The 144,179-nt window shown below is 40.1% G+C and overlaps 1 protein-coding gene across 2 annotated transcripts; it reads left to right on the plus strand.

Moving 5' to 3' along the window:
* Positions 1-339: 339 nt before the first annotated feature.
* On the plus strand, positions 340-95,178 carry PHEX (phosphate regulating endopeptidase homolog X-linked). Of its 2 annotated transcripts, XM_041472390.1 has the most exons (22): positions 340-451; positions 4,591-4,659; positions 5,811-5,972; positions 21,706-21,792; positions 22,831-23,057; positions 26,259-26,327; positions 26,867-26,983; positions 29,976-30,059; positions 30,370-30,515; positions 36,715-36,808; positions 41,771-41,899; positions 45,411-45,512; positions 61,790-61,867; positions 63,455-63,558; positions 70,873-70,931; positions 82,106-82,160; positions 85,224-85,291; positions 86,700-86,830; positions 89,770-89,835; positions 89,949-90,053; positions 91,818-91,894; positions 95,076-95,178. In XM_041472390.1, the coding sequence occupies exons 1-22, from the start codon at positions 340-342 to the stop codon at positions 95,176-95,178; spliced, it is 2,244 nt and encodes a 747-aa protein (XP_041328324.1). The 2 variants fall into 2 exon arrangements, with proteins under 2 accessions (XP_041328324.1, XP_041328326.1); XM_041472392.1 differs by lacking the exon at positions 4,591-4,659.
* The last annotated feature ends 49,001 nt before the right edge of the window (positions 95,179-144,179 follow it).

The following is a 144,179-nucleotide window of genomic DNA, read 5'->3' on the forward strand; positions in this document are numbered from 1 at the left end:
CTCGTGTTCGGAACCCCTGATAAGGGGGACTGCTGAGCGCTGGGCTCTTACAGGCTCCACGGGCAGCAAGGGCTGCACTAAGTGTGGCCACTGCTTGCCTTTCCTCCTCCTGGGCAGAGCAAAACGTGGGAGACAGCTACTATTTTACATGTGATTTTGCTTTGAGAGGGAGAGAGCAGGAAGTGCCTAGGAAATGGTTCATGACAGAAACCTGGAGTTTTAAATAGGAGAGAAGAGGAGAGCTCATGGGCACAGTTTGTGAACAGTTGAAACACTGACACAACAGCAGCAGGGGAAAACCAGGCTTCTGAGAGAGCGAGCACCTCCCAAGCTATCCTGATGGAAGGAGAGACAGTCCCCGAGGCGAGGGGAGCAGCCAGCAAAGCCACTCGGATCGCCCTCGGTGTCTTTGTGAGTGGCACTGTTGTGCTTGGCACCGCTCTTTTCCTGGGTAAGTGAAAGCGTTGGCACTAACCTGAGCACAACCTCCCCAGCCTGTCTGCTGGGTGCCCGTGTTTGTGTCTCACGGTGTCTTTTGGTGAAAATCTAAATCTCTCTTTCTTTCCCCCCTTTTTATATTTATCCTGAAAGGGATATGTGTCAGTAAAGGAGTTCTTTTGGGAATGCTAGAGCCGGGAGATGCAATGGGAGCTCATGTAACGTTTTGAATGCTGAATTTAAATTTAGGTACTCAGTTGAATGTGTTCTGACCAGACCTGGGTTCTTTCACAGGACAGAGAGAAGCAGGTGAGATGATGCTGATTATGGATTCAGTGGTTGTGACTGATGTGGAGTAATATTCTCTGTTTCCTGAAAATGAATCTGTGTAGTGCGTGCATTTTATGGAATCTTTTTGGGTTTTTCTTCATTTGGTTTTCATTTAGGGCTTGACTAAAACCCCCGTAGAAAGCTTCAATAGTGCATATGTGTGCACATTTTTTAGATCTTTGTGTTCTTCTACGATGAATTGCAAAGTTGCCTTTACAAAAGTCATAAAGGGTGCATCTAGGATGAAATTGAAATATTTTTTTTAGATATATAAGTTGTAACTAGATGCAACAGAGAAGGAAATAGTTTTTCCTCTCCCAGATTTGGAATTACCTGTTGATTGGTTTTGTTAGCATAACACTTGAAAGCATATACCTACACTTCTGAAATTATGTGTAGAAGTATAAATACACCCAGAAACTCCAAGCAGAGTGGAAGCTGTGTTGTATCCTGTAGGAATTTTGCAGAGTTGGATCCTCTTTTGGAACAATTCTGCCCAACTTTTTGTTTCTTTAGACCAATATAGATTTCCCTAGATGGGTGGAAACCTTGCCTCTAAGCATATCTTTTGCTTTCATCCAATCCTTTATGATCTTGTGATCTTGTTTGAAAGGTCTGCTTTGTTCATAGTCACAAAACAAGGTCAGGTTTTCTATAGAATATTTAAAGCACCAGGCTCACTCTTGGTTAGAGCTTTTCTGCTCTGGAGCAATTTCTGCAACATTTGCGGGAAAATGACTTCTGTGTCAGTGATCCCATTCAAGTTAACTTTTTATAACCATGAATGAGTTTGAATCTTCAAATTTCTAGATAAAAGAAAAAGTTTTTCACTTAAAGAATGCGGTATAAACACCAGGGAGTAATAATGGAGAGACCTTATTTCTTTTTGTCTGCACTAGATTTGTTTGTTTATTGCTTAGAGCAGTGAAAGCGATTGACATTTACCATCACAGCTTCTCAGAGATAGAACTGCTTGATCCACAGGCCAGGTGTGAAAATTCAAGCAAATATATTAATACTTGCAGACAGTTTTCCAAGTGTGCCTGTGGCATGTTCTGTAGGCAGGGACTCAATATCAAAATTTTCATTGGCATAACTGCTAAGAAAATAAAAATGCTGGCTTTGAGTCAACCAAAATGCTTTTAGGATTTCTTTGGAAATGGTCTAGAAATTTTCAACCTAAAGAACCAAGGAAAAAAAGTTAAATTGTTTTGGTTTAACATTTTTTCAGCTAGATGTTTTCACACTTCATTGTGACATGGTTTTCTTTGTAAGTTTGAGCTAATTATTCTTTAGTTTTATTTAACTGTAGAAATGGACATAATTTTTTCTGTCCATATGAAACATTTCAGGCACCTCAAGATGTTTTTTTTTCTTCAATTTTCATTTAGTCTGCAAAACTTGTTGTTTCTGGTACACCTGAAATTAATTTTCCAGCCTGAGGGGTGAAATGTAGCTTTCTCCTGCTTTCTTCTCATAGTTCCTACAAGTCCAAGAAGGATGTGGGAGAGTCAGGTATTGTTATTTACTGTTCCTTGCTTGTGGTGGCTGTAACCTCGCTGTGACTTCAGTGGGGAGCATTGCTGGGGTGCTGCCTGTGGCACTCTGGCAGGAGTGGGGCTGTGACAGGACAGCAGCCACCTCCTCCTGGGAGGGAGCAGATTGCTCTCCAGTGCCCTTGGGTGAGAACTCAGGCAGCTTTAAATCTCAGTTTGAGAGCCTCTTCTCCAGACTTTGTAGGAGAGTTCTCCTTTATGCTTCTCACATCACAGGAACAGTCACATTATTTGTATCTGTACATTTGTATTGTTTTCCTTTTCCCTTATAGATTAAGTTTTTAAACTCAGTCGTGGAGTGTATTTGCTTAAGAATCTGCAAACAGGCTTATCAAGGAGGAAGCTAGGATGCTGTGGGTTATAACCGTGACTCTAAGTAATAATGTTGTGATTAGTTATCTTAACAGTAAAAAGGCCAGAGAACAAAACTGTGCAAAGTTTTTTTTTTCTGTCAAAATTAGCTGTTATTTAAAATGGAAATATTACTGCCAAAAATTTATTCTAATGATAAAATAGTAGGTTTCCCAGTTGAAATGGCATTTTGTGTTTGTTTAGAAGTATCAAAAACACAAGGGCTGCTTCAGGTTAAGCATGAAATGATGTCTGGGCTTTTTCCTCCTTTCTCTGCTTTGTTAAGAAAAAAGTCTAGCAAGCATTCAAGATCTGGACAGATTCTAAAGAGATAAATTCTAATCAGGGAAAAAGGTGAATTGGGAGGAGTGCAACACTTAACTAAAAGGGACGTTAACGATTATTTGTAGTTCATCTTTGTAGTGGCTCAAAACCATATTGTGAAGATCTCCACTTCTCTATTTCCTCCTGTTCTTCAATATTCCAATTACAGCCTTTGTATGCCTCAAAATCTTGTGTATTTCTTCACTAATTTACAAAGGTGTTTGAGGTGTTGTATTTCACTAAACCAATGCAAGCTTTGGAAAAGCTCTCCAGAAATAGTTTTATATTGCCATTTTCTGAGAAACTTGGATTGAAATCCAGATATTTCTGTCATTAATTGCCATTAAAACAGTGAGACTGGAAGAGAGGAAACAGCTTTAGATTCAATTCTAGCTTTAGGACCTTTTGTAAAAAAAAATTCCTGGGCTGAAATGAAATTTCACATTTTTCTATGACTTTAAAACAACATGTAACTACCGCAGAAATTGTTTTAGAACTATCTGTACTGTTAAAGCTATGGTACCATAATATATTCCATTGTTGGGTTTTTTTTGTTCAGTGTTATTTGCTTTTTTATTTTTGCCATGGACTGTTATTAAGATAATGGATATAATGAGACATTTCCTTATGCCTACTGAACACGTCTAGTGAGAACTATTTCACCTATCCCTTGGGATTCTCCCTTCCTAGTCCCAAGTATCAATTATCTGCATATTTGCTGCCTGAGAGCAGTGTCTGAAATTAGCAATTCCTGTGCTTAAATTTCAGTGGCAGTTGTAATACATGTTTTTAAAAGATGAGCAAAATTAACTGACAATTTCGTAGTTCTTCTAAGCAAGGCTTTTGGAAGCAAATGCAATTACAATACTTTTGGGAGACAATTCAGACAGAACCTGGGTTGTGCCTTATAAGCACAGCTATCCTTGTGCCCATTGCAATCTGCTTTGTTCCAGGCTGGCATAAGGAGACGCTGGGAGGGTCCTGTTGGTGCTGGGTTGTGCTGGGCAGTGCAGTGCTGCTGCAGGGCAGTGTGGGCACCACAGCTCCGGGGAGCTCTGGAAACCCTGCAGAGGGTGGGGAGACTGCTCCGTGTTGCATTTCCCACCATGGAAGGTGCAGCCTGGTCCTGTGGAAGGTCCCTGCCCATGGCAGAGCATTGGAATTAGAGGATCTTTAAGGTCTGTTCTAAGCCTAGCCATCCTATTCTCCTGTGTTTCCAGGCTCTGGAGGATGACAACAACGCTGAATTGTTTGTATCGTGGTGCTGCTCACCGTCAGTGAGTAGGGCTGAGGTGATGCTGCTCCAGGCACTGTGCACAGACAGCCCTTGCTCTGTGCTGCCTGTGAGCAAAGAGGGGGAAGGAAAAAGCAAGACTAGGAGGGGGAAGTTATTTGTACAAGCTGCAGTATTTACATAATATATAGTCTAAATATTTACTTACTATACATTCTAAGTGCTCTAAATCAATGCAGTCAGAGAGGCACTGGGACCAGAGGCTGCACTGATATTGGAATGATTGAATACACAACATTTGGCTGCAGCTCTCAAAATTCATTGCAAATGATCTCATTATGGTTTTCCATTTTGCAGTTAGCCAAGGTCTTATAAAGTTTCATGCGAAGCAACAGTACTGTTTGACTGCAGAATGCATTGAAGCTGGTAAGCAGCAATTTTATCTTCTCAATTATATAATGATTATAGTATGTCAATGAGGTATTTATACCATTTAATTTTTCCCATTATACATTTTACTCAGGAAGCTCAATTAATGACGGAGAAAGAACAATAATCCCAAACTTTTTAAAATGTCACTGTTCAAGTTGCTTCTGTTTTGTTTATTTTGTACAATTAAAATTTGTGTTTTAATTTGGTCTAATACTAGTTTAACTAGGTTGACTCAAAGTTTCCCATAGGGGTTATTTTTCTTTTTTTTAAATAGGAAACAAAATGTTGAGTGACTAGACCTTTAGGTATATTTTGTTGCTTCCTTTCCAGTTATCAGAAAACTAGCAAGTGTATTGTTAAGCACAGAGATTATTTTCTACCAGATCTGGCACACACTTTATATGATTTTATATTAAAATAGGGTAGATTCAGACTAGTTATATGGAAGAAAATTTTTGTGGTGAGAGTGGTGAAACACTGCACAAGTCACTCAGAGAAGTTGTGGATGCCCCATTCTGGAGGTGTTCAAGGTTGGATGGGACTCTGAGCAACCTGGTCTAGTTGACTATGTCCCTGCTTATTGCAGAATGTTGGACTAGGTGACCTTTAAGGGTTCCTTCCAAGCCAGACTATTCTATGATTTTATGATTAGGTACTAAAAAGATACTGAGTCTTGGGCTGATCTCTCTCTTTCCATCTCTCTTTCACTGACAATAGTAACTGGTAAGGAAGCAGTCACAAAATGGAGCTGAAAATACAATTATCTTTTCCAGTGTATGGTAGATCACAATTTGATTTGTTTTCTTGTGCAGTATTCAACTAGAGGTAAACACCACATAGTTACTGAAATGCTAATCACAATCTACTTAATATGTATCACTACTAAATTCCTCAGGCAATTAATTCTATCATGGCAACAAGGGAGAGCTTGTCTTCAGGTGTCTGGCTCCAGCAACTCATGTTCATGCAGTGCTAAGTTCAGTCATAATTGCTGTATGGCACTCAAGAAGATTCATTGCAGATATTTTGTTTTTTTGTTTGTTTATTTGTTTCTCATTAATTATAATTTCTGGACTGTAGCCTTGTGTAATTCTCTATTTAAGAAAAAGTGTTCCACAAAATCTGTGTGTGTGTCTTTTTTACAGCTGCTGGCATCCTGAGCAAGATAAATCAATCTGTAGATCCATGTGAAAACTTCTATCGATTTGCATGCGATGGCTGGATATATAATAACCCTATTCCTGAAGATATGTCCAACTATGGTGTTTATCCCTGGCTGCGACACAAGGTGGACCTCAAACTAAAGGGTAAATAGATCGTTTCTAAAAGTATTTGGTTGGCTTGTCACTGTAGCTTGTTAATTGTCTGGGTTTGAGATGACCAAAAATCCCCACGGTTCTCGTCACTGGGTAACATCCGACAGCCTGACTTGATGTTCTCTTTTTAGTATATTTTCTTTTTTTTTTAATTGAACATTACATTGAGAGATACTGAATTTAACATAAACAGAATTGGGAGGAAGAATAGATCTGCTGGGAATTCTGGTAATTCTACCAGTTAAGAATGGATGGATGAAATTATACTGATTATAGCAAAAGGAAAAGACAAGGGGATTTAACTCTTTCCCTCTTGCAGTAGATGGTTAGACCAGAGTGCAGGAGCTCAGCACACACAATTAAGAATGTCCCAAAATCAATCATCAGTCCAGGGCAGCAGGCTGTCTCTAACAGTGGCCAACAGCAGGAAAGAATATAATAAAGCCAAACCAGGATGACATTTTCCAGTACACTCACCTAGCCCTTGCCAGAGGCAATTCTCAGGCTTCCGGAGACAGAAGTTGTTTGGGTATTGTGTTTCCTTCCCATTGCCATTCAGAATGCCACTGAAGTACCTGAGCTATCACCAGTGAAACAGAAAGTTGCTTAAGAATGTGTTTCCGGAGGAAAAAATAGCCCCAGGGTGGAAACGTGTAGGAAGAAAGGTATTTTAATCTGCATGTACTTGACTTTGGGCTATACTCTGCAGCGTGGCTACCTCTCCAGGAAGCCCTGCAGACCAGCTGGGGAGAAAGGGGATGATTATTGTTAGGTAGGAAAATCTTGTCAGAATCTCATAGTCTTGGCTAGAAGTGAGTCATTCAAAAAAAGGGAGACATGCAAGATTTAATGTTGTTGGTGGTGTGCTTGAGCTTTGCCTACCTTGAGTACATAATTGACGTAAGAGCCTGGCTTGAGCTCACCACAGAACAGAGGTTCAGTTTTAGAATTTAATGCTTAAATACAGCACTTGTTTTTCTTTGGATTTTGTGTAGGCACCAAAGCCTTCTCCAATTGCTTTTTTCAGTCTTATTGTATACAAATTTCACATCATTAAGTATTTTAAATACTGCATTTGGGTTCAGAATATGAGTTCTGGTTTTCAGCATAGTACATGATCTCACGACTTCTGTTTAAAGTCTGCTGAAGATGTCACAAGGAAAGGAAAAAAAAATGTTGCCAGAGCATGTTTTAAGTTATGCTTTGCATTCTAATTGTTCTGCTGCCAGAATTGGGCTGTATTAGATAACTGCACGTCCTGCATGAACCATAGCCACAAGGAGGCCACTCTTAATTGAATATAGAGTAGCAAAGCTGTCACTGTCATTCTTAATTTCCTCTTTTTACAGGTCCTAATCAAGGGCATCATGCTAAGGCAGATTTTTATTTGGTTTTCTTTCTGCAGTTCCTTTAGAAGTTGCTAGTACATAGCTAGAAAAAATGCAAGACAAAGAAAGAAACATCCAAGTGGGAAGTATTTGCTTAACGAAAACTCCATATCAGATAAAGGGAGTTTATACAAATTTATTTAATAAGAGACCCTTGGCACAGACAGGGACAAAAAGATGTGAAATGCTGGTTGGTGTATAGGAGTGTTTTTAAAACAACATTTCCCATCTCTTCCTTAACTTTTTACTTCATGAACTTTCCAAAATATATTCTTTGTACTTAAAAAAGGAAAACGGAAAGCACTGGTAACTGGAATAATAAGCATAGCTTAGCCTCTCGAGTGTTTTCTCTTGAGTTATCTCAATGTATTAGCTCAACACTGTTATTAATTTGTGTATGACCACAACCTTGCTAGCAGAAGTTTTAGCAAGAAGAAGAACTCCTGCACAGAGAAACAGTTATAGGGCTGAATAGACCTTGGCAGCAAATTTAATCTCTCCTTTCTCAAGAACTCTTAGTAGAACTTTGTACCACATGGTAAATAGCCCTGTTTGACATTCGGTAGATTAAAGAAATCTCAGTCTTTAAAAACCTGGTCATTATGCAAGTTCTATGCTCTGAAATACTTATTATATTAAAGAAAACTATTAATCTTAAACTGATAACTTGGCTTGGCCAGAAAGACACATTTTTCATATTTGATTTTCTTTGATGGTATGATATAGAAGGAAAAATTTTTTTAAGGCTATATATTAAAAAAATTATGTTACTTAAAAAAACTGTTTGGATATCAAATCTATTTTCTGGTCCCTGAATGTTCCTGAGCCTACTCCTGTTCCAGAGAAAGGGATTTTTGGCAAAGATCTGTTACGCAGGCTGCACAAGTATATCTTCAATATTCTGGAAACAATTTTTTTTTTTTTTCTTCAGGAGCAATTGCCACAAAAGAAGATCTTCCAATAGATAATGAGTAGCAAGTGTAAGAATTAATTTTGTCTTACCAAAAAAAGGTAGTTGTGGCTGTGTAATGTAATGTACGTAGCCCTGCATTACGTGTTAGTAGGCTTGAGAATGAAGCTTTTTTTTTTTTCTATTTCTTTTGGGTTTGGTGTTTTGGTTTGTTTTGTAGTTTGTTTGTTTGGTGGGGATTTTTTTGTTTTGTTTGTTTTTTGTTTCTTTTAGTGTGTGTGTGCAATTTTAGGTTTTGTTTAGTTTTCTTCTTTTGTGTTTTTTTTTTGTGTGTGTGTTTTTGGGGGTTTTTGGAGTTTTTTTGGGACTCACAAGAACAAACAGTTTGCAGGTGTCAGCTTCAAAAAAGGGTAGAACATTTTCTGTATCAGTGAAGGTTTTTGGTGCCTCAATAGTGAATTCCAAAGAGAGGAAGTGGTAGTAGGTCAATCCAAAATAGCTAAGAACTGCTGGGTGGTAGATTTTTTTTGACTGCATATCTCTGGTTGATTAAAGGATCAGGATTAGAAACATTAATTTTGGGGTTCTTCTAGATATCCAAATCATAATATGATAGTTAAAAATACTTTTGTTTTAAGATTTGGGTTTATAATGGGGTAGGAATATATATATATGATGCTCCCATGGGTTTCTCTAGCTCTCTTAAGATGCATTCAAGCTAAAATCATATCATCATTTCCCCTTTAATTTCTTTTCCATACATTGTTTGAGGGTCACTTGGGTTTATTTTTCTGTGCTCAGAGGAATCCACAAACCACATGTGTAACTCACTTTGATCTCCTGACTATACAAAATAAATAAAGTTCTAGCCTGGAGAAAGTAGCGGTAGGTCTTTCCTTGGATGTGACCTTCAGCAGGATTTCAGGCGTCGTGGAGGAATGTAAAGGAGATAATTGTAGAGAGCCAAAAATACCTCAAAAGCAGAGGCCTGTGGCTTGGTTTATGACCCAAACCTAGGTAAGGGACATGTAATATTTAGGTTAAAATTTCTTATAGAACTGTGCCTTATAGAACTTTCCTGGAGAGGACTGATATATGACTACTTTCCCTTAACCATTCCTGGCTGGACCAGGTTGTCCCTGACCCGAAGCCAGCCTTTCCTTTTCAGCTACAGCACAGGCAAAAGTACCTCATATCAGAGCAAGCACTCCTGGTGCCCAATAGGCTTCTGATGAGGAAGTCTTGGAGTCCTTCAAAATTGAAAGAATCATTTGCCTGTGTTGTATGAACAGAAGCGATCTCAAACTGCAACAGCTTCAGCCTCATGTCAGGTCAACATAGCAGTAACTCTAGGAGTTACTGAATGTTTTGCCAATTACCATAATATTTCCTACAAAGCTGTTTGTGTTCCTGATGAATTTTTCCGTTTTGATTTGATGACCTCCATTAAGGTTTTAGGAGTGCTTTTGTTTGTCACTGAAAAGCAAGTGGCTTTTTGTGAGCAGTTTAGAGCTGGAGGTCTGAGGCACATAATTCAGTGCTTATTACCTGTGGTGAATGTTGGTGGTGAACCCAGAAGCTTCTTTTCCTTTCTCTGAAGTACAATGGTATACAGCTGGCTTATTTTTATCTTTCTATGAGTGACCATACAGGAAGCAATAAATTAAAATATAAACAACAAAACAAGACTCCACAAACATTCCTAAATTTCACTACTGCAAAGGAGCTGATTTAAACTACGTGAATAATTTGTGAACATGTCTTCCAGATATTTTAAATTTAATTTGACTGTGAAATTAGTTTACAGATTAAGTCTCCATACTGTTCCTGGTCCAGTGAGACACCTACTTCAGGCTGATTTGCTGTGCTAAGCTTTGTAGTGTGGCTGTTTTCTGAATGTCAGTCAGTTTAAAATGAGGATTTTCCAGTGTGCTAAACAGAAAGAAATGGAGGCCTTTGAGGAGGATATGGTGTGTGGGTTTCTGAAGAACATGAGACAGACAGCAAACAAAATATCTTGGCAGCGTAGGCAACTTTTCCCAAGATAATCTGCAATGATTTCCTTTGGAAAAGAAATTGTTTATAAGTAAAACCGGTAAGTAAAAATGTCTCTTTGGAAATTTATGCTGTTTGACTATAGGATATCCTTTCAGACTGATCCCAGGAGTTGGTGTTGAGCAGTTGTTGTTGCTGTTGAGTGTTTGCTGTCCTGCACAGAGGACCCTGTGCCACAGGGCTCTTTTAGGGCTGGGTTTTATCTCCCACCATTCAGCTGGTGCTCAGCTGGGACCACTGGGATAGTTTGGATGTGCTCCATGAAATCTGTAATGCAGCTGCTGACACTCATCCCCAGGTTTCCATATTAGCTGACCTGTCTCTTGTGATTTGTTTCCTTCAAAGTTATTTGAGCTTTTTGAGAGCTGTCCTAAGTATGATGAAGAATACCAGCAGCAATTAAAATAAAAGAGGATATGTATTGTTTTTCCTCCAGTATATTGCTGGCTAACTGCTCTTGAATAACAAGAAGGCTGAAAAAATCAATAACACTTCATGCTGTTTTGCTTGGTCTTTTCTGCAATAAATGGATCTCTTTTCAATGGTATAGACACTTTTTCAGTGGTCCAAGTCTTTCCTATAGTGGCTTATTTATCTGAATGTAAGAAAAACATGAGTGGCACAAGTCAGGTAAATCTCTCCAGGCAAGAAGTTAATAGCTTTTTGGTAAAATGAAGTACCTAAGTCAAAAGTGGAGAAGCCAGGACTTTTTCCAGGCTTTGTGGCTGCTCAGAATGAGAATTGTAATGGGTGATTTTGGGAAACCATGAGTACAGAGAGGAGACAATTTTGGTTCTTAAATGAGGTTTAAAGGCCGCACAGTAACTGAGCCGCAGGATTCCCACAGCATCTGCCTGGTTTGGAGACTGGAATGGCATCCTCCTCTGAGCCCTCAGCTAGAACCAGAGCGGGGCATCCTGCTTAATCCTGTTCCACATGTGGCACATATTTCCCTTAAATTTACAGTGAGCCTGGGGTTTGTATGATATGTGTCATTCATACTTGCAGACGCTGAATTTCAAAATTTTTGATGGCTTGTGTTTGAGTGGGTAATTTTACAAAATCAGGATGATGCCTTGGAACGCACAGCAATCCATGACATATGGTTCCCCTTTCTGACAAAAAATTTCCACAAGTACATGTTGGAAGTATTATTGTAATGAAGTAAATGTAATGCTGCCATTTAGTATGGAGCTCCAGCTATATTGTAACAATTGGGAAATTTGCAATCTTCTGGTGTAAATGTGGTATAAAATCTTTTGCCTACATTATAATGACATGTGTTATCCCCTAAAGCATAATACTAGGAGGCCAGAAGGGCAGGGCAGGGAAGAGGGCAGTTCTACTCAAAAGAATAAGATTTATATTGAAATTTAATTTATGAACAGAGGCTCTCACCTCCTTACAAAGTGATTTTTTGTTTGGTCACAGTTTGTGTACAGTTATGTTGACTTTAGGAGGAAGTCACATGATGGGCTTATCTTTTGATATACAAACTCAGAGAATTTACAAAATGCTGAAACTGTAAACAAACAATGTTTCTGTTTCGGAAATGTGTGTTAGGGCACTGAACAGCATTAGGAAGCATTTATGTAAGCACAGCTGTGTGGATGCTATTTCCATGAGAACTTCCACATTGCTAAAAAGTATATTCAAGGAAAGAATTGCAGAATTTCTTTTCAAGGGGTGAGGGGGAACCCTAGAATGTCACTATATTAGTTGTATTTATTTGTCTAAATAGAGAATTATTTAATGAAATTGGGAATATTTTTTTTTTGTTCTACTTGGTTTATGTTCCTTGGGAACTAGAATCTATATGAATTGATTAATTACAAGATTGTCGTGAATTCCTGTGGAAATACCTATGCATATTAATTACATCCTCATGAGTGCAAAATTAATTCATAATGATTTAAATGTTCCATTGGAATATCAGAAACATTAATAATGAGGGACTGTTATTTTCAAGAGTCACTGCTCCATCCATGATGAGATGAATGCTGCCATCAAGAAATTGGCTGATGGACATTAATTGCATCAAATAAAAAAGATAGTTTCCTGAATTGATAGCTGGTGTCTTGATCATGATTAAATACTCTTAAGAAAAACCAACAAAACAAAACCCCAAAACAAAAAACCCCAACCAACCCCCTAAAAACTAAAACAATTAAAAAAAGAGCAAACTAAATTCCCCCAACCAGCCAACTGCCATCCTCAACACCAACAACCCATCCTCTCCCCTCAGCTCACAAAATGAAACAAGGGGAGGAGGGAGACACAGTTTATCTCAAAGCAAGGCAGACCTAGATTAAGACATCAGCTCCACAAGGGCCATTCTGAGGAATGAACTTATGGAGCTGCAGAATACACTGATAATTTTATTAAAGAAAAAAAAAAAAAAACCAAAAAAACAAAACCAAACTAGTTACTGGTTTGAAAATAGGGAAACTTTTATATTTAATATCTAAGGCATATCTGAGGCTATGTAAGCCAACACAAGGCCTTCCAAAAGCGACTAATGGCCCCATCCATTGACATCCTGGGTGGTTCTGCCTTCCAAAGAAGTGGGAATATACAACACAGCAGGTGTAGGGCAATCTGAGAGGAGGCTAGTGCTCTGCATTATTTCCTATTTCTGTGTGAACAAGGAGTTTGCCATTATGAAATTTGCTTTGAGTGATTATTTCAATTGCTTATGTACTCCAGTAAGATGATTCTCGTGATCTGATTATTAACAATGGGGAACTGAGAGAAGAAAGGTATGAAAGTAGTAGAAGGCTGGTTAAGAAGGGAATGCAAAAGACATGAAAGTGGAAATAAGGTGTGCTTTGGAAAAATTTAAAAACTTCACCATTATAAGCACCAGAAAGGTGTATTGATTTGCTATCTTATTTTACTTTAGACACTCAAAGCAAAAAGCTTTAATTAGGCAAGGATAGTTTTAACCATATGGAGAAAGATTTTTTTTTTTTGCAAACCTTTGATGCTAGTTTGTTCTCCCATATATATATTTAGCAAACAGTAGAGAAATATGGATTGTAATTAATCAGAAACTCAAAATAGGTATTTATAAAATGCAATGAAATATATTTTGTACTGCATTAGGCTTGGATGCTTCCCTTTCTGTGCTTTGAAACTGAGAATTCTTTACAGCCACCAACACACAAAGAAAAGGAAAATCCTTAATGTCAGTAACAATTTAGCAATTATTTAATTTATTTATGGTGGTGAGAAAATTTTTTATCACTTTTCATTCTGTTTATTTGTGATGGAGTAAAAATTTTATCTTTAGATTGTGTATTTTCATATTTTGGACTTTTGGAAACAAATTTTTATTTAAAAATCAAATATTTGCAGTTCACTTCTAATAAAGTGTCTGGTGAGGAAAAGGACTCCAGACTTCATATGTCAGATTGTGCATAAAATATGTGAACTAGCAAGAAGCACTGCAGAGCAATTAGCAGAACTAGTAGTTTACAAAAAAGAAATAAATTTAGGTTAGATCATATTTTAGGGAAACATCAGAAACCAAATAGTGCTATCAATTGCTACTAGAGGAAAGAAGTGATTTTGCATACTTAAGTTGCCTATCAGGAGACATTCTCAGCAGAACTTGTGTTTTTAAAGGCATAGAGGAATTTACCGAGGCCTTGAAATTATGTATTTGGGGTTGGGTTGCACTGGTGTCAGACAAGAACTGTAAGCAGTCATCTGGACTTCCACTGAGATTTGTCTCTGTGGTATTTTCCAGGCAGGCGAGATCTTGCTTTGCTCTTCTTCCAAGGCTTCCAGATGCAAAAGAATTCTGAAATGGGAGCTGGGCAGGTGCATTTGTGTGGGAGTTCGACCTGTGCTATTAACCTGCTAAGAGGGATAAAGTTGTACTGAAACATTAAATGTGTCCTACAGCAGATGTCCATGTCTTTTTCAGAAGAGTGTTCTGAAGGAACAGATTTAACTCTAAGAATAATCTTGGCTTGATGATACTTGTCTTGTTCCCAAGAAATATGAGATATTTCAGCTTGAAATATCAATTAAGTCTATCACTTCCATTTAGAACATACATACATATATATATATATATATATATATATATAAAATATTCTTCACTCTCCCCTCTAGACCCCATTCCCTTTTCCAAACTGATGAGAATAAAAATATATGTATTAGATTTTCTTCTTTTACTATTTTGTAACCTGGAATGTTGCAGTCTGATTAAATTCTTATTTTCATGTATGAAGACAGGAATGTTACCATTGGTCAAATGATCTCAGCAGTCTTGTGTATAATTTTATATGCTGTGACCAGTGCTTTTATTTTGGGGTAGAACATTGTGCCCCTTGTAGGCACAATGATGCTTACTGCTGCCAGCTTTCCTTCACTTTGGACTCTGAAAGGAGGAATTGGAAACCAGATACTCTAAATGAATGTCAGCTGGCCCCAAACCATTCTGAAATGATCACTCTTGGAATGTGTAAGCTCATGTTGCTTCAGACTGTGCATTTGTCTAGCTGTGATGTCTGTAATAGCAGTGTGGTTTGTGTGCCCTTTGGCATCCTGGCCAAATCTCTGCTCTGTGAACCACACTGCCCTTGACTTCTGAAATCCAGAGTGCTGAGAGTTCGAAGAGGGGGCGATGCCTTCATGCTGCAGTTAGAGGGTTAAACAACCCCAGTGGCACAGGTGCAGCTGGATACTTGGGTTTTAGAGGTTACTTTTCAGGAACTTTTTTGCCATACCTCTTAAGTGGGAAGAAAATATGGGAATTAAGGGTTAGACATTTTTACAGAGGGCTAGATTAATCATAGTTATCTTATAGTTCAGGGACCTCAAGGAAGGACATTCTGCACACATGTTGTGTGTTTGGTTTGATTGCTAAACTCCAACCAAGGTTTGAGATGGTTTTTCTCTACATTTAAGAGGTAATTCCTCACAGAACATCCTTAAAAGCACCTGCTGTTGGCATCAGAGGACCATCTGCAATTTTCCACAAGATAACCTGGGTTTTGTTTTTTCACAGAGGTAGCACATAACAGTGCTAACTTAGGGAGGAAACAAAGGTTGTCACTGATAGTTGGAGATGGGAACAGCTCTTTTAATTAATTTTCTCATCAATTAAGAAACTCAGTTCTTATAGCTGTAGGGCACAGTGAGGGCAGGGTTACTAGCAGAGTTTTTATTGCTCAAGTGTTGAAAGAGAAATTATCTGTCATTGGGTATTTACAAATAAACCTGCTGAAAGTGTAGGCCCTTGGGCTGCTTTCTGAGTCTGATCCCAAGAAGAATGCTTTACAAGCTGCTTTCAGTTTAGTACTGAGCATCATCTGGGCAATGCCAAGCAACTCCCATTGTCTCTGAAATTAAAGGGGCTGAAGGGCATTCACTGTCTCCAAAGGATCAAGCTCATTAAGTGTGTGGATCAAGTTCAGCAAGCTTTATTCTCATAAAGGAGCACTATTCCAATCACTAGGAGTCTGACATTAGTTAGATAAGGAGCAATCTGTGCCTCACTTTCTTTATCTGCAACAATGGATAATGGCTGTGTCTCCTTGCTCTGTCATGCCTAAGAGTGCTTTGAGATCTGTATCCTAAATGTATAGAGTGCAATTGCAGGAGTAACCATTAGATTATTTCCTGTGACCTTTTTAGTGTCACAGACAATTACATTACCCACGTAATGCAGTTCAGTAGCTTGCACTGGGATAAAACATAATTGACTTTGGGGCAAAGTTTATCTCCCAAAAAAGCATGAAGTCTTGAAAATATTAAGGGGCAGAGAAGCCACTATCTCCTCTGGTTGCTGGTTCCAGTGGTTAATCACTGTCACTGATGAATTTGTCTTCATTGTTCAACTGTTGGCTTTCTTTGTGCCTTTTTTCCATAGACTAAAGACCTTTCTGGCACCAAGCATTTTCTAAAGGTGTTTTGAAATTGTGATTCCATCGTCCTTTCACGTCTCTTGTGAGAAAAATCATATTCCCTCATTGCATGCTTTTTTTGTCCCTCCCTTCTATTTCTCAAGCCACACCCTCCAAAGGAAAAAACCAATTGTTTTGATATTTTTCTGCCCTCTGTCCAACTGTCCAACATTGTTTTTACAATTCAGACAGCCAAAGGGCAGGCTGTGTTGCAGTCTGTCTCACCAGTCTGTGTACACACTAAGATCATCTCCCCACTTTGATACTTCTCTGGTTTTGCAATCCAAGATTCCTGTCTGTTCTAGCATTGCCCTGGGAGTTCACACTGCATTATTTGTCTGCTTCTAGCTTTTCACTCCTCCAGGGTTACAACTTTCCAGGAAATAAGATGTTCCTTGGGGTTCTTGTATAATTTTTGGTTTTTTTTACAGTCCAAGCGTATTCCCTGGGGGATGTTTGCACATGGAGTTCTTTTTCTTCAAGATACAAAGCATTATAATATATTTTAGATAATTTTCAGATATCACTGTGCAAACACTTGAGCTTGCATTTTCCACACAGAGTAAATGTTTGTAAAAGGATAAGGACAAAAACTAATGGAAAAATGCTACTGTCTTTTGCAACTAGATCTTTCTCTATATTTAGAGTTGTAAAGTGCAGAGAAAACTTTTATTTTTCTCACTAGAATAGGAAATAAACCTCATTAATAACTCAGTATTTCTCAGGATTTCAATGCAACCATATATATGGAAAACTGTCTGAGAGGGTACAGTATATATACAACCTGATCAGGACACTGATAAATTGAATCAATATTCCTAATCTGAATGAATGGTGTGCGTGTTTCTTTTCTCTGCAAATCTGGCTTTAAAATCCTTTTTCATGCAGTCCAAGTCAGAAGAAGGAAAGGCACGGGATTTCTCACCACCATAAATAAAATATGATGGTAGAAAACCAAAGACAGTGGGCTGGAAAATCAACAAGGACTGGAAATGGAAAGTAAGATTAAAGGTGACACTTAACCACAAGACTATCCTTAGCAGCTTTAGAATAGTATGCAGTTAAATAAACACACATGCAAAGCTTACTTTGTAATGTGCCTTGCTCTCACTTTTAACAGCAGATGATTGCTATTTATTCAAGGGTAGTGAACCACAGGAAGCTGGCCTTTTTTAGCCCTCTTGCCTTGAAAAAGAACTATGTGAAGGCAGCTCAGTATAACTCCCTTCCTTCCTTCCCAGCTCCCCACCCACAGTTGTGCCTTTTTTTCCTTGACTGTATATCTGAGAATCTCCAGTTCAGATAAATGAAGATCACTCTCAGCTATGGAGTGGTTTTTGCTGGTGATGCTGAGTCTTTGTGTTTTATATGAGAGTCAGGGAGTGCAGTGATGCAGACCTGCCTGACCTGGGGTGACAGAAGTTCAAGAACCTTGACTGAAATGGGAACTTCTACACCCTCATCCTTTATACAAGAAAGTGAATGATGAAGCCATTTGCAGCCTCAGGAAGTTTAGGATATTGTGAACATCTTTAGCCAATTTCTGACTGTGCAAGTGGTAGCTGCTTAATGACATATGTTATTACAGCACTGTGGAGTGCAATTGCTAATAGGTGTTGACACTTGCCATAACTAAGTTTTATGTGAAGGGAAACATAAATCTTGAATTTGGGCATCCTGTGCATAAGGAAATATGACCAATGAGGTGTTGAGGTAAGTGATAGAGGCAAAGATCTTTTTTTATCCCAAAGAAAATGACTTTGGAAATAGTTTAAAAGTGAAGAAAGTATGTAACTGGAAAAGAACTGTTTTACTGAAAAAGCTATTCAAACATATACTTGGTATTTAGCTAAGGAAATAGGATCCAAACTGTATATTCAACTGGCTTAAGCTATGCTGGTTCACTTTGTTTGTCCTGGTGATTTTTGGTTATGATATTCTGCTTTGCAGGCAGGCTAGGCGTATAACTCAGTAGCAGCAATAAATTGTTACATTTTGGTTGATGTTAATAACAATTCTGTGCTTTTTCAGATGCCTGAAAATCAGCTTAGATTGTGGTTTCTTCTTAACCTCTGCAGATTTTGTTGGAGTGATGTGTATTTCCTAATCTGATCAAAACTATTTATTCCTAACAATTCTTCTTTAGAGGTAAAAAAATGGTGTCCTAAAATGGAAAATTGCTTTAAGGAATTAGAACTTCTGGTTTGAAACAAGAAAACAGAAAGCAAGAAAGCAAGACAGCTCCAAGAAGAAGCTCCATGTCCTTCTCAGGCTAAGTGTGCTGTTTTAGTCAAAATGTTGGTAGCTCTATCTCCCTAACTAGGTCAAAGTTTAAGGGAGCTGTGCTTAAGGAAAGCCTATCAGACTGAACTTCTCAGTGGATTTGTATGAATACACACAATTCCTTAGTGAGGCATTAGAGTTGGTGTCATGGTTTGACCCGGAAGTGAGGGTTTGGGAAGTTATGGTCAAACCGTGCCAGTGTCAATCCATGACAGTTGGAGCTTGGAAACACAAAGTAAAGAACAAAACAGAAAATCTGTGGTTTTTTATGAGGCGTAACATTAGCTGATCTTTGGTGGTCTTTCTCTTCCTATGCCTTGAAAGACAACATAGGTTTCGCTTACCTTTTGGCATCAAAACAGAAAATATCTGAAGCTATTACAGTTTTTTAAAGTGGAAAGACAATTCTCCCAGACAGCTGTAGTTCAGGTGAACTTTTTCAGACAGGCTGAATTTGCTCTCTGTGTGTCACAGCTTGGCATTTCCCTTCCTGTAGATGAGAGCCTGAAATCCATGTCATGTGTCAGGAGGTGAAGCACTGCTCAGGGAGTGTGGGATGGTCCTGGGGCAGGTTTGTTCAGCTTGCAGAGCCTGGGATAGCAGACTGAGCTGCCGCCCTCCCAAAGGCTGCCCTGTAGAGAGCAGCGAGCATCAACCCACACAAACAGGTTTGCTCTCTGTGGGGTGGGTTTGTCAGAGCCTGCAGCTGTGGCCAGGCTGCTCACAGGGCCCAATATTGCTAATTTAAAGGGAGCTCGATGGGCCTACATTGATTTCAGTCACAGTAGTGACTTCTTTCCCATGAATAAGCAACCTCTAGACAGACTAATTGATTACATATACCTTTGATCAGTACGCTGTGCTTCTTGCCTTTTCTTACTGTTCGTCTTTAAGAATTTAAATACTCAAGGACACATAAAATCCATATGTATTTGTGAGCTAAATAAGAAACAAATTTCTAAATATTCTGTTTGAATTTTATACTAGCTAATGTAGAAATCATGTGGATGTGAGCAGTGCTCCAGGTTTGCGCTTCTAAATCGTTCTGAAAAATTGAGGTTAAGGCTGGGAAACCTCCATAGCCTAAAGACCACACCCCCTGTTTCAGTGTTCACAGGATTCAAGAATCTTATTGAGTCTTTCATATTTGATCACTGGATTTTATGTTATCAGAACTGACAATTGTTTTCATAAAAGAATTCTGAGCAAGTTGGCAGCATCTACCCCACCTCACTCTTTGCAGTGGTGAGGTGGGGTAGATGTCACTTTAATGAAATGGTTTGATGGGAAAAGACAAGGGCTGATTTTAACACAATTTGATGCAGTTTTATCTCTACAGTTGATTTTATTGGCTCTTATAATCTGTTTCTCTCTTGAGCTCTAGCCATTGGATTTTATTAGCTTCAAAATTTCATGGTTGTACAGCTCACTGGCAAAGACAGAAATTATTGTAATGGCTTTAATGGGAGGGTAGTTTTTCATCCTTAGCTTCATGGAGGATTCATTTATCATTTCTTTCAAAATGCCATTTTAAAAATGTGAACATGTCTGATTATGCTGCTACGAATTGTACACACTGAACATATATATAGGTGATTTGCATTACATTGTATTTAACAAATTGGGAAATATTTGAGGCTTTGAAACCAAAGCTATCCTCTCCAGGAGTATTTTTATGGAAAAAATCTTATTCATAACTAAGAGAGAATAATCTCATTAAATCTCTTAATGGACTAAGCAAAAGAATTGGGAAATGGGATTTTTTGTTTGTTTGTTTGTTTAAGGAGAAAAGGGGTTGGAGGGAGAGAAAAGTGGTATTGCTCATCACTATGGTATTCCTTGAGTGATAAGGTAATAAACAGTGTGAGGTCTGCGTTATGGTCCCCTGAGTGCTTATATGAGCTCAGGTGGGGAATAGCTAAGAGGTGCAGCATGGCTGGTTCCTCAGGGGGTAGGGAAATTGTGGGAAATAAGTGCCTTAAGATCCTGCTCCAAGCAGTGAACTCCTATTACTGAGAGAAGCTGTGCAAGCCCAGGTTGTTCTCAGCTGAGGAACCCCGCAGTCACACCCACCGTTTGCCTCCATGGAGAGGAGCACTGCGGGGTGGAAAGAGCAGGGCTGGAGAGTGAGCAGCCTCCACTGTTTGCAGGAGGGTGCTGCTTTTGGGTGGCAGTGCCACCACCTCTTCTGTATTCTGCGTGTCCCCAGCCAGTCCTGGCAGAAGAATAACATTGCATTTACCCCGATCCAGCTCTGGATCTGGGAGCTGTTTGGCCTCACCATGGCTGGTGTTGTGGAGTCTCAGTGGTTCTCTGCATCCACAGGCCTCTGGACTCTTGTTTTCTTTGTTCTCCCTTTTGTGTGGGCCATGCTTCTCAGCACACTTGCACTGTGCTGCCTCTGCTCATTTGAAACCCAGAGCCCTGGGTGGTACTTTGGTGCTGGGAAGGGAGTCCTGAATTTTTCAAGGCTTTTTAGCTCTGGCTCAGCCCATTACAGGATACCAGAAAAGCCACTCCTTCCAGTGGTCCCAGTAACAATCAGGTAAGGCTGTGCAGGACTTGCTTGGGTCTTGCAAAACCAGATAGGTCCCACAGAGTTTGCCAGCCCTGTTCCTGTGCTGTGCTCAAGAGTTACCTGTTTCTCCTGGCTGTGGAAGTGCTTGTGCTGTGCAGCACCTGAGCTGACAGATCTCTCTGAAGCTCAGCTGTCTCTACATTTAGCCACAGTACTTTGTATCTGCAGCTGCATCGTGGCTGATTTACAGCTTGCTCCTGGGATCCTGTAGCCTTCTCTCTTAGGTGCTGATTTCATAATGTACCAGCACCAGAAGCTGAAAAAATTCTTGACTCCCTGCTCTGTGTGTTGGTTCCCTCCCTCACCCCATGACTGCCTGTCACCTCAGTTTGCGGAGGGTAGCTGGTTGTGAGGATGAGTAACAAGCTGCATCTGTCATTTAGCTTTATATCAGTTCTCTTTAAAATAAATAAATAAATAAAAATCCTTCTCTGTTGGGGATTGAAAAAGTTGCAATTATGTCTGTGCTACCGCTTAAGAAAGTACGCATGGAGCCTCATACTTAATTAAACAAATCCTGTGATTAAAGTGAATGCTGAAACAGGTAAACTGTCTACATTTTCCAAAGTATTGAAAAAAATTGTTTTTTCAGCATTGCTAGAGAAACCCATCAGCAAAAGACGAGACAGTGAAGCTGTACAGAAGGCCAAGACCCTTTATGCATCCTGCATGAATGAGGGTAAGTAGATTGATTTGAGGAGGGCATAGATGCATTCCCTGCATTTATAAAGGCAGGCTTTTTGTCTCTCTGCAGAGCTCTGTGAAGCTTTGTGCAGATGCATAAACTTTACTGATACAGATTCAGCTGGGGTTGAGGGTCTTTCACACATCTGAAGCTGTGAATTGAGACTGAGGTACACTCAGGCACAAGTCAGTTTTAGAGAAACCTGTGCTTGTCAGAACTGTGAAGAGATACTTTTCTGTGCAAAAGGATGTTAAACTGTGCCCCAGGGTTGTGGGGTTAGTGCCTGGAATTATTAAATCAGAGGAACCCTCTGATGAAATTCTCATACTGATATTTTCAAGACCCTGTTGCTCGTCACCTTCTACACTTCTCTAAATCTGTTTTATCGAAATACTACCCCAGGGCTGGGTACAGACAGCCCTGGACTCTTTAGCTGTGGTATCTGCATGTCAAGCAAGTTGGCTGTGTTTGCAGAGTGCTTTTCCTCAGCTTGTCAATGCTGCTGTTAGGTAACGGTCACTAATTCGGGACACATCACTACTCTTACTTAGCTGCACAAAGAAGTCTTGGAAGTCCCCTTTGTCCTTCTGACTCTTTCAGGATTTATTTCCTGTACAGTTTTCTTCCAGCATGACCTGTCTGACTGCCAGCAAGTGAGGCAGCTGCTCTACAGCCTTGGTGCCCAGATATTGCCCCTCTAGCTTTGATTATGAACAATAACCCCTCAGATTTCCCTAAAACCAGTGAAATTTCTATGCTAGTTCCTAAGCAAGGAGTAGTTTGGGTTTTTTTTTTTAAATTCACCTAATTCCAGCCTTTGTCTTTTTGGAAAGGCACGGACCTGCCTTTCTTATTCTTGATACAGAAGGCTCTATGCTGCCGTGCTCACAGGCAGAGCAGAGGCTTTGAGTTTCAGCTATTGTGAATGCCTTGCCTGGAAATCAATCGATGCCAATAAATCTTTGTCTTGTGTGGCTGCTGTTGGACTTGAATTGTCTGGAATGTAATTGTTGTCACACTTTGACATTTCAGATAAAATTGAAAAAGCTGATGTGAAACCCCTGCTAAGTATCCTGAAGCATTCGCCTTTCCGCTGGCCTGTGTTGGAATCCAATATTGGACCTGAAGGACTGTGGTCAGAAAGGAGGTTCAGCTTAGTCCAAGCCTTGGCAACTCTTCGTGGCCAATACAGCAGTTCAGTCTTCATCCGTTTGTATGTGGCTGCTGATGACAAAATCTCCCATCGCTACATCCTGAAGGTACAGTACAGCATTTCTAACAGGTTATTCTGTATGCTGTTTTATGGTCTCTTTTTAAAAACATGTTTACATACCAAATGTTTACATTTGATTGTTGTTGTTATTATCTACTGGCTTACAGATGTGTGTAAGGTGCCAGTTTATGGGAATGTAGAAGCCACTAGCCACTACATGCTATTGGAAGGTATTTCTGGACAGGTTTTCTTCTTTCAAATGGAAAAAACCCATAAAAATTTCCCAGTAGACCAATAGCCAGGTTCTATGTGCTTGAGAATAAGAGCTCAATATCTAATTCTGTGTGCTGCTTATGACTCATCGCTTGTATGAAGAAGGCTTTTTGCCTGTGAGGATGAAAAATGGTCCATCAGTAGCAGATATTTTGAACTTGAGCTGTTTTTTCTTGAGATGGAAACAATCTGGTGCTTATATAGCACCTTAGAACACAGATTTATCCCAAGTGCTTTTAAATGTGAAATAGAAGAATTCACATTTTTCCTGAAATGCTTTTAGACCTGAAATTGCTTTTAGACCAATTGAAATTTCCTTGAAATTGCTTTTAGACCAAAACATTACCAAATTGTTAACAGTGCATGGCATTAAATAACAGTTTAGTAAGAAAAAGACTCAAGAAATGTTGCCTCCCTGTAGTCTGACAAAATTCCAGATAAAATTGTATAACTGTGGCAAGACTGAGTGCCTGGGCCAAATGCATTGTTGTTTAAGAACTTCAGCTGAGAAGCCAGAGCAGACCTTCCCTCCATGGCTACAAGAAAACAGTTCATGAAGGCAAGAGAGAAGGAACAAATAAGAAAGTTATGATGGCATTCATCACAGCAAAAAAAACACCTAAGATCCTTATTTTGCTAGCATCTTGGCTAGCTGTAGGAATGTAGCCAAGAATACATTGTATTTAGGAACTGTGGTGGTACTGGAGTGGATGTCAGTTCTGAGTCAGTTCTTCCATATGTCTTTTGACTGAGGCATTACCCTTTAACTGGCATAAAGTTAAAGGGTAACTTTCCCTCATCTCTAGAACATTTTCCAGGATAATCAACAGCAGATCAACAGTTTGCTGTATTGAAGGTGTCATTCTGCTTTGATGCTGTTGAGATCCTGTCAGGTTTTTTTCAGCTGGAGACTCACTCAAAAGAGCTGAAGCTGTAGAATCAGGGAGATGTTTATCCGTGTCTCCTGTCATCATATTTCCGTTCAAGTCACCTGTCAGCAAATGGCTGGGCAGGGACACCCTCGCTGCTGGTCTCTTGCGAATGATTTACAACCAGCAGTACCTTCACTCTCTACGCTTAGGAGCACCTAGGAATTCAATGTCTAACTGAAGCACGACATGCTATGAATGACAGATTATTCTGTAGGGTGTTCTGATGCTGGTTTGATTAGGACCTTGATCTGCAGAATGCATCAGCCAGTGCTCTACTTTGTCCATGTTTTAACAAATTCCCTGGGGTGTAGACGTACCACACAGTATTTCAATCTGCTTGTGAAAATATCTTTATTGCAAAATTCTTTTTCTTCAGCATTGCAAAATCATCAATGGGTCATAAAAGAAGTGGAAACTCCAAATAAAACTTTGTTCAGCATTCAACATTATATTTTTGTTTTTCCATGAGTGCTGAAGATGTTTGTTAACTTTTATTGTTTATTTCACATATTTGTGCTCTCTTGGTTTAATGTGCTGTCAAATCTAATTCTTAAGACCAGGGAATTTGAATGAGCATTTAATGTAAGTCACATAATTGAAATTCCCCAAATAATCAGAAGTTAACTATTGCAAAAACATATGTACAAAAAATGTAAGAGTGTATTCTTTTTGCATTATTGTGCTGAGAAAAGAAAGTGATGCTGTTTTTCAAAGAATGAGAATTGTACTGAACGTCACAATTATTCCTTTCTGAGGAAGGTTTGTTTTGTACAGGAAAAGATTACATTTATTTATTCACTTTAAATTCTAAGTTTTATTTATTTTTTAAATGTAGAAAATGTGAAATATAAACCACATAACCTAAAGTGTTTGGATTAAAAAAACTTATATGAATTGTATGAATAAATAGAATCTTTTGTCACTAGACTTATCTTTTAAAAACTATTGCAGCATCAAACCAAAAATGTTTAGGACATCAAAGCAGTTGTTTCTGCTCCAATCAGTATCTTATTCAGAGTTTGGAAGCTGGTTGATGGAAGTTTTCAGCTTTGGCTTCCATACCCTAACCTGACTTGATCACATTGCAAAGTTCTGGGAAATCTCAGTTCCCAGTAATTATTATAAAATATATAATATATAAAATATATCCTGCATAGTGAGCTTTTCCCAGTTAGGAAAATCCCTATGTTTCAAATGAAACAGTATGGAAATATTCCCAATACATCCCATTCACGTAGATGTTTCACTCAAGACACTAAATGCAAATCTCAAACTTTCATGCCTGATTCCAATATTAGGGTGAATGTAGACCAGAAAATCTGATCCATGTTTAGATGGAAAAGGTAAGTGAAGGCCAAAGATCCATCTTGACTACAAGACACCTTTAGCTAAAGTATTTGGGACATAATATCCTGTGCATGCACTCCTGGCTGGTAGGCACTTCAGTTTCAGTTCATCTGTTCAAAAGACTGAGTACAGCCGCCAGTGCTGGTCTAGGGTGAAGCTCAAAAGTGTAACCTCAGTTTCAGTCACAAAAACCTGATGATGCCTCCCAGATAGACAGCAGCTCTCATGCTCCAGCACCTCAGGGGCATTTGGTGCATACACTAGACTAGTGTGGTCCCAAGCTGACTCTTGTACCCCTGAAATAGGCATAGGATGGATGCATGGTCATCAGAACCAGTGGTTTGATCCTATAGACCCAGTCCTTTTGCATTTTCTACTCACTGATGTAGCTGTTTTAAACACCTAAATCACACCTGTGATTCTTTTCTTTAGGTGGCTTAGCTATTGCAGAGGTCATCTGAGGCTCCCCAGATCACAGTAATGTGATTTAGTTAATACCTGTCAGCACAGCATAGCATTTTCCTGTTTTGAAATCCTGTCCAACTCAGACTGGTGCAGTGTTTTATATGTTAGGTATTTGCACACAGCTACTGTAATTATCAGAAAAACATGAACCCTTCCAAAGCTGCTTGTCAGTTTATCTTTGAATCTGATGAATTTAGCTGTTAAATTTTACTTTGTGTTGTTTTTAACAGCTTGATCAAGCAAGCCTCTCTCTGGCATCTCGAGAGGATTACCTAGAAAATACAACAGAAGCCAAATCTGTAAGTATTGTCAGATGGATAATAGAGCCACCATTTTCCCCCTCATCTTTTTTCACTGTTGGTTTTGTTTTGTTGAGCTCCAAACTGAGAAAGGGCTGTGCTTTGCTTGGATTTGAGTTTTGCAGGGTATCTAGCAGAAGACTCCACTTCTATCAAACACTCTTGCAAAGTTTCCTAAATGAAATTTACAGTTGTATACAAGTACTTCTGTCCCATGGTGGTTACTGTATTAGTAGGCCTAAAATACTGGTGTACATTTTTACACATTGTCTAATCCGTTTGTAAGAGCTGAAAGTTGTCAGTCTAATCCAGAACTGTCATTTGCATTTCCTGAGACTTGTACTCCCTGAACCGCAGCAGCTGTCTCTGTCATGCATGGTATTTTTACAGTGTTATTTCTCCTTTTTAACTTGCTTGGCATTCAAGGTAAGAAAAGCACAGCCTTGGTTCCTAAGGCATGAAAGCATTTCTGGTCTGCTGCTGCAGCTCTGCTCAAGAGCAAATCCTGTTGTCATTTCAGTCTTTCTCTTTCTTTACAGTACCGAGATGCCTTTTTGCAGTTCATGGTTGATACAGCAGTGCTTCTGGGTGCAAATGCCTCACGAGCCGAATCTGATATGAAATCAGTTCTAAAACTGGAAGTTAAAATAGCAGAGGTTGGTAATCTAATATAATCCTTTCTCAAAATGAAAAGCCATTGTATCAACAGCATTAGCAAAGGGATTTTAGAAGCAGAAGGAAAGGAGCAGATCCTGATGAAGAAAGGATGAATAATGTTTCTCCCTTAGTTAATTGCTAAACTGTAAATTTTATTCTCAGCAGAAAAACCTTAGCCAAATACCCTTGGTGTTTTAAATTGTAAAGTAAGCCAGGCTGAACAGAGGCAAGTCTGAGGGTGGCATGGCAATGCTTAAAGGATGGTGTATTAGCAAGGTCCTTTGGTCTGCCATCTCAGTGGAGGTGAGGGATGGAGATCCATATGACAACAGAGATACAGGGGCTGTTGATGTGTTAGAAACTGTGGAAGTGCCTGAGGATGGTCCCATAAGAATCAGGGCTTCTGCTTCCAAAAAGGTGATGAGATCAATATCCCAGCTGAAGTGCATCTACACCAATTCACTGGTGCCCACTAGGCAGCTGGAAAAATATGACATAACTCAAGACCTTACATGTCTTTTCCAACCTAAGTGATTATATAATTTTGAAACTGGGTGGAATCTGAGCTCTGGCCATGCACCTGTGTTAAGAATATATTACTCTGTTGTTTAAGAAGCAGACTGGGCTGATTCTCTGTAGAACAGTCTAAAAGCAGTGCAAATCTTAGGTGGGATATTGGATCTTGGTGGTGAGAGGCAGTGTTTACAGAAGTACCACCTTTAGCTCCTGAAGTGTTTTCATGGAGTAGTCTGGGTGAGTAGATGTTTTAATTTAAGGGATCAACTGAATTTAGTAAAGCTAAGCATATTTAAATCTGGTACTTGGTTCTGACATTTACTTGGTGACATTTTTGAGAGGAGTTTAATTTATGCCACAGGATTATTGCAGGTTGAAGCAGTGTTTTTGCATCTCTATATCTCTGTTTCAGTGTGGCTACTACAGGAATCCCACTCATGGGAGCGGCAATTCATTATCATTTCAACCTCTGCTAAAACTAGAGAGAAGGGTTGACCTCAGTGTTGGGAAACCACCAAAAGTAAGGGTACAGACTGATGCTGGTTTGCAGAGCTGCCAGCTGAGCTGAGTATTCCTTCATATTGGCAAGGAAAGTAGCTATCCCTGTGAAATGCTGGTCTCCTGTTAACAGAGAAGCCTGTTGCACAGGACAGGTGATGCAGCAGATGTCTTTTATCTGGATCCTGGTGTTGCAGTCTACAGGATGCCTCTTAATGGTGTGTTTGTACAGAAGTGAGGGCCACCCACAAGAGTAGCCAATCAGTGTTTCCCTCTCTCTGCTGAAAGGGATGAAATTTTGTTAAACGTCTAAGCCCAACATTAATTTTCAGTTACGTAACATGGATGGACTAATGCACAAATATTTCCTTGTGACCCAGCACACATGAAAAACAGTACATATTTGTTCTGTTTATCTGTGATGGCATAAGAAGATGTATCCTTAGCTCTGGTAGCTCTAATGCTTTCCTTACAGTGTCTTACAGAGCATCAATCCACAAAGTATGTAAGTGAAGCTGCCACGTAAGATGGCATGGATCATGTAACAACCCTCAGTATCAGTAATGCACACTGTTATGCAACAAGCCATGCTTGCTTACAGGTTCTTTTAGTAAGATAATCCTCCTAACATCTGTCCAGATATTAGGCATGAGTCAGTGGACATGGGTTCTTGCATAAACCCTAATAAACATAATGATTATATAAACATCTTAATGTGATGGAGGTAGTCCTGTTTGTCACTGGAGGTTTTACTGTATCCAGTGTTCCTTTGCATTTTTTCAAGTAAACCTACATAATGGAGAGTTTCTGTGCTCAGGCAGAGGCAGCAAGAATACTTTGGATATAGGGAGGAGTGGCATGCTTTGAGAGATCTTGTTGTGTACAAGAAAGATTTTTATTAAGTTTGAATCACTGGAGCAAGAGGGAAAGTTTTGAGAGGAAGGGAGTAAATGGCTTCAAGAAGTGTTTAAAGATTTTTCAGATAAATGAAATTTGCAGAAATGGAAAATAAAGTAATTTTTTTTTTCCCTATGGATTGAGCAATACTAAAACCATAAACACTTACTGGAGAATTTTGATTGGAGAAGTGCCAGCTGTCTGGTTAGTTTGGTGTCAATCTCTGTCCTTTAGACTGCCCAGCATACAGACTGTTGTATAGGATTTACCTTACAGCAGGGCTGGAATTGCCACTGGGATTTTTGTTTCTCTTGAACACTGAGAAAATTTTGAGCTATATCTTGTACTTTGTTTGTTTTACTATTATGAACCACAGGGCTGTCTTGGAGTCTGCATGTCCTTCCTGTCAGTTATAAAAGGACTTGCTTCATATTTAGGGTTTCTTTTGCTGTATCCTTGGATGCTGCAGAGGAACTTGAGATCTGGCTCCTCTGGTCAGTCAGATGAGGGGCCTGTTTGGGGAATGCTTTATTCATGTCTGGCCTATATACTCAGGTGTCCTGCTATGGAAATCAGGATGGTGGGGTGAAATGAGGAGAAACTTTTGTGTATTTGGCTCTTCCCCCAGGTGGAGTAAAGGTCTATCAAGAAAGCATTGAAAGGCATGAGATGCATTTCCAGTTATGAAGATGCACCTATCTCAGATTTGACCTGTTAAATCTGAGGTTGGCTTCTACTCAATAGGAAGGAATGAATAAGTATTAATGCTCAAGGTGTACTTTTATCTCTTATGTATTAACATGTCTTTCCTTAGCATAATCAGAGCTAAATCAGTCTCAAGTCCAAAGAAGACATGCAGCTCATTAAATTCCCCAGTAATAAGTTAAACATAAAAGGAACTATGTTCCATTTCTTCTAGCTAAATGCAATCCTCAGAAACAGTGGTTAGTGCCATAAATGCCTGGAAAAAAGGTGGTGAGATATTTCTGCACCGGGATTATGAAGGATGGTAATGACGTAAGAGTCCCTGTGAGATAAACCTTGTTTTGATGGTTTTATGCATTTTTTTCTCTACACCAGATCATGATTCCATATGAAAATCGAACAAGTGAGGTGATGTACAATAAAATGAACATATCGGAGCTTAGTGCCATGATTCCACAGGTAGGTTGGGGATAACTGATTTTTTTTTTTTTTTAATATCTGACCTGTATAATTAAAACTGTCTTTAGTGTTCAGAGCAGCATGTTAAAGAAGCATCATTAGGAATGCGTGTGCTCATTTACTGTGTATGTTCTTTCAAATATAGTTCCAACTTTAATGAGGATTGAAAACATATGTAATGACAAAGTGCAATAGTTTCTAAGTTTTTAATAAGTAGAGCACTGAAACCATTAGTTTTAAAGGTGTAACTTAGTTAATAAATCATCTCTCCCATAACCTGCTTTAACCAGCCTTCTCTTTGTCATTGCAGTTTGACTGGCTGGGATACATCAAGAAGGTGATTGACACCAAACTCTATCCTGAGCTTAAAGATATAGGTCCTTCAGAAAATGTGATTGTCCGTGTTCCCCAGTACTTCAAAGATTTATTCAGGATACTAGAAAATGAAAGGAAAAAGTAAGGATCCTATGTTGGTTTCACTCACACTTGTAGGGGACATCAAATGCTGGGCTTTTTCTATTTTTTTTTTTCCATGAGTTTCAGCTATTCTTGGAATCAAGTCTCTAGGCAAACAGTCTGTTTGGTTTTGTCTGAATGAGGATTTAGATATTACCTTGTGCACAGCAGGAGAATTTTCAGTTTCAACACATTTCTTCTATGGTTAACACAGGTTGCAGTAAAGCTGCTTTTTCCAGATGCATTCAGCATCTCTTACTTTTATAGGGTCTTGCATCTTGTGAAATTCTTTACACCTGTAGAACATAGTTGTAAAATGCAGGTAGCTCAAATTAAACAGGGTAGATGTGCTTTGCACAGAGAAAGCAAGACAGCTTTGGGCAGTAATGAAAAAGTGACATCCCATTTGAAACATCCTTACTGACGATATCTAAGGGATTTCTGAGATAATTTGGTCTCTGAAGCATGTTACTGAACTTGAAAATAAATTTTGTTAAGATATTGTCTCCAAATATCAATCTTTGCTGATTGTACAGTATGACCACAACCAAATGTATTTCAGGAAAAAAAGGACAAAGATTATTCTTATATTGTCCCTCTCTGTCACTAGTGATGGAATGCTTACATTAGTTCATAGTACCTGTAAAAATAGCACACAAATCAATTAGAAAAATAAAAATTACTGATTTGCCTACAGATCATCCAATATCCTTTCTTTAAAAAGATTCAGATAAGTAGCATTACTGCTGCCAATATTAATCTATTGAAGAAAGTATTATTTGGGCTGTCTCTGCTTTCTAACTCAAAGTTTGTTACATCAGTGGGTATAAATGTGTGATTTAGAGGATGCATATCTAGCAAGATAACAGGGAATTAGTTATTCCCTGCATACCAATACACTTAGATGCAAATATATTCTGTAACTGCAGAGTAAATACCTGGAGACTTTTTCCATTAGTTTCTTATTCAAGGAAAATTTTAGCATTCAAGAGAATTTAAGCCAGCCAGTGTGTCGTGGCAGAAGGAGGCTGGAGTAATGACCAGAAATAATTGCAATGCCTGCCTTTAGCAAAGCTCAAGACCAGGTTTCTGACCTCACAGGTTGGGGGGAGATGGTGAGCAAAATCAGTTCCAGTATATTCACACTGCATATTTTATAGGTATTAATGGCTTAGGCATTTTCTGCCCAGTCTTATTCTAAAAATTTGCAGATAAAATGTTAGAAATGGCAAATAGTGCTAAAGTGAACCCAAGCAGGCTTCAAATTCTTATGTGTAAAATGTATCCAAACAGCCCAGGCCTGATAACCAAGATCATGTTTATCTATTAGGTGATAATGTTCATTACTTAAAATGTCAGAGTCTGCTCCAGAGGTAACCTTGTTATCTGGCCTGAGAAAATTAGGAAATCATCTCAATGTGGACTCCTAACAATGAGGTCTCAGCATTTCCCTGTAGGGTGAACTCTGAAAGCTTAACAAGGATATTTTCTTTTAGGTAGTCGCATTTGTCATTCTCCATATGCCATTTTAAAGATTTATTTAATGTAAACAACATGAATTTGATTTGTTACTGTAAATACATAGACCTGAAATTCCTAGAAAAACATTTCAAAATTTTAAATTTGCTTCAGTGTTCATAATGGGAATTATCTTCTCATCATTTCAGGAGATGGACTGTCATTAGGAAAAGCAGGTACTTTCACCAAGTTCATATTCTTTTCAGTTACAAGGCTATCCCTAAATTATACTTTTATTCCTGTGCCTTGTGTGTCCTCTTCCTGAATGAACACCCTCTAGCCTGGGTACTATTGAAAATGTCACAAAAAGATGGCTCATGCCCCAGTATTTTACCCAGTGATCTGGTAAAGTATTTAATGAAGTTTGTTTCAGGTGGAGGAAAGAATGGAGTGAAAATTAAGTCTGGCTACAGAGGCACTTTGTGTTGGAGGTGTTAAGTTGTACAGACTCCCAATCCTTGCATTAAAAATTTCTCCCTCAGAGAACTTGCTGAGCAATCTTGGATTGTGAAATCATTCACGGGGCAATATTACCAGAAGAGAGCACATTGACATGGTGTAGCATGAGTTTAGCAGAATTTTACTTAACTGCATATAATCAAGTTGCTGTGTGGAGCTTGAAATAGGTGCAGCAGTGTCCGGAGGTCACTCTGAAGTCTCCAGGCCAGGGCACTGCTGTGACTCCAGCCCAGGAGCTGGGCATTCCATAATGAGCTGCCCAAGAAACTCAGCAACCAGCCTGCACGAGTGTCCACCAGCTTGGGGATAGCTAGCCTTAGTCATGTCAGGTGCTGAAGTAAGTCTCAACTTTGTAAGAGGTATTTAGGGATTCCTTCAGCTTTTTGGTGCACTAATTCATTTCTATGGGGTTTATCTCTGTTACAGGAAGAAGAGGTGAGTGTATGTAGCTGTGATGTAAATGAGCCATGGCAGAGCTCCAGTACAGCTGTGCCATGTGAAGAGGGAGATAGAACTGTGCTGGCACTAATTAGGAGCTTATATCCCTTCCCTGTTACCAGTGTGCTGGTGCTTTATGGGAGCCATAAATAGGATACTCTAAATTGCATCCTTTCTGGAGATCCTTGCAGCTGTTGGAAGAAGCAGCTTTATCATTCTCATAGCTCTCAGAATGCATAATTAGTTTCATAGATTGGTTTGGATGGGAAGGGACCCTATAGATCACCTTGTTGCAGCAGCCCTGCCACAGGCACGGACACCTTGCACTAGGCTGGGTTGCTCAGAGCCCGTTGTGATGGGCAAGGGCAGCCTGGCCTTGAACACTTCCCGGGATGGGGCATCCAAAGCTTCACTGGACAACTTGTTCAGTGCCTCGTCTCCCTCACAGTAAAGAATTTCCTCCTCATAGATGATAAATCTATCCTTTTTCAGTGTAAAGCCAGTCCCCCTTGTCTATCACTATATGTCCTTGTAAAATGTCCCTCTCCAGCTTTCTTGCAGGCCCCTTTTCCCTTGTCTTACCTTCCCATATCTTTCAATATGGGACTATTAATTGAGAAGAACTCTAATTCATATAGCATATGAAGAATTTTTTTCAGAGATGGAGGGAGGCACTGGATCTCTTTTCTGGTCTTAGTCTGCATCTGAAAAATCAGAGAAGTTACAATAATTTGCCTTGAATTAGTGCCTCTAGCAATAGAGGCAAAAGTTTTTCAGTACTTATAATTTGATTCGTGACTCAGTTCTGAATAGAATTTTCAAACAGATCTAAAATTTGTGAGAGATCTTTTCCTTAACATGTCAATTAATTTTTCCACCTATCTCATATTAAATCTGTCCTTTTTAATTGCTACCATGTCTGTTGATTAAAATATTACAAACTCACAGAATTTTACATGAGCAACCTACTTTATTCTCAGACAGGACAGAAAGTGCTTTAGTAAATATTCATAAGTACTGGTATAATTTTAACTGTCCCAGCAAACAATCTCTCTACCACTTCCTTTGGGAATGTGTGTCACAATAAGGGTCATACTGGTTAAAAGTGAGCCTTCACTTTCTGCAACAGGCATTTAACAGGAAGTTAAAATAGAGTGTACTCTTCTGAAGGGTTACAACAACAAATAGTCTGGTATCATCGAAAGAGCAGAGAGGATTTTTGTGTTTTATTTGTGTGCTGAATTTTGCTTGATGTGTAGAGATTAACTTCTCTAAGCCTCAGTAAACTTATTTGTGAAACTCAGTGATGAAAATCACCCCAAGGTCTGCACTGTAGTAGCTTTATCAGCAAAAAGTGTCAGTTTTTAAGCCAACTGAAGATAATTAAATGATTTGAAGTTTGCATAGTTAGCCCAAAATGTAAAATAATCATTCCCCAAATAGGTAAACAAATTCAGATAAATTAACATTTTATTTTGTTTTAAAAAACAAACTAAAGCACACTGGGCTTAAAACACATGAGAACAAACCCCCGCAACCTTTCCACCTGTTTTCCACCCCTGATTCATAAGTGTTCAAGTGGAACCTCCCTGTTGTTTAATGCATGGTGGATTCTGTTGTGGTTACAATCTGGAATTATTACTGTCTCATCAGGCAGCTTGGTTTTAGCATGTGTCAGCCTTTTCCTTCCCAAATTAAAACAATCCCCAATTAATTATATTTCATGCAATTGTCATCTGCTTTCGTTACTTATACCTGACACAAACATTTCTGAATTCTTGTTGATATTACTGTCTTTTAATAAGTCACCTTTTGAGACCCAGCCTTTATGAATTTCAGTCTTCCATTCACTACCATTTTGAGAGAGGTTTCCCAACTCAAATGTAAGGACAAACATTGCTGTGTGAAAACAAGTACACAGAAGACAGAATTGATTTTGGTTTTGTGAATAAGTACCAAATTGTAATACGCAATCGGTGCATGATAGTGATTTATTTAGCTAAGGATTTTACCTAAGGCTTTTGATTGGAGGCAAATCTTTATTAACCTTTTGATCTGTGAGATTTGTATAAATGCTGCAGAAGTTGCTACAGCTGGATATTTTTCAGCTCTGCTGAAATATCTGAGACAGATTGTTGTGAGGTTTCTGGAGTTCGAGTCATTTACCAAAACAGTGAGAGCTGAGTGCTTTTAGGGTGCTTCACTTGTCATTGAATGAGAAAATTCCACATTGTTAGAAACTTACTAAGGGAAAAATCTGAACTTTGTGGCATTTCTTAGGTTGAAATGAATTTTTAATGATCATTATCTTAAAATGGTGTGATTATCTAAACAGAGCTAACTATTTGCATTTTGTGACTTGTACTATTGTATAAATGTACATGTTGCATGCTAAAAAGATTTTTCAGATATGTTTTACAATTATTGTGGGCATTTAGGTGCACTATAGAATATATCTGTGTACTAAAAGAGGGAATATACCCAGTGTGAGAGATGCAACAACACACCTTGAGCTGAAGCCTTTGTGTGGGTGGACTGGAGCTTGGTTAGAGGCAAAAAAGTTGTGTCTCCAGCAAATGCTGCTGTCAAGACAGCATGCCTACAAAGTGTGTTCCCAAGCTGTTATGATTCAGAGGAGGGAGCTGCTTGGGATGTGTCTCTGAGTGAAGCTAATGAAAGTGACACTGCAATAACAACTGCATTGCCCCACACTTGTGGCAATGGGAGATTGCAGAAATGAGGTTTTCAGAGATGGGGGAGTTGTTCAGACAGCCCATAACAGCACCCTCAGTTGCATAGAAGCCATTTTCCTATTTCCAGAGAAGTCTATGGCCTGTCAAAAATGTTATATATATTGCAGTGGGGAACAAATAACATTTGACTATCCTAGCTTTGAAACAATGACTATCCTTGAACAATATGTCATGTATAAAAGAAGGTGAGAATAGTAAGTGTAGGCCATTGTTGGATTTGTTTGAGACTGTTTGATGTTGAATTGTGTATTTCAGAATGCACCTTTAGCTCATACAGCCCCTGCTGAACATGGAGAGATATCAGTCTAGGCTGGATAAATCCTCTAGTTAGGTGCTCAAAGTTTTATAAAAGGAGCGTGGATGCCAGATCTCCTGGGAATTTTAAAAAAGCTCTTCCTTGATCTCTCAGCCTCAATTCTTAGAAGTTTTTTGTTACTGATACTTCTCTTTTTTGGTATTTCAATTATCCATCTGACAAAATAGGAACGGTAATACTTTAATAACTTTGTGAATAGTAGAAGTTTTCAAAGCATATTGATAACTTCTAATGAAAGATACAAATATGAGATAATGAGAGTGTATATGGGATGGACTCTTATCTATTCTGTTACCATTTATGTGCCCTACTAATGAGGGGAGATAACATTCACTTTGATCTACAAAAGAAAAACCAGTTAATCCCTGGATAGAACTTTGATGCAACTATTATTATAACACAGTTCTTGCTACTTCTAAGGAAAATGAAAGCTGCCTTTTGAAAAAAACATTATCTAAAAATTATGTACTAGGTGATGGAGCTGTTATAACTAATCCTTAGAAGATGGTTATCGTGGGGCAATTGTATATTAAATGGCTGCAATCATACAGATTCTTCTGTGTAATTGGGATTTATCAATTTGACCATCACTCATTTATTTTTAAGGTGAAGTTTTCACCATTGGGGTAAAATGTTTGTGGAGCTATTTCTGTGAGTGCTTTGTGGTACATCATATGTGTTTACATGTCTGATAAAAATATGCCTGATTTAACAGGACTCTTGCCAATTACCTGGTATGGAGGATGGTTTATTCAAGGTTATTTAACCTCAGTAGACGTTTTCAGTATCGGTGGCTGGAATTTTCTCGGGTAAGTTATGCTTTCATAGCATTTACAAGGGTCCTAATGTTGACACTGTTGGTTTCCCTTATAGTTGCTTATACCTTTGCAAAACACAAAATGTTTTCCATGCTGGATAAATTTCGTGAATAAACTTTTTTTATTTTTGAAGACACCCTCTAAAACAATTGATGTACATATTTTTGTGTTTGATACTAAGAAATTTATATGACACTAAAACAAAAAAAAATCTTAGATGATGTTAAAGAGGTTTTAAACCCTCCCCTTTAAAAAACTTAGTCTTCTTTTGCAGAAACTTGAATTAGGTTATGTGGGCTGTGACATTCAGGCCAAACCCTTTTGACCAAAATCTATACTTCTTGAAAACTACTGATTGCCCATTTGTGAATACAGCTTTGTAAAACAGAAGTCTAGGATTTCAATTTTTTAAAGCTTGCTCAATGCTCTTCCATGTTCTAATACCATTACATGAGCTCTAGCACAAGGATACCCAGCCATTTCCACAGAGAAGATGATCAGGTGCCTTCCAGCTTGGGGTTACAGAAGAACCAGAAAAGTGCCACAAGCTGTGAGAGCAGAACTAATAATCTGTTCAGTGATATCTGTGTAAAACACATACATTTGATTCAGTGAACCCTGAATAGAAAGCCACCTTGGTAATCGTGTGGGTAGGGTGAGGGCTCCTTAAGTAAAGCAAGGATGAAACTGAAAGTGAATGGTACTTTGTCTTGTGTCTAAGCTACTTGGGATGCTGAACTTTGTTTGCCATTATGAAAATTGGCTGACAACAGGAGGCTGGCATGGTGCAGGATGTGTGGGTGTTCTGTCCTCCCTGGTGAGGCATGCAGGTGACTAATTAAAGAACCTATACTGTTTTGCTTTGAGTAATACTGGAATAGTTCTGAGTTGATCACATACCTAAAAATAAACTCCAATAGCTTCATGGAAACTACACAGGAAAGGCAGCCAGCCTCTTGTACTTCTGAGATCATATTCAAAATAGTCTTGTTAAAGATGCTATTTCCTTCATGTAAAATATGAGAAACTGGCTGTCAGAACCACAGTGACAAGTTTGTAGGTGTCTCCTCCTGGGACATTTCTTGCTAGTCAGGTAAAATAGATTGATGCTGGCTATCAGCCAGTCTGTAGCATAATACTGAGTTACATTGAGTTATATAATGGTAGAAAAAATCCTGAAAGGAAACATTAAGCTTTGGGTACTGTGCATTTTAATATGGTAACTGGCTGCTCTCACATCTCTGGGATGTAGAAGCTTAGGGAGAAATCTAATTCAAAGTGACTCTGTGCTTATTAATAATCTCATAAAGGCTGTCATAGAATTACAGAATGGGTCAGATTAGAAGGGACCACAGTGGGGTCATCTGGTCCAACCTCCCTCCCTGCTCAAGCAGGGCCATCCCAGAGCACATGGCAAAGGATTGTTCTTGAACATCTCCTGTGAAGGACATTCCACACCCTCTCTGGGCAATCTGTGCCAGTGCTCGTTCCCTTCACAGTGAAGAAGTTCTTCCTCAGGTTCACATGGAACTTCCTGTGCATCAATTTCTGCCTCTGGTCCTATTACTCAGCATCACAGAAAAGAACTTCCTAAAGGCTCCATCCTCTTGGCATCTCCCCTGCAGATACTTTTAAACAGTGATGGGCGTCCCTATCAGTTGTCTCTTCTCAAGGCTGAACAGGCCCAGCTCCCTCAGGCTTTCCTCATAAGAGAGATGTTCCAGTCTCTTCATCCTTGTTTCCCTTCACTGGCTCTGCTCCAGGAAATCTGTCTGTCTTGTCCTGAGGAGCCCAGAACTGGACACAGCCCTCCAGACACGCCCCACTGGGGCTGGGTGGAGAGGCAGGATCACCTTCCTGACCTGCTGGCAGTGCTGTTCCTAATGCACCCCAGGATCCCCTTGGCCCTCCTGGCCCCAGGGCACTGCTGGCCCATGGACAGCTCATTGTCCACCAGGACCCCCAGGCCCTTCTCTGCAGAGCTGCTTTCCAGCAGGTCACCCCCAGCCTGGGCTGGTGCCTGGGCTTGTCCTTCCCCAGTGCAGGACCCTGCATTTGCCTTTTCTGAGTTTCAGACCATTCCTGTGCCCATCTCTCCAGCCTGTCCAGGCCCTTCTGAAGGGCTGCCCAGCTCTGGGGCTGTCGGCCACTCCTCCCAGCTCTGTGTTCAGTGAACTTGCTGAGGCCTCTGCTCCTTCCCCCAAGTCATTAATGGATAAGTTAAACAATACAGGCCATGTAAATGGGTGTAGACTTCACAGGTCAATAGAAAGGACATGAGGAATGGAGTCCAAGGCATTGGACTAGTCTATTGTTGAATGGATCTGTCTAGTCAGAGGATGGAGAACCAGAGGCACCTTAGGATCATAAAAAGGACCCACCAATCCCTTGCCAGATAAGTGAATAAAACATTGAATTACCACTAAAAAGATATAAGCATGAGATAAATCAGTGACCCTTAAAGCAAAGGATGTATTTTATACATCCATAGTTTCCTTAATTCAGTCAGCCTCAACCATCATAAGCAGACTATTTTTTTTCACCAGGTTCTCATTTTCTATTGGTGGCTTTTATACCATGTGTGTAGAAATCTTGGCACCAGTGCCTTAAAATCTTTGCAAGGAGAAGGAAAAATACATGATGACACTTTAAAAAAACTTCAGGTTTAGAAATAGGACAAACCTGCTGACTCTAGAGAAAGTGCTTTGAGTACCACACCAGCAACTATCAGCAGCTCCTCTGCAGTGGCACTTTGAGACCTTGTAAATGTGCAGTGGCACCTGGGGAAGAGGTTGGTTAATTGTGTCGTGAAGCTCTGAATTGACTGGGAGGGCTTGAAACCTGCTATTTATAGCCACTGTTACTACCTGAAGTACTGTGTTTTAGAGTGGTACATTAATATTAGGAGGACCATTTGAGGGAGTTCCTGTTGGCTGTTGTGACATAAATATCAATAAACCAGCTGTGAGATATAATCTATTCCTCTCAACTCTATTTTTATTGGTCTCACAGCCTGTGCTGCCTTTATAGCCTCCTTACAGTCAAGCCTCCCTCAAAATAATGATAATTATTATGTTGTAATAATGGTATGTCACAGTCTAAAAGCCAGCTCTGTCTCCTGACTATTTCTATGGCTGATGCATACTCATAGCTTTTGGAAGGAATTTCAAGCTCTGATGACTAATACCATAACTCCCCTTCTTTCCCCTGCATCAGGAAAAAGCTCCATTGCAGGTTTACTCTGACCCCAGAGAGAAATTTTCTTCTCTTTTGTTCTTATATTTTTTTGAGTGTTTTGTTGTGTTATGTACAAAGGTTGAAGAGTTTGGAAAAGGAGTTGATTGTGAAATTTGGCTCTGTTTAGGAAAAATATCACCTTATTGTGTACTTGTTTGACTAATAGGGGTTCTTTTTAGAAGCAATGTACTCTTCGCCATCGAAAATCTATTACTGCATATACAGTATTAATAAAAAGCACTTGGAAATGCAATTCACTGGTGTATTTAAGTGTGAGTCATTGATTATGCTTAATTACAGACAATATGATAGGGAGAATCAATCTTTGAACTACCAAAATATCTCACCTTCAATAGCTGAGGGTTAAGCTGCTCTGGAATTTTCCAATGAAATATTTTCCTATTGGAAAAAGACAAATCCAGACCCTTAATTTTGCTGAACATTTAATCTTGTGCTCAAAGGAGGAGAATAATGGGAGAAAGAAAGGGCTCAGAAACTGCAAAATTGATGCTTAAGAGGCTTTTATAATCTGTGAGAGGCCAAAATCCCAATCCTACCTGCTCTGGTCTGATGCTGACTATACTCTGCCTTTTCACAGCTGTCAGGTGTTAACTCCTGGACTGGAATTGTGCTTGTTTTCTGTGGAAAAGCTTAAGAAGTTTCTTAAGTGGAAAGGGAACACTTTGAACATTGAAAATAACAAAATTTTCTTAAATCAGCACTGCTTATTGCTCATATGGACCCATCTTCTATATTATTGCTCACATGGACCCATCTTCTACCCTTCTACACAGGATTTATTTACACAAACTACATCTTGACGAGCAATGTAATAATGTTAGCTAGCTAAGCATCCACAGTAATAACATTCCTCCTGAGAAAAACAGAAACCAAGGCAGCAAATGCTCTTGAGTTCTGTTTTGCCTTGTTCCTTGTTGTGTTGACCATTCTTGACTGTTTCTTTTGAAGTTCATTTATGGTGACATCATCAGAGTGTGAAAGTATGCATTTAATACCATTCCTTTAGTAAAACAATGCAAGTTGTTCTACCAACATCTTTCTACTGCAACATAGAGTGATTTTTTTTTATTTTTGGGGGGAGACAAACAGTTTCAGTGTTCTTGATGATTTAAACCTCTTTTCTCCTGAAAATGCTCCATTTGGGAAAGAAACTGAAAGCAATTTTACTATTTTACACAAGCTGCCATAAAAGTAGTTGGACAGATAAATGACAAGAAGGTGTGAACATGTACCCATCTGTGTTAAATGTCATTAGTTCATGGCAATGGAGGGTTCTGCAGGAGGTGTTTCAAAAGGACTAGCCCAATTTTCACGAGGACAATCTTCCTAGGCTTCTCACCCTGTCAGAGGAGAGGCAAACGTTTTCAGGAGATATCTCACAGCATGGTTTTTCTAGAGGAAATTGTCTCTCACAAAGAAAGAATACCAAGATTAGTCCAAAGTAATTCTAATTCTTAAAGCCTAGTCTCTCTAAGTCACTGCTACCATTGTACTGTTCTGAAGTTAAAAATCTTAGAGGTATTTTGCGGTATTCAAAATATTTGTCATAGCTTTGGATGAAAATAGAAATAACTGTATAATATCATTATTGTTTCCTTTTGGTGGCTTTTTGACAAATATGCTTTGGCCTATACCGTGTGTGGGTTCCTCTTAAACAGTATGATGTTATGGTCTAATACTTGCCCCTGTCAACAGGTGATTCATGGGACTACAACTTTGCTGCCTCAGTGGGATAAATGTGTGGACCTTGTAGAAAATGCCCTCCCCTATGTTGTGGGTAAGATGTTTGTGAAAGCCCATTTTCAAGAAGACAAGAAAGAGATGGTGAGTTCTTTGTAGTCTTTGGAAATTTTCAGTTAGTGGTTTCATGCTCACAAATTGCCTCTGATGTTAGAACAAAGTTTAAAAAGACAGAAGACTCTTGAAAATGTTTTCATTGAATTTAAAATGCCCAAAACACTAGGAGAAAATGGAATTAATTTGAAGAAGTATTACCTTTCTGCCCATCTGGGCACTGCCCCTTCTTTCCATCTGCAGTCCTTCAGGCATAGCAGCCAGTCCAAAACAGGTTGAACACTGTTAATTTATGTAAATAGTGACAGCCAGGCTGTGCAGGAACAGAGTGAGGGGTATTGATGAGAAGTGGTTTGGTGTAGTTAATATAATTTATTATGGTAAAGTTTTTACTGACTAATCAAAACACTGGTTGAGATTTCTCTGCTTTAGGATTACTCTTTGAAAGCTGTGACTGCTACACCTGTAATCGGAGCAAGAAACATGTGACTGATATCTGGCCCAAATTAAGGGAAGCTGAGAGTCACATAGTGAGAGTTTATATCTGTGATTCAAATCATTCCTGCTGAACAGTGGAAGGGAATATTCTTCCATACCTTTTAGTCTAGAGAGATGTTCATCCTCATTCTAAAATTTTCAATATTCAAATAATTAATTACCCTTCACAATAATTTATGACTTATTTTCAGTTCATGTTTTTCTTATAAAGTTTTCCAATATCTGCTTTTACAGCCATTGATTTTTCAGCAGTAATCAGTTTTAAATTGACTCATTTAGTCACTGAACTTAGCTCTCCATGCAGGAGAGGCACAACCATTTAGGAAACGTGAGATGGCAGCCTGTGCTGGGAGCAGCAGCTCTGTGAAAGCCCTGCATTGCCCTGGCTCAGTAGCGTGAGTTTGTCTGTTTGGCTTTATCTGCTTGGACTGCTTTCTCAGGGAAGGATTCCATTTTAGAAGGCACATGCTTATTTGACTTGTCCAAATCTTTGTCATCTGTTTCCCTCTCCGGTTCTGCAGTTATTTTCATATTTGCCTTCAACTGGAGTTTCCTCTCTGAGATCCAGCTTTTCAATCTCCTTTTTCTTAATCCAGTTTGTAATGTGCTATTTGGCCATTTTGTGGCAAAAATATGCCAGGCATATGCAGTATGTTATCCAGCACAGATAAGTGGGAAGAGTAGGAGTATAAGAAATGTACACTTTGTAGAGGGGATGGACACTTTTTTATATTTGCATATGCGAGGAAAAATTATGAGAAGCAGATAGAGCAGAGTTTCTCTTGAAATGCAAGTTAATTAGAATGTTTCTTAGTATACACATTCCTTTTAGACCAAAGCTTTGGAAAATTATCAAGATTGAATTCGCAGTAGCACCCGTAGTGAGAAATGCATATAAAATTCATAGTGTAGGTCACAACATTCAGTCTTAAAATGAAAAACCCATGGAGATAAAATTACATACAGATGAAATTTGTTGCATTTCATTTAGAAGTGTGCTTTTCAAGTTAATAATTTGTGGTATTATCATTTTCATTTCACTGGTTTTCAGTTCTATTTCTCTTTCTTAAGCAGTAAGAAAGCGTGTGAGTAAAGCACTCTTATTTGCACATGGGGTTTTTTCTTTTTTTTTCTTTTTTTTTCTTTTTTTTTCTTTTTTTTTCTTTTTTTTTTTTTTTTTTTTTTTGGCTTATGGCATATATCTGTCTATGATAAGCAAATCCTGAGTTATGGATAATATGGATTCTTCCCCCCCATGTTTTGTGACTGATGTTTCATACCTTAGATACTTCTTTTATCAAGAAATACATTATTTGTGTCTAAATATAGCACTGCTTCTAACTCAGAGTGCCTGCAGTGTTTTTTACAGATACGCCTGAGCAGTTTCAGTAATAACTTTGATAGCAGGAATAGGTTTCTGCCCCTGCCCCCTGCAGCTACCGCTGCTGCATAAAGCCTAAGTATACACCAGGGCCCAGCTGCAGAGCTTGAGTTTGAACTTGTAACCTCCAAATACAGGGAGTTCACCTCATTAGTGAATGAAGTTAATTGAGTCAGTGCTCTGTCATCAATATCTTTAAGTTACCCTATTTCCTGGGACGCAGTTTACTGTGAATGTTTACTTTTTAGTCATATTTAATGCTAGACCTGCTCCAGTTGACCCATATTGCCTCTAAAAATAAGAAAATGTTTTTTGAAATGGTAGGAAAAATTAATAATCCAAGGAACTTTGCTGCATTTTTTCTGACTGCACCACAATAAAGGACAGTTCCAGATTAAAATGTTCGTCTGATACATTAATGACAATTTAGCTAAAAATAATGTTACTTTTGAGGGTTTAGTCTCTGCTTTTAATGACATTTCAGATCTGCTAGATTTATAGAATAAGACTATACAAATCTCTGCTGCTTGACATTTTCATTATTTTTGAATGTAACATAACTGATAAAACAAAGTTCCAATAAGTCTTCATCTAATGGGTGACATCTGTCATGTCTTGTGCTGTCTCAACTCTGGTTTCTGCTAAAGGACTCAGGCAATGGCTGGATCCCTCTCATTGCTTCCCTCTCACAGCATTCCCATGGCTATCTGTCGTGGGGTTCATCTGCTGACATAAATAGACACAGCTGGTTGCATGCACTTTTCTGGGCTGCCAGACAGATCCATAGGAATGAGGGCTCTTTAGACTCATATAATGCATATTTTAGCCATTATATTTCTTGGTTCTTGTCATTTCAGGGTTTTCTTAGTGTGCATACTCACGGAGCAGTCCTATTATTATTATTTTTTACTTGCTTGAGATGTGGTCTTGGCGTTGCAGAGGTGTCTGAAGAAGCAGCCAAGGTGAAGTGGTTGTGGGCTTTCCCAGTTTTGCACAGATCCAAGCTGTCATTTATGGTCCAGGACCACAGAAGCGGCTAAGGCTGCTCAGTGGTGTGAGCCAGGGCCTCCCTCCCTGCAGTAAGTAAAGGGTAGCAATGCTTCACAAGTGCAGCTAAATACAGGCTAAATATTTGGATACTGCTTTGTATTTGGATCATGATGCTGTCAGCCCAAATTCGGTTCTTTGCCAGTATTAATAAGGCGTGCCTCAGTCTCACATAAACCAAACCAGGCCACAGACATTCTCTCTGCAGGAAAGGCTTTATTTGTGCAAAAGCCTTTCAGCTGGCTCCTTCTGCATGGACCAGTGATCTAGAACCTAAAGGACAGAAATCTTCCCAAAGGACTGCAAATCTCTCAGTGTTTTTTATGATTTCAAGATGGGTATTTTCACAAATATGACATGAAATGATCAGCAATGAACAGCTTGTATGATGCCAGAAGGGAAAGAAGGTGGAAAAAAACTTACCTTAAGAAGAAGCAGTGCGTTACTACTGGAGAAAGCAGAAATTAGCCTTCAAGAAAGGACAGCAGATACCATCTGATCTGCAATCATTTGTGGTCTAAACAAATCTATCGCTCCTATATACACTAAAACTTTCCTTACAATGATTCTGCCATGATATATTTTACTGGGAGGGATTTACTAAATATTTTGCAGATGGAGGAATTGACTGAAGGAATTCGCTGGGCTTTTATTGACCTGTTAGAAAAGGAGAACGACTGGATGGACTCTGAAACAAAAAGAAGAGCTCATGAGAAGGTAATAAATATAAATGTTGAATAAATAAAATCCTGTTATGATAAAGATTTGACTTGAGTAATAACAGTATGCCATGAACTGTATTTGCAGTTCCAGTTACTTACTGATCATTTTCTTTGTGAAGTGACACACTTGTTTTTCGGGACCCCGAGCCATCTGAGCTCCTGCTTCTCTGCTGAAGTTATTTTTGTTACCTTATTCTTCTTTCCTCGTGTCCACCATTCCCTATCTGGCTCTGGCTGATGTAGACGATGAGCTTATTTCAGATTTGGCTTTTCTTGACAAAGTCTTCACCTTGACTGGGATCCCAGGGACACAGCACTCTACAGACAGAGAACAGTGTCTAAAACACCTGTGACAGCTGAGGGTATTTGCTGTGAAGATGGAGGATCTAGCCTAGAAGGGGATATGAGAATAATTCAGCTTTCACAGTTTTTCCAGTGCTGTGGTGGGACGCCTAACTTGAGAGCTGTCTTTTGGGAGCATAATGGTGATCCCAGTTGAACATCCATTTCCTGACAGAATAATGCCAGTTATGAAGTGTTATAATCAAGGATGGCATTACTGGTCCTGATTACTTTCAGATAAAGTCACAATAAAATGCAGGAGGCAAAGGTGAAGGCTGGAGGATGTACTCAAAACATCCTTTTCACCCTATTCCCACATTTACAGCATGTAATGAGTGGAAAGGAGGATTGTCCAGATGCAGAGCCCTGCCCCCAGAGCAGCAATTGGAGGGGTTGTATAAAAAGATAAGTGGAGGGTGTTGTGTAGGACTGTGTCCTTATTTACTGAGGCAATGGGATATCAATGAATTAGTAAGCACCCTCTTTGAATAAACTGACAGGCAAGTGCAGCTGAACTGTTCCTGTGCTCTGTGCTTGAATAAAAATAGAGTGTTTTAATTTAAAAGCAAGCATGGACTTAAAAATTTTTAGTAATTCTACTGAAAAGGCTGTTGAGGAATTTTATCATTGGAAAGATTTAAATTCCATATGCAATCTATTTACATTTTATACAGCAGTGCTCTTCATATATGTGCAAATGAAATAGAGCTGCATAAATGCACCAATAAATTCTGTAACAAGAGAACAATAGTAAAATGGCATTTATTTCCTGTTAACCTGGTGGTAAATGGGCTGCAGTGATTACTTCTTCTGGCTGTTACACTTTTTTTTTTTTTTTTTTTGCTAGAAATACCATTAGAAATATAATAATCTGTAATTTAGATATTTGTTAAAACTTATGCAAAATAAGAGCAGGAAGATTTTCTAATGATTTCCTTAATAAAGATATTTCTATATAACAACATGCTTACTGACTTTGTTCAAAAATTGCTATCTGCCTTTCAGCAGGGAAACAATACAAACATTGGCAAAACCCAATGAACTCCTAAAGAAAGCTCTCCCTTTCCCATTTGAAGGAGGATTTTCATCAGAGGGTAGGCTAGATCTCCAGTAGGTACAGATGGCCGTTTCCCTCTGTTGACAGATTTTGGAAGCACATGGCACTTTGCTCCCAATTTAGACATGTCATTGAAGGTTCTGAATTTGAGGTGGTGAGTCTGGGCTGAACAATGCTTGACAAACTAAATTCCATAAGTACAAAAAAAATAATACTACAAGCCATAGTGCTATCAAATGTATAGCCAATGGTTCAAAATCATTCTCACTGAACTGAAAAACCATTTCATAGTTTGCTGACATAGGAACAAAGTCAAACTTGTAAGACACGAGTGTTATGTAATGCCTTAGATACTGCAGCAACAATTATGTGATAACAACTTAGGTCTACAAGTTTAAGTTCAGATCCACAGAAATAGCTACTTGGCTGGAAGGCAGGAGCCTAGAGAGACATTTGGTAGATTTCCAGGCAGGGAGTGTGTGCTTGTTTATTAAATATTACTTATTGTTAATGATAGATCTTCTATTTGTCCTGGAACTCTTGGATGAGCATGTTTTTAATTGAAGAAATAGATTCATTACATGTAGGGTCAGATAATTCACAGGGGAAATCTAAGTTTTATAATACAGCAGAACCTTCAAAATCTGTTACACTGTTCTAATTAAATCTCATGAGCCTAGCATTTTCTGCTGTTACTTTTTCAATACTTAGGCTTTAATAAAGCAGCACAGACAAGCATGAATTTTATGAGGGAGATTGGTTGGTTAAAAAAACCCTACTATTACTTTATTGTAGACATCTGTAAAAGATGCATTTCTTTGTCAATAAATGTCATCCACATGCTGGTCTCTTGCACCCAGGATGGAGAAACACCAGGCACCAACTATAAATTGGGAGAGAGGGTGCAGGGCAATAGCTAGGGACTTGGGGGCTGTCTGGTTTGGAGAAAAGGAGGCTGAGGGGCCACCTCTACATCTTCCTGAAGTGGGGAAGTGGAGAGGGAGGTGCTGATCTCATCTCCCTGGGGTCCAGTGACAGCACATGTGGGAGCAGTTCAAAGCTAGTTCATGAGGAGAGGTTGTACTGGACATTAGGAAGCTTTTCTTTACCACGTGGGTAGTCAAACAGTCGAACCAGCATCTTGGAGAGGTGGTTGATGGCCCAAGCCTGTGTTTAAGAAGCATTTGGACAATGCCCTTAACATCCTGCTTTAACTTTTGGTCACCCTGAGGTGGCTGTTGGACAAGATGTTCTTCCTTCCAACCGAAATGTTCTAATTCTATTCCATCAGTTAAGTAAAGAAAGGAAGTTATTAGTTAGGTAAAGTTTTCATCAGTAGCTGTCACATTGTTCTTTGTAGCAGTGCAGATTGGAAGTTCTGCCCTAAGTTCCATGGCAGATCTGTATCCTACATGGAAACGACTGATTCAGATATTTTGCTCATCCTCTGTATTTTTAATCACATTTCATTTTTGAAATGTTCAAGTGCTCTGAAAAGAAATTAACTGCAGAAACCTGATGGAGGTTTTGTTTACTGTGCCTGCTCCATGTGATCTATTTAATTTCCTTTAGTTTTTCTTTAATTCCAGGCATATTTGGGTCATTAACAATTTTTTTACTCATTTCCTGAAAGAAGAAGAGGGTCACTATGGGATCTGGGTGTCTGGACAATGAACATAGAGAGTCTTGTGGTGATTGTATCTTTAGATGACAACATTGTAATGTAAAGGACAGGGCAGGTTTGAAAGAGAATTAATTGCAAATCTTCTCTGTTGTTCAGATATTCACTGTTTTGTGTGTTTTCTGCTTCCTGTTTTCTGACTGATGCCCACCTTTCTTTTGTGCTTGGCTGAGGCCAAATTTGTGTACCTTGCTGTCAGCCTGATGCTTTGCAATCAAAGGAACGGTCGACCTCCAAAGGACTTACAAAAGACCTTCTGGTAGAAACTATTTGTGAATATTGCTTTAGGCATCTTGTGAGCTCTATCTAATCACTCCGTCTGTGGCTCTTTGTGTCTGTCCTGTTGTTTTATGTTACTCAGAGGGGACACAACTAATTTGATGTTAAAAGGATCGAATCTACTACTCCATGTGACACCGGGAACAATTGTCTTTCAGCCGTGATATCTGAGAATAATCTCTTTAGCCACTGTATAGTTTGGAGTTAAGGTTTGACATTCCTTTTGTAACAAAACAATATAATGAGATAGCATCTAATAATTTACCTCTCTCCCCTTCTATTCCCTTCTTTCTGTGATCGAAAGATGAATTTAAACCAGACCATCTAAAAGCCAATCTCACAGAAAAGGTTTCTAACAGGGTGAGGCGGCTCTGCCTTCCCGTGCAGTTCTCACCTGGCTCTCTGGATGGAGCTCACGCTGCTTCCAAAGGAGCTCAGAGTCCGAGAAGCGCTCGGCTCTGTGCTGTGCTGCTGTTTTCTCTCCTGTCCTCACTCCCCTGCACTATTCAAGCCCATCTTTATTGTACCGTATTTCGCTATCATCTCAAATTTGCTTCAAGTATGTCTGTTAACCCCCCGAATTTTCAGTGGAAGCTCTGATAAACAAACAAGCAAACACCCCAAAAAGGTTTCTGGTCTTGCCCTTTTAGTCTCCCTTTTGTAAGGGTCATTACATTTTGCCCTCGTTTGCAGAACAGAGAAATTATTCAACTGGGTGCAGCTCCAAGGGTGTGTCTGGCAAAACTGTTCAAATGCATGTTCTGTGACTTACTCATGACCACATCACTGCCTCTGAGCAGGACTGCAGGGGTGGGGGGAGAGAAGGGACACCCTTTTGTTTCCCTTACATTGAAGGTGCAGAATGCAGCCAGCTATGGTGGCTAAATGGTATTGACAGCTGTGTTTTGGCATGGTGGGCCACAGGGGAACTGTGGGGATCCCACAACTGAAACTCCATTGATGTAACTTGTGTGATGAGGGCTCGCTTCTTCAAAATGGTAATTTATTGCTTCTGCTTTTCAAAGGATAATTCAATGGAAGACCATCACTGACATGTTAAATTATTCCCACTCCTGGGCAGGAATCATTATTTTATTAATGACTACTTTTCCTTCCTAAAATGTCCTTTGTTCTTGGGTTTAACTGGAGGCTTGAAAAAAGATGTTTTTCTTAAATTCTGCAAGTCTCTTGTAAAAGATCTTCTTAGGCTATGACACAGGAATAACTTCCTATTTGGAAGTTAGTTCTTTTGCTTTGCAGTACTACTTTTAAAGCATGGATGATAAGCCAAAAAAGTGCTTGTTTTTCCTCCAGTAAGATTTTTCTGTAACATTATTAACCTCCCTAAGTCGTGGAGCACAAATCCCAAGGTCACTGTACAATCATTTGGCTCCTGAACTTGCCTGCTGCTTTGCTTTATTTCTAAGGAAGTTGTATATGCAACATTTGTTTTCTCCACATCTCTGAGTCCGAAGACCGAGTGAAGAGGAGCACAAGAAAATATCAGGACCGTGCCTAGCTATAGGTGGCTCTCTCGGGCAGTGTTAGGTACCTTTGTTTAGCCTACAGGGCTTGTTCTGCTTCTTCAGAGAACTACAGAAAAGCTCCCTAGACAACACAGTGTAGTTTGGGCCAATAGCCCTTATGAAATCAAGAGCCATCTGTACAAACCTTGATTTTACAGAGTATAGGTACTTTAAAGGAGGTGGGTGTCCATGGGTTATCCTACTGAATCCACTCATTTCCCAGCCAGAACTTGCTGGCCCTGTCCAGCACTGCAGTCACTTATCTGAGCCACAACCCCCTTTCTCAGTTCTCCTTGGCCTCTCTCTTCACAGTTGGGTGATTTCACTATGGCCATGACAGTTATACTACTCAGAGCAGACCCAGTGTCTGCTTCGGACAGTGGCCAAACAGTAGCAGATGTTTAGAGATGAACGCAAGGACAGGGTGAGCATAAAGGGACACATTCCCACTGTCCTTTCCTGGCCTCTGACAAACTGCAGTTCACTTGCTTCCTGAGCCAGAAGTGGTGTCTTTGTATTTACTCATATTTTCCTCCTGTGAGTTGGTCTAATGACTTTTTGAACTCACAAAAAATTTCATCATCCACAACTTCCCAAAGCAATGAGTCCCACTGCCTTGCTGTGCTCTGTGGCTAAAAAGAATGTATTTTTGCTTGACTGAAAAATGTCACCTTCTCTTATGTTATGGTAGTGCAGAAACCAGAGAATCATCATCACCTGTTCTCTTTTTGTGCTCACTCTTGCTTCTGTAAAGTCTTGGCACAGCAATACATTCTGGGAGAAAGAAGCCTCCTGCTTTTCTTCACATAGCCTGTCCAAGGCATGCTCTAGATACAGTTCTGAAAAATAACATTTCATTGAGATCTGAGGCAAGCCCAGACAAAAAGGCCAGGCACCACAGCTTCAGGAGCTGAAATTAATCTCACTTAATGCCAAGCTACTTTGCACAACGATGACAAATCATCCAGTCTTGAAAGTAGTTACGGGGTGCTCTGCAAAAATTAGAAATGCCTTTTGAGTCTTGTGGGTTCTGTGGACCCATCCTATGAAAACAAATGCAAAAATATGACAGTGGATCCAGCCCTGAGACTCAGTGCCTCTGATTTCAATGGCTATTTCTAGAATGAAAGCCATCACAAAACTGATATAGCAATACTTGGTAAAAGAGAGGGATGGAGTATCAAAACTAAAGCTTGCAAGACACCTTTTACACGTTCCTTGAAGATGACTTTATGTCTTTGCTTCAAGGATGTCAGAGAACTTCACAAAGTGTAAGACTGCTTCAGAGCACTCATAGAAACTACTAGACATACTTCAGAAGAGCTAAGAAAAGCAGGAGAAATTTCCAAAGACTCTAATTGCAGTTAGACACTTAATTCCTGTTCAAAAGCCTATAGGGGTGACTGCTGACTTTCTAATTTACTGGTTTTACTGGAAAGTTTGATTCAGAAATTCTTGAAACAACCTTGCTATTTCTCAATTGGAAAGCGTACTTTTGTTGAGTTCCAATTAAACCTTAGCTGTGCTTCTCCTTTGTGGAAGTGAGCATTCTGAAATTAGGGCAGTCACTGTCTGGATGCAAAAAATTTGAGGGCCTGGTTGTATTGTAGTAGTTGCATTGCAGGGAACAGTGAGACAATCTCTTTAAAAGGTTGGAATGTGTTGAAGTTTGGAAAAGGCAGAGTTGCATTTTAACTCTTTTCCAACATGTCTGCAATTCCTTTGTGCATTAAATATATCACTAGGAGTTTATCTTTCTGGTTTAACTCATCTTTCATAGAAGCACAGCATGACTCAGGTTGGAAGGGACCACAATGGGGTCATCTGGTCCAACCTCCCTGCTCAAGGAAGGTCATCCCAGAGCACAGGGGACAGGACTGTGCCCAGGTGGTTCTTGAGTATCTCCAGTGGGGGAGACTCCACACCCTCTCCGGGCAATCTGTTCCAGTGTTCGGTCACTTCCACAGTGAAGAAGTTCTTCCTCATGTTCAGGTGGAACTTCCTGTGTGTTGCCCTGATTTTTTAAGATTTTCTAAGCCTTCTGATGTTTGCATTCTTGTAGCAAACTTTCTCACACACTTTTTGTAAACAACTTATTGTTTTGCATTCTCTTATGGAAGAGGAGAAATTTGATGGACTGTTGGTTTGTCCAGTGTCATTGGAGAGGTGGCACTTTCAGCCTACAATCCACTGTCACCTTTAGAAATCTATAGAGTCAGAAATAAACTTCCCTTTTCTACCTTGAAAACAGCAGCATGTTCACGTTGTGTTGTTTCATGTCCCATAGCGACACCTGTGCATCAGTTTCTGCCTCTTGTCCTATTGCTTGGCACCACTGAGAAGAGCCTCTAAAAGGCTCCGTCTTCTGACACTCTCCCTTCAGATACTTAGAGGCATTGGTGAGGTTCCTTCTCAGTTATCCCGTTTTGAGGCTGAACAGCCCATTCCTTCTTCTGCCATGTCCATGGACATGAAAAGAAGGAGACAACTCAACAGGAAGCTGTAAGGAAAGTAGATGCTTCTCAGACATATGATGTAAGGGATTTGAAAATTTTTGCTACTCTCCTAGTTTGGAATTTGGTCAAGATTTTGAGGCTGCCTCTCCTTCACCATTCCTTAGATAGCTGTTTGGAAAATGCCAATTTTTAGAGTAACATTTTTTCGCCTGGAAGAAACAGAGAATGGTACTTTTCTTCTAGAGTACAAGTGTTCCATGCTTTCTCTGAATAAAAATAGGTCTTCACTTTCTATCAGATTAATATCCCCTTTTCTTTCTTATTCATTTTACATCAAATATTTATTTCTCATCACAAACTTTAATTTTTGAACTCTAAGAATAATCTATCACATCCTGAATTTAATTTAACCTTCAAAGGGAGACTGGGCTTTCCTGATCAGTAACCACAGGAGATGTTCTTCTCCATTGGCCAGAGTTGAAACTAATAGCCATGGCATGTTTGCTTATCTCTTATCTCTGGGGTTAGATTGCTGCTGTCAGCTTCTCCCTTGTTATCTGGCTGCTGCTACTGCTCACTCAGTTGTGCAGGGATGTCAGTTCCATTAATAACCTGAGCACCGTGCAAACAGATAGTGGAAAACAGGTGAAGGGAGAGGAAATTGTATTTAACCCTGATCTCACAGCTGTCATTTTTCAGACTCAGCCACAACTACATAAGGCCAGAATGGGTGTGTGACATCAAAACACTTGTGACAAATCTCATGCTTGAAATAGGAGGGAGACAGATGGACAGACACCTGCAGATGCTACGGGACCAGGGTGAATCTGATGGTTTTATGGCAGAAACACAACATGAAAACATTGTTATGCTAAATGACAGAGTAATTCTTCCAAAGAGCAAGAGGTCTTCCATCACCCCTGGAAGTCTTGGATTGTTGCAGCTTTAACTTTCTCTGTCTTTGTTGTTTTAACAAGTAAGCCTGTCTCCTGTAGAGGTACAGTTACAAAGACAGTGTAGTCCCCAGCTCAGCAGTAGCAGACATGGAGGTGCAGGAGAGCTGTTCTCTGTATGGAGGAGTCTACAAGGGCATGCTCAGGTATCTGCTTGGCATTGCCTCACTCTCTGCAATGAAAGTGCATTTCCTGGCTGTGGTGATCTCCACGTGCTGTAAATATCCACTGAGGAGAGCTGCCTGCTGGCTGGGAGTGGGTGAGGAGCTCAGCAGGGCAGGGCCATGGGCTGGGGCCCCACCATGGACCCTCAGACTGGGCACTGAGCTGTCCACAACCAGGAGCATAAACCAGCAGCACTTCAGCTTGCTCAGGTATTGTACCAGTCACTGGGGTCTGATGCAAAGTTGTGAGATTTTAAATGGCTTCAGGTACTGTTATTGCTGGAGTTTACTTGTAAAGGAGCTATGCCACAAGGAGCTTATCTGACTCAGGAATTTGTTCCTTTGGTGGCCTTTTAGAAGCCAGGATGCTGTGACTAAGAATAAAGGCTTCCTCAGCTGCCCTCATTTGTGAGGGAGCTGTGAAGTGTCTTGTGCTCAGTTTTCTGCGTATGGGGTGAGCTTCATCAATGTGAAAATGCCCAGATATAATTTATTTGAAATGAAAAACATGTAAAGGTTTGGAATAGAGAGGAATTTGATCTTGAGTAGAGAGTAGAGCATTTTCTGCATATTTTTAATATGTTCTGCAGCCTGTGTATTTGATTATGTACACATCTGCTTTACCCCCATATATTACAAGGCATGGACAACTGAGAGTGACACGCTTACTGGTATGGTGCTGGTCAGGTCCCTGCTCAAGCAAAAGGAACTCCTCCTCAGAGATAAAACATGCAAGTCATGAGTACTACTGGTGTTTAAGTTCTCAATTACTATTTCAGTTTGAGTAGTGTTAAAAGGGATCTCTACCATGTCTGGTTTCAGTTGCATCAAGACTGTGGCTGAAGCTCACTTGTGAAACGAGAAATGAAAAGGGAAGTTTTCACATGCTATTCTTTATTAAAAAAAAAAAAAAAAGTGCTCAGCAACCTTTGCTAAACCTTGAAAATGTTAAATGAATGTAAACTGATGCAAGCAGAGACTAAGGTCAGAAGTTGTCCCTTTCTGGAACAGGTTATTCAGAGTTTTGCACAGAACTGGAGAAGAAATGCTGTGGTAAATAATATCCCATACAGTTATGATGGGGAGAGAGCTTCCTCACCCTTTCCTGGTCTCTGAGCCTGCCCCTCTTTCAGTGTCCAGTGCCAGAGATCTCACACATAGCAGTTTTTTTGGTCCCTGGGGACTTTCATTTTGCTAGCACAATGGATTTTCTTAAGCCTGCTGCTTGCCCTGAGCTAACAAAAACAACAGAAAAGATTTTTTGATCAAGGTGGGTGTGTTTCTAGCAAGAGGTGGCATGAACATGGGAGTATGGCTCAACTCATGAGGTGTTCTGGGGGTGAGCAGTGAAGGAGTTCCTTCACTTCCAGGAAGGAGTTTCTATAGAACATTGAATATAATAATTTCTGCAGCTCACCAACGTGACAAAGACCAACCAAAGATGGCTTTTTTTTTTTTAATTTGGAGTTGGGGAGTGTGTTTGGTTCTTTGATTTTCAGAGATAACTATATTGGAAAACATGGAAAGTTGCCTGAAAATAAAGGCAGGAGGAGTATGTTTTTTTGCAGTGATAAATAAGAGTCCAAGCCTAGCTTGACATGAGTCCTATCAAAGACAGCTTAGCAGCACATGGGGCATGTATCTAGATCTGTATCTGTATCTATACCAGCATGATACTATTGATAGTCTGTGTCTTCAGAGCACAACACATTGGTTTCTGGCTTGTTTGAAGTGCAGCTGAAAGAGCTCCCAGCTCTCCACACACCCTGGTGCAGTCGTGCCCCAGGTGATCCACAGGGGTGCAGAGGAATCCAGTGCAGAGCCCCCACTCTGGAGCTGACCTGTCACTGCTGGTGTGGTGCCACAGCTGAGTCATTTTGCATATCTGGGCATCATTCTGGTCCACCTTCTGGTCCATGGACACAATTTCAGCTCCACTGAGCATCCAAAGACCCTAAAAACTCACCCAGGTACTTTGGACAGGAATAGTTATCAGTTAAGCATATCCTGTGCCAGGAACTCATTTGTGCTGGTCTGAAGTATAAGTGCACTTATATCTTCAAAGATGAAAGTATTTTCTGTGTGCCACAAAGAAAGGTATTGCAGATGTGATGTTCTGTTTGTGAAAGACAGAATATATGTCTCTCACATATAATATTCTCTGTATAACGTAATGGAATCATGCTAATTGTAATACAGAGGTTGCAAGTGGAAAATGGAATTAAAATAAAATGGACAAAGAATTTTTTCCTCAGCGAAATTAAAGCAAAGCTGGCAGCAGAATGAGTTTCTGGTGGAAGGAGAAAAAAAGACTGACTCTATTAATTGTAGTGCTGCATTGAACTGAGTTGTGCTTATGAAAATATCACAGTCAGTATGTTTTTATAAGTAAGACTGAAATAAAGATGCTAATTTCACACTTTCTCTGACTTAGTCCAGTTCTATTGCTAAAAAAATAATAATTACATGTGGGATTAGTTTAAACTGAAAAGTTAATTCCAGTGAAACTTTCATCACAGTGCTTGAACCAATGACTGAATCTTTGTATTCCAGAGAGCCAGAATGGATTTAGAACAGAAAAGAGTAGCACTGATGTACATTGTTGCTTTTTCTGACTCTTTTGTCCATGGTAGTCCTACTAAACTTTTAGATGCTTTAAACTTTATGGTGTGTAATAATAATATTGCCTTGCTGAATAGTAGATATTAAGACTGAACATATAATCTCAATGAACACTTGTCTTAGGAATTGCTGCGTTCCTTTTCCTCTCTGTTTCCTAGGATTATAAGGTATGGCATGGTATTTTTAAGTGTACTAAATAGTATTGTCTTGTCAGTAAGTTTTCTCTGAGTGAGGCTTTGGTTTCAAAAGATCATTCAGAGAGGAGGTAACTACCGTACCACATAACCCTTCTCCACTTGTCACATCATGTGTCCCCAGCACTTGTCTTGTAGAAGTTCCAGAATTTGTGTCCATGTAGTGGGTGAGTGATTCAGCTCAGTGATCTGGCAGAAAATTAGCTGGGAAAAGCTTGGTTAAATTTCTACTGTGTTATTGGTGTGTTAAGTGGTCCCACAGAAAGATGTGTTGAGGAGCTGAGGCAGCCTTTGGAGGCTGTGGGTGCAGGCAGCATGAGAGGAACTATGGACAGAGCTGAGAGGAGTGGGGAGGAAGGACAAGGACCAGGAGGTTTTTTTTCCATTTGGCAGCACAAAGTTGTTAAATTAACTCAGCTACTTTTGAAACCTTTTGTATTTAACTGTATTTTTGTATTTAACTGAAAGCAATTTTATGCATACATTCGCATAAGTCACTTGATTATTTATTTTACTTTTTCTTTGACCTTGGCCTCAAGCTATTACAAAGATGGAATGATAGCTGTGTTTTCTGTCTTCATTATTTTAGCAATTATTTTAGAACATTCAAAACAATTATTGTGATACAAAGGGAATGGTTATGGTGCAGTGTGAAGTGGTGGTATGTGAATTGTTATTAAATGAAACACCAGTTCTTGAAAAGTCTACACAGCTTCTATTATTGTGACAAAACAAAATGGGGACAGTTATGCAACAAATAGAGGACAGTTAAGCCAAGTTTTAAAAAATAAATAATGATAATCTGTATTCTTGAGTATGAATTAGACAGTTCACTGCAGATCAAGTACTGTTAAAAACTGTCATTTCAGGCCAAGTGCTAATGTTTGAGTTGCTACTTCACATTCCATTGTAGTTGACAATGTGAAAATCCTTGATATTTCATTTTCCCACAAAGGAAATACTGTGCATCATTAGGGTGAGCTCAATCCATCTCTCACTCAAGTCAGTAGTGATTTCCTACTGACATCTGTAGGCTTGGGCCTTAGTCCTGTGATGCAACTTTCCTGTGTTTTGCCAAGATCCATCACTCTATTTTCCTATTTTTTCCATATGTAAACCCTAGATAGATGCAGTGATATTTATGCAGCAGTTTTACCAGATGGCTCTTGAATCATCTGCTCTCAATGAAAAATGAAAAGACTGGGCACATATATAAAGGCTGAATTAATCTTTGTAATTAAATGGAACATTACTTTGCCATGAATGATTTTAGCTTTCACAATGTATTTCATGCTAATTTTTCAGTGAACTGTAATTGTATTAATTTTTTATATATTTAGAAGCTTAAAAATGATCTTCACAATGCTACTGAGTCAAGTTAATATACAGATCTCTGTCAGACTCATGAAACTTTGTTGTGAGATATATGTTTTGTTTTGGTTTCTCTTTACAGTAAGTAAAATATGTCAGTACTTAGTGTTGTATAAAATATCCAAGTTATACTCTGAGAGGCAGAAAGGCTCTCAGGATGCTCACATGCTTGGTTGTCAAGTGAGAATTTGAATAGGTTGGAAACTGGGCTGCTTTGGAGCACTGAAACACGTCTGCATTCCCACATTGGCAGGTTGTTAAGCAGAGAGTGAAAGCTTGTTTTTTATTTTGTCTGTGTAGTAAACTGACTCACAATGCTCTCCCTGTGACAGAAAAACACTGATGGTAAAATCCTGGCTGTGTTGAAGTCAGTGGGAAAACTTCCATGCACAAGGAGTGGTGGAAATAGTCCCACTCTGGCTCCTCTGCCTCAGAGCCTGCTCTCTCTGGCTGCTGGGATAGAAAAGAGTTGTCATGACTTACCCTAAAGCACCCTGCAGCAATGAGTTTCCTTAATTTACCCAACAGCCCAACACAGGCTGAGTGCTTAATGATGCCTGGGGGAAGTACCCCAGCGCCTCTTTTCTTCCTGCACACATGGCTGTTTAATATGCAAATTAGAGAGAGGAGTTAAATGAGCCTTTAAACCATAAAAAAGTTGTGCATGGTGGATTTATGGTGGATTCATGTGCAATTGCCACATGGCTAGTTCCTGTACGTTTGTCACATTTCATTTGACTCCCTGTGCTTGCTTCCTGGAAGGCTGGTATCTTATACATACTTTTAATTCTATCAAGGGGAAAATAATGACATCATTATCAAAGAGTTAGCAAGCTGTAGAAGAGTTTTCCACTGCCTTATGCTGTATAAATAAGGAATCTCCCAACTGCTGTTAAATATTACACAAGTGAACAGAAAAATAGGCACAGAAACAAGACTTCCAACATGCAAATTTAGAAACCTGTTCTCAATATGATACTCTCTAACTTGTCAATTGTGTAAATAAATTGTGCTGTGTGCTGGGCTCAGCTGAGAAGGTTTGCACCTGATGCAAAGCTTCTAGGAGGAATCCCAGTCTGAGGGATTCCCAAGGACTTCAGAAAGCTTCCTATGTTCTCTCATGAGTTTTGCTTTGGTTATAGGAAACAGTTTACCTAACCAGGAGCCAAACATCCTTCACTGTCAGCATCAGCTTTGTCTGACTTATTTGCTCAGATCTCTAAAACACACATGTTGTAGTAATGTCTTTTAAGTAACAAATGCAATAATATAACATTTCTCCATTATCTAGCTATCATCTATCTATCTATCTATCTATCTATCTATCTATCTATCTATCTATCTATCTGTCTATCTATCTATCTATCTCACAAAATACAGACAGCTTTAGATATTGACAAAGCATCGAAGTACTAAAAGCATCATTACCTTTTGAGGTTGCTTTCCAAAATCTCAAGACACACTCTGTTATTTACTAGGGTTTTATACAGAAGTTATAAAAAAATCTCCATAGTGTCTGACTATTTTATTCTCATGCTTAGAAATCTCAATCTCACAACATCAAATGTAAAAGTCAGAAAGCAAATGATGAATTCATGCAGAACATTTGAGGTCCAACGAATTTGTTTAAGTAGCTGACTTAGCAGAAATTAAAACTGTTGGGTTTTGCTTTTTCCTTTTACAAAGCTAGTTTTAACTAGTATTAAAACATGGGAAGCAGTAAAGGAAATTTTCTGTTTCCTTGCGAAGTTCAGTCAGTTGGACCTGACAACACTACCAGGAAAAATTTAGATATTTTTGATTACATACATACTTGCAGATGAATCATGCTCCCTTCCTGGCTTCTTATTCTCCCTCCCCACCACAGCCTTTAAAATATTGTGAAAGACTGCTGAACCTTCTGGCAAACTGAGGAAACATTCTGTTGAGAGTTAATTTGGCTCATTTCATATTTTCCATTCAGCATTTTTCTTCCATTGCTTTTTTTATTACTAGGGCAATTTGCATGACAATGGGATCTTTCTTGCTTAAGAGATTGTCTGCTCCTGCTGCTAATTTCCTACCTGAAGTTGTTATCTTCTGTTTGTGACATCTTAATTATCTCAACCACAATTAATTGTGATGTCACAAATGGAGGATTATGACTTTGGGTTTGAAGTGAGACTGAGAAATTGAAGGAGTTTGAAGAAGAAAAGAAGCCTTTCTTCTTGAAAAATAAAAGAGGAGACAGAATGACTTTGGTTAAATGGAAGCAATCCTCCATCACCTTCCTTCTGAAAGTTGTGGAACAGCTGGTTTTACGTCTTGCTCTATAGGAGGCCCTGCTGTATGGAGATGCTGTGAAGTGGGAGAAGGAGAAAAGGATATGTGGAGGAAGGAGAATCTTCCCTTAAGCAGTCAGTCGCTGCAGCAAAAAGGAAATAAAAGTTGTTGGACCCTAGAGAGGTCCTGGCTCTGCTCACAGAGAGCAGAATACAGGGTTAGTACTGTTGTACTTGGTTTAAATGCCAATTATTTATTGCTTTTCATATCTTGCAATATTCATTTGAGTTTTGACACTGGAGCCTGATGACCACTGAGGCACATTTTTTGAGGGGTGGAGGAAGTTCCAAAGACTTATGGAGAAATTATATTCAGCATCCTGAAAACATAAAAAATTAAACTTTTGTGCTAACCTGGTCCATCATAGCTGTAATTTATCCTATGGACTTGTCACATTTCACTTCTTGGTATGTCATCTTACCTTTTTGTGTACTTCTGCTTTTCTTCTGGAAGCATGTTTCCACAGAGATTCTGGGTGCCTGAGTGGCCTGCTGGTGTTTTTGTGAGGACATTACCAAGGCTGTTTATAAACTCACACCATGATTTACAAAGTGGGAATACTCATCTACAGCTACTTCATACTGGACTGTTTGTGCAGGTTGTGCATTAATGCTGGGACCAAGTCATGACTGAAAGAGTATTAATGAAAAATGAAGTGTCTTCTTTTAACACCCCTACTGGTATTAGGGAAAGAGCAAAGACTGCAAAGTAAAGGAGGGAAACTGGAGAATTACACACAGATCAGTCCTGTGGTTTTCAGAAAGTACAGTGTCCTTCAGAAAAGGACCCATCCTCAGGTGCAGATGGAAGTGGCCCTCAGTGGAAACACCAGGCTGCACTTGCTGGGATCAAGGTTGATTCACATCTGTGCAGCAGATCTATTTTAGCAGTTGGATGTGTACCAGCTACTGGGCCATAGAGGAACAGACCATTTCCTGTTGTCCTTTGGAAAACATTGTACAAACAGGCATTTGACCATCTGATTAACACAGAGCCCTGTAGAGAAAATCAGCTGTTAAATTTTGCACTCAGACACATTGCTGTAAGTACGCAAGAGCTCTGCAGGCAGTGATAGACCCACTGTGATAATCTGACAGCAGAATCTGGACCCTCTGCCTTGTGATGCCGAGCTCATTTGTGGCACCAAGTTTACCTTGTAGGCAGGTTGTTTTGAAGTTACATTAGGATGGCTCCAGGGAAGCATAATGATGCCAAGTGGAAATGGAGCAAGAAGGAGAAAAAGCTGTATGCTGAGAAGTGGTTTTATCTGTCAAAACCTTTTTTCTCTCTTTTTCTTTTTCAAAGGCAAAAGCAGTTATGGCGAAAGTTGGTTACCCTCAATTTATAATGAATGACACGTATATTAATGAAGACATCAAAACAGTAAGTGTCAGGCTTGCAGCTTTATTCATTCATTGCAGCCATTCTTTGATCTGTTTTGCTGCTGTCTAAAGTCAAAGCTAGTCTTTTGTTTGGCAGGCACCTGGACTTGTGCTTGCCTGGTTATTTTTATTTTATTTTTGAAGTGTGCTAGCTCTAAATTGTATGTAAATAGTCAGTGCTGTTGTATCTAAGTGAGATCATGAGGTCTGCTGGGAGTAAAGTCTGCCTGGGTGCAAAGAACCTTCCTGCTATTAAGCATTTTAAAGGTTATGCACACAATGTAATAATTTTGAATTTAGTTATAAAAATGGAATAAACCAAAAGCATTTTTTCTCAAAATAATGATTTTCAAAAAGCCTAACACAATTTACCTCAGAATGTCACAACTTAGGATGCCGTATTTAAGTTCTTCTCATATCTCCAGGCTATGAGTTTAATTTACAATTTATGTTTATAATCATGTCAAGAGGTCCTAACCAATGTATAGGCCTACTGTGCTGCCTGCTGGACAAAGATACTGTGGGGGGACTCCTTCCTGCCCCAGTACCTGTTCAGCCTAACTAAGGCAGGAAGGCAAATTATTATTATTATTATTATTATTATTATTATTATTATTATTATTTTGCAACTGTGGCATGCATTTGATGAATTGTATCACTGAAAGTCACAGGCAAACTAGAAACACAAGTTCAATCCTGAAGCAGTAAACAAGAGCGATCATCATCTTTGCCAGAGCACATGAACAAACACTAAACAGAGGCATCATTTATTGAGAGAGCCAACTCCACCAGCCTAGTCCTTGTCCAGGGAAGCTGCGGGGTGAGAAGATGCAGTGAAAACAGTGCAATGAGACAGAGCATGTGACCAACTCTGTCACTCAGTGTATGGCCTTGTTTGCTCAGATGAGTGGCAATGGCTGGTGAAAAATACTTGTTAATCATGCTTGCAAAAACAAAGTTTACATCTGAAGAGCAACTTCCTCACAAATCCTAGAAGTGTTTTAAACTGATGACAGGGATTTATAACCTATTACCATCCCTTTTCCTTGCCTGTTTAGTTTTGTGTGCATGAATGCTATTAGATTTGGAAACTTACGGAAGCATGGAGCCCTATGGCTGTAAATATTTAATGTGGTAGAACTCTCAGAAGGCACAGAATATGAAGTATTTTTTATAAAATGTAAAACAAACTGAAAAAGGGACTTCATTACATTGTTGGAAGTGGTTTTTAAATGCACTTTTAAAAATAAAAGTAAGCCTACTTCCTCCTGGGAAAGAGGCTCTCTTAATAATAGCCATGGAAATGTGCAGTCTGCAATCCACTGTTGGGTGCTTATTATTCCTTCAGCACAGTGAAGAGTTTTCCCAGTGTTCCAGACCCTTGTGCAGATCTGTTCAGCCACTGTTTTTTTTTAACTAAGCTCATAAAATATTTATTCTTCCTACCAAGTATGAAAATTTTACTTGCTTTGATAATCGCAAAAAAATTAGGTAATTATCTCATATAGAAAAAAAGTTCTGCTTGTTTTATGTCAGCTTTTGTTTTTTTTGGACATGCTTTAAAAATGTCTGTGCTTTCTTGGAACAGCTGAAGTTTACAGAAAGTGATTATTTTGGCAATGTATTGCAAACTCGCAAATACGCAGCTCAATCTGATTTCTACTGGCTTAGAAAAGAAGTTCCAAAAACAGAGTGAGTAGACAAAAGGCAAATTTACATAATCTTCTAACAATATTTTAACTTATATTATTTAATTTGTACATTAAATACTATTATATATTAAATTTTAACATAATTATGTTAACAGCAATATGTTATGCCACAAAAAGCCTATGGGCAAACTCCCATTATTCAGAAACTCCTGTGAATTTTCTTTTTGGTAAGGTATCCCTGTTCATATGCAGAGTAGTCACATGCTTGAAGCTTAAACTTAATTTAATGAAAAAAGGGGTAATTGAATTGCAATTAAAAATGGATTATGTCTCTTGGTCACAGTTAGAGTTTGAAATGGTACAGTGGGGATTTATGAAATAAATTCAGTAGGAATGAAATCATAGTAAGAGATAATGCTATTATTAGTAATACAAATCAGCATTGTTAGTTACCTGCTGTTGATAGCAATGGTACAGAATGAAACGTAATTTAATCTACGTATTATTTTTATTTATTTGTAAACATGAAAGTGCAGATTGTGTCACAAACTGTCATAAAACACATGAGAGAATCATTCTCTTTTCTTACTGGTGTGTAATCAAATCCTTAAAATGCAAATTAACACCTAAGCAGAACTTAATTAGTCTAATCATGCTACTTAAAAATGACTTCTACACACAGACTTTAAAATCAGTGCCAGTGCTTAGCTCCAGTGGTTTTATTTCCTTAGGACTCCAGAAACCCTACTCACACTGGACCATACCTTGTTCTGGGGGTGGCTCTGTGCTGTCTATGAGGCAGGGGCACAAACAAAGGTTGTTCGTGGTTGAAATGTTTTAATTTGGCCCTGTGTGTTCAAGGCGTTATTTATACCTTAGATTTAATTGTGAATTTTACCTTCTCATCGCAGCTTTCTCTGACATTGCACTGGCCAGCCCCGGGGTATGATTTCAGGGATTTTCCTGGATGTCAGGACTAGACCATGACGGTGTGTTCTCTTCAGGGTAACAGTTCAAAGACAGCAGTGAAACAGCCCTGGCCTCTCCGTAGCAATGGTCAGCCCTGGGGCAGCCAGCACTGGTGCAGAACCTGTAGACTCTTGGCACGATGGGAAAGCTCCCCTGAAAGGAGATCAAGTGGTAGGCAGCCCCTGACTCCAGGACTGTAGTCTGAGAGCTGTCACATGGGTGTGCTTAAAAATTGAAAGTGTTATCCAATTGCCCTCTACAAGATTGAACACCTTCTCTTGCCTGTCTTTGCCTTCTTATTCCCAGGACTACATAATAGCCAGCCCCTCATCACCTTTGTAGCTCTTTTCTTGTCAGCCCTCAGAGCACATTCAGGCCTGGGGGATGCCAGTTTGATTTCTGGTCCCTTCCCTTTGTTAGCACAGCTATTTGCTCTGCCTTCTGCAGGGCTGGAGGTAATCTCCACCCCAGCCCTGGCAGGGAGGGATAATTAGGGCTCCTGCTGGGATATTATTCTGTCTCTGAACCTGTTCAGTGATAGAAAAGGGCTCGGAAAGTGGTGTCACTCTGCCTGCTGAGGGACACCAAGGCACAGAGTCATTGCTGCCTCTAGTAATTTTTTAAAAATTTATTTAAATAAACCAATAACTCCCAGTTACCAGTCTGAGGCATGTCAAACCTGGCCTCAAAAATATCAGCCACTTTTTAGCTACTTCCCACTTTTAAATCATCATACTCTACTGCTTTCTAATGCTTTTGTCTTCTTTTTTTTCCCTCTCATTTTTCTGGTTTTGTTTTTTAGACTTTTACATTTCATGTAACTCCACAGAATTTTTGATGAGGCATGGTGCTATGTTAATAGCTAATTACCCTTGGGTTTTTGTTTCTATTTGCTTCATTTCTTCTTTTCCCTAGTTTAGTAGCTTTTAGCATAACATTTATATTTAGAGATAGATATTATAAGATCATCAAAATTGTGGACCAAAAAAGATAAATAAGAAAATTAGTGTTTAAGGAAATAAAATAAAAGTTGCTAAAATAATATTACACCCAAAAGGTAAAACACTATATTCTTTTAGCAGACAGTCCATGTTTCTCAGTAATTATTTCAAACTGGAATCACTTTCCTCAGCTAAATGTGAAATTAAAATGATAGTTCAATCAAAGCACCAGGGAAAGACCATCAGGGGATGGACAAAGATAGGAGATACAAGACAAAGCTGTTGGATAAAACAAGGGGGAATATGAATAACAAAGTGGAAAAGAATTCTTTTGGAAATTCAACAGTTTTTAATTAAAAAAAAAAAAGGAAAAAAACCCTAAATCGGGAGTAATTATCAAAAATCTTTATTCTCTCTTTTGTTCTCTCCATCCCTGGCATTTATCTGCCTGACAGGAGAAGGGAGTATGAACTCAGATGAGCTCAGGGCATGGGTGGTGGGCCACACCCAGCCCTACTGTACCAGAAAGCTGTGGCAGGGCACGGGGGTGCTGGAGCTGCCTCTTCTGCCAGTCCAGAGCCACAGCTCTGGCAGGTGTCACTTGTGCTCAACACCAGCCTTGGTGCCAGCTGCCAGCCTCACAGCTGGCTGGGGAGGTGACTGTCACCTTCACAGCTGGCTCTATCCAACAAGAAAAGAAGTGCTCAGGTATCAGCAGAGAGAAAAATGAAAGGGATTGGTGCAGGAGCTGAGGAATATGGTGCACAAACCAGCCCAGGTTAGGGCTCAGTGGAGAGTCTGGAAGGGGCAGTGTGAGAGGATGGGCACCAGGTGTGAAGACAATCCTTATAAGCCAGTTAAGATACAGCTAGAGCAGAGGAAAGTGAAAGGCAGTACAGGGGGAAGTGATAGTGATGGGAAAAATTAAGGAGAGTCAGGGTATTAGTTGCATTTGCCTATCCATCCATGGAGTCACACCCCTTCATTCAAATACACATGTGTGTGTGTGTGTTTGTGTGTACAAACACATGCCTGCACCTTTTAATCAGAGATAGAATCTGTCCTCCTTAACATTAATACCATACTTGCAAATAACAAAGCATCAGAGGACTTCTTGGTCACATCACTTCATTATTATTCATCTTCCTCCTTTGAAGTCAGCACATAATCTAAGATTTTTAGACCTGGCCAAATCTTTATCTATTTTTCACTAGACTTTCAGAACTGGGGATGTAGATGTCTGGTATCCTGATAAGAGGATACAAAGGGAGGATGCTATGGGAGGATTCTGGGGTCTCCTTCAGGACCTATCCCTGTTTTTCCTGACCACACTCTATTGTATGTAAGCCCTGGCTCTTGGTTTGCCACAAGGGAGGGCAGCTCTGAGAGGTTCTGGGTTGGATACCTCTAAGGATGGTGTAAAAGCTCCTTCTGCAAAAAGGGAAAAGCAGCCATCAAAAACACTGGGCAGGCTGTTGTCTGTTGGAGAGATGCTGGTGGAAATTGTGTGGCTGGGACCTGCCCTGGAGAGGAGAGGCTGGAAAGGAACCTCCTGGAGCCTTTTCCTGGTCTTTGAACCTCATTTTAAGCAGTGATGTGGCACTGAAGGCTGGATCCAGCCTTACCATCCTAGCTTGCCCATTCCTAAGGGAGACAGATGGCAGCCTGGGATAATAATCTGTTTCAACATGAGGAAATATATATAAGTGACTAACTATGAGAAGAGGAAATACAATTTTGAAAGTCACCTTGAAGGTTGCCTCCCTTATAGAAGTTTTTCTTCATAGTGTTTTCATTGGAAGACATTTTCCAGCTTCCAGAAACTTTGTACAGCTTTTCACTTCTAACCAGCTCAAGTCTTTGTACATTCACAAGTTAATTTGCTATGTTTACATGATTATTTATTTTTTATTTCTTACTTTGAATGTTGAACAGCAAACCAAATGATTTCTTCCAACTCAAAAAACTGAGGATCAATTTGCAAATTCAGTTTGTGCTTTACAGAGAAATAAATAAACTAATAAGCTTTTTTTTTTTGTGTTGTAAATGTTCCCAGCCATCCCTGTTCATGAATGGCAATGTAGCACACTATACTCTTAACACAGAAAGAAAATATCACAGAAGAAATTTCAGCCTCAAGAACACAGACTGAGAGAGTTTCTGCCCCACTTGCTATCTCAGTGGGGCATTTCACATTTTATTTTTACAAGAGAAATCTCAACCTTACAAGTGTCAATTCTGCAGAAATTAGTTTTGGCTGCTGCAGTAGTAGATAGGTAATGCTACAGGTCATCATTCAAAGCTGTCCCTTTTTCACAAACTTATAGCAAATGAAAACAGTGTAAACAGTTCTAGAATTTTATTTATTTACTTTGTAATTAATAAGAGCTTGGAATGTGTAATGCACATTTTTTTTTTCCTATCCTTCTGTTAGTAGATAAAGCTCACAGAAATTGTAACCAGACCTAGAACAAATGCTCAGGGAATCTCACTTCAAACAGGAATGGGAGAGTTATTTCTAAATTTGCTTCACCTTAAAATTTAACAGCAGCAGCTATTTATTACACACCTTCATGTTGTAACTTGGTGTGTTATTAGTTAAGGACTATCCCTGAAGGTTCAGTCTTTTCAAGGAGCTCACTGAAAGAGCATGGCAGAGGAGAAGTGAAGTTGTTCTGCTAGTCTGGATGAAAACAGTCATAGTTATTGCTACTCTTTTGTGGAAAATACTTCCTAAATCTTTCTGAGAGGCCTCAGAATGGTACAACAAAATGCTGGACTAGAAATATGCTTCTTGCCAAATGTCAAATATTAAATACTCTGCTTGTTACTAGAGAACTCTCATTCTTCCTGACTCCTCAGTACGGCTGCTAAGTGTCCTCTTCCTAACTGCTTAAAAGCAAAATTAATTCCATACAGGGTCATTCTTGAGGCCTTGTTATGAAGGAGCAATTTGGAAAGAACTGAGTTCAGTTTTGCAGTGGGAAAATCAAGGCTGCTCTCAGCCTTGGGCTCATGCTAAGCTCTGCTCTTGTGGCGGTAGATCATGAGCAAAGCAGCAACCTCAGGACAGGGATGCTGTGATGTGTCTTCACCTGCAAGCTACAAGTCTATGAGTTCATAGGTATGAAAGTATGGCCAGAGGATGGTGTGAAGTCCTCCCTCAGTAAATGTGGACCAAATGTCAGCAGCATTCACTGCTGCTCTTGGGCAGACTGAGGTGTTCCTGAGGGGACAAGCACCTGCATCACCACTCCTCACCCAGGAAGAACAAGTGCAAACTTGTGCTCTTAGAGAGCTGTCCCTACTCAGTGAAGAGCTCTTTGCTGCTGCTTGTGGTGGTTCCTCTCTGCAGCTAGGTGTGGTAATCGCCCCCAGAAGATGGAGTAAAGAGCCACAGCACATTAATCTGTTTTGAAGTATCTGTTACACATCTCAGGCCCTTGATCCTCTGACTGGAAATAAAAGGCTAAAAGGAATTTGCAAAACGGGAGCATTTTCTGTCCCAGAAGCCTTTCTCATGCTTAAAAATTGCTGTTTGAGAGCAGAAAGGCCATTGTAAGCAGAACAAGCCAAGAGGGTGAAGTGCCAGTCACAGGACTGTGTCTTTGCTCAAACTTGCAGTAAAATATAAATTGAAGTTTTGACTCTTTCAGATGGGTTTTCCCCTTGTCAAAAAAGGGACAGTCCTCCAGATTTATAGCTAAGCCTAGAGTGCAGGTCCCAAGGCATAAATGGCAGGTTTGCATCCTTCAAAACAGTTCAGCTGATTGCTGCTATGAACAAACATGAAATTGAAATGTAGTTAATTAAGCCCCTAATTTTTTTTCTTTATCCCCTCACCATATACATTCTTTCTTTAATTTTCCATTATCTCACTACATTACCTCTAACATTTAATCTCCTTATTATGAAGAAAGCAGAAAATAGACCAGAAAACAACTTCTCCCTGCTCCTTCTCTTCACAGTCTCATAATAAACAAAACAGGGAGAGATATCTCTGACAATTAGAGCCTGTAATGTAATGGATGGTTATAATATATACATGACATCACTCTTAGCCTTCATTTATTAGCTTTTCTAGTTGATGCATTGCAAAATAAGCTGCTCAGTGTGGAGAATAAAACAAGCAGTTAAATTTATTGATAAAAGACAAAATGCTGCCACTTTTGAACTCTCCCCTTTGTTATATGGTTTAAGTGAGGACATTAGTTGTCAGAAAAACAGTCAGGATCTGCAGATGATTCTTTTATTAATGGGGCTATTTAAAAGCATGAATTGTGTGTACATTGTCACTGATATCACACATTTTCCATATTCTGATAGATCTTCCTTTGGAAAGATCTTACTCATTGTCTTGCAGCTCCTTTCTCTTCTCTTTAAAATAAATTTTCCAAAACAATTACATTGCATGCACATGGCTGTATAAAACTTTTGAGTAATATTTTACTAATGACATCAGGATGTTCCTGTTTGAACATTTACTAGAGTTGCTTCTAAGTTATTATGAACTAACCACTAATTATCATAATCTTTATTTTTTTAACATAATTTCTCCCTTATAAAATCACAAAGTGAAATTTTGGGCTCACCGAACTCAGGGTTTCATCTGAGGGGATTTGGATCTTGCTGAAGTCAGTCAAGATTTTCCATTCATATGGTTGAAGCCACTGTCAATATGGATGAGCTTAGGCTAAGGAGATTCATTTGCTATTCATAGAATCACAGAATATCCTGAGTGGGAAGGGAATCTCAAGGATCATCAAAGTCCACCTTTCAAATCTATTCAAATCTAGGGTTTCTTCCAGTATATATGAGAAATCAAACTATGAGAAGAAATGCCTGGCAAGAGGTCTGTTTGTTTAGGATGGTCATGTTCACTGCATAGGGTACAGAACATGAAGCTGTTTATTTTGAATTTACATTCCCAGAAATTATCTGTTTATGTTGCTGGCATAATCCTAATTTTTCATGTAGTTGTTCAGCAAAGCCTCTAAAGCCACTTTACTTGTTTCAAAATGCTCGCCTCTAATTTCAACATGGAGTTCCTCCACACATGTTTGAAAGACACCCAGAAGAGTTTTCACAGCTGCTGTCCATGTTGCAGCCTCTTCAGGGTGAATTTTGTTTCATCAGCATGGCTGGCCTCACAAGCACAGTGGCCACTTAAAAATTAAACAGATCACATGATAAGAGCACTAAGAATTGCTCCTGTTGGGCATTTATTGACTGTACACAGTTAAAGTCATTAAACAATAGATTTCAATGTTCTAGAAAGTGTAGGTAACATGTACTGAAATGGAGAAATACTTAAACTTTAATGTATCTTAAGTCTTTAATGTTTTTACTTTCTTCTACTGAGTTCAATTTTTGTCTTTGCTCTTTTGATTCATAAAGGTGAATGCCAATGTACTGACAGACAATTTTTTTTGTTCTTACTACAGGTGGTTTACAAGCCCAACTACTGTAAATGCTTTTTATAGTGCATCTACCAACCAGATCAGTGAGTATCTTCCTTCTCATAGCATAATCCTTATAAATCCTCATAGCCTCCTTATAAAGTGCCTCTTTGGGAATGTGTGTATCAAGCTTCAGAAAACAGCTGTACTTCTTGTGTTGTGTGTGACTGAAAATTAAAAGTTCAAACCTGGTAGTTCAGCTGTGAGACTTAAGAATGTGTTGTGTGTGTGTGTGTATGTTTGTGGTTTGTACTCTCTCCATTGTGAATGATAGCTTAAATCACTTTTATTAAAGCCTAATGTTTCTATCTTCTGTTTTCGGTAGCAAAAACATGTACACACATCTCCATAAATACACAGAGATAGCAGTTCTGTCTTCTAGTATTGACAGATATGTAACAATAAATGTGACTAGAGAAGACTGTGAAATAGATCAGGAAACATAAAAAGGTATATCCAGTGGATTTGTTCAATACCTTCAAGGACAAGGAGTGATATCTGTAGTTAACTGAAAATTCTTACCTGTATGTGCAGTGCTACCTGTCTGATTCTAATTTTTGTTACTAGCTGGTTTTAGGCAGCATATATTTTAGTGTGAAAACAAATAAGGTGAAACAGCTGAGTTTTTCAATTATGTGTTACGAGTTTGGATGTTCATTCCTGTTTGCTTTAATGGAGGTTTGAATTGAAATTTTCTAACAGGCTTTAAAATTCTATACCAGTCTGTGTGCAACAGTTTTACCTTTACCCCGGCAATTCTCTTTGCTCTTATTAGCTTTGCATGTTAAACTGGCCTTGTTTTTCTGTGCTGTTTGGGTCTGGAAAGTGGCTGCCACCACTTCTGTGGGTCTCAGTCCCCAGAGTCAGGACCTCAAAAATTGCTGTGTGATTCCCCTTTTTTCTCCTGAATCTCTATTGGTCACAGAGAGAAAGGCACAAAGTTAATGTATCACACTTAGATAGTGTGGTATCTAAGAAGGTACAGAAGAGGACTGGCAATTTTAGTCTGCTGACATTTGCTTCTACCAATTTCTGTAAACAGTTTTGCCTTCAAACCACTCACTGAAACTTTTTGTTGTCTAAGTGATCTTATTTGTAAAGCATGTATAATAATTAGGCAGTTATTTTGATTAAAATTAGTGCTAGATTTAGATAGCTCTGCCTCAATTAGAGGGCTGCCATCATTAGGCAGTCACATTTTTGTTGATCATCTGAGGGAGCACTTGGCTGAGGTGGTCACAGCTCTGAGGTACCCCTGAAGCATTACAGCTGCTCTTCCTCCAGCCACCACTGCTGCTAGAAAGGTTTTGTGTGAGTGGAGAGGAAGCCTGCTCAGAGAAAAATGAGAGCTATTGCTGTTATACCTTCTTTCATACTGGGTTCTTTCAAATTTGAGCAGTGCTCAGCTGTCCCAGCCTCTCTGCCATGACACATTAGAGAAAACTGTGATGAGAGGCTGGAGCCACTGAAAATGTCACACTCGCTGTGTCTAAAAAAGTCAGGAGGCAAAAAAGAGGCAGTTGTCAAATGTAACCCATCAGTCAGAGGTGTAGAGGTGATTGTATTTTCTACCACAACTGCTTGGTCTTCTTGTCCTGCTGGCAAGTGACCTGGAAGTTTGGACAGTGCCACTGACTCTCCGTCCTTTTAGGGCTGTTTCAAAGAGGAAAAGGGTTTAGGTGGCTCTTTCTGAACAAAACCCTCTCGTACCTGAGAGAGAGGTAAAAATGTAATAATGCCCCAAAAATGATGTGCATCAGGAGGGAGGATTCAGAGAAAGGCACAGTACTGTCTGCCACTGCTGGCTGGTGTGTTTTGTGGGGCAAGAGGCTCTGGGTGATGTGGGAGGAAATTCTCTGGTAGAAGTTACTGATAAACATTAAACACATCACTACTGATTTTCCATTAATGCTGGTGGGGAAGAACTGCTACCTTACTGCTTTGCAGCTGTGTTTTCAATAGTAATCTGTACAAAGTTCTGGGGGCTGCTCACATGCCACGAGAACTGTGGCATCTTTAAAGGCCTAGTTAAACAACAGAAAAAAGTTCTAGAAAAGAAAAAGTTCAGAAAAGTTTCAGAAAAAGTTCTAGAAACCAGAGTCATTTGAGAATAAGAATTAAACTTGAACTCTAGCAAGTTGGATGTAAAATTGTGATAAAGCAAGCCCAGAAGGATTTTGAGGACCAAATTTCTAGGAGCATAAGAACTAATAGTAAAACCTTTTTGTCAAATTCACTGAGAGGGGATAGTCTCTAAGGCATAAAAATAAGATAATTCTTTGCGTTGGAGGAGTTTGGGAAGTTCTAATTCTGGAGCTTTTTCTTGTGAGAGGTTAGTTCCAGAAATTGTTTAAAATTTAGAATAGAAGTCAATAGAAGGGACTTTAGAAGAAATTCATACAATGAACTGTGACAAATATAAGGACCAGATAATATTCTCCCAGGTGTTTCAAAGGAACTTAAACAAAAAATCTCCAAACAACCCGCTTTGATGTATAGCCTGTGACTTATAGTGGCCTCAGCACAGAAAGCATACGTGTGACAAGTATCAAATCCTATTTTTCAAAAGAAAGTTCAGAGGGATCTGCATAGCAAGTCATTTTAGCCTTTATGTGAAGGAATCTGGTTGTGACCACAACATGATTGAATAGAGAAAATGAATAAGCATATGATATAACAGTGAAGAGTGAACCTGACAATGTGAGATGCTTTTTCTTTTTCTTTTAAAAAAAATCATGCTTTCTTAATCTACTAGAGGTTGTTTTTTTTTTTTTTTTTAAATTCAGAAAGCAAGTAAGTATGCTTGATATGATCATATGCTTTTATTCTATAGAACACTTTTGATGAGGTTCTTTCCCAGTGCTAATAATTGAAAGTTGTCATGGGACAAGTAAGAAGATCCTTTCATAAATTAATGACTGATTAGAGATAGGAAAAGGAGGTAGGAACCAATTACTTGTTGGCAAATAGTTGGAGGGGTTTGTTGTGAGGGTCTGTGCTACTCACTGCATTAGCAGGTGAACTGAAAAGAGGGTGTCCTGTTGTGTACAAAGGAACAGAGGGATATAAACCCAGTCCAGGAGGACAGTTCCCTCTGCTGCTGGCTGCTGCAGGGTAGGAATGTGTGCTAGCAGAAGAATTACCTCACAGGTAATTGCCTGAAACTCTTTCCCTTCCCATCTGCTGCTGATCACTCCTGTAAATGAGTGAATGGACCAGATATCCTCTTCATCTGCTTGAGTGCCCTTGCTCTTCAGTGAGCAAACTGGACTTTATTGTCTTCAAGGCCCATCTATTTTTGCTCTTTCTAAGTGAGTTTACTAAGAAGAATTTGAGAAATAAGAATTTTAAAATATGTAATAGAATTTGATTATGGAAAGTAGTTTCTACACAAACTGGAAAATCCCTGGGTCCAAAATTTGATTCTAAAAATTAGGACCATTAGTTTGGAAATGAAAATGTACTGTGTGATGATATCAACAGAACTACAGCAACTCCAAACTTGATTAGTCACTGAAAGCTTCTTGCAAAAGATTAGAGAAAAAGAAACATCAGTGCCTTGACCCATGGATTCTGAAAAGGAGCAATCATCAGGTGCCTGCACAAGGGAAGGGGATTGTGGATGTCCTGAGCACTTCTGAGCTTTAGGCAGCTGCTTTTGCTTTCTGTGTTCGGAGCACACGGAAGTCTCTGACACTCCTGATGGAAGGATCACAAATTCTTCTCTCTCTGCAATCTGTATCACTGACATAAATATTGGAATATCCATGCAAGTCCATGTGATCTTCATATACAGGCAGGATGTTAGCGTTTTTAATTTGACTACTCAGTTACTTGGAAGAAAAGGTCTTGTTTCACTAAAAGAGAAAATTATTAGATAATAGAAATTAGGTGATTTTAAAAATTACTAGATTTGGGAGAATTTAGCAAATCTTGCATATGCAGTAGATGTACCAAATTTTGATGTCTTTTAGTGCAAACACTTTTGTGTTTGGTATTGCTTTGTTTCATTTTCATTACTAAACTATTGATAGTTTGAATGACCAATGATTCTGTTAATATTTCCAAAGGAGAAATAAGTGGCTGCATCAAGGTGAGATGTGCCACAAAGAGCAGAGTTAAAAAATGTGTTACACATAATTTATCTTAATATTATACAAGTTTACTCCTGATGTTCTCTGTATGTGAGTTTTATTTATTTTTTTCCTCTTTTTCCATAATTCAAAGTGTCTTAGAGGAACCACTATGCATGTTTATAATGGTTGTTAATTATTTTTTAATCCTAGTTTGGATAATTTTTCAATTTTATGTGCATTTGCTCGTCAATTTCCCCTTTAATTATAGGTACTTAACAAGGACAACAGGTATGTGTCATTGCCTTTGGAGTCTCAAAATGTATCTAAGTACACTTCATATCATCTAAGCAGCATGAATACTATCTTTTTAATTATCATAATTGGAACACCAAAAACAATTTCTAACAGATTAGTTTATTTTAATGCACTCTACAGCAGTCAACAAATATGTGCTGAAAATAGAAACAAGTGATTATCAAAGTATGCTAGCATACTTCTGTTCAATAAAAGGTTTTATTTCATTACAGCACTAAAATATTGGCCTTTGAATATGTTAGGGATAAAAGGGAACTGTTCATCAGACATTTGGTGTGTTTAGGATTTTTTTAAAAGTGTAAATATGTATGCCTCTAGAGTATATAAAAATAGTCATACTTGTGGGCTGTGAACAGTAATGAAAGGGAGATTTACAGTGAACTGAGGCAAATATGAGCAATGCACTCATGAGGTGTAAGCTTGAATAGTTGTACTGGATAATTAATGTTGATATTATCTCTGTAAGTTTATATCCATGCTCCTTCTAAGTAATTTGTACTGTTACTGCAGCTCTCTAGTGAAAGTCAAGAGACCTCTTTAGAGAGTGGCCTCAATACATGTTACAGGAAGCAGATATGATCTACAACAGAATTTAAAAATTGCATTCCAATTAGCATCCGCAGAGAAAACCACAGATGAGAGCTCACATTAGCCAGTAAGTATCATCTTTGCAGGAAGCATCACGCAGACATTGACACTGGCAGCTCACTGATGCTGGGAGTTGCAAGGGAGAACTCTTATCTTGCCAGGAGCCAGAGAAGTGCTGGCAAACAGCACCTGGTGCCATGGCCAGGGCAGGATGAGGGGAATGTGCACAGGGCATTTTCTCTTCCCTTAAGAACTGCACTATTTGGAGGGTTATTGATGAAGTAGTTTCAAGTGTGCCATTAGTTTCCTGGAGGTTAATGAACTTAACAGATTTGGACTGAACACTTTCTGAGCCCTGTTATTAAGTAAGCTCTAAGTGTCTTAAGTGAGCCCTCATTTTCAATTTTCCTGATTTACTAAAGACCACTGTTCTCTTTTATTTAACCATGGTGCATGATCCCTACCTCCATTCTTTATTTTTTCTTCCTAAAATTCCTATCTATGAATGTATAAAATAGAAGAATTTGCTCTTTGTTCTTCTCCCCCTAGCCCCCATTCCCTCACCCCAGGGAATCCACTGAGGCTTTTTCCTCATAAAATAAAGATTTAAGTTTCTTGTGAAACAGATGTTTTCACATTTCCTACTCCCTTAGCAGACAGTATTCCTTGGCACCACAAACCATGTCATGTTTCTCCTTATGTTGCCCCACTGAGGTTGGTAAACACCAGGTTCTCTCTTTTTCATGAGTAGAAAAAAGCCTCTTGTCAGGTGAAGGAGAAACTGAGTCAAGAATTGAAGCAGAGGCTGCAGAGTCCTCTGCTATAAGACCATTACTTCCCTGTATCTCTTCAATTAATTTATTCACTGAGTTCTTCATAAAATTATGCTTTGTGTTCATGCATTGCATGGAACAGTTACTGTGCCTTACACAATTGATATTTTCTGTCCTTTTTGTCCACACGATAAAACTTGAAATAAGGTGTATGATTCAGGTCCATGTAATGACGGACAGTTTGGTCTCTCTCACCTGCATATGGGTGCTCAAAGCTGTCTGGGGTGTTTTACATTGTCTGAAAGCAATGTGTTTTTTATTGTGTTTTATCTGAGATAAAACTTTCAGGAGCCCCTTGCCATTGAGACTGACAGCTAGACCCCAAACATCAAAATCATCACTGGGATGAGATTCAGTAGTCTAAATAGAAGTCTTTGGAACCATTTTAAACAAATGTATTTTGGAGGGTTAACAGCCCTTTGGGCTGTTTTTAGACAACTAACCAACATCCCAGCTGTCTTCTGTCTTCACATTTAAATCCTTATGTGAATTCAATATTCTTTGATTACTGACCAGCAGTTAGTCTTCTGCTTATATCTTATCCCTTTAAAACTCTACATCTAAATTCATTTAGTGAATGAATATGACTTGAAAAAAACAAGTTAGAGCTTTTGAACACATCTGAGAACTGTTAGCACACCAATTGGCAGAGTACCCTGTACATCATCCAGTTTAGCACAGCTGTCTCCCATATCTGTTACTTATCTATGGGATTCACTAGCCTGTCAGAAATTGCTTAAAACAAACCAACCTCATTATTGGAAGCTGTAAATGCATTAACTTGGAATAAAGTTTTTCCTTGCTCGGTTAAAAACATCGTGCAATATAACTGAATAATGTAAGTGAACTATACAATTTGAATTCCTATTTAGGCTTGAACTCCAAATATCCTTGTGATTTGGTGAGTCTTTTCATGTGTTTTTGGTTTCATTTATCCATTATTGCTCTGCATTTTTACAGGGAATTATCAGATCAAATGTAGTTATTTGCATCTTCTTGGTAAACTAGCAATATTTTACTGAGGTAATGGTATGCATCTGCAAAGTGTGTATAATAATACCAGAAGGTATTAGCTAGTAAATGGTTTTATTAATGGCAGTAAAGCCCCTGCAAAATTGAAGAAAAAGAAAACACCTTCAAATTTTAAATACATTTGGACAAGCTTTACAGCATCTTGCTGGAGAGAGATGCTGAAAATGACATCATGGATAAAATTAAGATAGATACCTTCAATTACCTTAAAAATAGTCCTGTGCAGGCAAAGTTCTGTCAGAGCTTCAAGATCAGCATAAATTCAGTGAAATATTTGAAGTAAGCCAGGTGTTGGCTCCACTGCTTGAGGTGCCCCTGCATTCCAGAGCAGTGACTACGGGGAAAGTTGAACAGTCACTGTGCAAGGCACAGGGCTTTGGAAAGCCAAAAGCCCCCCTGGACATGAATCTGGCAAAGGATGTGAAGAAACTTTTCTGCAAGTGTAGCTGCAGCAGCAGCAAGTGGAGGGAAATCGTAATGTTGAATGAGGGCAGGGGACCTGGTAACAGATGAGATTTACCCTTCGTGGAGGAGGAGTAGGTCAGGGAATGTTTAAACAGACTGAGCAAGCACAAGCCCATGGGCTCTGACAGGGTGCTCCTACAAGCTCACAATGCCATTATGAGGCCACTCTTAGTAATCTTTGAAAGGTTCTGGTGACCATGGGAGGTTCCTGAGGACTGGAAGAAAGCAAATGTCACTTTTGTCTTCAAGAAGGAAGATCTAGGGAATTACAAGCCAGTCCCTGTGTACATGATAAAGTAAGTCCTGAAAACAGTTTCTCTGACCAGATTTCTACATTGAGATTACTAGCTCAGTGGAGGAGGAGAGAGATGTGAAAATGATTTATTGTTTAGAAAGAATTTCAGCGCTGTCTTCTCTAACATGCTCAAATACAAACTGCTGAAGAATTGGCCACTTGAGCAGCTGTTCAGGTGCGCTGAAAACTCCTTGAACTGCTGGGCTTGAAGGGCTGTGATCAGAACAGCTGGTCCCTAGCATGGTGGGATCAGTGGCACAAAGTCCTTCTTGAGGATGAGTTAGCCTGGCTGTCCCGCCTTGCCACCAGTGAGATGCATGGATGTAGAGCAGCAGTGCTGTTCTGTGACAGCCTGAACTCAGCTGTCCACAGAGCAGTGCTCTTGTGACATGTGACACCAGTGCCCATCTCAGAATGATGCTGCAGCCCAGTGGCATTGCTCCAAATTTAGGTAGGTTTTAAGAAGGTAGTCAAAGCACATTCTGCAAGTCCAGGTCTTGATGGCAAATGAATTTGTGTGGGGCCTGTAATAAGATAACACATTTTTTTCTGTGTGCTGTTGGTGAGTAATGGCCTTGGGTGTAGACTCTGGGCCTGCATTTGTAATCTAGTGTATAAAGAGAGAAACTGTCAGCCTGTATCTGTCTTCTGGGGCTATGTAGAGGGAGAAAGCTTTAAAAGATGCACAACACAGGCTAAATTTGTGGTCAAGTGTTAGCTCAAAATACATTCCCACTGCCTGTATCTTTTCCTTAAGATTTGAAATTCCCTGAAGTCTGTCTGTCTTACTCCTTCAGATCTCATTTGCCTGCTTGAAATCCAGTGGCATAGAAATAATCCCATTAGTATTTATTGCATCTGCAGCCTACAATGAGGTCTCCGAGTTTTTTCATTAATTCTTTTTGGTGCAATATGCCAAGCAAAAAAAGAAACAGGCTTCACAGGGGAATTGCCTAAATCATGGGATTCAAATCAGCACAAAATAAGGAACTGTCTGGCGAAAAATCTCATGTAACAATTTCAAGGACATTCTAGGTATAAGACATTGTTATCCTTGGTCCTCCCAAGGATGATGTAGTTGTTGCTTGCCTGAAGGAGATGTTGCATAAAAAGCATTGTCATCTCTCAATGTGTTCCTTCTGGTGTTGGAATAGTGGAGAAGCACCCTCAGTCCCTCAGTGCTGCTGACCTCTGGAGAATGGGACCCATTTGCTTTTCTAGCTCACCAAGAATCACTTGCAGACCTAGATTTTTCTTTATTACCAAAAAACAAACAAACAAAACCACAAAAACATGCACCCTCCAAACAAAACAAAACAAGTCCTACTGGTGATAATGTATTCCAATTTCCTGAGGTTTTCTGAAATATGTAGTACATTCTACTGGCCTCTGACTCTGCTTTGGCCTGAAAATACTTCCTCAGCTTCCTTTAGTGCAAACTACAGAGGTGTTTTCATGCATATCCAGAAGAAGAAACCACTCCTTCAACCAGCACTTTTCTCAGTAATATCTAACCTAAAATGGATCCTGACTCCGAGTAAAATAATTACCAACCTGTTAATTTACTCAGAGTAAAATAATTACCAACAGATTCAGCATTGGAGCTTCCTAGCATTCATGCACATTGACTTGTTCAGTGAAACTATCTCATGGCTTAACTCACAGCTGACTGTGTTTCAGCAATGTTCTGGGAAGACACATTTAGTGTAGCTGGATAAGCCTGAATAAAGATTTGCACCTAATTTGCTGTAAATAATGTATATTACCTCTTATGCAGACCAGAGCAAACTCATGACAAGTTTATACCTGGAAAAAATAATTGCACCTCCTTAAAATATCTGGATAGCTCTTGGTGCAGTGACAGGTACCCAGGACTGTGTGATCATTAAACATGATTTGTGGGGACTGTGCTGCCTTGGTTCACACTGCCTTCAGTATGGGCTCATTTGTTCATTTTGGCCACAGTTCCTCTCCTCTGTTGTTGTGGGGATAGGATCATTTAGTTAGCAGAACCTAAGCTTTCCAAAACCTTTTCTGAATTTCAGTGTTTGAAGGAAACCAATTCAAACTAGATTTTCAGCTCTGAACACAGCTCTTAAGGCCCAACAAGCAATTTTCATCAGGTGTACCATTGCTGCTGAAAATGTGAGTGTACCATTGCTGCTGAAAATGTTCAAAACATGCATAATAAATAACCTTCTCTGTGCACTGGGAGGCAAGGAGAGTTAGATCAGTAGAACTTTGTCCTTGACATTGGTAAAATTGTGGTTTGCAGTGCTGGAAAAGAAATTATGTGCTTGAAACAATAAAGCAACATCTGGAGAAGTAAGAAAAAAAAAACAACCCAGGCAACACTCAGAAAATTTTGAAGCCCACACTTTTTATAAGCTAATTGCAGACAGGGAATGATGGCAGCCATAGAGAAGCAACAGAAAAAAGCAGCTGGGCAGACCCGGAGGACATGCCTTGTACCACATCACGTGGCATGAATTACACTCAGCATACTGGGTTTGTTTGGGATTTTTTGGTTTGTTGGTTTTTTTCTTTTTTTTTTTTTTTTCATTTGAAAGTAAGTTTTTAAAGATGTTGTAAAGAACTTGCCTGACAACTTAGATACAAAGAAATCCATAACCAAACTATCAACAGAAAACTGAATAGGGTTAGAATCAAATGAATATGGTTTTTGTATTGTTCTGGGTGTTCAGGTGATTTCTTGAAGAGAGACCCATAGGGTAGAGAAAAGTTCCTGGGAAAACAAGTGAATCCCTTGTTTTTCCTTGTTGAGGAAATGTTCTTCCTCAACAAGATGATGACCATGTGGGTAAACCTTCCAAGCAGGTGCTTTATAGATGAGAGTTTGTGACACAAGACAGTAAATTCCACATTTGGGCCTGGAAGGATGGCACTTTTCACCATCACATAAGAACTTTGACCATGGGTATATGTTTTATTTAGCAATTATTTGGGCTGTTAAACTTTTACCATGCGCAATTCCACTGTCTTTAGTATCCTGGCACAAAAGTGTCACCCTGGAATTAAAAATAAGCCCGTGACTTTGAATTTGAGCAACAATTCTGATTCCTATGTGAAACATCAGTAGCTCATCACTCACCAGAGTGTCTCCATTGCTGATTTTTTGGCAACTGGTTAGTCTACCAGAAGCAGCCAGGTAATATCTGTAGCTAGGCTGACCCTACAGCCTTAATAATCTACACTTTTCCCTTACAGAAGTGCCTAAGTATGTTCATTTACCTCTGTTTTTCATAGACTAAATAGAATCAGGCTTTCATTTTATCTTTCTTCACTGGAGCCTCACTAAGCTAACATCTGAGGATAATCCAGTACTCTTCATAGGAAGCATGAGGTGCATCTTTCACAGGAACACATGCATTTACTCAGACCTGCTTGTGGCAGGACCTCTGCTGCCTCTCTGGGATCCTCTCTATTGCATTCTACCACCCAGGGGTAAGGTCCCCTTGAAAAACCTTCTGAAACCAGACAAATGATGTCATAAAATCAAAACCCTTGGGCATTGTGACAGCTATTCAGCTGTATTCAATTGACCTCACTAGATTTTTCTTTTCTTTTTTTTTTTTTCTTTTTTGTTATTGCAGGATTCCCAGCAGGAGAACTTCAAAAGCCTTTCTTTTGGGGAACAGAGTATCCTAGGTAAGTAGTGCTCAAGGGAACCTCATCCACCTAGAACTGAGGAATAACAGGGAAAGGTATTGCAAACACATATACACAGAGGAGAGGGTGTGGAGAAGAAGGATGTGGTGCTGAAGGCAACGAAAGGTAGCCCCTAGGAAATCTGTGTTGTCCTGCTGTAGAACACACTTGGTCCTTGGGTTGTGTGTTCTCTCCTGTTGTATCCTGCTTTTGCCTCTGGAAGGGCTGACTTTGAGAAGTGCTGCTTTGTGTGATATTTTCTTTCCCTTGGGAGCCATATGTGTTGCTGTTGTCTTAAACTGATGACTGATTTCTCACAGGAATTGCTAATTAAGTGCACCCAAGTGGAAGTGTTTCAATGCTACAGCATGCAGTTGCAGCAGTGTGCACATGGCAGGTATTAAAAGGAATTGTAAATCAGATAACTAACACTTCCTGAACAGAAGTGAATACCCTGAGAGGCCAATTATTATCAGTGTATTGTTCACTTTCTGCTAATATTTAAGATTAGCAGTGGGCCCTTGTCTGTTGAGGTGCATGAGAATATCTTCATGTGCATCAGAGATTGCCTGAGCAGGCCCATGTGCCAGTGGAGCTGAGGAAGGGTAATTATAGGTCACATACATTAAATTTTGAAAAATCACTGCTTTTGTGCAGTTCAATAGCTTTCTATTTTAGGGAAGGAAAAGACCATGAAAAATTTCTGGTGGCAGTTTCTGAAAGTTATTTTGCAGTTATATAAAGCCAGTTTCTGGTGAAACATATCCTTAATAAATCATTGTTAAAAAAAAAAAAATCTAACTTTTAGAACATTTTGTGTTTGCTATCATCCAGTCTGGATCGTGTCCTTGTAAACAGGAAATTTGGCAATATATGTAGAAAGACACATTCATTTATGAACTAATTAATTTATATTCAAAGAGAATTCTTGTGGGCCAGGTGACTTTGTAAGTGGTAATTGGGGATAGAAGAAAGTCCTTTCTTGTTAAGGTGAACTTATTTTCTGCTATAGTTATTGCAGACCAGCTTTGCTTTCTGATTTCTCTGTATTCTGACCTTCTGCCATAGTGATAAAACTGTGATTCTTTTAAAGTATTATACTTTGCTCATTTCTCTTCCTTAAAGGTTACCTTAGCTTAAATTGGTTTTGCTTGAGTACATATCAAAATGTAATTTAGTAAACAAATGTAGCTGGTTTATATCAGACAACAGATTGCTTTTGTCCTTGAAATATTCTGGATGTTTTCTGTCTGCTTAGAAGAAACACTACATCTCAGTGGAGAAGATAAACCACCAAAAAGTCACCTGAAAAACTAATTTAGCAAATATTTAACATTTAGTGGCATTTTAGTGTCCAGTTCCAGCACAACCACCAAAACCCCGTTACATCAATTTGCAAAAAGCAAAGTTTAGTTATCACTTTTACATCTCAGTACATTAAATAAAATAACACTCAAATGCCACCAGTCACAATTGTCAGTCTTCAGTGTCATACTGAAAGAGACTTCAAACTACCTGACCTCATAGCTTCCTTACAGTTCTCAGCCTCCCCACTCCCAGAAAGTTCCCCTTCAATATGGTATCTGCTGGGCTGCACCTAATCCTTCCATCTCTGTCCAGCTGTGCCCAGAACTCAAAAGCATGAACAGAACTGGGAAGATTTCTGGAAAAAATGTTGTTGAGCTGGACAAAATGCTGCATTGGGGCTCACAGAATCAAAGGCCAAAATTCACTGCAACCTTAAGCCCATCTTTTGGAGCTAAGGAAAGCTCCAAGGAGCCAGACTGGCAGAACACCAGCCTGTTCTTTGTCCTTTCCACTCATGGAGACAAAGAACCTCAGAGGAAAAATAAGATGCATCACTAGTAATAGGGCTTGTTTCTTCTAGATCTCTTACATGTTTTGTGCCATTATTTTTATACTTCTGCGGCTGCAAAAGATCCTGTATAACCCCTTTACTTCAGATATGGAAAACAAATCTAACATAGTGCATTCATTAGGGGTAATTATCACTGTGTGCTGCACAAGATTACAAACTTGTCACACAAAAGGATGGTATTTCCACTGCTGAAACGTATAATTTTAACCTGCATTTTTTGGAGATGGTTTGTAACAATACTTGGGCTAAAAAGCAGTAGGGGAGATTTTAACACATGCAAAGTACCATTCGGGAAAGAAAAAAAACAAAGTGAAGGATTTTCATGGGAGCAGAGGGAATTAAATGATATAATAGTTTTTGGACATGACTGAGATGAGCAATTAGTGCATTATGGATCATTAGGTCCCATAATGTTATTTCAAAACCCTCTGCCTTTCTTTATTTCAATACAATGTCTTAGAAATACTATAAGCTACTTTGAGGTATAGCATCTCAATAACTGAAATAATTAAAATCACAAAAAGTAACTCAACAAATGAAAGATACATTGAGTAAATCACCTACCCCTATGATGCCCACTGCATTTGGTGTAAAAAAGCCCTGAGCTTTTCCCTCTTTCATCCCTATTTCTCCTAAAAGCATGCTTATTGGGATACAATAAGGAAGATATAATTAATTGTCAGTCAGGAACACAAAGTATTACTTTTTACTCTGTTTCCCAGGTGCCTTAGATCTGACTGTGTATCACGTCCTGTTCCAGGGCAGGTGCAAGGGAATTATATGATCTTTCTTTTTAAAACTGAATGGAGGTCTGTTAATGCTTTACAAAAGATAGTCTTTGTTTCAGAGTAGTTACAGCTATAACTTTGTCCTGTTCCCAGTCAGAATATTCAGAATTCAGTCAGCTGAAGGGTGGAGCTCATATGATGCTGATAAGGGATTTGGATAAGGTTGGAAGAGTGAACCATCACAATGCTTTCAAAGTTTTAGATTAAATGTTACTTTTAAACAAGAGTTTAACATTAAGACTTTAAGTCAAAATTGGGTAGGTCTGATTTTTAGACCCATATCCTCTGCCTCCTCAGCCTATTTTTAAATCAATAATGCTCTTTCCTGAGGTCTTTTGTCCTTTAATGTTCATGGCTGTGAACACTTTCTGAGGAAACTCCTTCTTCGTGTTACAGGTCATTAAGCTATGGTGCCATAGGAGTGATTGTTGGCCATGAGTTTACTCATGGATTTGATAGCAATGGTGAGTATTGGACTGCACTTTGATAACTTTTTTCATTTACAGAGTTGACAGATTAGAAATCTGACTTGTACATGCTGTAGCATTTTTATTTTTTTGGTTTTTTTAATAGTGCTGAGTTGTGTGAAAAAATTATAAACTTGCATTTATTAGATTTATTTACAAGGAATCGTGCTTGTCTGAATTGGATTTTAGTTGGTAAGAAATACCGCAAGTTTAATTCTTTCTGTTTGTCTTGAATGAAAACTAAATCAGCAATAGATTCTGAAAGTCCTAACAGGGGGAGGGGGGAGTGGGAAGGACAAAGAGATAATTTCTGATTGATAAAAATTACTAAGAAAACTTTTCATATCAGGTTTGACATTTTTCAAATGATAATTGCACAAGTTTTAAAATACAATACTGGAACAAGAGTGATATAGAAAAGGTGTTGCAAAATATTAAAATTATATTAAAAAAAAAAAAAAAAGAGAGACGGGAAACAAAATAGTCATAAAATGTCAGTGCAATTGTCCTGACAAACTGGGTGGAGTGGGGCATTGCCACTACCTAGGTTTGGCTGTCTCAGCAAAATGCTTTTAAAAATTGGGCTCCTGAGAGAAAGTTAGGGGAGAGGGGGGAGGAGGGAGATGCAGGAAGAAAGAAACTTGAACCTCCTCCTCTTGGGAGTAATTTTGAGTCTGCTTGTGTTGTGTGATATCGAATACCTTAAAAAAAAAAAAACCCAGCAAACCCAAAAACCCCACATATCCTGGTATCCTGTTCACACTGCTCTACAACACTTTGTGTTTCTCAGCAAACACACCAGAATGGAGACTTTTTTCTTCATAAGCTCACACCTTGTGTAAGTGAGCACCTAATCTCCACCTTGTCTCCTGCAGTCAGTAAGGAACCTAAAGTCTGATTCCTTAAGCAGACCCCTCCTTGCCAGAATCTTACCTTCCAAATACAGAAATAAATACATCTCTAGGGAATTTGTCACCTTGTGGAAGCTTTAGAAGTTTGTATGAAATAGATTTTTTTCCTGATCCAGTGAAGAATTAATAATAAATTAGTTATCATCATATTATCAGAATGAAAGACATATGGTCTGAGGATGAAAAATGCAATTATACTGGCAAGAAAGCTAAGTGCCTCTTACACTATGTAATTATAAAATGTAGTATAGAATTTATTAGCTATTACTATATTTTTCTGCAAATGGAAATTATGACAATAAATAGAATACCAGGAATACCAGCTTTTCACTGCTGATTTGAGTGGGGTCAATATTTTGCTTGCTGACCCTATCCATTTTGTACACACACTCACATGAGAACATTCACCTCTCAGTTCTGTGAAGGTGATAGATTCCTAAACTGTAAAAGCCTTTTCCTGCAAAAACATGTGTTTTCTTTTTTTCCTTTTTGAGGTCGGAAATATGACAAAAATGGAAATTTAGACCCTTGGTGGACGACTGACTCTGAAGAAAAATTTAAAGAAAAAACAAAATGCATGATTAATCAGTACAACAATTACTACTGGAAGCAAGCTGGCTTACATGTATGTAAACCACCAGTGACTGAAAACATTGGTACATGAGCAGTTTGGGTTGTTGTGCTTTTTTTCTTTTTTTAAAGTTCTCTTTTTATAAATCCCAACATATTGGAATATTAAACTACCAACTTCATTTCTCACAACAAATGATTTTTTGAGGTGAATAATTGTGTTAAAAATTGTCTGTCAGGTTTGATTAGTCCAGTCAAATACCACTACCTACATTCTGGTGACAGGGTTAAACCATTCCTCCCCATCACATCATTTTGGAATCAGAGGAAGAGGATGAAGTCACTCAGCAGAGCTGGTCTAATTATTGTGAGCATGTTAAATGTCTTCTGAAGATGAGATCTGTAATGAAAACTGAGCAGTCACTCTTTTAGAAAGAATATAATAGCATGTATTATAGATTCCTTTAACAATTCTTCCTGTTATTTATTGCAGCTATAAAATGGATGCATAAGCCCTTCTTTATTTCAGATTCAACTCTTGCTATTTTTTCCATGTGTGCACACAGACCCCATTTGTATGTTTATTCAAGCAAATATGACAGCAGTAGCTCCTAGAAAAAATTGAGAAAGTGCAAGGGAATTGTTCCTGTTTTGTTGTCTATCAAAGGTAGGGGCTTCCCTGAAGATGTGTACATTCATATGTGTGTCCAAAATGAAGATAAACAGGGTATGTCCCAGACCTTCAGAAATGAATAGCTGAAATTCCAGTGATGTTGTCTGGGACACAATTTTAATCTTAGTTTTCAGGATAAAACACATACTCCAGTCTCCGCTCAATTCTATCACCTCTACCTACATTTTACAAATATTAGTACATCTTTGCCTTTTAAGAATAGTGAGGCCCCATGAAATTCTTATCAACAATTCTAGCACTTTTCCCAGGCTTGTTTGTGCTGACCTCAGAGATAACAAAGCCATATTGTGATCCAGTCTGAAGTACAGCAACTCAGACTTGAAATACTTCATAAGCTAATTTACAAATAAAAATTCTCAGGCTCATTCCTGAATATTTGTAGGACAAAAACTGTCATTACAAAAATGCCACTCAAAGAAGATCCTTAAAACCATCCCCAAGGATGTGGCTGAGCTCTTCCCATGCCTCTGCCATTGGCTTGGCCATCCCCTTTAACTTTTGCATTGTCTCTTGAGATGAGGTAGGTCTGAATTTCTTCCCAGTGTAGATGCTGCCTTTGAAGTCCATGGGCTTACTAGAGAGATCCTGTTACCCACAGCCTTGTCATCCCTTTCCTTCTGTATTGACAGGATAAGCAAAGGCACTTTTTAGATGATAGAAGATTTTTCCAATTTTCTACCATATCTTATAGCTTTTGCTTGAAGAGCTATGCAAGCAAGGGCCTTTTTTAATTATCATTTGGCCTGTCATTTATATCAGTACTCTGCAGGTTTTTTACCCTTGTATGAGTATTTTTCATGGATCAAGAAACCTATTTATTCTTCTTCCTTCTCATCTAGTATACAATAAAAATGTCTCCAGAAAAGAAACCCAATGAAAGACAAAGTGGTCATAGAAATAGCTTCAGCGTGCAATAATCGCATAGAGTCATCTCATCAAATAAAGGGCTTATCATGGTCTGTGATCCCTACCACAGACTCTCTGTGCACAGTAGTCTCAAATACCTGATCCACAGCTGTCTGAGATCAGCAGAAAGAATTCTTCCACTTTTTAGCTGGCCTGTGGCCCTGTGCCACTGTTAGGTTACTCTGATCTTGTGCTCTGAGTCAGTCTCCCTCACAAGCCTGATGCAGGTAAAATGTGTGAGCAGGAAGGCGAGGCAGCTGTGTGCACATCTGTTCCCTGGTGTCCCAGCACCTTTTGTCCTAAAAACTTCTCTCTCACCTCCATCCCCATCCTCCTGAGGGCAAGGGAGAGCTGACAAGAAAGGGGTGCACTTTCCTCTGTGGCTCCCATTTTTCCTGTAACATTGTAGCCAAGGCATCAAGTAAGATGTCCTGAGCCCAATCTGGGTGCTCATATCTGCTGAGTGTGGGGCTGTGCACAAGTTCCTGGCCATTCCCTTGAATTTTTTCCTCATTTACCGTCCTGAAACTGAGTCCTGATGCCAACCCCAGTGTACTGATCCCTGTGGCACGGGAGAGCTGATGGCTGCAGCCAGCATTGACCTTCAGAGCCCTGCTCAAAGCCATGCTCAATTATCTTGCTTACCCGAGGCACAGGAGAGAGTAAAACTGCTTATTTACAAATACAGGTGGTAACACAAGGACCTGAGTAGGCTGGGTGAGTGGAGATAATGCCACTTCAGCAGCAAGTAGGATTTCTTTGTAATGATATTGCACTTGGTAATGGCAGGAGACATTTCATCACAAAGTTTATATAGTGCAGTTTCCCACAACACATTCTTGTTGCTATTGCTCCTGCTCTTGGAATCAATACCCAGGAGAAGCAACAGGAATCTCCTTTGCAGATATTTTTAGAGCACTGAATATACTACCAATTTTGATTCTGTCTCTGACAGCTATATTTAATTAAGCTTATTTATGTTATGACTTAGAAGTTATTTTAGCATCCCAGTAGCATATTAAGAGTTATGTAGAGAAATAAAGATAGCCTTTTAGATAAAAGTTTAAGAGGCTACTGGATGTCACATGTCACCAGATATAAACTGTCCTTAGGGGAAAATTACTGACATTCAGCTCAAAGATCAGGGGCTGGATTCTTAAGTGCATTCTATCTACTATATTTTGTGCTACAGAGATCTATGACCAGAGCCAGGATAACTCATCACAGAAAATAGTTTACTGGCAGTATTCACATGGAAACCCAGTTTTCTTAACCAAAGTTGAAATTGACTGAGGTGTCCTTGCCATGTTTTATTTTTCCCCCTCTTTTTGAAGTTGATCAAGTAGGAAGTTCAGAAATGGGTCAAATGACTGATGTTCTTTCATTCTGCCAAGGTGAAAGGGAAGAGAACTTTGGCAGAAAACATTGCAGATAATGGAGGTTTGCGAGAAGCTTTCAGGGTAAGTAGATGGAAAATATCTGAAACATCGTGTTATTTCAAAAATAATTAAAAAAAAAGAGCTGTGGTTATCTTTATGTTGCTGAAAGGCACTTAGTATCTCTTTCTTATCAGGCATACAGGAAATGGATTACAGAAAAGAGGGGAGGAGAAGAAGAGCCTTTACTGCCAGGCCTTGAGTTCACACATAACCAGCTTTTCTTTCTGAGTTATGCCCATGTGAGTAGTACAAATGTGTTTCAAATCCCTATCTATTAACTTGAACAATGTGCAGTGCAGAGATGAGCTTGCTTGTTTTCAACAATCTGCATCCCCCAAACCCAGATTTTGAGAGTATAAGCAGAGACTTCTCCCACAATTATTATTTCTTTCTCTTTCCCTCTTTGTCCTCAACTACCCATGGTGCCAGAACTGCTGAAATGATTCTTGGTTTTGCACGGTGCTGTCACAGCAACTTTCTTTCTTTTTTCTACTTCCCTGAACTAAAAGGGTCTTCCTGCATGCATTGGCTCCTCAGCCTCCTTCAATTTTAACCCACACCATTTTTTACTGTGTACATTGTTCAAGGAAACTAAGCAGCAGTGAAGGAAGTCCTAGTTTATTTTTTCCCATCTGTACACTAAATATTCTGCAACAAAACTTTCATAAGGGATGTGAGTTTTTTAGAAAGAAACAGAGTGAGGGAGAGGATCAGAAATTATTTATTTGGGTAAACAAATTGAGGCAAACTCCCTACATGAGAATAAAAGGCTATAAAACGTTGCCACCAGTTGAAGGAATGAATCATCCCAAACTGAAAAAACAGGACCCAATGCAACCAGTCCTGGCTGAAAATAATTTCTCTGCTGAGAGTCAGTGTAGCAGTCTGTGGGCCTATGGCTATTTTAGTTTCACTGTATTGAACAAAGAAAATATTCCACTTTCATTGTTTATTCTGAATTAAGTTTTTCCTCATGTCAGTTTTTCTGACATGACAATAACATTTTCAACAAGAAAATGTTGAAGCTATAGGGAGCATCTGGGGGTTTTACAGGACCACTGCAGAAATCATATGTCCAGTGGTCCCTCACAGGGAGGGCACATGCACAGTGAGAGCAGTGTATGTAAGGAACCCTTAAGCTCAGTCTATTTCCACAAAGCTCAAGACACTCAACAGACTTATTTAAAATGTCATAACTCTGTTCAGCCAGACAAAATTGCCCTGAAGTCCACTGAAATCCTATGGGCAATCTGGCTTAAAGGATTTTGTTGATAGGAACATTTAATGTAGAGGCTTAGGTAAGGTAGGGGCAGTTTAAAGGAGATTTTTCATGCAATGGATACAGCATAAGAGGGATTATTCAGTTGTGCAAATGTTCTATCTACCCTGTTTTTTGATCAGTTATGATTGGGTTAAGTGTCTTATCAGGAACAGGGAACTGGGGACCACTGATGGAAATGTGGAAGATGTGTAATTTCAAAAGAAACTGACATTCCAACATGGCATAAATATATCCGGTAATAGAGCAGCAATTCTAGAGATGATAAGCATCATTATGTGTACCTTTTATACACGTTACATAGTTTTGAGACCAAGAAGCATGTTTGGTAATTATTAAGGTGTGAGATGCAGAACAAGCTGACAGATAAGCTACCATTATAAAGAACTTCAAAAAAAGAACTAGTAAAGTGACTGTGATAAGATGATGGGAAAAAGTGTGTAGAGAAAAACAGTGGGTGGACACTGGATCCATTAGGGGATTTGAAAAGCAAGAGAATATACAAAGAGAAAGCTGCAGATTGGCAAAGGTGAAACTAAGTAGGAATTTATGGTGTCTTTCCATTTTATGAAAGATGTCTATAAGTAATAGACATCTTAAGAACAGTGACATTACATTTTGCTGTGCATGAAAAGTCATCCCAGGCAATGTGCCTTTTTCTGGGTTTTTTTTGGTGTGTTTTTATTTTATATATATATATTTTTAAAAAATTTTATTTTATTAGGTAAGATGCAACTCCTTCAGACCGGAATCTGCGAGGGAGCAAATATATACTGGAGCTCACAGCCCTCCTCAGTTCAGGTAGTGCAAATATGGTATTTCCTCAGTGTACACACAGAATCAATCACTGCAGAACAGAAGTGCAGAAATATAGCATTTTAAGAGGGGTTTAAGAGCAAGCACAAAATTGGATTGTGCTCATGGTTTAGATGGAAATTGAACTGGTCTTATTAGCTTATCTCTCACTATTATAAATGCTCTTCTGTAAAATTGAGGAGCTTGCATCTACCTTCAAAAGCATTTGAACCAGAACACACTCTGATCCCTGTGATGTCCTGTAATCATGGCCTGAGTACCTAAAATGCCTCATCTATCACTTTCTTTCCCTAAGCAATTCTAGTTTAGAAAACAGTGAATATAAGGAGGGTCCTTGATTTAATCTGAGTTCATTAAAAGCTCCTAAGTCTCGACCTTGAATTACATTGATAATGCAAAGCAAAACATGTCCTATGAGTTCAGTTCAAGTCCAAACTCTTCCACTGGCCTTCAAGTGACACTTTGCTTGAAGGAGCTGTGGTTATCCAGCCATAAGAGAGGGAGTCTGTCCTTGCCAAAAGGCTCCTCCAGCCACAGACACCCATGAACTCCCTGCCATGGGAAGGGGGAAAGTTTTAAAGACTACATAGGAATTAGGAAGCCAGAGTTTATTTTTCTGCTTCTTCACCAAGAACATGTTGGTTTTTTTGGGATTCATGTTGGTTGCATTTACTTAACTAAGAATTCTGTGTTTGCCTTTGGTCAAGTACTACATTACGTCTTTATTTGGACAAAGGATGTTATATCCACAACAAAGTTCACACAATACAGTGGATTATTTGCCTTCTAGAGAATCCCACCACTTTCTGTTGACTAAAAAAGTCTTATACCAGCTAGTGAGGGTAAAAGCAGTGCAGTATGCAAATCTGTGTGCCTTTTAACGTTGAAAATATGTCATGACAATGAGGACAGGAGCATCAGGCTGAACTTCAGCCTACAGACATATTATTTTCATAATTCCTGCCCATGTTAAGATTTTGATAAATTAACCATCTGTTGTCTTTTAAAATCCTCAGGTTTATTTACCTCTATGTATATTTATATTCTGAATCGTTTCATAGCTACATTCCCATGAGATGGTGATACACATGGAACTCTAGGGATAGAGTATTTATTAGGAAAACTCCTGAAGGCATCAGGCTATGAAATAAAATTTTAGAGAAGTTTAGATTAATTTGAGATCTAGAAAATATAGACAAAACTTTTTCTTAGTTTTTTGTGTGAGATACTGAGAACTGGCTTCTGCTTCTTCACTGAAGAAAAGCAGTGGTGCTTGTCTCCTTGCAAATCATATCAGCTGGGCTAAAATATTGTCTTATCTATCTCCCAACTTGGTTTAATTTATGTTCCAAGACCATTATAAGCATAACTGCAATACAGCTAGCTCCAATGCTGACAGCTCTTTCTGGCCAAAAAGCTCGAACAGCCTTTTAAAAGCAATCATAAAAGTAACAATAAAAATTATAGACATGAACAACACATGTCTTGAGCACAGGTGTGTGCGTCTGAACTACTCACACCAGTTTCTCTCCAAAGTCAAAAAGGAAATGTCATTTTAGGGGTTAATATATATATAAATAATCTTTCAGCAGGTAATAAATTTAAATTACTTAGACTCTGCAAGTACATCTTTCTATTGATTACCAAGGGAGGCCAGTGTGACCTGCTCAAGGAAAGGTGTCTCTACTATAATTCAATGGGATGAAATCCAGACACTCCACTCTGATTTCAGTTAATGCATGGCAGAATCAAACCATGGGTAGAAAAGTGGCATGCATGCACACAAAAAGATTTTTTTCACTGGATAAACTCCGTGTTTACTTGTTTTTAATTGACAGATTTTCAGTATTAGCATGTGTCTTTGCTATTTTTGAATGCCAATTTCAGATTGAAATCCCTGGCATGGCAGGAAGGACACCCACCAAATCAGCAGTAGCTCTGCATGACCAGCTCTTGCTGTTCCAGTCCCTGAATATGTATCTGCAATTTTTTTAAAGTAAAGCTGCATATCTTATTAGAAACCTAACCTAATCTTTACTACAAAACTGACCTTTAGGCATTTTTGTGCCAGATGACTGTAAATTTTCTTACTCACAGAAAGTCTAATAAATGTAATAAGAATATTTTCTACCATGCTGAGCTACACTGAGAAGCTGATTGTCTGAAATACAGAAAAATGCCTCCTCGCTGCATAACAGAGGCAAGGTATACAATTACTATCACAGGAGATGTTTTTTTCTGCTTTTAACTCAGAAAACTCTTTAATACCATTGCAAGTTTCAGAATAGTAAATCCCAAGATGGTTTAAAGCATAGAAAAAAACAGCAAACAACACAATTGCAATCTAGCAAAGGTAAAATAATAGTTTCTGACTGCATTAAATGATGCAGACATGAAAGCAGGAGACAAGGATGACTGCATGCAAAGACCAAGCTCTTCTCCTGTGCCTAAAGGTGCCAGTCTGGAATGCAGACACATTGTCCAGCTTGTGTCAGGCAGGGATACTGTGCTGCCCTTTCAGTATCACACCACCTGTGGTAGAAGCAAGAGAGCTTGGGAGCTGCTCAGGGCAGAAGGCTCAGAAAATATATTTCCAAAACATCAGAGGAGTTGAAATGCTCACACGTGCAAGGCTGAGCTGCCCAACAAGAGCCTGCAAAGTCCCAGGGAGCCGGTGTGTGTGGGTGTGGATGTGTGTGGGTGGGCAGAGCAGGCTGTTAGGAGAATCTGGAGCCTCGTGAAACCAGTGCCAGCACAGCCCCACTGCCAGCACAACCCCAGTGTATGCTTACATCCTCCTGCCTGCTGCACTGCAGCTGTCTGGCAGGGTTGGAGAAGAATTCCACTGTGCACAGCTACTGCTGATCTCCCACCTGTGCTGCCAAGAGTTACATTAGAAAATTGTTCTAAAGGACACAGTATCACAAAATGAGTTTGTTTTTTCTCGAGTTTCTAGCAAAGCAAGATGTTTCTCAAAGCATGAAACAATATTTGCTTCATATTAACTTTAACTGGGAGCCCTTCTCCTGAACCTTTTGGTTTTATTTGTGGAAAAAATTATATGAAAGCCTGAAAATTCAGCCTGAAATGAAAACACTGAAACACTTGCAGACCTGTAGTGTTTGACAAAAGGCAACCTGCATGTCAATCACTTTTCTCTTTGCAGAGTAATCGGAGCCATGAGCAACTTTGAGGAGTTCCGTAAGGCGTTCAATTGCGCGGCGAACACGACGATGAACCGCGGGGCAGAGTCCTGCCGGCTCTGGTAGCTGTCCCTTCCAGCTCTTCTCTGGGGGACACTGCAATGTGAACTGCTCCAGCCCATTGCCAGAGTTTCAGAATGATGGTCTGAAATATGGAGAGGGGTTCAAATGCATCTTCCACACCCATGTTGATGATCTGCATGGATCTGATCATTCCCTATTTAGAGCCTAGAAACATTCCAAATAGGAGAGCTTTTCTTCAAGTATAATAATAAAAAGTAACTCCATTTAACTATAAAACTATTCCGGCTCATCTGCAGTTGCACTGCTGTTGATGGATAACTGCCATTATCAATTCTAATTCCTGATTCATAGTTGAGCAGGACATAAATGCTAAAATCCAGTTTTAATCTATTGCTCTGCAGGGGTTCTTTGCAGAATGCTCCCACAGTAAAATTTATTCTTTCTGGATGCAGAAATTCAAGAGACCTGCTATAAAGCCAGCTCTGATCTGCTGCGTGATACTGCATTTTCATAACTTAAGCTGTCACAGCCCAGCATGCCATAAATGATGTTGCATGATGTAAAGACACAAGACTTTATATAAGTTCAGTTTAATATGTCAGATTAGTGCCTCTGGTTTTGGAACAGTTTCAAGCTGAGAAAGTACCTCATGGTATTCATCTCTAGGACTAAAACATAAAGGATACTTGTCAGATCATGGCTTCTTCTAATTTTAGAACAGCTTATGATAAAAATCAATGCATGGTGAAAGTCAGAGGCTCTCAGAGGGGATTCCCAGCACCACAATACTCATAAATATTGCAGCATTTATTCTGGTTTACAGTGTAGGCAGTTTTTTCCCAGGGGATGGTTTTTACCTTGTGCTGAATATAGCTTCATCTACATTTATTTTTTTAAGCCAGAAATACTATACCAGTTTTAAATGATGGATTTTATTGTTTCTGGGTCTTACATGGAATTTTACGTAGTGTGTGTGTTTGCCCTCATGTTCTGGATGGGGCAGGATGACTTGTGATTTTAAGGTAAGAGTATGTGACAGAAAAACAGAGTACCAGCTCTTTTTGTCTGGATAAAAAGAGCAATTGAGGAGCAGAGGACTTAAAAATACAGTAAAAATACAGAGCAGTTGAGTTTTCAATTTGATTTTTATTAAGAATATTAATGAAAAGATATTTTATTACAGCAGAAAAGCTTTAACACATAACTATTACTGGAGGGGATGAGATGGGCAGTGAGGGAGGATGCACACACAGCTCTTTTTTCTTATCAGAAATGTACCTATATGGGTGATATCTTTTTATACCTTGTGCATTATTTCATTTTTACATGGTGGAATTATTTCAAAAGGAGTTTCTTTAGACTGATTTAATTACTGCAAATCCATATGGGTCTCTGTGTATATACATATATAAAATACAATTTTTATATGCTTTTATTTTATTTTATCAGTATAGAAATGTTAGTAAGAGAAACTTTTTTTTTTTTACAAGGATTGATCAAATACTGTTGGATAAGGACTTAGTTGGATGGTCCAAATGGTGATGGTCAGTGGCTCAGAATTCCAAGGGACATCAATGATAAGTGGTGCCCCTCAGGGGTTCATACTGGCTGCAGTACCATTTAATATCTTCATTAATGACATAGATAAAGGGATGAAGTGCACCCTCAGTAAGTTTGCAGATGATACCAAGCTGAGTGGATTGGTTGCCACACCTGAAGGATGGGATGGCATCCAATGGGACTTGGACAATGAGAATTGGCCCTTGGGAATCTCATGAGGTCTAACAAGACCAAGTGCAAGGGGCTGCACCCAGCTCTGGGCAACTCCTTGTATCAACAGTCTGCAGATGAACAGATCAAGAGTAGCCCTGCCCAGCAGGACTTGGGGCTGCTGGTGGGTGAGAGGCTGGACATGACCCAGCAACAGACATTTGCAGCCCAGAAAACCAAAAGTGTCCTGGGCTGGACCCAAAGCACTGAGGGCAGCAGGTCAAGGGAAGGGAGAGGAAGCCACCAAGATGATTAGAGGGATGGAGCACCCCTCCTATGAGGAAAGGTTGTGAGAATTGGGATTGGTCAGCCTGGAGAAGGGAAGGCTTTGGTGTGACCTAAATTTCAGCCTTCGGTACATGAAGGGAGTATACAAGAAAAATGGAGAGGGACTTTTCACAAGGGCATGTAGTGACAGGACAAGGGGGAATGGCTGTAAACTGAGAGTAGTTTTGGGTTAGATGCTAGAACGAAGTTCTTTACTGTGAGGGTGACGAGGCACTGGAACAGACTGCTCAGAGAACTTGTGGGTGCCTCATCCCTGGAAATGTTCAAGGCCATGTTGGATGGGGCTCTGAGCAACCTGGTGGAAGTGCAAGGAGGTGACCTTGCCCATGGCAGGGGGCTGGAATTAGATGATCTTTAAGGCCCCTTACAACTCAAATCATTCTATGAATCTATGATTGTCCAACAAGGAGGAAGGTTTACTGAAGCTAACTAACTGAAACAAATTGGGTTATTTTCCTGTGTGTCTTTAGAAAGATGGGGGTCATAATGGAAGCATAATTTATGGAAAAGGACAGGATCTGAGACTACCTTCCAGAGTGAAGGAAGCAGATATTCCTGTCCTTAAGCCTATGTTGCCACTTTTTAGAAACAAAATATTGTGATTTGGGACCAGAACATTCTTTTATCTTTTTTTTTTTTCCTGAAAAAGTCAAAGTTTTCTTAAGAGGAAAGCATTTTCCCTTCCTTCATTCCAGCTCAGTTCCTGAGTTCCGTGGATTAAAGTTTATAATTTGGATTGCCACAACTAAATTTTTTCCTGGAGATATTTTTCCCACAAATAATGGTGGCAGTATTTTCATAGAGCTTTTCCTCAAACAAGCAGGTATGAGTCTTTAGCAAAGGGATACTGTTTGCTGCCTAACGGGAAAGTTCCTTAGGAAACTGAGTATGTACTGACTTCATTTCTGTGCTCATACCAGCACTGACATGTCTTGATGTTGGCTGGTTTGGATCAACAGCACAAAGTTCAGGGTTGACGTCCTGGACCAATTAAAGGTAGTACCAATATGGTTGTTGTCCTCAGAAAAATGAGGACATCAACTCAGGCACTTATCTGAATTTTATAAATTACTGGAATATGCAAAGACAGTTTCACAACAGTCAACTCTGTGTTTTCTAATTTTATCTCTCAAATCAGAGATGTATTTGCAAGAATTCCTCTCTCATGGTGATTTTCCAGTGGGACAGATTCTGTCACTTTCTGATTTATGAAGTTGTTTTTCTGTACCGGATTGGATTTTTTTTCTAAAATGTCTGATGTTTCTTGCCTTAAATATCACTCTTCCTGCTCCTTGTTAGGCTCAGTTCTTTCATGTTTAATACCAGGGATTTCTGCACGGTAGTGTGTGTATATTCCCAATGGCACAGGAACCACTGCAAACTCTTTCATCCTTGCAAGGCCATCTCCTGCAGCAGGCAGGGGACAGGTCTCGGCTGGGAGGATGGTGGGGAGCTGGGTGTTTTGGGGACAATGCACTAGGAGAGAGGAAGAGAGGACATGACCTAATTTTGTACCCTGATTTTGGCAGCTGAGAGGGTATCCACACAGTGCCAGGGGGAAGCCAGAAGTCCTTGCTGCTGACTGGTACGTTCATCAGTAGTATCCAAATTCAGGAAATTCTTGCTGTTGACTCAGGTTCTCAGTGTCTGGGGTTTAGGTCTTGCCTGTGTCCACACAAGGACCCTGGCCTGCCTCCCCTCCTGCTTTTTACCTCAAACCAAAGAGTTGATCATACAATTTACAGGTCACTTTGGATAAGCTGCTTAGGTACCATTTGGAAAGCAAAGCAGAAGGTAATTAAACAAGTTCTTAAAACTTTTGTCATCAAAGACAGCCAAGACATTAGTTTTGGTTTGTGAGGGCTCTGCCAATTGCCTCTGTTTTATCAGACCACCTGGCTGTGCTTTGTTTTTGTATCGTGCCTCCTGGGTCTGTGCCAGCACTGCCTTCTTGCATTGCTCTCAGGTTCACTTATTTCATCTATGCAAAAAATCCTTCACCATATATATCCTTTTCCTAGAGCTTTAAAATTGTTATTTTGCTTAATTGTCAGTAATATTGGGAAATGTTTCTTCCTGTTGGCTCAGTAATCTACTTCTTCTTCAGTGACCAGGAGGGGAAGAGTCACCTATGAATGAAACATTTTTACCTTTGTAAATCTGAGGAGATATTTTTCTACTGTGTAGACAAAAAGAAACAACCTCTACTCCTGTCCCATGTCCCCCTCTTCAGGTCATAGAAATATGAAAACCTATTCTCTTCTAGTGAATCTAGTCTAGATTTTTTCTTTTGGTGGTTTTGTTTAAACCTGAAATGATAAAGCACCAGTTTATACACTGTGAATATTTCTGCTGCTCATATTGTGGAAGACTTAGCTCTCTGACAAGGCAGCTGTGCTATTCACCAGTATAAACTGCTTAGGTACATAAATGATGTCCAAGCTGGGTCTGGACACCAAAGGACCAAAAAACTCAGATGAATTATAAAACTCTGCCTCATGCCCTGTGCAGCTGGACTTCACTGTTCTTTAGGTCGGAACATTATCATGTCACTAATTGGTTGAATAATTTATAAAATAATCAGGTAGGTCTGCATATAAATTTTCATTGAGTATTATTCAATTACACACTTGGAAGTATATCTCATAACAATGTTATATGTATATATATACACACCTGTATCTGTCAGTGAAATGTTAAAAGCCTGACAACTCAGGAAGCAGAACTATAGTGATTTAAAATGTCTTTTGACTTTAAGACTTTTTAATCTGATTTTTATTTACTGGTCAGTCTATTGTGCATTTGAATTTTTCTACTTGCATAGTACATTGATTGACTGTTTTAAAGACAATTGTGTTAGCAAATAAAGCTGAAGTGATGAATAACTTTCCTATGCTTGCAGAATGGTAAAACCTGCTTGGCTTGGCACTGTCCAACTCCACAATATTACTTCTATAACATATAGTCTTAATGAGATGTAATAAAGAGCATAATGATGTGGCCCCAGGTTCTCAAGACTACTTTTACTGCTTGATGGGCTAAGAAGGACGTCCTCTCTCTGTCAGAGAATTGTGTAGGCATCATCAGCCAGAGTTTAGGGTCCACTTGCCCTCATTAGTCTGCTGAAGGTGATTAAAATTAACATCTGATGGGCTATTGTTGATGAGGGCTGGATGCTGTAAAAGCTGCAGAAGGGCTGAGCTATCTCAACCAAAAGCCACTGGAGCACAAGACAGAGTGAGAAAAGATCCACCTGCCTATCAGCCTCCCTCCTCTCCTCCTCCCCAAGTCCATGCCTCTCTCAGCCCACTCTTTGCTTTCCAGCTGCTTTAAAGCATTTTCCAGTGGAGTTTTTGATAGGATAGTCCTTGTGCCATGCCTGGGTTTGAACTCCAGCTCAGCACACAATGTACTTCATGAGCGTGACCGAGCACTTGTCCAGGGCTGTTTGGGCACAAGGACTGTGCTGGGGCCTTATCACCACCCACTGGGGCTTTTCTGGGCTGAGAGCTCCATTTCCTGGCTCTGCCTGGCCAACTTTCCTGACACATAGGCAGTGGTACTGGCCCTTCAAGGTACTGCTACTTCAAGGCAGCACCGTGCCTGTGAGCATCAAGGAGCATTTTCTGCTCCTGGGGACAATGGGTGGTGTGGGTCTTGCTGCAAATTTTGGATGGTGCTCTGTGGTGATGCAGCCCCTTGCAGGACACTCTCCACACAGCTCTTGGGTTTGGGGTGGCAGGGTAGCTTCCAAAATCTGCATCGGTTCTCTCTCCTGCTTTAGAGTGCAGCCTTACAACAGTTCTAAGGGCAAAAACAAAGGTTTCTGTGCAGGAAGATGAATTAACAAAGCAAAGGTTGGGGTCAGAGCGTGAAACCAGCCTCAGCACAAGGGAAATGTTAGGCTTAATTCTCATGGGTTATCAGCACCTTGGAAAGAGTCTTTAACAATGTCTATAGAACACCCTGAGGAATTCAGAGTTTAACTGCTGCAGCGAGAGCCTGCTTCACTAATCAGACAATTTAATCCCATTTACAGTGTAATATATATTAATAAAAAAGAAAAGAAATTAAAGATACCCGAGGGATCCTTCAGCACAGCATTATATTTTATTAAATATAACATCAAAGTTGGAAGTTACTGAGAATCAAGATAATGTGTTACACTAAATTGTGATCAAAGAAAGAGATATAATGATATAATTTTAATAATCCATAAGCAACCAAAGCTGGAACACTTTAAGTATGAAGTTAGACACATAGACAGCTGCATATATTAACTGTGGTTGTGAACTGAGATGCACATTGTAATACATGTCTCTAAAAATTTTATCACATCCATATCTACTGTCCAAACTGGTGAACAAAGCTCAGGGAAAGGTTTCAAAAGAGATCTTAAACTTTTTCTACCACTAAGTTTATTTAACATACCAGTGCTGCTGTGAGCAATGACCAGTTAGGTTGTTTTATGTGGATGATGCATAGTCCTTTTCTGAAATATGAGTAGCGGCCATTTAAGTGTAGAAATCTGAAAAAAGATGATGTCACATCCTCTTGTGACATGTGAGTTTCTGCCATGATAGGCAATGAGAAATAAAAAGCTATTGTAGGATATGAAGTTGCCGGACTGGGTCAGGGGAATGGTTTATAACTTGACAGGTTATTTTTGCTGGGAGAAAAACCTGAGAGCAGGAGACTTGTCTGCCTTTGCAACTTCCTGGGGCACGTGTGTGTTAGAGCTCTGTCCTTTGGAGGGGGTCACAGTGCTGTGTCTTCTGAGAGTTCACCCCAATCAGCCCTGGGGCTTGAGGGGCTATTTGCTTTCTCTTGAGTGTCTAGAGCACCCAAAAAGGCTGTAGTTCTGCCACTGATTTCTAGTTCTATATGTATTTTTTGTTCTTTTCACCAAGGAACACATCATATGAATCAGCCACTCTCCATATCATGGCATTTGAAATTAATAAAGAGGTGCTTTTGTAGGTCTGTGCTGCAAAACAATGCAGTGCTGCTGCATCTCAAAAACATCTGTGTGTTTTGTGGAATGGGGCTGCTCTTCACCAGACGACACACGTGCTTTCATGTCATTCTGCTAGAGTGGGCCTTGGGTGGTTTGCACTGGAGAGAAGAGAGCAAAATAGGGAGTAATGTCTGAGTAGCATGACAAAGAGAAATTAGAAAGTCTTTAGTGTTGTAAAGCAGTAAAAGATTGCATTAGTACAAAGCATTAGTACAATTACTGCTATAAATGATTATATATATGTGTATATATATATATATATATATAGGCACAGTGTGGGAGGTCTGTAAGTCTGTGCTATGTGAGTGCATATAAAAATGTCAGAAATATGAATTATTTTTCAAAAAATTGAGTCTCAGGGTAAAACTCTGACCTCAGTGAGTTCATTGAGGATTAATGTCTGTGGGGCCAACATTTTATTCCATCTGGATAATAGCACATAAAGTTTACTGATTTAAAACTATTTGGGACACACATTTTCTTCTAGACAGAAAAAAATTTCTAGCCTCTGGTATTTTCAGAATCTGCCCTGTCCTCAGTCATTTGCATAGGACTTAATCTATTTGCTCTTGTTTAGCACATACTCCATTTTCATATTTTTAAACATTTCAAGAATGACTTTATCACTGTTTCAGAATTGCAAAGTAGCTTTTTCAACTTGCCCTTTCCAGATATGGTTCTATTAATCATTAGAATAAACTTGCTATGTTCTATCAAACTAAGTGTAGGCTTATTTATGACACTGAGATCATAAATATTTTTGTCTCCATAAATGTTTTTTTATCTCTCCTAAATGTCTTGATCTCCATGATGAGGCAGAAAAGTTTTGTGTTACTGGAGTGGCAGGGGAAGCTTTTGGTGCCCGTGGCAAGGTCAATGCTGTTGGGCTGCACAGTGGCTTGGGGAGAGATGGGTGGCTCACCACAGGCACATAAAGCTGCTCAGCAAGAAAAAGTCTGTGCTTGTCTGTGCAACTTGCATTAAAATTGTACTGTCTGAAAAACAAAAAAATCTGTTGTCCTGACCAAGAAATTAAAGTACTTTTCTTGGACAAATAAAAAAGGTGGGAAGACTTGAGCCATCATGCTGACTGAGGCAATAGAAGCACTTGCACTTTCTTGTGCAAACTCCAGCAATGTTACAGCCCTGCAGAGCTGCCTCTGCCTGCAGCTGTGTCTTTCGCTTTGTTTGGAGTTGACTCAAATTGCTGGATGGGCTGAGCCAGGAACAAAACTCACCACTACGGGGAGTGCAGCACAGAAGGAGGGCTTGTAGGAAACAGGGCACCCCCCTGCTGCCCAGAGAGGAATCACAGAATGCTGATTCTATGGTGGTTAACCTACACTGCCAAGTCCACCACTGAGCCATGTTCCTCAGTGGTACACATCTTTTAAACACCTCCAGCGATGGTGACCCAACCCCTTCCCTGGGGAGTCACCAGTAGCTCCACCACCAGTTCCCACTGCAGCAGTGGGTACAATGCACCTTTTCACAGTGCAGGTATAGCCCCACCCAGTCAAACCTCCCTAGGGAAGCCTACCTGTGAAAAACCTGATGGAATGGGGAGGAGGAAGGGACTTGGCCCAGAGAGGTCTGTCCAAGCACTGGGCACACCTTGGTTTGCAAAAGCACTGATGGGGTGGCAGGACTGGTGTGCCACCTCCCCAGATGCCAGGGCTGATGCATTCATGCAGGGCTCCTGCCAGGGCTGATGCAGTCATGCAGGGCTCCTGCCAGGGCTGATGCATTCATGCAGGGCTCCTGCCAGGGCTGATGCATCCATGCAGGGCTCCTGCCAGGGCTCATGCATTCATGCAGGGCTCCTGCCAGGGCTCTTGCATCCATGCAGGGCTCCTGCCAGGGCTCATGCACTCCCCTCCCTCCCGTGCATGGGTGCAAATGCCCGTGTGTGCTGCGTGTACACACAGTGAGTTAATGGGTGAGGTGTGCACCAACCTCTCCTTATTCCTGCTCCCTCCTACAGCCAGGCAAATCACCACCAAGCAGGAGTGGGAAGCAAGCAGGGTGCCCCCTTCCCAAGTCACCCCAGATGAGCTAATTCCCTGGAGGCAGAGCTTGTAGCAGCAGCATGTGGCAGCACAGCCCCAGACAGTGGAAAGGTGTCAGGTCATTTTAGAGACAAGATAGGGACATTTCTTCTCCTAGCCTGGGTTGAAGTAAAATGTCATGGTCTGACTTCAGCTTAATAATTATTTTAGCTTTTCAGTGTATGATAGAAGGGCAAAATATGGAACCTACCTTTAGTGAACAATTTCATTCTTTCAGCTGGGTTTTCCTTTGTTCTGCCTCAGTTCAGTGACAGCCGGCAGTTCAGACCTGCTTGCACGAACAACATGTGTTGAGGCAATCACTGTGGCTGTATTCAGCATGCTTATTCAGCTTTCTTTTAATAAATCCAGTAATAGACTTTCAGAAGCAGTGAAGGGAAAAGAATAATTTGGAAACAAAGCTGTTGAAAATAATACAATGCAGTAGAGAAGAATGTGATTTTGGAGGTCTCTGCAGCTGTTTTCTTTCTTTAGAGGATTTTAATCAACCTGATTACATAGGGAAGCAAAGGGATTTTAAAAAACAGTATGGTGACAGTCAGTAGAGAAAACAAAGGGGTGTTTTCCCTGTCTTGTATCACTCACTTTTGTTTTCTCCATTTCATGTGATTTTACAAGCAAAAACCACACATTAACTCATTTTAATTAAAAAAAACCTATCCATGATAGGCTTTTCCTAGAGAAGCAATTTCAGTCTTTGTCCACTAGATCATTTAATCAAAGATATCCTAAATGTTTTCAAGATTGCTGTGGCTGCACCAGTCTGACTGCCATCAGTATAATGGCTTTCCCAATGGATTGGAAAAAAAAAAAAGAAAGGTGTAATTGGACATGAGCCCATCCTTTCAAGTGGGATTAGCTGCTCTGCTGCAGTCTTCCCCTAAATTTCAGGGTCTGATGTTTTTTTTTTCTCCTTCTGTACTTCCTGCTGCAAAGCAGTGCCATGTTTAGAGCTGAGCTGGACAGGCACAGCCACGGGAAGGAGTGAGGAGTGGCACTCCTGCAAAAGGCCTCCTTTCTGTGCCACCAGGAGCAATTGGTGTCTGGCTAGAACTGAGGCTGACCCTACACCATTCCTCACAAAAGAGAACTGTATGTGTGTATTTGCCACTTGTCACTCCCAAGGCCCTTTGGATAGATTTTTCCAACAGTTTCCTCCTACCTACAGCCTCTCCCCAGTGCTGTGCATGTCAGGGCCCCTAAGCAAAGCACAGGTGACATTTTCCCTGCCCCACAGCCACATTCTGCATATCCCAGCTGGAGGGCTGAGGCTTGGCTGCTCTCTTGCCCTGCCCTGTGCTCAGCCAGCAGCACAGCCCACGCACACAGCACTTGCACAGGCCAAGGCCAGCCTCTCACCGTGGTGCAGGCACTGAGTGCTTCCCCATGGTCACCAGAGAGCCAAAGAGCCTTCAGGCACCCCTGTGAGCAAACAACCACAGAAACCTTGGAAGACATGGGGCTTCTTGGGCAGCCTTGCTCTCTGCCTCCTTTCATAGGTGAAAGAGTATTTGGTGCCTTCTGTCCAGAGCCCAGAGCTGTTCCTGTACGCACCATTTTTGTTCTGTTACGTGTTAGATGGAGAAATTTAGGTCAAAATTTTGCTTTGTCTTCTCTGTCAATAATAATGTTTCCCTAACTAGTTTTTCCAACTCTCCCCCAGCGTCAAAACTTTTCAGAGCCCAACTTTTAGTCAACTGGTGTTTGCAAAGTTATTCAAGTGTTTATGTTGCCAAAATCACAGGAATGCTTAACTTGGGTGGGGAAAGACCCAAGCACAGAGACCACAGGCACACTGTTCCCCTTCTCACATGCCACATCCAGGTCACCAGCAGCAGGTGTGGCAGCACCTAAGTCCTGACCAGCTTCCAGGACAAAGGAGTGCCCAAGGGATGCTTTAGCTGCAGAGAGATGATTTCACACGTGAAGATATCGCTTTCCATAATGGCTGATGTGGCTTTGATGCCTGCTGTGGAAAACTTTCATTTTAAGGCATCTCCAGATCAGTTTGTTGTGCTCGTGTTATATTAGGTGACAGCTCAGGAAACAAAGACAGATCAGGCAGAATTGAAGGTGACAGGTCCTTCTCTTGGGGTGATTGAGTGAAATGTCCTTGGTGTCAAGAGGACAGTGGGGGGAAAGAAAGAACAAAACCACTGAAAGTTTTCTCATCAAAGTTAAATTTCCCAGGATTTCAAAGGACACAAAGAATGCCTAAGAATTGCTTGGTTCTGCTGGTGCAGAGGGTGGATATCACCAATAAATACAATTATTTAGAAGGAACATTTACTCCCCAAAAGAGCTGTCTGGTGTATGTGAATACAGAAATAATTTCCAGATAATTCTTGCAGTGATTAACTAACTGTAATTATGTAGTGCAGGAACTAGAAAAGCCCAGCTCCCTGTGTCCAGACAACATGTATGAAGTAAGAATCAAGTGTGATAAAACAGAGATGTGAAAATGTGATAGAGCTCTTGAGTGTTTAAATGCAAGAGGGCAGAAGCCAAAATACCACATGAAATGAGAAACAGAAAGGTGATTCTCAAGCTGATGTGGGAAGAGGCTTCAGGAGCTAGAAAAACATGTGATGTAGGAAATCAAGAAGGTAATAGTCACATTATCCCAGGGGAGCACTTCACAGGAGCAATGTACAGCAGTGCAAGACGGGATGTATAAATGGACAGCTTCAAAGCAATGTACCATGTGCCATTTTGAGCTGTAACACAGCTGAAGACCTGTTGCCTCAGATCCCTGCCATGGAAAGAGAAATGTGCCTGAAGGCAGGGACTAAAGGAAGAACCAGGCTGGCTCTGGGCATCACTACACCAAGCAGCAGATGTGTGACTAGGTGTGTGCTTTGTTTTGTGGAAAATGAGGTGAAACTGGAACACTGTCCTTATGCATCGTGGCAAAAAGTTCAAAAGAAAAAGGGATAAAACATTTACCATCAAAGAGAAGAGGAGATAGTTTTGGCAAAACAGCTGATATGAACTCTGCTCTGAGCTCTACAGTGAGCTAAGTCTGGAAAGTTACTTGAAAAAAAAGCAAGAGTCCAGTCCTTCTTTGATAGTCACTGTTTTCTCTTTCTGCTATTTTTATACCTGATATACTTAATAGGGAAGTGTCAAAAATTTCACATAGCAAAGACAGTGAATGTGTTGAACCCTCTATGAACAATAGCATAGTTCACAAGAAATATGAAAATTAATACCTGGCAGCAAACTAAAATCTTCAAAGAAAAGATTGAAAACATATTAATCTTCTAGGGTTTTGATATTTGCATGTTGTATTGTAGTCTTTCATTGTGAAGACTAAGAGGACACTCCTACTGTTTTCCAAAATTTTGTTTGCACCAAAATTCTCCTAGGAAGTCCTGAGAGAGCAAGGATTTGAAGGACACAGTGCTTTGTCCCTCAAGCATGTACCATGGATTTTTTTTTTTTGGAGCTGCCTTACATCTTTCCAAACAATGGTGTTTCATACTTGACAGAAGTGGTAGCACTCCCAATCATCTGCATTCAATTCTGGGCAGCTTAATTAATTGCTTATCTTAATGTGCCATGGGAAAAAAACCCAAAAGTTTTCTTAGTGAAAATAGATATAATGTGCTGACAGAATGTTAAAATACAATTGGTAATTAGTGTGCATTGACAATTAAAAATATAGAGCAAGAGTCAGAGTTTGGGAAAGGATTTGGGCTGCACAGTAACAGAAAAGAACAATTATTTTTGTTTCTCTGATGTCCCTTATAAGATGAATTTTCTATGAGCTGTTTTCTTTGAGGATTTGAAATCTTCCATGGAGGGTTGGCATCTGGAAATTTTCCCTTTCCATCTGGTTGCTGCTCCCAGGTCTTGAAAGATTTAGATGCATTTGGCTATTTCCCTTGTGTGAATGGCTCCAGTGAGTTCTTCCTCAGAGTTTTTCTTCCTACCAAAGGAATGAATTTATCTAATTTACTGTAATATAAGAAAACAGAGAGATACAAAAAAGCAGCTGGAGTTTAAATTAGCAAGGGAGGTGAAGGACAAGAAGAAGGGCTTCTATAACAGAATTGGAAAAGGAGAACTAAAGAAATTGTGAGCCTGCTGCTGAGAACAGCTAGAGACTGAGGGACAAAGGACGTGGAAAAGGTGGAGGAGGTCAGTGCCTTTTTGCCTCTTTTGCCGTGCAAGGCTGCCTTCAGGCTCTCCTGCTCTTAGCCTGGTTGCAGTCTCCTCTGTGGCAATACCCAGGGGAGAGGAAGACAGTAAGGGAGCACTCAAGCAAGCTGGGCACATGGAAGCCAGATGGTCCAGATGGGATGTCTCCAGGAGCACCAGAGGAGTAGGCCAACATCACCACGTGGCTGCTCTATAGCAGCTTTGCTGGGCATGACAGCTTATGGATTGAGTCCTCCTGGAGGTCCTGTCCTGGTGCCTGAATGTCAAAAGGGTGATGGAAGCAGCCAGCATGGAGTTACCAGCAGCATGTTGTGCCTGATGAAACTGATTGCCTTCTGTGACGAGACAGATCACTCACAGTGAGGAGAGAGTGGTGGGTGCTGTATATTTTGATTTTAGCAAAGCCTTTGGTGAGGCTGCCCATAGTATCTTGATAGCCAGATTGGTGAGATATGTTTGGCTAAGTGGGAAATAAGCAATAAAGTGAATGGATAATTGCTTGGACTATGTGTCTTAAAGGATTTTAATCAATAGTATAATGTGTACCTAGTTGGTGGTCACTGTGATAGTCTTCAGGGATTCATATTTGGGACAGGACTGTTTGATGTATCTAAGTTAGCTGGATGATAGGACAGTGTGCACTACTCAGAAAATCCACAGCTGATACCAAGTTGTGTAGAGGGAGATCTTGCTAGACTGGAGCAATGCATTTATTGGACCTGAAGCTCAGCAAAGGGAAATGCAAAATCCTGCACGTGGGAAAGTAGAGTCCCTGCAACCATCTGGGCCAGGGACTAAGTGGTTAGCAGGCAACCTTGCAAAAAGGGAGCTATCAATTTGGTGCTACAAGTTAAATATCAGTGAGCAGTGCATCCCTGTGGCAAAGGCAGACAATCACATCCTGCACAGTTTTAGCAAAATCATACTCAGAGGGTCCAAGGAAATGACTATTCCCATGTATTTGGCATTTATGAGGCTGTGCTGAAAGGTCTGCATTGACTTTTGGGGTCCCCATTACAAGAAAGATATGGACCTTCTGGGGCAAGTTCAGCTCCAATCCCCAAGATGTTCATGGGGCTGGAGAACATGATATAAAGGAAAGACCATGGGGATTGGTTTTTTCAGCAGAATATAAAGCAAAGGGGAGAGTTTATTGCTGTCCACAACTATTTAATGAGAGGGTGTAGAGAAGACAGACCTCTGCTCATAGGGGTGCAGTGAAAAGAGGCAACAGACAGAAATAGGGATAAGGAAAATTATAAAAAAAAAAGAGTAGGAAAAAATCTTCAGTGTGAGGAAGGTCAATGACACAAGTGCCAATGGAAACTGTGGAGTCTCCGTGTCGGGAAACACCCAAACTCAATGGGAGACAACCTAGGCAACCTGCTCTGGCTGCCCCACTTTTAGTGGGAAGTGGACTGGAGACTGCCAGTGTTCTTCTCAAACCTGGAATACTCTGCAATTCTCTGGCAGTGTTAATCCTATAACAGCAAAACTGTGTGGAACTAGAAGATGGTGGATTAGAGACCACGATAAAGCAACAGCTTGGTTAGCCAGTCTAGGGATGGGGATGTTGAGAACATTTGAGATGCAAGGGTAGACAGAAGAGCACTTTGGGATTTGTTTGATGTGGTGAGCCAGCCATGCAAGAGGTGGGGAAGGAACTGATTTAGTGGCCAAACATGATGACTGTGAAGCTATTAAGAGCCTGATGGAAAATCCTGACTAGTTGCATGGTAAAAGCTGTTCATATCAAATTGCAAGTGAGAAATGTGAGAGAGATCAGCATTTCATGGCTGATAAGTGCTTCAGTGAGCTGAAATGAGCTAGACTAGAGTGCCACATCCAATGCTCCAGAGCTCTGAAAGCAGTTCAACCTGAGACCTCAGCAATACCTTTGAGAAAGGGCAGGTGGCTCTTTCAGCTGTTCTCCTCTACAAATAGTTCCTGAAAAAAACCACAGAGTGAAAAATCTTAAAAGATGGCTTATCTAGTGAAGTAAATCTTTAGAGCTATCACTTGAAGAACAATGATTTTTAAACTGACTTTGAAGAAATAGTTTGTGTGACTATTCATTGTGAACTGACTGTAGTCAGTGGCTTGCTCACTATGTGCCCAGCTCAGATGTTTGCCAGTATGACACCCAGCCTGTTCTCAGTGCCCCAAATGTATGGTGCTGATCCTCTTCTTCAGCAAGAGGCTCTAACTAGTACTGCATTTCTCAAAAAATGCATTTTCTTCAACTATATAATAATTAATTCTGAGAATTAATTTTCATGATAAAAAGTAATATTTCAACATATAATTAGTTATTATCTAGAGAATGGCAGGAATCATCATGTCACAGGCTAGTTTTTCCTAGTTGTGACTTGCAAAATTCTTTTTTGAGAGAGGTTGCTAATGCACTCTGACCATTACCACATACCTAATAATTACAAAGTCATAACTACCTGAATTCAGTATTTTCATTAGTTGAATTGGTATTCTCAGAATTCTGAAAGGACCGTGTCAAATGGAATCCTAGAATGCTCCTCCACAAACCCATTTTTATCAGCAAGCTCACAACACTGTTTCTGTCTCTGCTGACATATATTGATTCTAAGTTTTCGCGACAGAGATAATGGCTTTGCTAATGGCACAGTAAGCATCACAATTTACATCAGCTATAAATCATCAAGTATTTCAAGAGCATATAATCTACCATGAATGAGCAGAGTCATAAATTGTGTCCCTGTTACATTTGTGTCAGTCCAGCCAACCTATATCACTTATCTCTCCCCAGCCTACACATTTCAAAGTGCTACAGGCGAGGGGAAAAAAAAGACAACAGATAACTCTAGAAATTGATTTTCAGACATGTAACAACATGTCTAAGAAAGGTCAGCAACTAAACTCCTTCTTGGGGTTGTTGGCAAAATAAAGTAAAATTGACACAAACTAAAAAGAAAAGGATGACAGCAAATTTATCTATCTGCCCCCTGGCTTTCAAGTATACCTGTGGCCTCATCATTTAGGAGGAAGGACATGGAACCCAGAGAGCACCACACACATGGACAGTGCATTAAACTGGACTGTCTGTCCTTCATCAGGAGCAGGTGGCTTTGCCTTCAGAAGTGGTGTGGCACTTCCCCAGCCTGCTGTGGAATAGCTCTTCATGGGCAGTCAAGGAGTTAATTTAAATGATGTTCTCTCTGCTCCCTGCCAGGAAGATGAGCCTTCCTGGCCAGGGCAGAGGGCAGAGTGACCTGCTGCTGCAGGGGGCACAAATGCAGTCTCAATTTTACATAACTGCTTTAAAAAATTTAAGCTGTCTTGCTTCAAGACACAAGGACTTGACTGAATGGAGGGAGCAACCCTTGGCCAGTTTTCCACTAATCTCTGTCCTGACTGCTGTGCATTTTATCCCTGTCTGACATTGACAAATGCAGTGGTTGTAAAAGCCTTCAGTAAAAGGAAAAGATTGAGGTAGGCAAGCAAATTAACACAAAGTTTAGCCTTGAGCTGTTCTCTGCTAAATGTTTTCCTGGCATTCTTTCTGCTGGGCAGTGCTGCTTTGAGACTCAGGACTCTCTGTGATGTGCTCTGCCATGCAGGCTTTTGAATAAGCTGATATTTGGTCAGACTCTGGTTTTCTCTCCCATGAGCACCAGTAGATGTGAACACTTGCCAGGGTTTATCTTCAGACTTTCAAAATTTGTGCCTGAATTTGTCTTAGTACATAGACTGGATCATGTTAAAGAAATCACATTGGGCTCTTGGATAGCTAAGCTTGGGGGAAAACAGATTGGTCTGCTGGATGGTTTATCAGGTTTGAAAAAATGAATTGCTCTGTTTTTGAGGGTTTATACAGGGCCATGGTGGAATTAGCAATGCAAGCCTAGTTTTGCTGATCATGGAATCATAGATTGGTTTGGGTTGGAAGGAACCTTAAAGATCCCTCAGTTCCACACCCTCCCCAGGGAGCCACCCTCTAGGTCAGGCTGCCCAGAGCCCTCCCCAGCCAGGAGCAGAGCCAAGCCTGAGTGCAGGAGGTGCAGAAACACTTGACATGAACAGCGTGAAGTGAGCTACAGAACAGGCAGCTGCAGTCCTGCCTTTCAGCAGAGCTTGAGCGGCAGTGCAGAGTATTTTAAAATGTTTTGATATCTCTCTTAGGCCAGGAAAACCCAACAGATCACCCCACCCATGCTGCAGAAAAACTTTCAGCTGATTGTGGAGCTGAAATTCCAGTCAGCAGCCTCTACAATGCCCACAGCTAACTCTAACCTTGACACGAACTGAACTAAGATATTTTGTAGAATAGGTAATCACAAATAAGTGTTCTATCTCTTGATCTTTGCAAGTACCTCATTTTATTTAAAAGTATTGCTTATGAAAGTTGGACTTGTTAGCATAGATTGTGACTATGAAAAATTTACAAATAACATCACTGACATAAATTAAACTGTTGAACAGTGAAACAATTGCTATTTTTTTTTTTTTTTTGCAATGTCCTTTGCTGACACTCAGCAAAGCCATGAGAGCCCCAGGTTACCCTGACTTCCCCAAAGTCATCATAAGATCCTTTGCTATCCTGAGCAGAGATGCACAAGCCAACATCTGGAATTTTCTTATTTTATGTAATGCATACAATTAAGCAAAAAATTAAATTCTGAAGACAAAAGTAAGTGCAAGATCTATAAATTCCCTTCACATTGGACCTGTGTAGTCATTTTTTTGATGTTGAAGACATTTCATAGAAGTATTTTGTTTTTTGGGGTTTTGTTTGTTTGTTTGTTTTTGTTTGTTTGTTTGTTTTTTACTTAAACTGTGCCCATGTGAAGTGTGCTGTCAAGCACAGGATTCCTGGAAATAACAATTACTAGCTAGAATGCCTTCACATTCACAAAAATGTCATGTTGGAGTTTTCTGCCTTGCTGTGAATGTTCCATTTTAGAGTAATAACTAATTTTCTTTGTTGGTGAATAACATATGATCTTTAATATTTGAATAGCCCCTCACACTGTAAAATAAAGCACATTTTGAAATGTTTTACTCTTAAATAACACTATAATTAGTATGTGTTTCATTAGAAAGTGTCTCAAGAACCTTCCTATTATTCTTGCTAAGGAGCATTCAGTCAAATTCAGTTATTCTGGGGGTGGAATATGAGAACTACTGTGATAAATCCATGATGCAGTGTGCTTGCTGTGGAATGGGAGTATCCTGGCTCCATAGAAAGTCACAGATAATTAAATAGAACTGGTTTCTTCATAAAATGTTTTTCATCTATGAAACATTGTACAGAAGTTACTCCTTTCTTCTATGAGCATTTGAAAATAATTAAAACTCTTATTTTATTTTTCTCCAGCAAGATTGTTTTAGGTAGTGCCTGTATTTCAACAAAAAATTTTCATAAAGAAAATAAAAAAAGGTTTTTTAACAGTTGCCGCCTCTTTTTGTTTCATCTTCAAAGTCAAATATTTTGCTTTGGGCTTTTACCCAAAGACTGCTATGATAAATAATAGATGCTATACTATTTGTAAAATGTTATTTTTATGTTCTTTCTATTTCAACAAATCCTGCCCTTTTCTAATATTAAGAAATCTCTGTGGTTGGTATCTAAAACTATTTTTCAGCACAAGAAAAATGATCTTCACTATCCTTTACTCATTTGTTCTCGACTAAACTTTATGGGTGCATTTCAGCTGAAAATAAATTAATCCCGTGATTGGGGCTCCCCTGATATCACTGCACAGAGCTGTGGGTGGGAGGAGGGAGAAGAGAAAGGCATGATTGCCTCTCTATAAATGGAGCATTCTCTGCACTTCACCAGTTCTGCACAGATGTCTGTCAGTGGCATAGATGCTGCTCCAGAAATTACTTAAACAGCTGCATTCCAGGCAGAGAGGAGACAATTAACAAATGGAATTGGGTTGCAGAAACATTTCATTAGGTGACAGATGTTTGGATACAATCTTACTTTTTATTTGTGGAATAAATGCTCTTAATCTGATTTCCTTCTATTATTTGCCAGAAGAACATAAGTAATTATCTTCTAGGTGAATATGTTTATATCACAATCTAAGTGTCAATTATTTATTATTTTACTAGGAGAAAATAGATGCCTTTAAGTACTGATTGACTAACCACAGACCTACTCCCTGGGCTAAGGACATGGACAATATTTGATGAGAGAATATATAAAACTTGAAACAGAGGGGCTACTTTCCAAGAAGAGGACAGACTTCTCAGGGAGAGCTTTTCTAGGAGAGTGTTGGCCCACCCCTTACAGATGTCCCTTATGGGGATGTATACTCAAATTTTCAAATTTCCAAACATAAAGTAAATTTCCTTCTGGAAATTCACTGGTAAATGAACAAGTCCTAGATTTTTATATAAACACATTGCCTAGAAAATAATTCTTTACATAATAATAAACTGCTGGATAAGCTGGGGGAACATGAGACAAATTCAATATCCAGGATTGTGCAGTCAGATTAGGTTACATACTTGTGCCTCCTTGTCTTAAAATCTATACATCCTTAATAATTCCCTGGATAACTTTCAGATTTTGGTAAGGAGTGTCACCACGTCCTGTTTAAATCAAGTGGCTTAGAAATACCATGGATAAGGCTTTACCTTGCTTGGTAGTTCCTTCTCATGTCACTGACTGAAACAAACCTGGAGGTCTCCTAAAGGGGCTAGGATTGTACTACTTATTTTTGCAACTATTTCAAAAATGTAAGAAATATTTTCCTTTTCCCCTGCTTTGCTCAATAATCTGTGTGGCTGTTTCAGATCAGCTGGCATTAACAGGGGGCTGGGGTGAAGGAGACAAGGCAAGGGGAACTGGAAAGGCAATTCAGGGAGTGTGGGGAGTGAGGCAAGTGCAGTGGGAAGGAACTGGCTGCTGTGATTTAAAGCATGCGGTACGTGTTAGCATGGAGCAAAGTACACGCAGGGAGCTAATGGGGCTGGTGTAGTCTCTCAGAGGAGATAATTTAGGTATGCTGGATATCTTAACTACCTTTTTAAAAGCCTGGAATAATTTGGTTCTAATTTCTGAGCAGGGACTTGCAGCCCACACAGCAGTAAGTCTTGATAATTATTAATTATATGTTTTCCTTCTGTTCTCTATGACCTTGTTTGTAAAAGCTGTGTGGTAAAGCTAGAATATTAAGAGGTTTATGGGCTCTGGCATGCCACCTAGCTGGAAAAGAGGAAAATATTCAAAGAACAAATGGATACCAGAAAGTGTAACGTTGAACTTGCACCCTTTGGGAAGGCACTGAAATGTGGAGTGCACTCATCCAGCACTTGGCCGCTGAAGGGGTGAGGAGGTGATTTCCTGGTTTAGCTACAATTAAACTTCACTCACACTCCCTTCTTTCAGTCTGATCTAAAATGGCATCAGGCAGCAAAGGCATAGGGCAAACCACCCATGGAGGAAATTCCAGCTTGAAAACCTGCCTTGGCTTTATCCCAGCAGAGATCCAGACTGCATGGCTTTGGCTCAAGCTCTGAGGTGCAGCACAAAAGGAACCACTCAAGTGCCACAGAGAACACAAATTAAATCTGAAGAGGAGAAACTTTGCTATGAAATTTTTGTTTCGACTTCATTACCTTACAAGAAGCTGCACTACCCTCCTACTGCAAGATCACTGTGTTCCTTTCCAATTGTGGATATTAGTCTAAAAATCCAGCCTTCTGTAAATGTGAACACTTATGTTGTTTTTTATGTTGTACCTACTTAAAGAAATGCTGCCCTCTGATCTTTCTCGAGTTGCCTGACTCTCCCCAAAATATTTTTTCCCACTCGAAATAATGAAGCAACATGACTTGCAACAGGAGAACAATGTACTGGAAACCATGAAAGCAGCCTGTTTGCCATAGTTACAAAGAAAAAGTATAATTGGACCTGGATTTCAAGATGCTGAGGAGATACATATTGATTTTGACTCCTCTGAAAAATAAATTGGCCTTCAATCCTTTACACACTCAGAAGAAATTATTTCCTTACTAGTTCTCTCATGGTTTTCTTCCACAGGTTTGGAAAATAATGTCATTCTCTGCATGGCAGTTTGTACAGTAAGTGAATTTTTGCAGTGCTGTTGGGAAGAGGCCCTAAGAAGTTCAGACACTACAAAACCAGAGGCCACCCACACTTTACTTTTAACATTATCGCAAAACACAAGCACAGAATATCTCAAATTAAGTTAGAAATCCCAAACCTTTTATCTCCTGCCCTTTTGACTAACAATGTAATGTGTTTCTCAGCTCTTTAAATTGCAGAAAGTGGTCTCACTAGAGTAGCAAACTTCTGTGATAAAGATTTATGCGCAATTATGACTAGTAAGAGAGGAAAAGAAAGGCCGTTTTATGAAAGCATAGATGTCTGCTGCTTTCCTGGGAAAGTTAGGGCAGTAATAGAACACCCTTTCTTGCCTGAATAATGTTTTAAAGCACATCACTGTTTGCAGTGTGATGAATGCTGCAAAGAGGTCACAGCTGGCTCTCAAAGCTGCTTGGAAAATGGAAGAAATTATGAATTCTTCTGTCATCTTCCCTTGTCTTTGTCCTCTCCACATTTGCTTTATCTCTCAGTTGTGTCTTTCTGGTGAATCCATAGATGTATCCTCTCTGAGATAAAGTGCCTGTTGGCTTGGCTGGGCTCTCTAGCGAGTATGGAAGCAATGGCAGCAGTGGTTCAGCTCCTCCTGGTGAGGACTAGAGGCTGAAAACTGGTCAGCAGAACCCCCAGCATTCAGATTAAGTGCTGCTAAAATTCACTGTCTGGGAAAGACTTGGAATAGATTGCACCTGGGCCACTAATTTTATTTCACAAAGAAAGTGGCTCGCCAGTGCGGGAAAATAAAGATTGGGTAAAAATGGAGAGGAGAGGAGAGGAGAGGAGAGGAGAGGAGACCATTACTGTGCCCACCTGCTGCCAGTCAGGAGAAGGAGGGAGACACCAACCCTAAATACAGTTCCTGCAGCTCATGAGCACAATGAGGGCAAAAGCAGAAGCACAAGAGGAAAATTTGGTGCCACAGAAAAGCAACAGAGTCTTGAAACTATCGTTGGTGCCACCAATGGTTTGGGTCTCAGTCCTCAGGAGAGCAACAGTAATTAATGGACTTGTGTGGATGGGCTTTAGAGAGTTGGAAATCCATGGGAGAGCCATTCTCCAGGCAGAAAACAGTCTGCAACAGACAATCAGGCCTGATTGTGTGTATTTCCAGATCAGTTCCAATGGGCACTGCAGACACATGGCTGCTTTACCCTCCATGGTGCTTTGTAGGAACACAGACCACCTGGAGCATCAGGTCTGCTCTTCCATTGCTTTATTTTTAGAGCCAGCCATCACTCTTTTCCTTAACAGCTGCCCAGAAGTCTCAAGTGATTCACATTTTCTTGTCTTGCTTTCTATTTAGTTACATCAAAATTTAGAAGCCCTGGTGAAACTCAGGCAAAAAGTTATTAAAAATTAAGACACCATTACTTTATTTGCAATCCCTTCACCTAGTGTTAAATTTCCAATTACATATTCTTATAAAACACATAAGTGCTAGAAAAGTCAGCATGTTATGTAAACAAAGCAGCTGGCCCAGAGGAAGATTTACCCTGTTGTAATTTGTTATCTTGGGGATTTTGCTCCATTAAATTGACTATGCAGTGAGAGAAATGACCACATCAGTGAACAAAAATTCCTCAGCAAAGGGAAAACACCAATAGATATAACATACTGTAACCTCCCTACACAGTGCACACTTGTGGCTGTAGTCACCTGGAATCAGATGGACTTTGAGCATTGTGCCCCAAGTTATTACATCTCCAGAGTATATCAGAGATATTACTTTAAATCTTGGTCATTTTATGGCAGTATTGTACAGAATCACATGACAGTATAAGACAGAGTTAAGGATAATAAGATCTTTTCTTAATGTTCTCATCAGGTCCTAAAACTTTAGTGATTTTTTTTTTTACTAAAATTAATCTGCTGCTGTTTTTTTGGTAGTATTTGAGTGCCTATAACTACAGCTGTCCACAGCAGTCATCTGCAGCAGAAGAATAAGGGTTATTCAGCTTTAATGTGTGATTCAGCCAAGGGAAATTGGGTGTCTTTAACCAAGCTGATGCCAATGAAAATCTACTTTTAAAATAAGCCATTTCCATCAGTGAAGAAAGATGGCAGTGTAGTGAGAACATATTTTTTGGCACAACCAGACCCTATTAGGTCTGGCTATGGCCTTCCAATGGTATTACGAGCAAGACAGCTAATCACTCAGTGCCCCTGTTCCTCAGCTACATAATAAAGGTGATAATTCTTTGCCAGGCTATTCCTTTTTTTTCTTGTCTCTTCAAGGCATAGACTGCACCATGTAAGACCATCCTAGAGTATTATTTTTATATCAGTAGTACCTTCAAATACAACATGTAGGTTAAAGCATCTGGTTTGGTTGTTTTTACCAGAATAAAATAAAGGCTATTTTAGATTTAGCAAGGGCTTCATCATAGAATACAGCTGCTAAGCAAACCATCCATTTAGAATTACTTTTGCATTAATATACATCAGGTTTTAAATTATTCCAACTTTTGAATGAACTGTGATGGCAATTTTTTAAGGAAGGGTAAAATCTTCAAGTTTTATCTTTGTAAGGTTTCTTGCCTGGCTAGAATGTTTTAGTATGTGGTCCCTGCTGCTCTAATTTTGGATATGCAAAGCATGAAGGGTGCTGGGTTTTTTTTGGGTCAGGCAGACTCATGGCACATCATGCCAAAAGCAGTGGGGGAGCTGTGAGAGGTTTTCACACCTGGAGGGGCCCTGGAGACATATGTGGACACAGAGAGGGCCTGTGTGGTTCTTTCAGACAGAGGGATGGGCAGGATGGATATTCAGTTCCCAACTATATTAACTAGCTTTTAATAAGCCAGAAATGCTTTTTAGCTTTGTAAATATTTTTACTTTGGCCTAGCTGTTTGTGTATTAACTTGGAAGATTCAACAAATTCCAGTCTATGCTTGTAAGGCTTGAATCACCATGCTGTCCTGGACCTTTACCTTTTTTCTTGCAGCTAATAAATGAAGACCTTTCTGCTCTCCACAAGACCACATGCCTTTTTTAAGGCAGCACATTGCTTCTTTTTCTTTCCTGCTCCTGCAGTTGTTTTGTAGAAGACAGGATGCTTTGCAGTGAGCCACAGGGAGGCATATTTTCTTTCTAGATGTGGCTTTAACCTGCACAAGCCAAGCAACAAATGCCATGTTCTGTATAATTGTGGGAAAGTGGATGTAACTAATGATCAATACAAAGAATTGAACCACTTTTCCCATTTGCAAATTATCAATAAAAGGCCTGCGGTTTAATGATTTGCCTCTTGTTCCAAACTAATCAATCAGGGAAGAAACTGTAAATTAGTCTCAGCATATTCACTGAGCAGCTCTGGATGCTGATGGCTGGAAACTTTTCAGACAGGGCGAGTCCAACTTGGCAGGGTGCTGACAGAGCTGGCCCCTGGGGAAACCAGCCAGAGGAATTTCAAATCCTGCCCGGGGCAGTGGCCTCACCACACGTCCAGAGTCAGAGAACCTGCCAGTGCTTTCTGGTAGAGAGCAGAGAACAGCATCCCTGCTCTCCAGTACTTGCCTGGGGACTTTCCTGTGTTACCATCAGACTACATTTTGTGCTTTCAGACCTAATTACCCTCAATGCCCTTGCTGCATGGGCTTTGATATGCCAATACGTTGGGGAATACCTGTCCCAGAGCCCTCCCACGGGATCTGCACGCTTCTAAATAAGAAGGCTGGTTTTGTCTGGAATGCTCACAATCCACAAGAGTATCTAAAATGTGTTCCTCTGCCTCTTTTCATTTTAAATGCAAGTAGCACTTTAACGTAAACACAGAAGTGTCCATTAGGTTTATATTTGCTCTAAAAATGCCTTTCAGATCATACTTACAGGGGGTTCTGGTGGGAAGCCAACTTCTGCCTCACTGTCCATCTTCAGGCTCTCTTCAGGTCCATTCAAGCCAAAGAGAAATACCTGGAACACACAAATCTTTATGTATGTGACTTCTCATCAAAATGGTAGCTCTCCTCTCTGGGTATGGCTCTTCCTCACCATGCAGTAGGTTTAGGGTTTGTGATAGTTGTCAGGTTTGGAAGCCCCCAAAAGCTGTATTTTAGGATTTGAGATGCCCTGTGTGGCATGAAGCAGCTGTGGGCTGGCTGCTGGCACCTTGTTCCTCAGCCTCAGCTGGGTTGGAGCCCTTGGAACTGCTGGGGACCATAAGGGCTGAGTAGCAGAACTGAGGCTTTCAGTGCAGGGACCTTCCTGACTGAGAAGGATCGTCATTTCTGTGCAACTTCCCTTTAAGTGTCTCTTTAGCATTGCCCTGGGTTTTAAAAGGTTTTAAGGTTATCCACATGACCAAGATCAAGCTGCTGGTACCATGTCTTTGCTGAATACAGCTGTGCAGTCCTGCAGATAAATACCTGACTCCTCCAGCCAGGTAGGTTATCCCTCCATGTCTAATCTGTCACAAAAGATTTGCGTTTGAAAGCAAAATAACAGTTTTCTTACTTTATTTTTTATTACCGTAAATCTGTCAAAGGCAAGCAGCTGGATCAGAGCTCTACATCCTGAGGGGAAAGAAGAAAAAATATTGTTTTGATGGGAAACTCAGCTAAATCGTTTAAATTAAGAATTACTGACACTGTGGCTGCTGGAGGTACAAATGGAACATCTAACTGCTTGAAACAAGAGTCTGGAAGGAGTCAGAGAAATTGTGTAAAAAAGAAGATGTGCATAATAGTCCCTCTTCTCTGGTGGTTGTTAACCCAGGGTTTTCCTCAGCAAAACACCACAGGGTATTGTATGGTGAGGAAATGGTGCATTTACTGTTGAACCATAGGGCTGGAGTCTGAAGAAGCAGTGGTCAGGATGTAACTGAGTAGGAAGGGGAAGCTGAAGTTTCAGATTGTGTTATCTAATGCCTGTGTGTGTGCCCTCCCAAAAAAGAAACCTCAGCCTCACCCAGCCTCACCCAGCAGCACCCGTTTCAGTGGTGAGCAAGAACTGCCTCACTTGTCCAAGGGCCCTTGAGCCCTGCTGAGAACTGCTTTACTGCATAAGGAGGCTCCTGGAAGAACACCGAAGTGTTTCTAATGAAAGACATGAAAGCCTGGACAAACTGGTGAAGATGGTACAAAATGATGCTGCAATTCACTGCAGAAGGCTCTTTCCCTCCTGAGCAAAGACCAATGTCCTGAGCTACAAGGGGAATCCACTGCAGCACTTTTCATCAAAGTTGAAGTCACAATTTAGAGTTAGACATTCACCTTCTCCATGTAATTAAATAAAGACATCAGCAAGGGCTTCAGCAGAGACAGCACCCTAACTTGAAAGACAAAAAGGTGGATGCAAAACCCTTATGTGTGTGAAATGGCAATATTGATCACAGACTGGATGTGAGGGAGCAAACCAGCAGTATGACTGAACAAGGGTGTACATGCCTCACTATTTATGATAATTAACATTTGAAGGTCAAAGTGTGCCTTAGATGCAATTTGCTGCATTGATCTCAAAACTCTTTGCAAAAGGAATATTTATTCTTTACAGAAAACTTTCCCTTCCTTCTGCATGTGCAGCCTGCAGGATAGTGGGAGCTCTGCACATGTATCCTGAGTGAACACAGTCCACCTTTGGATGGCATCCCAAGCATGCCAGCCATGCTGACCTAGGAAATGTGAGATTATTATAACCCCCCAAATGAGTTTGCAGTAATCACTCAAAGGCAATAAACTATTTTTTATGAACAGAACACAAGAAATTAAACATTTCATTAATGACAGCTTCACATTTCTTTGAAGTCATTATGATTAGAGACTTAAGCATTATGAAATTGTTAGATTTCAGTTTCTCCCTCACTGGTCACAAAACCAAATCTAATATTCTTTTTTTTTTTTTTCTTGTGTAAATTCACTCTATCCAGTGTGGTGCCTCCAAAGCACACATTTCATTTTTATTAGCTGGGCAGTGTGAGTCATGCTATTAATCGGTATCAGGAGCAACACATCACCAGACTGTCCTTTGCTGCACAGCCTATAGTTAGAAAGGGAATGAGACTGCTGCTGGGTTATATAATGATGCAGCTATTTATAGATCTCCATTATACCTAGAGAGCACCACCCTGCCATCTGAGCTGAGAGCAGCCAGCCTGACAGAGGTGTGATAATAGATTCGTCATCTTCCCAACCTTTCCCCCAGACACAGTGGCAACTTTGTTTACCTCGCCATTATTTCTGTTTACTTCACCTGCAGTAAAAATACATGTAAATTCCTCTGTTTAGACAAAAAAACCCAAAAAAAACCCAAACTCAAAACCCCAACATTTTAGAACCTGTGATTAGTTGTGGAAAGGTAAAGCAGTGTCACAATACAAAAAAAACCCCAAAAATTCCCTACATTTTCATTTCCCTTCCTTTTCAATTGCATGAAACTCATAAAATGGACTTAAAAATACACCCATATTTCTAGTAGTACTGCACTAAAAATTTTCAGATTCTGAGTTTTTTCCACTTTTTTCTTTTACACTGATTTCTAGTGGCTATGAGTATAAAAAAGCAATAAGAAACATGACTTTTTGTTGGGCCTGAGCAAACATAAGGATGGGGGAGTCAAGCATTTGTGTTGGAGGTAAAAATGTATTTTTTGCTGTACCTAGCATGTCTCACCACAAAACACTGGTTCAGTCCTGCACAGAAGTTAGTTCAGACAACATTTTCAGACAAATAGTTGCAAAGCAGATATTAACAATTTAAGGTGAGTTACAAAGAAGGCTCAGGGCATGGTCTCTCTGCACATCTAAGGTATTTCAGACCTTGGAAGTTCATTTGTAAATTTTCTTGAACTGCAATTTTACTTGTAGAATAGTAAATAGAGCAGATTCCTGCCCTGGCCTCTTGGTGCCCACAGCACCACAAGCAGAAGGCTCAGCCCTGGCTGGAGCTGCTGAAGCAATAATCTCATGCTGCAGCTAGCTCACACCGAGGCACGGTGTCATTCCAGTAGGCTCTGGCTGGAAAGCATTAGGCCTGGAGCTGCCACAAAACTGGGAGGAGTGTCAGGTGCACCAGAAAGTCGTGCTGACATCCAGAGGGACCTCACCAGGCAGGAGAAATGGGCTGTCAGGAACCTTGTGAAGTTTAACCAGGGAAAGTGTAAAGTCCTGCCTCTGGGGAGGAAACACCTCAGGAACCAGAACATGCCAGGGGCCACCTGAGTCCCAAGCATCTTTGCAGGGAAGGATGAAGGGTGCTGGTGGACACCAGCTTTGACAGGAGCCAGCAGTGTCCCTACTCGTAAAAAAGGACAACAGCACCCTGGGCTGCATTAGGAAAAGTGTCACCAGCAGATCCAGACTCAGCCCTGGTGAGACACACCTGGACTGATGGGGGTTGAGCTTGACCATCCCTAGAGGTGTTCTCTCGCCTCAGCTTGTCTGCAGGGCTGGGGAGGCTGTTCCTCAGCTGCAGAGTCACTACCTTGACATTTAAGGTCCCTTCCAACACAAGCCTTTCTATGACTCTACAGCTGTTGAACAGAACAATGTCAGCACGGGACAGTGGCTGCCAGGCACTGCTTGCTGGAGGAATCCATGGCAGTCGTTGGAGTGGATCCTCTGTGGATCCTTTATGCAGCAGTGAGCAGACAGGGTAAGGCATGTCAGAATGGATCTGTGGGACCTGAAGTGCCAAGAGCAGAGTTACCAAAACCAGTTACTCTGGTTTTCAGCCTCTGTCAAATGCCTGCCTCCAAGAGGGATGCAACACATGCTCTGGAATTGTGCAAGCTTCCTATCAGTAAAGCAGCCAGATGCTTGTCCTGCTCTGCAATAAATTACCAGTTAAAGCTTTCCACCAGGCTGTGGGAGATTTGGATCTGTCCCTTCCTCTGCTCCCAGGAATTTATAGCCCTGGAGCATGACTGAGGGCTGCTCAGAGTCCTGCTGGTTGAAACCCAATTACACACAAATAATCAGGAGAGACCAGTGACAAGCTGTTGTATTGGCTAAAAGTAATCAGCTCCTACCTGAACAAGTCAAATGCATTTTCTTCCAGCTTCCTGATTTTCCATGCATTTGTTTCTTCCAGCCCATGGAAGTCTATGCACCAGAGTGAAGCGCAGGGAACCCAGAGCAGCAAGTCCGGGTGTCTGTGCTGTCTTTGCTGTTGATTGTAACTGTGCTTGGCAGTGTGTAAAGTCCAGGTGCTGCTTTTTAGCTGCTCTGTGCAGGCTGGGTTACCTGGTGCCAGGAGCAGGGACAAGGCAGGCAGGGAATACTCCAAGGTCTGCATCTGGCAGCAAATGTGCTGATGTCTAATAAGACAAGAACTTTCCTCTGTCTCCTTTTCTGTTTTTGATCTTTCTTGTCTTATCTCCCCCTCTTCTCTCATCAGGGTGTTAAATGTGTCTCTTTTAACTCTATTCAGATACCCAGTGTTCAGAGAGCTGGCAACAGTACCGTACTCTTCGAAGCTCTGTCACACCTGATTGAAATCAGCTACTGACTCAACAGTTTTCAGACAAATACAGTCACAGTGCAATCACATAAAGATCAAGAAACCAGAATTAAAAATGTTTCCTATATATTTCCTATAGGCAACTATTCCTGGTTACCTATACTAAATTGCTATTGCCTAGTACCTGTGGCTAGAGGTGGTTTTTGCTACATTTGCAACAGTCCATGTCATCACAATGTGTCATCACAGGCCACTGTTTAGTTCCAGCTTGTATCATCATGTGCTATTTGAAGTGCTTAAAAGACTAACCATCAGGCAGCAGCCTCTTTACTGCAATTATAAGCAGCTTGTTTCTGCAAATTGAGATAGGTAATGATACAAAAACCTGATGGAATGGCACACATTTTGTTCCTGGCCTGGGTTGCATTTCTCTTCCAGGCCCCAGGATTTATAAAATTCCCTCATCCCCTTTAGCCTGTACATGAAATGCATGCATAAGTATCACAAGAGAATTAAAATATAAAGGGGGGCACCTTCCATGTGATGGCCATTAAAATATGGTCACTGACCAAATCCCTTAATATACTGAGTTACTGCTGTTGGTGTTAAATACACTTTGGAGAGGATTAACTGCAAAGCATGTTAAACCAAGGGCATATCTCTCATCCTCAGCTGCCACAAATGGGATGTAAGTTTTGCATACAGAAGAAAGGAGAAGGATTTTGACAGCTGGAGATGCTTATCTTTCCACACCACAGGGAAGGCTGGACAAGACGCTGCCTGCCACCTTTCCAGGCTGACATTATCTACACATCAGTGAAGGTGCTGAATGTCAGTCTGTGATAACTGGGGAGCACCTGCTTCCATATGCAGAGGAGCTTGCCACCACACAACAGCAGCAGATAATGTTCTTTGAAGTGGGGCAGGGGAGGCAAGGCACAAAGCATGCATTCAGAATAGGCACCATCCTCACAAATTAATTTGAGGACTGTTTATTAAAACATGCAGTAACATTGCAAATGTCTATGTTAGCTGGCAGTCATTATCCATCATATTTAATTAATCCATTGATATTTAACTTACTCTGAATTTCCTGTTAATATATAGAGTTTGATTTATTGTGGCAGGTATTGAATAGTAAAAAATATTCCACTAAGACAACAGGTCAAACTGCTGTGGAAGACAAGAACTGTTGCTGAAATGTAAGAGCTTTTTGATGTCCTGGAAGGAATTCAGGCCAACCTGTTCTGACTGGAGGTGGTAGAAGCCCAAGATGTTGGGTCATTGCAGAGAGGGTTGTGCCATTTTGTCAACACTTGATACACATTTGAGGTCCAGAATATCTCTCTGTTTAGAGAAGAAGCTTTTCCAGAACCTACAGAGATGTTCTCAGAATATAATGACTAAAAAACAATAATACCCCCACAGGGTATTGTTTTGGTGTAATATTACACTGTGGACCCTGTTTGTGTGTCATGCTGTATCTCAGCAGTTGTATCCTCTTGTGGTGTAGGGCACTGCTCGTGCTCCTTGGTCAGGGAATCCATTCACCAGCAAATATGTGCCTTCTCTATCCAGGTAGTCTCTTCCAACAGGGATGCAGCAAAAGTTCTCAGTTTTTCCTCCTCACTGTGTAATTGTCAATGTGAGATGCCTGAGACCAGGCTTCAGCAAGGCCAGGTAAGGACTAACACCCAAAATTTCTTTTTCTGCTGCAACATAGTGAAACTAGGGTAAGACACAGGATAAAAGCAGGTAAGGGGGAGCTGAGCTCTCTAGCCCTGTGATTTACTCAGTCACTCAAGGAGAAGAATAGTCAGAGGTTGTTCCCCAGTACAGGGACTGATGATGCATTTTTGCAACCCACAACAGATTGTTCCCCCTTCTCTGCCAAATGAGCAGCTCTATTCCCATGTGGATGGAGGCAGGTACACTCCAGAGGTGGGTAGCAATTTGAGCATGTAACCACATTTAGAGTGCAATTCACCCAATCATTTAGGTTGGAAAACACCTTTAAGATCATTGAGTCCAACCATTAACTGCCAAGTCCACCACTAAGCCATGTCTCTAACACTACATCTACATTTTTTATATTTTTCCTCCACTGTCTAGGGCAGCCTGTTCCAATGTTGGTCTACCCTATCGGTGTAGAAATTTTCCTAATAATTTCAATACAACCATACTGTCTATATAGGTGATTGGCCCAGGAGAGCTACTGGCCAGACCAAATGTTGTTGTGTTACAGGTGAACCCCCTTGCTGACTTGACTGAGTAGAGCCAAGGTTCATGTACTTAAATGTAGCAAACCATTATTAAATGGTTCTGGTGTTATGTCCTGTTCCCATCAGGAGGCTGAGGTCTTCCCTAAGCTTCACATGACCTCAGCCAGCCCTGTGTGGGTGTCTTGGCTACCCTTCGGCATCTCAAGTGGAACCAGGATGTGACACTGGGGAGCTGAACTGGAACCTGACCTCCCTCTGCTCACCATCAGGGTCTGGGCGTGCTGTTCACATCTTGACACTTCACAGACCACGCTTAGCTTTAGCTGTCACACCCTGCCAGCACGGTCTCACTGCCAATGTTTCTCACTGGCAGACTCTTGGTGACTTCCCTCTCAGACTGCAGGTTTTTCACTCCTGGTGTCCCCAGGTGGCAGATATAGCACCCAGACCCTACAAGTCTCTGAACTCCAGGTTTTAGCTTTGGCTCGCAGATTTATGGAGTTACAGCAGCAAGAGGAAAAAGAACAAACTTCAACTCCCCATGAGAACAGAGCCTGAGGTGGGGGGAAGGCAGGGGTGAATGGGCAGTGCACAAGGTGTGAGAGCAAGGTCTCATTGCTTTTACATATCAGGTCTCTTGGCAGACCTGCTTTTCTTTAATCACTGTTGAGTGTATTCTCACTGTAATGTCTACAAATGATCCTTCAAATGTATAAACAATTTTTTTTGTATAATAGACACAGAGGTAGTAAAATAGTCGTTGCTCATTCCTGCTTAAGTACTGGAGGGAGCTTGAGTAAGTCGGGAATAGCTGCAATAAAGGGTTTGAGGTCAGGATCCTTTGAGATTTGGAAATATTTCACCTGGTTTTTAACTAGCCTTAGTATACTGTGTCTCCCTGTCCCCAATTAGTGGGCTTTGTATTTCGGGATTCTGCTATGCATAAAAGTTCTGCTTTACCTAAAGGAAAATAAAACTGCCCTTTAGCAGACATATTGCTTTTCAAAGCAAATTGGTTTCACTATATTTGGAAGCCCATATGTGCTGAAAAAAACCCTTTAACTGAGAAGAGTTACTCAAAGCCCATAAAAAGAACATAGAGTAAATGTTCATGAGCTCAAATCAGGGAGCTGTTTCATTGAACTGCAGGAGACATAATACAACTATAGAACATTGTTTTCTCCTTTTCTTCACTTTTTGTTCATTACTATCCAAAGCAGGTGCTATCTAATGGTAGAAACAAGTTTGCAAGCTATATCCCTTCTGAGGTGTTTACAAAATTGATACGATGCAAATTAGGCAAATTCCAAGGCTTCCCTCAGCTTTTCAGCTCCCTGGTTTTCAAGTCTCCTGTTATACAGCAGAGCTGGTTTGGAAGTAGCAGATCCTTTTGTGGCACTGGTCTTGGGGCACTTGTTGGATCCGTATCTGTGCCTCACATTTTGCTTGAACCTTAGGAGACCAGGGAGGGCCCAAGGAGAGTTCTGGGCTACTGAGCTTCAGAGAATTGCCAGAGAGCTGGACCCTGGTAGCACTGATGAGCTCTCAGATCCCTCATGGTGAAAGCATTTCCCAGAGCTGGAGCTGCGTGGGCGTCTGTTCTTAACATCTCAGGGATTAGAAAATAGGCAAGAGCTGGGTTACCCTGGGATGGGAGAGCTCCCAGAGAGCCCTGCCTGAGTTGTCATGCATTGTGCTTCACAGCTGGGAGAAGCTGCCCTCCTCTCAGACACAGAGGGACACGGGGAGCCTTTTATTCTGGGGACAGAGAAATGAGCGAGTGCGACTTCACAAGGGAGATTCCTTAATGATAAAATCTTTACAAGGCAGATCAGGACTGCTCCTTTGCACAGACAAGGAGCTAGCTTGTGAGCCACACAATATGATAATAATACAACATGCCATGTTCAGCCCACATTTTCTCCTGCCTCCAGAAGCATTCTAGTTCTTCTGTACACTGCTCATTGACTGAGAAAGTGAGACACACCACCTTCCTCCCTGACTCCTAGGGTAATTTATTGCCGATACCAGAGAAAGCTCAGCTTCTCCTGCCCTGCCCTTGCATGTCCCTACTCCTCTGAATTATTGCCTGAGGTGCTGAGACAAGCTCTCCTCCCTTTCAGTCTAAAAAGGGACTTTCTTACCAGCAAGCTACAGCTGAAGCTGTGTGGCTTTCCTTTCTCTTTTCATCTGGAGCTGGTGAGGGATGAATAAAGGTGAGCTGACAGCTCTGAGTAGCTCCTGGGAGAAGGAAAGCTGAATAAGCTGCAGGGGAGAAGTGATATTTTGTCTTCACAGGACTTCAGTAGGCAGGGTAAATAAAAATACTGCCCTAGATGGGTAAGTTAAACCTGGGAGAGCTGGTGAGGTTCAGCTGTCACAACCATCTGCCTCACCTCTCTCCTGGAAGCTGCCTCTCCAGCTGAATGATTCATGAACCACCTCAATTTACAGCTTGGCATAGTCATAGGAATTAAAATTAATGTGCACTGGCTTTGATACATTAAGCTGTAAGTGCAGCATTGCAGAGACAGAGACACATCCCAGTCAGGGTGTGCCTGATGTAAGCAGGAATACTTGGCTCTGCAAGGAGTGCAAGATGGTTCTTGAAAAGAAGAAACCTGTCAGCCTTCCTAGTACCATCCATGCCAAATACGTGCCAATAATTTTACCACCCAAAACTATTTTTCCTGTGCCATCTCCAAATAAAATATTTTCTTAAAAAAACCAAAAAGAATAATTGGAAATATTTTTCGATTACTTGGTTGAAAACTTGTTTCCTCAGCAAAACTTGTATATTTTTTCTGTTTCTTTCTGAAATGCTTTAAGACCCTGAATTGTAATTATTTCTAAATAGAACAGCTCTAACAGGCAGTTTTTACTAACATAGTTTGCTTTGGTTTCATGCAGGGAAGTGTCATGGATTGTAATCACGCTTATCAAGAGGAATGAACAATTATACTCATCACTTCCATGTTATCTGAGATGATCTCGGAATAAATTTCAGGCTTTTACTGGCATCAAGATCCATACAGCAGAATCATGGATAGGATGGATGAGCTGAATTAGGTGTATCTCATCAGAATCCACACAGGTTTTGATCTGCCAGTTATGCCTTGGGAGGTCATGGCTAAAGCAATGTAGTTTGTTCCTTTCCAATTTACTCAGTGAGTGAACTCAAAACCTTAAAAGCCTTTGGGAAGGCAGCCCCTGGGGTTTCCTGGGACTTGGAGATAAACTAGGCAGTCTCTAACTACACTGAGCTGAAGAGAGAGGAAAAGAGAGGACTTAAGAACTCTGAAAGAAAGCCAAAATAATAAAAGCTTCCTTTGAAGAATTATAAAGAGAAAACCAAACAAACATTAAAAAACTCAAGTCTCTTAAGAGAATTGCATTTACATCCAGCTGGTGCTGTGAATGATTTAAGGACAGATTCAAGTTCCATTGCCTTGTTTTCTTTCCTTCTCCTCCTTCCCCATTCCCTCCTCTCCCTGCTCCCCAGGCACGCATGCTGTGCCCTCTGCAAGCCAAGTGTGAAATAGCTGCCTTCACTCAAGTGTGACCTGCATCAGCCCTCCGGGAGCGTGGTGGGGAGGGAGTTTTTCCTCCTGATTGTTGAATGCACAGGGTCATAGGCAAGACCTGCAAAGACAGCTATATTGTCTCATCTTCTGTGTGTGAGCCCCACAAGTTCCCTCACACAAGTACTGAGAATTATGCCACCAGGGCCTTTGGGTTGCATCTGTTCTGCTCTAGAGCCAGCTGCATAATGTTACAGTGATGGTGAATGCTTCAGGGCTGTGGGAGCTGGAGCAGAAAATCCCCTGGGGATCACTGATGGGGGATCACCTTGCCCTCTGCAGCTCATGCTCTCCCATAGCTTGTTCAGGATAAAGTAGAAAAGAAGGAACCCACATGTCCCTGGTATAAAATAGCAGTCTCTTTTTGGTGTCATGTGCATCTCTGAGCCACCTAAAACACGCCATTTTTTTATTATTTTGTATGTCTCTGGTGTACAATTGCTGTGATTGTGAGGAGTGATTTTTCTAAAAGAGAAAGTGGTGGCAGCTCTCCTGTTACCCACTGCTGCTCCCTAGAATGTGGGCTCTCTAATATAAACCAAATCTTGCAGTGACAGAGAGCTGAAGCAGCCCAACATGGCACATATCAAACTGAAAAGTAAATGGAAATTGCAGCTTTGCTTTTATCAGCTTGCAGACAGCTGATTCTTTTTTGTCTTGGCCAGCTGAAGAGCCCCACCTCTCTTCTGCCACAATAGATCTGGAGGCTAAGAATAGACATGGCAAGTTCCTCTGATAGGCTTTAGTGGTGTCTCTTGAGAAAAAACGGGCAATCACAGTCTGTCAGGTTAAGGCTGAGAGAAAGCCAGCCCAGGAAGCACAGGGTGAGCATATTGATGAACTGCCTTGTTCAGCATTTGTTTAGGTGCCACTTGTTGCTGGAGAGGTTTTGCTTTTCTCTCCTGCGCTTGATTGTGTCAGCCTGTGATGCTTTCCTTGCTGCTTCCTTCCTCCTCCTCAGAAAACAAACAAACAATTAAGTTTACAGCCATGCTTATCAGGGAGGCAGGGTTGGATTAGCTTACAAAAAATAAAAATTTCATGGTGTGCTGGAGACAGACATGGAAAACAGAGGAGCACTTCAGTGGCTGTGTTTGTGCAGTGCTGTGAGCAGTCAGAGTGTGTCACTTTGACCTCAGCAATCAGCACGAGCCTCCTGCAGCAGAGCTCAGAAACCATCATCCCCCGCTCTGGGGCTGCTGACCCAGGGCTTACAGCTGGTTTAAATAAGAAGACTAGTTATGGTTCACCCAGCTCTGGAACACCTGGCTTACAGGTGTTCTCCAACTGAATGAAAAACGTGCAAAAATTGTTGTTTAAAAAAACAGCCAATGTTAATCCTCCTAGGAATTATTATGAGCCTAAAGGGCACTTTCACACCTGTGCTGATGAGAGCAGTGTGTAAAGACCAGCTTGTGGCTTTTGGGAAATAGTAGTGGCTACTTCTTTTTCACCTGCATAATGGCAACCACATTTTTAAAGGATAATAAAGGAAATTATAGCTTGACTTCAAAAGAACAATGTGAGAATGGTCAGTAGTTTGCTTTTCCATAGGAATGTTGCCTAGGAAACATCAGCCTCTGGCAGCTGTATGTTAGTAAAGACAGATTAACTTTGTGAGGAGGCATGTCAAGAAAATATTTCTAAAAGGAATGGGGTGCAGGCAGACAAAGCCCCACCTTGCTTCTCCTTGCTCTCCTGCAATTTAGGCATGTCACTGACAGCTAGAGCTGCCAAAGGACCTTGGGATGTTCCTGGCACTCACTGGTACACTAATTGCTAAATTAAGTTCATCCAAGCCTCTTTTTGTCTTTGGAGCCGTCCTAGAGGCGGATGACACACATGGAGTATAAGTGAGATGGATCAGCCTGTGCCACGGTGGGGGCACAGTGGCTGGGGATCTGAGCCTGCCTGCTCCAAAACACCTGGACAGACACAGAGGTAATCCTTGAAACACTGTTCTGAGGCAGGGAGATGGCATCGTTAAAGAATGAGAAGTGACAGAATCAGATAGTAATGAAGATTCTGTCAATACCAAGGCAGCAAAGGGACAAGAAAATAAAAGCTTTAAGGGGAACAGGGCAGCTCTCAGGAGGGAGGGGAGAAAACCTCACTCTTCCAAATGTACAAGAACTGTAATTAAAATCATGCAGAAAACAAAGCACAGCAGTTTGGAAACATGTTGAAGTTGAGGTGATACTGTCAATAGAAGGAAATAAGCCACCTTTTGTTCTTTCACAAAAGCTGTCAGAAAGCTACCAGATGAATTGGGAAATAATTTTCTAAGTGACAAAATTTGAAAAAAAGAAGATTTGTACAAAAACCTAGGGAAAACTGGAATCAGTGAATGAAAGACTTCAACACAAGCTGAAAAATAACTAAATGTCAAAACTAACTGAAATCTAATGACATGCATAATTCCAGGTACAGTATTGATTTCCTTGGAAGACAGGGTCAAGGACAGGTGACTTCTATAATTTCAGAATAAATACTCTTTTCAATCCAGCACTGCAATCGCTGTAGTGTCTCTGCATTTCCTATAAGTGCAAAGACAATAATTCTATAAAGCCCATTTCTCTTCACTGCTTAGGAGCACCTCACTTGTTCATTTTTTGGTGTATGTAATAGTTGTACGTACATGTAGTAGAGAATGAAAGATTGAGGTGCTCTTTAGAAAAACAGAGGTTCAGAAGTGAAGTTTTTACATCCCAGGACCTGTTTTTTTGTTCAATCCTTTGCTTGAAATCCCAAAGACTTGGGCATCTTCTAGCACTTCTAGAACTATGTCAGTATTCTGCAGCCATATCAAATAGTCCCTGCAGCTAAAGCCAGTGCAAGAGAAAGATCCCAAAACCCCACAGAAATTTAAAAATAGAGACAGAAGAGACTATCTACCCTCTGTCTTTTCTTCTGGCAGGATTTAATGATCAATTTGTCTAACTTAGGCTTTACAGTCCTCCAGTGGTGGAAGGGTTGGCTGTCCTTTTCATCAGGAAACATTACTCTATGTTTATCCTAAATTTCCCTTGCTGCTGTTTAAGCTCACTGCTGTTTTTCCCAGCACTTTTAGGAACGGGGAAAAATTACTCTGTATTTTGATTCTATATCTTGAACACATAGCCAAAAATAATTATCAACTCATTTTTCAGCCTTCTTTTTAGTGAAAAAAATAAACATGTCATGTAGTGCATCCTCAGCCAGTGCTCAGTAGATTCCCCCAAGAGATCCCATGGATTTATTGATGTATGCTGGATATCAGCAATAAATAGAATAGCGGAATTATTCACCCAGCTACATGGGTTTGTTAATCTATTTTCTCCTGAGTCTGATCCTGTTCTTTCCCTGCAGGAGGGCAAAGATCTTCGATTGCATCTGGCAATCAGTGGAAGTGTTCTAGCCCAAGGCTACAGTGTTGGGGTTATGCTCCTTGGGAGCTGTGCACTGGTATCAGAGACAAAACCCAGCCAGAGCTTTCCCTGCACTAAACAAGGTGCTCTCCCAAGGTCACTGATTGCATCTGTCAATCTCTATCATTCACCTTGAATATTAATGCAAGTGACAGTACAATGTTACGAACTTGTCCTATAATTGCTCCTGTTAGCCCAGGATTCTTGACCTCCTGGACTTCAGGGGATGCTTGGATTCTTTTAAAAAATAGTTTTGCCATCATTATAATTTCACATTGTGGTCCTGGTTGTGTTAGGCAGTCAGAGATGATCTCCAGGCCATGGACTGATTTAGCAATGAGTGCAGCAAATGCTCTGAGAAGGTGAAGTCTCTAGAGGGGATTTTTGAAAGTGATTCTATCTTCCTACTGGCACAACTTGCACCTGAGCTCACTGTGGGAAGAAGGGATTCATCAGCACCTGTTAAGGCTCAAATAGAATGGAATCTGCAATATGAATAGTTCATGTTATCCATATTGGCAGATATGGCCCCTTGGGGGAAGCTCCCTTTCACTCAAGACTGAGTCTTTGCAATAAAGACCTGGTGGAATATGCATATTTCTGGATTATCTGGAAAGTCCTGAAAACATCCCTGGAACAAATGGACTCTATTTATGTGGGCCATGAGTTTAGCTGTGTCATGGGTATCAGTGGAGAGTACTTTGTGCTTGCAAAGGTCATTAAACTTTCAGCAGTTCCTATCCAAATGTAGCAACAATGGGAATTCCCTTTCTAGGGAAGGTTTAAAAAAAAAAAATCTCTCAAAGAGTTCCATGCAGGTGTCTAGTAACACCTCCGGAACAGGGAATAAAGAACTCTTCCCTTGTTACAGACCAAAAAGACCTCGTGTGGGCTACAGACTAACACACACTTCAGTGAAGTGAGAATGGACATGCTGGGAAAGAACAAAAGGCCATTCAGCTCTTTTTGAATGTGTCAAAGAAAAGATTATATGACATGAGAAATAAACTGTGAGGATTTTACATGATGTATTTTCTCAGCTGTCAGCAACCAACCCTTGGTTTAGGGAAAATAGTAAGAAATTCCAAACATTCAGAAGACAGTAATAAGGACGGGTGGACTGGAGGAAGGCACACAAACCAAAAGGAACATGGTGCAGGTCATTTGTAGTGAGGACACAGGTGGCATCCAACCTTTGGGAATTGGGTTTTCACACCTGTGATAGACATAAAATCATAAATCAGAATAAAACTTGGGATATGTTAGCAACTAAAGGGCAAACCTCTCTGCTAAAGACCAGACAAGGGACAGGAACTGTGGATTACAGGTAGAAAAAAATTATTGAAGAGGGACTGAGCTTTGTTGGATTTAGTGCATAAGAAAAGATGTAATGAGAAGAGTGTCTGTCATCCTGTGAAGGACAGGGGAGAAAGAGGAAGAAGAAAAGTGGGGTTAGCAACTGGCATGAATGAGCATGGCTCTGCTGGCTCTGACAATGCTCTGGTGGAGCTCTCCTGAGTCATTCATGTATGTAAGAAGCAGTGTTAGTGACTGAGGTTGTATAAAGAGATAAAATAACTTTATACTGATAATTATACAGACTGGTAGTTATAACTTATTTTCTGACAAGAAAGGAGATCCATGCATCTGTCAGTTTGTTCAGAGGTGTTACCATCAACTATATATGAGGTCTGACTTTAGGATGTGGAGGATATTGGCTCCAATGGAGCCCTGCCAAGAGTATTAAATGGTAAAGCAACAGAAGCAGCTTTAAATTGAGGCTGGAGATTTTGTTCAGAATAGACTCAATGATCCAAGCTGCTCTTCTGCAGTAGAAATCCTGACTGGCTTACTTCTGAAATTCCCAGTACTTTATGACCGGAGGATGCTGAGACATATAAAAACTGAAAGTGATGGGGCATTTGATCAGCTGAATTAACCTGAATGTGAGGGAAAGTCTCAAACCAGAGTGAAAATCATTCATTCACAGGAACAGGTGTTGAAGTCACTTTTTAAAGTTCTGTTTTTAATAGAAAATGCTGCCATTTATTGATTAGAAGGGAGCATATCACCCTGTTACTCCTTGACATCCTATAACGCCAGGACACTCAACTGTTTCTGCATTAATAAGAGCATATTGAAGAAATATTCCAAATCAAGACTTTTTGGACTATGTTCCAAAAACTCCAAATAAAATCATAATACTCTTCAAATTATCATAAGCACTGATTTCCTCTAATTGTAAACAGACCTACTATGACAATTAAACATTTTAACTTTACATGTTCAATAGCAATATTTTTATGGAGAACTCTCTAATTATCTTGTCTGTTTTCTATTTTCTGCTTAGTGGTGACAAATGGTATTTAATTCAGGCCAAAATTAACATCATTACAGAATTATGCTGAAGAAACCACTGTTTTACATTTGAACTTCACTAGTTTCTTCTCAATGAGAGAAAATATATTTCTGCCTGACATACTGGGTCCTATCTCAAGTGAAGTCACATGCACTGAGTTTTAGGGAAGAAAATGTTAACAATTTTAATGTTCCCATACTCAGTTTGGCAGGGGAAAATGACTGAATTTTTACGGGAAAAGGTTGGATTTATAGTAAATCTCTGTTTCTGACTGATGACAAAGGAAAGACTGATGTGATTATCCCACTTGATAGTGTTTAGGGAAAATAATGATGCATCTGTCTCTTTGATGGATTCCTGTTTTAGCCAAAGCTGGCAATACAGAATCCTGGGGATATTATTGCAAGTTTTATTTTCCAAATAGTCTTTCCCAGTAAACAATACTTCATTGTGAGAATGATATATCAAAACCAATCAGGCATGCATGGGAGAACATGTGTGTTTATATGTGTGTATGAAAAGGCAATTTTGGATTTAAAAAAGAAGGCAAATTACTGACAGACTATAAATCCATTAAAATGAAATGTTAGGCCCTTTGCCTGCAAGATGGCTAAAATTAACTCAACAGAAAGCCTTGAGAAGCACCTTGAAGCCAAAGATTTCTGTGTCCCATGGAGGGGACCATGTCCTGCTGTGCTCTGGTGTAGCAAACCAAAAAGCAGCTGAATTCAGGAATGGCCACAGCCACTCCAGGCTCTTCCTATTGATTTAAAATTTAATATATTTTACTCTTTACCTTCTGATTCAAGTAGGCTGTGGGTTATGGAAGGTGAAGGTACTAGAATTTTTGAGAAGTTAAAAAGGGTTTTGGCAAAAATAAGATTTGTAGAAGGATAAAGCAGCTGAAGATTTTCAGGCAAGTCAAGCACTGTATATTTTGATTAAAACTGTTCTCAGTGAAATCATTAACATTGCTTATTAAATTGTCACTTTTAGATTTCATGATTAGTAGTTGATGGAGATGAATGGGAAAAGTCACACCTCTCCAGTCTTTTGCTCCAGGCATTTCAAGATTTCCTCCACAACCACAGAAGTTAGTAGCTACTCCCACAAGCAGCAGCAGTAATGGGATCTGGGTTCCTTAGCTTTGTGTTTGAAGTCAAATGCTCCAATACTGAATAGAGTTCGAGAGTCTTTGAATGTTTGGGGGCACTGGAGCCCTCCAAGCACACCTGTCTAGCTTGGCCTCTTTGCTACCTGGGCAGTGCATACTGAAGGCTTGTCATCCACGGGGTCACTTCAGGCTTCTCTCTCTCTCTCTAAGCCAGCCACCAATTTTCAGGAAATTGGTAAAAACATTGTTTTGGTTTGAAAGTAAAACTAGTGAGAGACTCCAAGTCAGAAATACAATTTGTTAGGAAAAGGGAAAAGAAAACTAAAATACATGCAATAATACAAAAGAAAAACCACTGACAAAGTCAGAATACAACTTGACACCCTGTTGGCCATGCTGTTGGTAGCAGTCCAGTTGGAATGGTGGCTGCAGTTTTATTGTGGTGGCAGATGTGGTTCTGTTGGAGCAGTGATCCTGTACAAAGTTTTCCTCTGAAGAGCCAGTGGAAAAGACAGCCATTCCTCTAGGAATCCAGTGGAAAGACTGACTGCTCTGTCCCAAACCCCAGATTATATCCAGGTGGGGATGCTTAGCTCCTCCCCCCTGGGCAGAGCATCTCACAATGGGCTGATATCATTCCATGAGTCATGTGGTGGATCCATTAAACAGAAATGGCTCCTGGAGGGAGTTATCTCTGAGCCATGTGGAAAGGCATTGATAGGCCCATTAACAGGAGATAAGGAAGAAACAATGCTCCTCCTGGTTTTAGCAGCTCTTGAGGATGGGAATAGAATATATCTTATTTTAACCTAGGAAAAACATATCTTTTTATATGGTTGTTTTTGTGTTAAATTTGGATACTGTCCCAAGTCTAAAATTTATTGGAATCAACTAGATAGATATTTAATATACTTAGATGCATACAAGAAACTGTTTTCTCTGCAAGCAGGGTAGACAACAGACCATCTCTTCAGGCAGGATCAATACCTGCAGACACATTTTCTTCCCACTGAGAGTTAGGGCTTTATCTGTTTCCTGCCAAAACTTTTGAGATTGGATGATAAACTCACCACTGCCAGAGATGCAGCCCTGCCTTGGGGACAGTGGAGTGCATGCTAGCCTTGTAACCTTTGATATCACTTTTGTTGGTGGTTTTTTTTTAGTTTTATTTGGTATTCTGGGTTGTAAAACTCCTTCTCCTTTGGTGCACCTGCTGCTTAGTGCCTGTGTCCTATTATTTCAGTTCGCCACTAACCTTTTGCTTCCTTCCCTCCCCTTTTTCTATAAAACCCATGGAACAAATCAGATAATTGGGAAAGAACTGACTACTGTGCTGACTCATACCCATCAATAGTTCTCTTAACAAACTTGTAAATGGAGGATGAGTATTACTGCTGATGGTCCACAAGGAACAAAATAACTCTGCTCAATATTCAGATCAACAGCTAAACAAAAGTGGCAGTGGGGACAAGCCAGATACTTCCATTTGCAAATTGACTTAACTAATGCAGCGCACTTCTAAAGAAAGGAGGCCATTTTAAAGCTTAATCTTAGGTACCATCCAAATTTAAGCAAAAAATCTGCATACACCTCACTGCAAAATGCTCTCATGGGATATAAGGGTCACTGTAAAGATCTGTTTCTTGCACTTTCTCCACCTATTCAGTCACTGTGAAGAAGAGGTGAAAATGACCTCTTGCTTTCTACATGGGAAATGAAATTTCCTCCCTTTTACATATGCATTCCCAAAGGAGAAATGAAGTAATGTGATATTCAGAGCAGCAACATTTAACATTTCAGCCTCGTTGGGTTCACAGCTGCTGCACTCGGTGTCTGCTCTTACACACACCAGGCAGGAGGGCTGGCTGACACTGCATGCTCACAGCAGCTGCCAGGCTGGGGGGAAATCTGCCTTTCCTGCTTAGAAGAAATGACTGAAGAACAGAGTTTCCTATGTTTCTTCCCTCAGGCCTAGGTTTAGACTCACCTCAGGTCAACCAGAAAGCACCTGTTACCCTCTGGGAGGATGAATATCTTCTTTCTTGGAGTTTCCTGTGTAAAGGCTGAGGTGGTGGAAGTCCTTCCCAGCAGTGACTGCAGACCACCCTGAGCATACATGGCTTGCTCATTGTTCAGCCCCACTGCTGGCTGAACAACTCTCCTGGGTGGGAGAAGTGGAGGAAGCAAAGAGAGAGAAAATAACTCTGCTGCCAGTAATTTAATGCCGGCCTGCCATTAGTGCCTTCTCAGAGCAGTGAGGATTTTTCCTCTCACAGGGAGGTTCCCTCAGGCTTGCCAGCTTTGTGTGTGTGGATACAATGCCAGGCTACCTCAGGGACCAGCCCAGTGCTTTTGAGATTTAACTAGCTGTGGACTTGCTATGTAATTTAGGATTAGAGGGGAATTACTTGAGTGGCAAAATGTCAAGTACAGAGACTTAAAAGTTCCTGAAAAGGTTGTTGTTTATTTATTAACTCTGTTATTGTTAAATATATTGACTCTGTCTTTTACTGCTTGCTAACTATTCCACAAGATGAATTAAAATCACAGAAGAATCCCATATTCATATGTTTCCAGATAGGTTTAGATATCACGGATCATTACATTATTTCTACTAACTTGAAGGAAATGTTAAAAATGAGAAGCCTGTCCTCACACATGAGATGCTATTAATTAGGTCAATAGGTTTAGATATCACGGATCATTACATTATTTCTACTAACTTGAAGGAAATGTTAAAAATGAGAAGCCCGTCCTCACACGAGATGCTATTAATTAGGTCGGATATAATCCATTGCTTAATGAGATCCTTTAGACTCTGAACACAGTTTCTGTTTAATTCAGAGCTTTAGTCACCCACTGCAGTGTACTTATTCCACAAGATGAATTAAAATCACAGAAGAATCCCATATTCATATGTTTCCAGATAGGTTTAGATATCACGGATCATTACATTATTTCTACTAACTTGAAGGAAATGTTAAAAATGAGAAGCCCGTCCTCACACGAGATGCTATTAATTAGGTCGGATATAATCCATTGCTTAATGAGATCCTTTAGACTCTGAACACAGTTTCTGTTTAATTTAGTCACCCACTGCAGTGTACGGAACACAGGTCATTACTAACACAGGTCATTACTGGGGTCATACAGGACTAGGAATGGCCCTGTAATAGAATCAATTCCAGCAGATAGTCTGGACTGCCCCACATCATTATCACTGCCCCACAAAAAATAGAACCCAGGTTTTGAAGAGTGTCATGAGAAGACCTTGGTTTGTGAGTGACAGGTTTGATCACATTGTGATTAGTTGCAATCTGAATCAATGCTATTTCTTAAATAGGGAGTTTTGTAAAGGGAAATCAGTGGACAGAAGTTTCTTTTCTTCCTTGGGATTTTTGTTCAACATTTCTTATCATGACTGTGGGCTATATTAAGCAATAATTCATTATGGACCTGATCCAAAGACCATTTAAGTCAGTGAAGGAAATCCCATGTAATTCAGAAGATACCGTTCACTGCAAAGGGTTTTGGATCAGCTCCAGCAACTATAAAGTCTGTTCTGGAAAAGTTAATTCCTAGACTGTATAGTAGCTCTGTATCAGCATGATCAGCAAATCAATACTGGAAATTTCATGGGTTTTTCTTTGTTTTGATTTAGACTTCCAGGTAAATTTTCCCATCTGCCTTCATTAGATACGTTAAGACAAGCAGCTGTGATCCCCAGGGCTGTCTAGGGTTCCATAATAACCACAACCAATGGTCTGCTAAGTGCCAAAAGGAGTCAATCCTTTACCCCTTTCAGACTGCACCTGGAGAGCTTGCATGGCCATAGAAATTATTTTTTTCCCATTAAATTAGCCCCATACATTAGCCCCATAGACATCATAAACATGCAGATGTTTACAAGATCCAAGATAATGTAGAGATCCTTAAGGTCCTTCACAGGAATTCAAGGCAAGCAGTCAAAAAAAAAAAAAAAAAAAAAAAAAGAGAGTTGAAGGTCAGTTCTTCTTTGTGCCGCTGGGAAGAAAAAGAAAATCAAATGCTATAACCAATAAATAAACCTGTAGAAATGTCCAACAAGTGAAAACAAAAAAGCTAGTCTAGACTGAAATTCTGAAATTAAACCCTCAGCTTCCTTCTCCACCATACTGCACACTAGCCCTTGTTGAACTGCCTTTTTGAAATTTCCACATCTTTTATTCTTCACCACCTTCTCTACTGTGTTTCCCTTCATCTGCACATCATGCCTAATTCATCACTGGCTGCATATGCATTCATCCAGCAAGAGATCAAGTCCTCAGTCTGCTCCTTGGACAGAAAGTTTATCTTTCTTTGGATAGGAGGAACATGCACACATTTTTTTTGTCCAAAAATAGAATAAATATACAAGTCAACCTTTAAAAGAGTGATATATTTCAGAGGACAAATACTGACTAATTTGGGCTTTAAATAAAAAAAATATATATGATAAACCTGAAATTTACTTTAAAGACATCTTAATACAATTTGGAGGGGCTTCCCCTTTCAGTATATCTGAACAGAATTCACAATGATCCTTGATAGAAGAGATTGTCACTCCCTGTGTGGTTGGTTATTCACCAGCCTGCCCAGTAAGACCAGAAAAAACCATCTAAATATCATTCTAAGAGACCAGTTGGTTTCAGAGGAGAAAGGAACTGAGTTGAATAGTAAGCTGCAAGAACCAAATTATGTCAAGCAGTGGAAGACAGCTCTGTGGAGGAAATGTTGCTCCTTGTGCATCTGTACCTGTAGACTGATGAACTGTGATGTAGAAAAAATGTGTCTTCCCCTTTCTAGTTTGTTTTTTGTAAGATAGTCTACAGTTTTGCTGTTCTTCATGCGGGTTTCTAACATGAATGAAGAGGTTAAAAAAAAATAATTGTGTTTTATAGAACTGCAGGGATAGTTTTATATAATATTGCCCAGTACTGTAAATTTGACTGCAGACCTAACATTTTGGACCTGTTCTACTCCAGTACTAAAGGAGATTGAAGTACTTAAGAACCTTATATATGTAAATATTAGGCTTAGAAATCTCTGCCCTTAGAAGGACTTCTTCAGTGCTGGGGGAGGCTCTTTAATTCCTTCTTTTTATATAGAGCCATGAGACTCTGTCCCCCCAGAGACCTGGTGCCAGCCCTCCCAGCAGCAAAGAGAATACTGGCAGTTAGAGATGTCACCCAAAAAAATGGACTTTTTGTCTCCTCTGTGTAATATACGGAATTCAGTCTTAACTCCAGTCAAGTTAGTGGAATACGGGCCTGGGTATGCCACATCCCAGGTCATGCTGGAAAGAAAACACACAGCAGGTAAACAGAAACTTAGGAGAACCACACTGGAGGGACAGTTCACGTTCTGAGATGTTTTACCCAGTATCTAGGGACCAGATCTACAAATATCCATTTTTACAGGCCTCTAATATTTCCAGTGAATCCTATTTTCTGTGCTTGCATGACTGGACAGTGTAGCTCAGACACAGAAAGGGATGGACATCCTCTTGAATTGCTGGAACCCCTGTAAATGATTTATGTCAGTGAAATGGGGAGACACAGAAAGCTTGTGGGATCCCCAACCCTGGGAGTGTTCAAGACTAGGCTGGATGGGAGTCTGAGCAACCTGGTCAAGTGAAAGGCTCCCTGTCCATGGCTGGGGATTTGGGAGAAAATGTTCTTAAAATCTCTTCCAATCCAAACTGTTCTATGAATGTGTGAATTGTCTGTGCTACCAGAGAAAATGTTCTTAAAATCTCTTCCAATCCCTATGAATGTGTGAATTGTCTGTGCTGACCAGTCTGCTACAGGGCAATAGGCAGTCACCTCTGGATCCAGCCCAAGCAGAAAATCCAATGTTCTGAAACTGTCAGACTGAACTGCAGATGTGCACGAAGGAATCCATGATGTCCAGTCAGAGTTATCATTGGGTTACTCTGCTTGGGCTGCTATGTGTCCACAAACTTCAGAAAAAAGTATAAAAGTTATGCACGTGCACAGAATCTGTGTTAGAGCCTGGATACATCCCACATAGTGTTGTGTTACTCTGCAGGAACTCAGGAGTTCTGAATGCATCTATGCAGCAGCAGAAGTCTCACAAAGTGCTCCTATTAACTAAAATTACATTTTCTGTCATCTGACATGAAAGGAGAGACTTCCTCCAAATTATCTTCTGACAAAACACCTTGCAGCTTTCAGAAAGGTGCAGAATAATATAAAATTCACAGCCTGTTCAAAATCTGAGACCATTAACTGAGACTGATTTCCCAGAATAGCTGAGAGAGCGATCACTCCTCCCGGATATTCCCGCACAAGAAAACTCTTGTGAAGAAATAGATTGTCAAATCACTGAAGAAGGACTGGATATGGGCAGATTAAATTTGAACTGTGCACCTACAACTCTGAAAGAATACCCATATGGGTCCTGAATATGGCTCATCCCACTGTGGGGATCCAGGAGGCAAGTTGACTTATTTCTCATGGATGCAGTTTAATTTTTCTTTTTTGCAGCTAAGTGACACTGACTAAT

The sequence above is a fragment of the Pyrgilauda ruficollis genome, unplaced genomic scaffold (genome assembly GCF_017590135.1).
Source record: "Pyrgilauda ruficollis isolate IOZ18807 unplaced genomic scaffold, ASM1759013v1 scaffold29, whole genome shotgun sequence".
NCBI lineage: Eukaryota > Metazoa > Chordata > Aves > Passeriformes > Passeridae > Pyrgilauda > Pyrgilauda ruficollis.

Excerpts from the sequence above, each read along its gene's own strand:
- PHEX (XM_041472390.1), top strand. The coding sequence starts at position 340 with ATGGAAGGAGAGACAGTCCCCGAGGCGAGGGGAGCAGCCAGCAAAGCC. Across the intron at positions 26,984-29,975 it reads TGGAAGTTAAAATAGCAGAG|ATCATGATTCCATATGAAAA; the intron begins GTTGGTAATCTA and ends TCTCTACACCAG. Across the intron at positions 90,054-91,817 it reads TCTTTCTGAGTTATGCCCAT|GTAAGATGCAACTCCTTCAG; the intron begins GTGAGTAGTACA and ends TTATTTTATTAG.